This window comes from Desmodus rotundus, chromosome 12 (genome assembly GCF_022682495.2).
Source record: "Desmodus rotundus isolate HL8 chromosome 12, HLdesRot8A.1, whole genome shotgun sequence".
NCBI lineage: Eukaryota > Metazoa > Chordata > Mammalia > Chiroptera > Phyllostomidae > Desmodus > Desmodus rotundus.
The window spans coordinates 89887613-90031791 of NC_071398.1; the positions used below are offsets into that span (position 1 = coordinate 89887613).

The window sequence follows — 144179 nt, forward strand, 5'->3', positions numbered from 1 at the left end:
GTCCCCAGGGTCGCCTCTTCCGTGTCCTTCAGGTCTTTACTCCTCCTCAGTGCAGCCTTTGCAAACCCTAACCCCACACACACGTCTAAATGTTCTATCCCGCGTTTACCCTCAGGATCGGGCAGGCAGCATTGTCTTGAAGGTGCTCATCTCCTTTAAAGCCAACGACATTGAAAAGGCCGTGCAGTCCTTGGACAAGAACGGTGTGGACCTCCTCATGAAGTACATTTACAAAGGCTTCGAGAGCCCCTCGGACAACAGCAGCGCCGTGCTGCTGCAGTGGCACGAAAAGGTGAGCCACCGGCTGCGGGTCTGTGCGCCGGTCCCCCGCCGCGGAGGGTGACAAAGACGGCACCTCTTACCTGAGTGATTTTGACCTCTTGGTTAATTTCTCTGTCATTACCGATGAGAACAAAAACGAAAGTTTCAGTTATGCTTACTAACCTTGGTCTCGAGAGTCTGATGGGCAGCATTTTTATTTACTGATGGTTGTTTCGTAAACATAATCTTGGACTTGGAACTAAATTGAATCTTGGAAAAGAAATAATAGAGGTCAAGAATGCTATAACAATGGCTGAAGGTGAAAACAACCCGAGTACCCACAGATAGATGAGCGGATGAACAAAATGCCGTTCATACCTACAGTGGAATGAGAGAGAAATCGTTTCAGCCCGAAAAGGAAGTTCTGGTATATGCTCCGGCATGAGTGAATCTGAAAACATTATGCCCAGTGAAATAAGCCAAATACTGTACGATTCCACTCATGTGAAATATTCAGGATAGGCAAATTCATAAAGACAGAAAGTGGGTTAGAGGTTACCGGGGCGTGGGGAGAGGGAGAAGAAAGAGTTAGTTCTTAATACTACCGAGTTTCTGTTCGGGCTAATCGAAAATAGGTGGTGGTGATGTCTGTACCGTATTGTGAGTGTAACTGGTGCCACTGAATTTTGAGACTAAACACGTAAGAATGGTTAAAGGTGGCACACTTTGTGTCACAGGTGTATTTTCTAACATCTTACAGTTCCCAAAACCCAGTGTTTCAGAAGCTGTTGTCTGTGTAGCTGAGTGAAAATACACACGTGTAAGAGAAACACACTTTCGCCTTGCTCGGGCCACTTTATCCCTCGCACACTGTCCAGTAAAAGCGCTGATATTTGTGGGTAGGGTGACCATAACTCCCAGTTTTCTCAAGGTAGCCCCAGTTTATCCCTGTCGTTTCACCGTAATTGTGAACAGCTCCCGGTCGCTCTGGGTGCCAGTTCGGGGGCCGACCTCTGGCCGTCCTGCAGGTGGAGTGCTCCCCGTTTGCGGGCACCGCTGTTGCATTTCAGGCAGTCCTCATGGTGCATCAGCCTCCATCCGCCTCAGCTTACAGCAGGAGAGCCAGCCTTAGAACCTAAGTGACCTGGTTCCAGCAGAGCCTCAGCATCCCAGCAAACGCTAGGAGGGAGAGCCGAAACTATTCCCTGGTGGTGGGTGGGGAGATCGAGGCACGCATCTGGCCTTCATTTCTGTCTAAGGTCGGTCACCAGTTCTTCGCCAGTCTTACCTCCTGAATGCTTCTCAGTCGGCCACCCAGGTCCAGCTTCAGCGCAGCGGGGGGCAGCACCTTTCCCAGTCTGTCCTGTCGCTTCCCAGACTGGCCCCCCAGCTACCGGTTTTGCCTCCCTCAGGTCCGTTCTCTGCCCAGTCACCAGAATGCCCCTTAGAACCCAGATCCACCCCATCCGTCACCTGAGGAATCAAGTCCAGCCTCACGTTCTGTGTCATTCTCCTCCTTTTGCTCCAGCCAGACTGCCTTTCCCCGGAACACACCGCAGTGCTTCACACTTCTGCACTTGCTCGTGGTTTTCTCTCCACCCGAGTGCCTCCTTACCCTTTTATGTCAGCCTGTCACCTGCTCACCCATTTAATGTACCATTTTCTCCAGGGAGCCTTACCTGACCATTCCACATTTCTCTCTCCCCTCAAGCTAGGTGCGTGCCTTCTTGGTGCTTTTGTAGCCCCCAAAGCACAGCTCTGTCACTTTATACAGTATGGTGTGGTGTGGTGTGGTATAGTATAGTATAGTATAGTGTGTGTGTGTGTGTGTGTGTGTGTGTATATCTTCCCGGTAGACCAGGTGATGCTGTACTTACGTTTGTATCCCCAGCATCTAGCACAGTACCCAGCACACAAAGGTATTCAGTAAGTGTTCTTTGAACACAAGTTCACTAGAGCTTCAGATTTCTACTTAATCATGACTTCCAATTTTTCACAGTAAAGCAAAAGTTCTGAAGTTCTTAGCTATTCAATAATAGTTTTTAGTTTGGAGGGAAAAATCTGACAAATACTGGCTGACTCAATAGGACTTAGGTTGGTTTTTCCCAGTTTGGACTTCCTCCCGACAGTTCTGAGAGTAAGAGCAGAATCCACGCCCTAAATGTGTATTTGAGCACCTGTTTAAGCAAGATCATGCCGCTCTAGATCCTTGAGAACAACCTACTATCATGTATTAATTAGTGTCTCGCCGGGAGGTAAGCGCACGGGTCGGGAACTCCAAAGGTTTTGCTTATTACTCTTCCCCAGTGCCAAGAACGGTGCCTGGCGCAGAAGAGGTGCTTGAGAAATATTTATGAAAATTAGTGAGTTCAGCAACTAACTGCACACAGCCTTCTTCACGAAAAATGTTTTAGCTGGTCTGAGAATTGGTTCTCTACGATCCCATCAACATTTGCATTTGGTTTGTTTCCAGGCGCTGGCCGCTGGAGGAGTAGGGTCCATTGTTCGCGTGCTGACCGCCAGGAAAACCGTGTAGTCCGGCAGGAACTGGATAGCTCCCGCGGGCGTGGGAGTTGCTGGTACAAAGACCAAAACAACCAAATGCCACCGCTGCCCTTGGGGCAGCATCTGTTTCTCTCAGCTTTGCCTTCTCGCTTCCTCTTTCGTCTCTGTTAAAGAAGAAAATTACCTATCTGTTTTCCTTTCGTGAAAATCAGGATGCTCTCGAGGGAAGTCTTCAACAGGACTGCTTCATGCCCTCCACACTGTTTCAGTGATATGTATACCAGTGTGTATATAGCCTAGTTCACATTCAAGTTTAACTGTGCAATTTTTAACCCCTATTGGCTGGTGGTTTTTTGTTTTTCTGTTTTTTTGTGTTTTGGTTTGGGTTTTGGCTAATAGTGATAAATTTGATGCCAATTTCCTAACTCATTGCTAGCCAGGAAATGATTCTTGTGAAAAACATGTTCGAGAGACTGGCAGTTCTTAACATTGCAAAACTGGACCATACTTCCCTTATTTAAGCAAAACATGTCTCTGGAACAAGTGGCAGGCGAAGACCACCGCCAGGTTCCAGCTTGTATCCAGATGGTGAGAGATAAGTCTGCTGCTTCCTCTCAACATCCAGCAATCGTGGCCTCTCGATTTCTTTGTGGTCACCAGGGTCCAGAGCAAGGAGTCTTGCTCTCTGCAAATGTGTCTATTAAATACCAGAGCCTGTTGGGTATGAGCGTAAAACTTTTGTCCCGATGGTGCGGTTCTGTTTGGGAAGACTGCTCCACGTCAGGAAGGACAGGGACACTGTGATGTAGTTCAGACTCTGGGCAGCCTCTGCATGAAATGCTCTTTTCCTTAGAGTTAAAGCAGCTGCCCTAGACGTTATGAGGTATCAAACTGGTATCTAATACGCCCTGTCAATGTCTTCAGTGTCCTTCAGGGCCATTGGGATCTCAAAAGATTTGGCTCAGACCCAAGCACACATCCTGTATTTTAGCTCAGTGTTTTTTAAGAGAAGAAAATGCCACACAGCAAAAGCGTTTACTTTGTTTTGGACAAACCAAATCGGTTCTCGGAAAAATGACCGGTGCTCACAGAGTTGTTCTTCAGTGTCTCCAGAACAAACCACCTGAGTGCGTGTGACCGGGAGGGCAGCCAGCCTGTGTTTCCTATCTCCGTGGAACACCAGTTTCACACTCACTGACGCACGCGAAAACTGGTGCAGAAATTCTGTACACTCTTGGCTGTTTTTGATACCTGCCTTTTGTTTTGTAACAGTGATAAAGTTCAAGAAAATAAAATGTCAGTGTTGAATAATTTATTTTTCTACCTCTTACTTCAGGGCTCATGCATGTGTAGTTATTTCCTCTTTCACCCCCGGGTCCTGTACTCTTGTGACAAGAGCTAGTTTGGTGCATCAGGTGTCTAAAACCACCTTATTCAAACGTCAGGTAGCAGAGAAGGGGGGAGACTCACTAGTGACGTCAGAGCCCTTCGGAGTGATTCCATCGTGCTCCCGTTGCCAGGTGAACGGACACCCCCATTGTTGCTGCCCAGAGACCTAGACTAGAATGTGCAAAGTAGCCCAGCAGCTACAGCCACTAACTTCCAGCTTCTAAACTCTTTCTGACACCGCAGATGTGTCTCCCCACCTGCTCACTGCAGCCTCTCTGCTTTCCCACTGTACCCGATTCCTGCTTTAAAGCTTTGGAAACCTGCAGGCAACTCAGAGGGCGCTGAGGTAAGATAAACTAAGCAATAGGTGTTAGAGGTAGTTACGGCACAACCACTTACAAACTGTAAAATGTAGACAAGATGATATTGCAATACTTTTTCGTAAGATCCTCCTTAACCTCACTTTCAAGACTGTGGTGTTGGGGGAAATTCTGGAGTTTTACATTCTATAGTCACAAAAATGGGTGTACTCAAAATCTGCCAGTCAGCTTTACTCAGGGCAGGTAGTAAAAACAGTTAACAAATCATGCAGCAGGGGACTGAATCGGAGTGGGTGGCAGCTGGAACCAGCTGGCTGGCGGGTGCCTCCTGCCTGATGTCCACCCAGGTTACCCTGGCCGTGACACAAGTCTGTCCTGGCGGGAAGAGGGGGCCAGTCAGGGTGGATTGTGGGGAAAAAGATGCAAACGCTGAAGAGTTCTTTCAGCCCAAAAGTGGTTCTTTACCTGCCTTTCCCTTCTACTTGAATCTCTGGTATTATCCATTCATTTCAGTCACTTGTGTTTGGTTTTGGCCACTTTTTAAAGGGGGGACATGGCACTTACGCCCATTTTTGGTCGCCAGGTGACAGCACCCTTTCACTAACAGTCATACTTTGTAGGAAGTGTGTTGATGTCTTAAAGAAATCCAGTAACACAGCAGTGAAATCAAATCTGTAGATGCCACCGATGAGCGAAATACTTCTTTTTTAAGCCCTTGCTGTGTTCCCTGGGATCGTAATGGGTGAGTAACGTCTGCTTGCTCACGAGTTGCTCTCAGCCTAAGTGAGAAGGAAGAGGAAAGCACTTAAAATCAATGTCATACAGTCTAGTGTTTGATGGCCCGTGCAGGTAGTGTGGGGGACAGGGACTTCGGGGCGGACGAGAGCAGAGTGACACAGGTCCGTCTGCACTAGGCCTGGCGGGGCAGGAGCGGAAAGAAGAGCGAGTTGAAACAGATGGCGCTGTTGCTATGGTTTTAACATAAAGGTCTAGACGGTGAAAGTTAATAAGAAGACCAGGCTTTGATAAAGTGTGGGAGGTTCGAGAAAGTCATGGGGTTATAGAAAATGGTATTTTTCAGCTGAAACAGACGATGGTCGCTTCGCCTCACCCTTTTAAAGTAGTAAAAGAATGGGAACTTCATTTTATAACAAGGAAAGCATCTTCAGTTAGTAATAAAGAGCCTTATGAAAAATGGGTATGACATCCTTTAAGTATTTTCGATCATTTATTAAAATGGACATTATGTGTAGAGTTTTTTAGAAAGCAGTTCGTTAACATGGAAACATCAGTAGCCCTGCCTTGTGGCCCAGAGTTACACAGATTTATGAAATACAACACAAACAGCAGGAAACCAAGGCCAGGTCCCCAGCACGTGGTGGTTATAATATGGATTTTAATTTCCAAAGCAAGATTCTGAGTGCGAGTGGGTGCGTTAAAACACAGAAGCCCTCGTTGAGTACCGCATCGGTCCCACTGTGTATCTTATCCTCAGATCAGAAGCTCAGGGAATACGTATCAGATCACACAATTCGTAGGTCTCAGAGCCAGCATTTCATCTCACATCTGCCTGACTCCCAGGCTGTATCACGCTCCCTTCTCAAGTTCAGTGCCTGGGGAATAGAGGTGTCTCCAGGACAAATGGGGATTGGGGCTTTCTCTAGAAATCTCCAAGCTTAATGTTTGCAGAGTACTGTTGAGAGGTAAAAGCCACTCAGAGTCCTTCCGAGAGGCAAAAGTTGACAGGCGTAGAAGTCAGAAGAGATTTGCAGAGATGCTTACGACAACGGGAGGCATACCAGCATGGCGGTCTTTTCCCAGTGAGTTCTGCTTGCCTTTTGAGGACTTTTAAAGTGGTGAGGTTAGAGGCCAATACTTTAACATTCGTAACTCCACTGGAGCAGAGAAAAGTGACCGAGGGCAGTGTCTCGCATCTCACTCTTTACCCAATATTTTTAATGGGTCCCTGTTCCCCATGTTTTCGTAGATGAGGTTTTAACTGAAACTTCTATTTTGATTAGTTTCATCATAATTCCATTTAGCAAGAACCACAGCTGCCATCTCTCATTTCATTAGCCGAGGTGAAAAGATGATTGGCCGTAACTAAAACCTACTTGCTTAATTAGCCCCTAAGCATCACTTCAGCCTCCTTCAATACCACGGCTGGGGGCTCCATTTAGATGCACCTCAGACTGGAAGCTTACGTCTCTGTCCACCCGTCTAGAGCGCCCTCACATGCCGGTTGCAAAGGCAGTTTTTGCAGGAGAAATCCTGAGAAAGGCAGGATCCCCAAGATAAATCTGGGCTTGAAGAAATCAGGTTCAAAATAGTACACCCGTGTAGATGAGGACCCAAAGCACCGTTCACCGGGCACCAACCCGACAACACATATTTGTGTTCCTTGCATGTGGCAACACCGTGCATCAGCTGGCCTGTGGCGGGCTTGCATGGGTTTGGGTAGGTTCTAGCCCGCTGTCGTCCACCTCTATCTACCCTTTCCACATCTCATTTTGATTTGCCTTGCATCCTTCCCTTTCCCTAATTTGTTTCTTCTCTAATTTCTTTTTCTCTCTCATCAGTCCCTGCATCTACTGCCTGCCTTCCCTCTTCTTCTCTCTACTCCTGCCGAGGCACTCAGAGTCATTCCTACTAACTGAATACATTCCTACTAATTAAATATGCAGGTGGTACCCTGGCTGGTGTGGCTCAATGGAATGAGCGCCAGCCTACGAACTAAAAGGTCACTGATTCGATTCCCAGTCAGAGCACATGCCTGGGTTGCGGGCCAGGTCCCCAACAAGGGGCACGTGAGAGGCAATGGCACATTGATGTTTCTCTCCCTCTCTTTCTCCCTCCCTTCCCCTCCCTAAAATAAATAAGTAAAATAAAATACATAAGTAAATATGCAGGTGGTGCTCAGGCAGGGTCTTTTAGGTAATGGCCTCCCAACAAGAACCTCCCACTGACTGAAAATGCTTGAATGGCTTATTTCTAAACTGAGAAAATGCTTTTATTTTCACAGATTGCTTTGGCTAACGATTGAGCAAATAACCCAAAATCTAAGGCTAATTTTTAGATACATAATTTTCCCTTTAGATTTACAAATCATTTCACCTTACTGACAGTGCTAGAGAGTGCCAAAAGTGATTGGGAATGGGAGGGTGGGGCCAATAAAAAACAAACCTAATGGGCTGTAAAGAGTTTAGAAAGGGGTGCTCTAAAACAAGATCCTTCATACTCCTGCCGTGGGCCTTTCTCCCATCCCCTCTCCCCCTCAGCCCAACATGGCTGACGCTGGAATAATAGAGAACTCGTGGAAACCCCAGGGCCGGAACATTCTGTGCACTAAACTGCGGGTGCCCTCGGTACTCACTCACCAAGGTGCAGGAGGAGCCGGGGGCGCACAGAAGCCCAGCATGTCAGCCACCTCAAGGTGGTGCTACTTCCCCACGTGGGCCAGCCAACCCCAAGCCAAGCCGTGGGACGCTGTTCAGCTTACTTTTCTGTTGTCCTTTCTCATTCACGTTACTTGGGTGTTTAAAAATTATACACACAAATTGTCTTCATCAACACCTCTTACCTCTCTATGTAACAGTTCCCTAAAGCCATACAATGCAAATTGAATAGTACATGACACCTGAATTTCACAGCCCAGCACGCCGAGACTCCCGTATTTCTCCACCCAGCATTTAGCTGGCACTCTCTAGGACATATCCTCTCGGCCCGCCTCTGCTAGACTATACGGCCTTCCTGCAGTCACAGTCGCTGTGTCGTACTCATTCTCCACAGTCCCTTGAATAGCTGATGCACAATAATGACTGAGCCAAGTCACCCGACTCAGGTGTCCCCAGGTTATATGCACAGCTCCTGGGGTGCCTGAACAGGACAATATATCAAAAGCCCAAACTGAAAACTATACAAAGAGTAAAATGACACCCCTTGGGTTCAAATAGCTTAGATCCAATCAAGTTTAGTCACAACCCAACTCACCCCGATGTGGACATTGAGGCAGAGACTTAGGCGGCAATCAGAGCCACCATGGGCAGCACGGGCAGCCTTTGTACTGGGCAGCTGTACACAAGTCACCAGGGAAAGTGGCCGAGGAACAGAATTCCCGCTGACCTCTGGCTGCCAGCGGCACCATGGGAATTTACACAGAACAAACAGTTTTCACTATTTCATTATTCATCATCCCTTTGTTTATACAAATACTAGCCTACCACACATAGTGTTCTATGCCTTGCGTTTTCATTAACAGTATATTTTGACAATAATTTCCTATTAGTACATAGAGAACTTCCTTATTCCCTTTTATGCATGCATAATATTCGGTTATAAAAATAAATGTACTGGAATTTACCTCACCATTTCCTCATTGATCTAGATAATTTCTAATGTTTTGCCATCGCAAAGGATGTTACAGTGCCTAACACTGTACCGCATCCCCCAAGCCACTTTGCCTATGTCGTAAACCTAGTTATAGATAAATTCCCAAAAGCGTTTAGGTCAAAGGGCATGCATTTAGAATTTTAGTAGATAAGGCTAGATCACCTTCTTTAGAAGTCCTATCAATTACACTTCCTCTGGCCACGTGGGAGATTACTTGTCTTCCCAGCCCAGTCCCTGCCTTAAGAGCTTGTCATTAAATATCTTTATCTTCAGAAACCTGGTACGTTAAAAAGTGTACATACATGCATGAGGTTGAACATCTTTTCATAGGTTTAAGAGTTGGCCATATTTCCATATTTCCTTTGTCTCTATATGTATTCCTATGTGTCTTCATGCTTGTATTTCTGTATTTCCTTTGCCCAACTGATGGCCCTTTCTTACAGATTTGTAGAAGCTTCTTCTATCATAGGGGTGTGAATTCTTTTGTTTGTAATAGAAATGTCAAATATTTTCTCACATTTGGTCTTTTGACTTTATGATAGTTTTTACCATTTGTAAAGTTATTTTATTTTATATAAGTGAGTTTATTAATCTTTTTATAGCATTTAAGCTTCAAGTCATGACTAGTTTGTCCTCACGCAAAAGTCCCACATGGCTCCTAACTCACCTTTCTCAGGACTTGAGGGTATTTTGCTTAAGATATTCAGCCCAAACTACCCACAATGTTTTATACGTTAAGGTACAATCTCACTGTCATTCAATCAAATATCTACATGCCAGGGGCTACTTAAAGTAAGTAAGATACAATTCTTATCTTTCAGGACCTAGATTCTAAGGAACAGATACACAACCAATTACTGCTGTTCTTCAGGGAACAAGTTATAATAGAGGAAGGAATAGTCAGCCTATCACATGGGGAGTAATTACCTCTCCAAGGCTGAACGTTAGGGAAAAGCTGAAAAACCCGTCTCACTGGGTTTTGAAGGCTACATAGGAGTTTGCTAGATAAAGAAATAGCACGATATCAGAAATCACACAATTAGTCAGCATTCCAGAATCCTGTTCATTATTGGTATTAAACCAAGTTAATTGAGTGATGCCACAGTACCTACTACTAAGTGATCGAGCACTGGTTCCAAATTTTCTTGGTCCTCAGATACAAAGCATGTTAATTTTTTTTTTTAACCAGATGTAATACCCTGTGTTTATTCTAGGCAGAGGAAAAACATCTGCTGCAGAGACACAGCCACTTATGAATGACATGCCACAGATGTTGGGCCAGGAAGTATCCAGGCAAGGCACACACTGGCTGGTGGTGAGACTGGGGTGCTGGGCTGAGTAGGGCACCGTGGGGCCAGCAGGCAGGCAGACCACAATGGCGATGTCTGCCATTTAGAGGGGAGAAATTACAGCACACGTGGCAGTCAATTATATGTTTTTTAAAGATTTTATTTATTTTTAGAGAGAGGGGAAGGGAAGGAAAAGGAGGGAGAGAAACACCAATGTGTGGTTGCCTGTCACACACCCCCTACTGGGGACCTGACCCACAACCCAGGCATGTGCCCTGACTGGGAATCAAACCAGCAACCCTTTGGTTCACAGGCTGGCACTCAGTCCATTGAGCCACACCAGCCAGGGCCAATTATGTTCAATTCCTGAGTTAGTTGACCCCAGCCTTTATCTACAGCCCCATTCCCTACTAAAAGTAAGGCTGTCTCATAGGATAACTCCAGGGGGCCCCATGGCACACTGTCGTGTTCTAAGGGGTGCCACTCATAGGGAATTGGTGTAAATGATGCTCCCTGATACTGTTCAACATACTATTAACTAAAGCTCTGCTTAACTTCAAGTGCCAACCCCCCCCAAAATCAAACCCACATTTCTCTACAGGCCTGCACCGTTCTTGCTTTTATTCTGACTCAGCTTCCTCTCCTTCATCAGTCACAGGACAAAACAAGTCCCCCAGGAAGCCCCTCAGTTTTGAAGTTCAGGCACCAGAGCCAGACTGACTACTCTTTCTCAGTTTCACGTCCAAAGTCCCGGGGAAGGAGTCTGATTGGCTCAGCTTGAGTTTAGACCCAACCTCCGGATCAATCAACTGTGCACCACACTTAACTTATATGGAGACTTTCATTGTCACCCTGTGGATGGAATATAAAGAAAGAAAAGTTTTCAGAAATAGGGGATTCTTATTACAGAAAACAGTGAATGTGTATTTCATATACAGTCAGGTGTCACCTAACGATGGGAATGCGTTCTGAGAAATGCATCATTAGGTGACTTCCTCACGGTATGAACAGGCTGGAGTGCACTCCACAAACCTAGGTGATATACCTACTACACACCGAGGCTGTATGGTGTAGCCTCTCGCTCCTAGGCTGCACACCTGTCCAGCATGTTACCGTACTGAGTGCTGCAGGCAATTGTAACACAGTGATAAACATTTGTGCATCTAGACATAGAAATGATACAATGAAAATACAATATAAAATCTAAAAATGGTATACCTTTATAGGGCACTTATCATGAATGGAGCTTACAGGACTGCAGCATGCTTTGGGTGAGTCATGTGTGGGTGATTAGTGAATGTCAAGTGTACGTTATTACACTACTGTAGACAAGGCAGGAGCTGCAATTCTGTGGCCTAACATTTAAAGTCACATACAATGACATCTGCAGTATTCCACTGGTCCCACGAGCCAGCTGTGCTTCCTCGTGGAACTAAACAAGGGTGTGAATACCGGGACGCATGGAAGATGGAAAGTCACCTTGGCAGCCGGCTACCACAAAGACCTCTGTTTGGCCCTCACATTTTAAGGCCCCGGATGTATGAAACATTTGTACAAAGGAGTCAGGGTGTGATTCATTCCCTGATACTTCTCTCCCACCCAAGTACCAACCAGGCCTGACCCTGCTTAGCTTCCAAGGTCAGATGAGACCAGGCGCATTCAGGGTGGTAGGGCCCTAGACTCCATGATACTTCTCTACCTCCCCTAGTACTACCCTCAGTTTCCAAATTCAGAAACTCCAGTGAAAGTCTTAAAAGGTGACCTTCTCAGACAGGTAGAGTTAACTAACAAGTTTCTACCCCCAACACCTCTGCCACATTCAAGCAACTAAGAGATCACATTCATTTTCCTACTATGTCACCTATCTGCTACTCCATAAAATCACCACAAAACTTAGAAACTTGAAGCAATATACATTTATCATCTCACAGTTGCTGTGGGTCAAGAATTTGGGCACAACTTAGCTGGGTCCTCTGGCTCAGGGTCTCTCCCAAGGATACCATCCGATTTTGGGTCTGGGAGTGACAGTCCCCTTGAGGTCCCAGAAAGGCAGGGTCGGTTTTGCATAGGTCGCTGGACCAAGGGCCTCAGTTTCACACCAGCTGTTGTCAGAGGCTGTCCTCGGCCACGTGGGCCTCTCAATAGCACAGCTCAATATGATGGCCAATGTCATCCAAATAAGCAAGTGAGAGAGCGCTAGCAAGATGGAAATCACAGCCTTCATCACCTCATCTTGCAAGTGACATCCCATCATTTTGGATGTATTCTCTCTCTTTTTTTCTTTTTGGGTTTTTTTAGTTCATTTTTTATTTGAATTTTCTTTTGTTTTCTTTTGGTTATTATTGGGTTTTTTCCTTATTTTCTTTGCTGCATTTTCTTCATCAGAGGCAAGGCTGCAGGTCTACTCCCTATTCAAGGAGAGGAGATTGCACAGAGGCATGAATGCCGGAAGCCGGGATCACTGGGGGCCATGGGCTCCCCACGACACTGATTAAGGCCCCTGAGCGAAGGAACGTCTATGTCTCTGCCAACAGCACCTTCCACTGCACATTCCGCTCACTTTACTACTTCACCCTCCTTCGGGACCGACTCTGTGAAGATCGCCCCACCTGGAGTTTCTGGAAGCAGTCATGGGAAAAATCCTCTGTCCTCACCAGTTTCCAGACTTCTTCCTTTGTCTTGAAAGAACAAACAAAAAGCTATCTAGTTCTCTGACTTCAAAAGTAACACAAGCTCATTGTGCAATGCCAACAATACAATGATATAAAAGCTACAAATGAAAGTCCCCTAACATTCCTCCCATATCCCAGAGATAAACGATGCTAATACTTCCAACACATGCGCTGTTATCATATTCTTATTCATTCACCAAAGAGGTATTAAACTCTCCTTTAGGTTTTTATTTTGTGTTGTGATGCTTTACATAACACAGTAGCTCAGCCACCTTTCAACATCAGCACATACGGATCTACAACACTTCACTCTAGTCCTGTACACGTATATCATAATCTATTTAATCACTGGGTTTTAAAAGAAATTTACCTATTACAAACAGTGCTGCAATGTGTATATGTGTATGTGTGTTGGGGGGCGGGTATTTGCATACTGGCATATTTCAGCAGAACAGGTTTCTAGAAGTGGAATGCTGAATCAAAGCATATTATTATTGCATGACGTTCTCCAGAAAGGTTGTACCAATGTCAGGTTTTCCAAAGCTGACAGTCAGCCTTTTTTCAGGGTGACGTCCCGGGATAAATTGGCCTGTTGCTTTGGGAGGGGACCCAAGACCCTGTCCACTGTGGGAACATCTAAGAGCAGCAGTAGAGGGAAAATTTCCCTGTCAAAGGTCGTGTCTGCAATCAAAATACCACATCTGATTGTGTCTCAGCTGATTCTGATTCCAATTTTGCTTTGTGCCTCTGTGCCAGTACTTGACCAGGAAATGAAGCCGCAGCCCACACCAGCTGGATGACACCTCATCCGGGCAGGACATCCATGTGACTGATGAGTCTGGGACAGACCCACCAAGACTCCCATCAGGGACTTCACAGAGGCCCATGGGTGACTGAGTTCCTTCCCCAGCAAGCAGAGGGGACCCTGCAGGGCTCGGTAAAGCCCTTCCCACCCGGCAATCTGAGCCAGGGTGGGAGGAGCTGAGGAATTCGAAAGCCAGAAACCCCAACAAACAGTGGTTCCCGAAGTCAGACCATGCTGCGCACCAACTCAGCTGTATTTGTCCCAGTTACAAGACCACACTCACGACCTCCTGGAGAAAGGTAGCGGCACTCTGGTGGTGCCCATACGGGCAAACACACAGGTAATAATCAACTCTCTGAGCTTCAGCCTTCATAGGTGTGCGTTTCACTGCATGTGAATTATGCTTCCAGGGAGAGAGGGAGGGAGCAGAAAAGAGAGAGAAGAAAGGCAAGGGAAGGGAAGCGGTGGCAATAGCGAACAAGCCCCACAGTGCACCCTGTCTGACCGCCCCAGCACACGTCTCCTGAGGACACTGCCAGAGCAGAGCACACCCTGAGATCCAGCCTGTACCAGGTGAGCTGCTGGGTCGGCCCTGAGCCCTTTGCCCGACCATGGGGCATCCACTGTGAACAGTCAACAGCACAAGGGATGGAGTAACAGAGACAAGCTTCTCCAAAAGAACAACATCTGGTGATGTAATATTGCAAAGGATTAATGACGATTTCCCTCCTCACCCTCCCTGTTATTTTATGAACTTCTCCCCCCCGCCCCACCCCCCATGCCTATAGAGAATCAGGAAGCTGCCATTTGCCCCATAGGAGACTTGTCTTGGTGGAGCCCGAGAGGAAAGATGGCAAATTGTTGGCTTTGCAATTCAGAAGCCATGGTCCTTGCGGACCCCAGAGATAGGATGGAGGGGTGGGCAGCGCCGGAGGAGACAGTCTCCTCCGCTCTACCGACCGGCCTGGCTTCCGCCCTCCCCACCCCTAAGAGAAGAGAAAGGAAGGAGAGAGACCAGCTGGATGGGGACACACAGGAGAGGCACGGAGGCCTTCATCTCCCAGGAGCAGCTGGCTTCACAAGGAGAGAGTGGCAGACCCCTGGGAATGTTCAGGGGTTTCAGAGCAGGGGAACTTGAGTAGCTTCCAACCTCAAGAGTCTGCATGTGCCTGGAACTGAATAAGATTATGTTTTCTGCCACCAGAAGAAAAAGTGAACTAAAAATAGATAGTTTGGGAAAAATACAGACTTATTTTTTGCATATCTGTATTAGTGGGAAAATGTATCTTTGCTGCAAAAGTACAATTCTCTGGAGTGGATGTTTTTGATCACATTCTGCATCCCCCTTATCACAAAAATGCCTTTTACAAGCCTAGAAACCACATACGCGTCCTAACTGGGGCAGTTAAGCAAGGGGGCAAAGGATAGTTAGGGCTCGGTGCCCGTCCTCTGGGGATTTTTAGTGTCAGCTCAGATACTAAGTGGGAAAATGGAAGGTGCCAGATTTCCCCCTCTACACTTGCCAAGAAAGATGTGTTTCCGGGCCCTGGTGCCCAGGCCTGCCATACCAAATTAGGAAAAGAGGACCATGAGGCTCATTTCACATCTCACTTCCTTGTCCCCAAACGTGGCTCAGGGGACACCCAGGAACTAGACGAGGGAGACAGGGTTCCGTTGGCCAGATGGCCTGCTACAGATCACGCCAAAACAGAGACTATGAATGAGGGCCTCTCCAAGCCCTCATTGGACGGCTTGGACACCTGGACCCCATCTCTCCCACCCCTCCCCACACCCCAGCCTAACCTTGGCCTCGCTCCAGTGTGGAAATATCCTTCTCGTTCAACCCCGGGGGTGGGTGATTCAGTTCTGAGAACAGAACTGGGGGGTCAATTGGCCAAAGGAAACAGGTAGAGATTTCTTTCAAGTTCAAGTTCATTGTTTCCAAGTCAATGAACTTAAGATTCTATGGTTTTCCCTCCCCAGATGAGTGCTGGGTGAACAGAAGGGTGGAGTAATCAGCTGAAGTGCAGAAACCCTACCTTGGATGCTTCAACGGTTGAGAAAGAGTTTCTGAATCAAGAGCAATAATGACCCATCAAATGCTGGCTGGAGATTTAGCAAACTTGACTGAGAAGAGCCATTTGAGATCTAGACAGGTGTCATCGTAGTTTCACTCATTGTGGGAGGCACAGAAAATATTAAAAGCCAGCTGGCTGAAAGACTGCCAAAACGGAAAACAGACTCCCTTTGGTTCACCGAAGATGACATATTGGAACAGCCAGTTTGCCAGAACACTTTAATTCTGAAAGGAGGCAAAATTAATGAATATTCAAAGACCTAAGAATGGAAGCATAAGGCTTTTTCATCTTCTGGAAATGGTGTCCGGCCCATACAGACAAGCTTGTTTTCGTAGGGCCGGTACAGTTCAGATCGGTTTACCCTAGGTCTTCTTAATTAACATTTCCAGTCACTGCTAAGTTTTTCAGGGTAAGAACCTTGGCCTTCTCTTTGCATAAAAGGGCCCTGGAGTATGCAAACTGGGGCTTCATCATTATCTGAAGACTTAACTAAGCTTGGCATGGAAATTGGATTTCAGTTCTCCTTTTCCTCTTCTCAGTTAAAACAAGTACGAAGATTGGTGAGAAAATGTTTATAATGGGGTCGAGAAGACAGTTCATTCAGAGATTCAGCATTGTGACTTTTTGCCTGAACAAATGAAAGTGAATTGCTGGACCATGAATTGCTAACTTTAAAACATGAACATCTGACATAAAAACATAACAATATACCAATGTGGTCATCCTTTGCCTGGAATTGAAGAGCAAGCTTCTGATCTTTTAAAACTACTTTATGGTCTACTAACGAAACACATTTTTTAGTCCTCAGAAGTCGATCTTTACAAAAAAAAAAAAAAAAATCCCCTGCACAGAATGACACTTCCTGTTTGTGGCTGTTCAGCGCTCCTCTCAGGCCTGACAGACAGGACTCTGCTGAGCTTCTGGGTCTTCCAGCTGGTACCCAGGTTGCTATAGAGACTCGGAGAGTTGATTCCCAAGCGAGCAGTTGTCTGAGGACTCTCTGCTTGGGGCCTGAAAACAGCTCTGTGGGAGCAGATTTTTCAGGCACAAATTTTTCCAGAGTTAAAATGAAAGCCCCCAGGGAGCAAGGATTCACCTGCTTCGTCCCCAGACAGAGAAAATGGAATTCAGAGTTTGCCTCCATGTGAGTTTGGCAAATGACCTCAGCAATACTTTATTTGTAGTTTCACAAATCATCTCTGGAAAGCTAGGGGTCACCAGACCCCCAGTCCCACCAGCAGGGACAATCTGCTCAGAGAGGGGAAGGGACGGAGAGAAGGAGAGAAACATCAATGTGTGGTTGCCTCACACACGCCCCCTACTGGGGACCTGGCCTGCAACCCAGGCATGTGCCCTGACTGGGAATCAAACTGGTGACCCTTTGGCTCCCAGGCCCGTGTCAATCCACTGAGCCACACCAGCCAGGCTTAATAAAGCAAGTGTCTCCGACATTTTTAAAAAGCTGACTATTTTGTATTTATTTTGATATTTGTTGGCCTTTACAGAAACCTGTCTGGCATCCCAAGGGGAGGAAAGATTTCCAGTTGGTGTAAGCTTTTAAGAAGTTCAGAGGGCAAGGCTGTCTGGCAGAGTGCCATGGGCAACCGTCCTGATAGGAGCCTCTACCTTCGGCTCCCAGCCTCCCCTTCCCCAGCTGCTGAGGTCTGGCCTCACTCCCCTCTGCCCTCAGCCCCCTCTGACCCAGCTGTGTCTCAGGGCTTGCTTCTCCCATAAGGAGTTTCATATCAGCAGAGACTCAATTTTATTGTTCAAAATCAGCCCACATCAGCCCACTTTGTCCCCAGCTTAAAAACGCAGCCCAGCCAAGCCAGCCCCCGAGCCGGTTCAGAGCACCTTCCTTTCCTCTGCGCTGCCTCCCTTCTGCTTGAGCATCAGCTTAATGAAACCTGCCTGGACCTTTCTCTGGGGTTTCCTCTCGATGTCTATCTTGGGGAACCCAGGAACCCCCATGCCAGTGACAAGGCCAGTGACTTTAAGGCAGGAAATGACAACTTTTTTATTTGTGTCAGCAGCAAAAGGCTTGAGTTTCTCAGATTTGGGGTTCAGAATTGTAGGAGCCCTCTGAAGGTGAACTCATCTCCTACCCCGAAGCAGGGTGGCACCATTCCTCAAAGAAAAGATCCCTGTTTTAGTTGTTATTTTTTTAATTCTCACCCAAGGATATGTGTATTAATTTTAGAGAGAGAGGGAGGGAGGGAGAGAGAGAGAGAAGCACAGATGTGAGAGAGAAACATCAATCAGTTGCCTCCTGTATGCGCCCTGACAAGGGATCAGACCCACCGCCTTTTGGTGGGTGACACTCCAACCCACTGAGCAACCTGACCAGGGCTGATGGTTTGTTTTTAATTAGGAAAAAGACCACTAAGTTTACAGCTGAAATATCTTCGACATCTTTAGATCCTGGGAAAGAAAAAAATTGCCAAAATATATTCAGAATCGGTGAAATGCTTCTGAGGTGGCAATTTGGCTTTCCTGCTTCTTAACTGAGCAGAAAGACCTGGGCTTAATCCTGGTTATTTATGAATGACCTACTTAAATTAACATCCAACAGTGGGTTTCTGTAGGAGTGAATGATACCCAGCAAGTGCTTAAAGCTTGCTTGGCACACAGAGAAACTCGACGGAGAGGAACTGTCAGTATCGGAGCTAGTTCCAGCGCCCCTCCTACCCCTGAGGGATGGCAGCCTCTGTGGCTGCAGCAATTAGGTGCATAATTGTTCTCCGGGCTCCTCTTCAGGGAACAACAGTGGCCCATAGGGAATGACACTGAGGAGATACGTTGTAGGCAAAGGGGCTGGGTGGTTTCAGCTAATCTTTGATGGAGGTCTGAGAACTCTATACTCGCAGCTGGTCGTTGGTTTCGTCCCCCTGTTCCCAAGCCCCTCTGTGAGAGAGTGAGAACATGGGGAGACCCGTGCCTTTCCCACTGTCGCACACCTGCCGAGGAGGCCTTTGCTGGTGTATTGCAGCCGTTAATTCTCGTCCATGCCTACACGGCATTTGAGGCACATCCATCGTCCAAATTTTGTGTCCAGGGGAGAGGAAGTGCATGTGGAAATCGTTTGCCTCAGACTCGACCCCTTGCAGCCGTGCTCTGAAGAACTCAGAGCCCCTGCTCCTTGACACTGACCCCTTCTCTGGGACCCCAGCATTTCTTGGCTTATTTGGTGAACTTGGGCATTTAGCCCAATTTGGCTGCTCAGTTCTGTTCAGGAGGAAGACAGTTAGAGATTCATGCAGAAAGGAGAAGAAAAAACACGTTTCATCAGTGGGAAGGTGTTACTACAGACCGACCAAGATTTCAGAAAGACTCTTGAGCCTACAGGGGCTTCAAGGCCAGTGCTAAGAGTCACTGCAGCTGGAAACACCAGGGGCTCTTTTATTTTGATTTCTCCTCTTCTTTATCTCCATGTGCAAGACCTCATCGTCTTGGGCATTTACTCACACCCTTCCTCTCTCCCTGCAGCTGCCGTAGCATTGTTACTTCTTGTCTGAGATATTGCAATAGCTTCTTAATGTGTTTACTTGCCCGGCTAAGAATCACATCTGCACCTGACTTCCCCACGTGCCTTCCAGGACTCGCTGTCCCAATGAACGGGGATGGGAGGGGAGAGCAGGAAAGAGTCTGGGAGACCCCAAGATATCTTACCTACGGCTCCCATAAGCAGACAACCCAAAGAAGGAGAGAGGGAAGTATGGAAGCCCTGGTTAGTGGAAAATTACAATAGATTCTAAAGCAGGAAGTCCCGTGTTTGTGTAAAAGGGGACTTCCACAGCATTTAATAACCCTGAACTGAGTGTCAAGAATGTTATGGCTTTAATTGCACCCCCGGGTAATAAACGATTCTGCAAAGAGGTGGTGTGCTAGGAACTCGAAGGAAGAAATGGCTACAAAGTGGAAAGCAGACAACCTAGAAGCCGGGAGAAAACCGCTTGGAGTTGGGACAGAGGTGGGACTGAGTGTCCAAGGGTCTGGCTGAGGAGGTGGTCCCGGCGCACTGTGGGACTCATGCTCCACTCAGCCTGCAGTGGGAGGGGGGAGTGTCAGAAGTGAGGGCCAGAGCCCCACGAAGCGAACAAAGACTGTGTGTTCATTTGTCTGTCATAAATTTGGAAATCCAAAGGCGCCCACTGCATTCAACAGAAGCTTGGCGCTTTTATGGAACATTTCGTTTCAGTCTCAGGCTAAGCCGAAAATAACTTAGGCACTGTTCTTAAAGCTGTTTTGCAGATGAGGAAACTGAGGCTCTTGAGAACCGAAGTGACTTAGGTAAATTCACTTAGGTGTACGTGACAGAACTGGGGTTTGAACTCAGGATATCTGAGCCCATGTTGGTTAAAACACAGGATAAGAGAGGACCGCAGATGGGTAAGGGCATCCATGGGACTCAGGGGCTTGGGTGGGGCAGAGGTCACAGAGGCACCTCCAAACCCTGTCTCTGACCTGAAAAACCTAGGGGGACAGGGAACCCTCCTCTGAGCGATACTGGGATGTCTGCTGAGGAAGTCCAGGACAGCGCCCAGACAGAGGGTGTAGCACGGGGGGCTCCTGCCACAGCAGCAGTGGCTAGGTTTCAGGCTCCACAGCTGGTCCCGAAGGGATGGGCTCCACCCAGCAACTTCCAGAGCAACGGGGCACAGTCTGTCGGGGGTGGCAGGAGGAAGGAGGAGACTGTGCGTGTCTGACATTTTATACAGGACTTGCGGTTGCAGAATTTGCAGGGCCCTGTGCCAAAGGAAATTGTGGCCTCTTGTTCAGCATTAATAGGAACCCCAAGATGGTGACAGCCGAGCATGGAGACCTTCCAAGCCGGGGCCCAGGGGCGGCACAGGTCACACACACCCCATTACCTCCTGCATCTGGCTTTGCTTCCAGCTGCCATCACTGATATTTTCCTGGAGGAGGAGTTTGACAGGGAGAGGGGCTAGGCAGAACGAAGATTGTAACTTCTCTTTCTTCCCCAAATTCACACAAAATAGCTGAAATTTAACAGTCCCCCTGACCAAGTAGGTAGAGTGTGCTAAGCCCTTGTCTGTGTTGTGACTCCTCCCCCACAACACACCTTCCCACTTGAGAAAAGTGAGAAAAGCGAGGCTACGAGAGGCTGTAAGACCCAGTCAGCTGGAGGAAAGTTCAGATTTGAACCCAGGACTCCAGATCTCCCCTAATCAGTACATTGCCTCGACCTTTGAACCCTGCAAGAAGTGGATGCTTCAGGGGCTTCTGGCAGGGATGCTGGTAGTTTCATGCTAGGGCAGTATTTATCTACTGTTAGAAATCATTTTCATAATTTTTAGCCATGTGTTCAGTCCACCTATGCTGTTATTTGCTTAGAATTTTCATTCACTCATTCACTTTTTAAAAACTTCAGCTTCATTATAAAATATACTTACTGTGAATCTGTCACTTTGGTGTGCTGGCCCTACAATTATTTTCCAATACACATTAAAATAAATAAACTCTGCCCCACCTACTCTACTTTTATAAATTTATTCCATAAATATGTTCACAGATGTGTGAAGTGACATATCCCCAGAAGAGTCACTGCAACATTGTTCTGATGACTGTCCCTCAGTAGGGAGCTGGTTATGTGACGGAAAATGGCACAGCCATAAAAACGGCGCAGTCGTAAAAAGGAGGAAGCTCGCCATGTCCTGATAAGGAGCTGTTGTTATGAGAAAAGAACAAGGTACAAAATCGTGTACCCAGCGTCATATATGTTAAAGAAGGGGGGGACAGGAATGGCTACATTTTATATGCTTAAAATCTTTTTTGAGAAAAGTGTACCAACAAATTGACACAGTGGTCCCCGTTGGGCAGGAAGAGTTTCGGCAATGATGGGAGGAAAATTGTTCATGCTCATTGAACCATGTGACTGTATTATCTGCCCCCAAAATGAAACAAACTGAAATAATACATTATGACAGAAATGGTTGTCCACCTACTGCCTAAAACCGTCTTAGGAGCCATCAACAGGGTGTGTCCCCGCCTGAGGAAGTTGTTGCTCTGACGGGCTGGCCCCTCCCCCAAGTGCTCCCGTGGGTGGGATGATGGCCTTGGTGCGAGCTGCCCAGCAGGTGAAACGTCCAGGGCAGGTAAGCCAGCCCTGGCGCTGAGCAGGATGCGGAAGGACGCCACCGTTAAGCAAAGCTCCGCAGCCATATCACCTGCCAGAGAAGCCCACAGTGCTGACTGCCCTGAAGCCCAGCAAATGGTCCGAGCCTCAGAGAGCAGGGGCTTGTCCCTTTGTGAAGAACGAGGGAGCTCTGTCCACGCTGGCAGGTGAATTGTGACCAGACAATAAGAACAGGGACTGAAATTGGGGTCATCCAAGACAGTGTCTTCTAACCTCAGCTGAGAGTTATGGGAAACAAAGATGGGAACAGCAGCCAGGTCAGGATGGGAGCCGTGGGTGACAGACAACAGGCACCGTGCGTAGAGGAGGGTGTGCAGGGGCACGTTCTGAGTGGGGGAGTTGGTCAACAAAGAGATGACTCAGGCCCCTGGGTGGGTGGTTGAGTCAAGACCGTCTGACACAAGACTGGTTGCACTTCTGCTAACGCTGCCTACGATTGATTACATTAGCTGTGTCGGCAACGACACGATTCTCTTGACTGATAACTGAGCTTGCAGTCCACCCAAGGGGCTAGACTTCTCCCAACACACTGTTCTTACGAGCTGTCTTCTTCCTGTGTTTGGGCAGCGGAGCCTTCAAGCTTGGAGTAAATCTTTACGCTTATCCCTATCAAATCTCAACTTGCAGTTCTGATAAAGCAGTGGGAGTCAGGCAATATTTTAATTCTGATTCCGCTTTGTGGGTGTTGATGTGCTCTCACTCTCTCTCTCTCCAAGCTTTGAGCCACTTGCAAATCTGATCCAAGGTGTTTAGAAAAAGGTTAAAAGTGCAAGTTGACATGGACACATCAAGAAGACTCTGTGGATATAACATTCAACCAACTAAATCAGCCCAATTGTCTTGTCTGAGGAATACCTGGGCCACATGGCCGCCCGGGGTTTGCAGATGGCTCGTTCCTGGTCCACCTGTCAGGAAAGGGCTCTGAAAAAAGGAAGAGAGTGTTTGCTTTGACCTGACTCGATCTGGGTAAACTCATGCTCGTTTCTGAAGGTCCCAGCTTCTGTTCTGTTTTTAGGTGCCTTTATTTAACACTCTATATTTTAGAATTCTTTCCAGGGATGAACCAATAGATCTTTGGTGTCCTTTTTAGAGTTCTTGTCCTTTAGAGAACTAGAATCACACCTTCCCATGCGTCCCAGCTGTCCTGTATCTATCCTCATCTCTACAGTGCTTCGGTTATTGACAAGGTTGTAGGGACCATACGTCCAAACTCGTTCGGTTCCTGGGATTTAAAAACTGTGAATCTGGTGACTGGAGTTCTTCAAAGCAGCTGTCAGCTCTCTCTCCATCCTCTGTCTGCATCTTCATTCCCTGTGTAACTAGGGGACGGAGGGACTGAGGGTTTCTGCTTTCTTTTCGACATCTGTTAGTGAGATGCTGTTTGCACCACGCAGTGGCCCTTCCTGGCCTTTTTCTGACACTAGGGAGCTCTTAGTGTTGTCCTCTTTTTTTTTCTTTTTTTTTTTTTTCAGCCTCAGCTCACTCTGGGCTTCAGCGTTCCCTGTGCTCTGACTTTGATCTCTGCCTGGCCTTTGAGATTTTCCTTGGGCAGGAGGCCTGTCCTCCATCAGTGCTGCGCATCTCGCCTCCTTAGAGAGTTCCCTGGGGGGGTCCTGCTCACTCCCCACGTCCTTCATCTCTGCGGCCTCTGCGTTCTATGTGGTTATGACTGTTTCTGAGAATCCCCCATCTCTCTTGACCAATTGATTTTTTTCTAGCCTCGGCCCAGGTGCACACATCTATTTTTCATTTTTTATTAACCAAGACTCGCTTTTTTGGTTTATTGGGGGGGGATGGCATAGAACAAAACTAATTAGAGCAAACTTGAGCAAACACTGGAATTTATTATAGGGGCCTACAAATGTCTCTCAGAGGCTAAGGCAGGAATTCGGGTGGGCCTCAGGAAAAGCTGGAATCGGGGGCTGGAAACTCACTGGGCTTCACCGTTTCTGTCTCTGGTCTCTCATTCCCACTGGGCACCTGCTTTATGCTCTCTCTGTGCAGACTGGTTCTGTCTGCTTCCCTGGGCCTCGTGGTTGAACACGGCAGAACCACAGCTCCAAAGTTTACACTTCATGGTTCCAGCCCCTCGGAGAGGTGAGCCTGCTGTCTCTCAGTCCTCAATTCTGATTCACAAAAGACAGACCTGAACTGGTCCCGCCAGCCAGGAATCTTGCAGTTCCAATGTGGCCACAGGACCTGCTTGCTTGGTGTGGTGTAGGCAGGCTATTCTTAGACGAGCAGGGAGAGGAGCAAAGCCTATTAGGTGTCTACTATTCATTCAGCGAATATTTCTGAGTCCAAATACTATTTTAATTGTTAGGGACACTACAGGAGAAGCAAAAGACAATCTTTGAAAATTCTCATGCATTAAATGTCAGGCGCATCTCTAACTCTTCTGCACCCCTTTGTTCTGTAATTTGACATGGTCAGTTTCTACTCCTTCTACATCAGTAACCATCTCATTCCCAGCAACAGTTCTCCTTAGAGACACACTAACTCAGGAATCTGCTGACTTATGGAAATGCGCTGAAGAAACACATGAGCGAATTACCCAGGGTCCTGGCCTTCCCAGGGAGAAAGACCTGTGGGGTACTAAGCGTATCTAAGAGAGACGCAAATGGCACCCCTGGCTTTGTGGCTGGGCCACACTTAGTAGACAGGGACTATGGGGAGAAGACACAGACTGAAAAGGCCAACTGATCCAAAAAGGAGAAATGTGAGGACTTAAAATCAAATCAGAGCAGCCATAGTTTAAAAACATTTTTAGATGAGCACATATTTATCAAGCTTTTGGTGGAAGATGTTAGGTGCTAGATTCTTTGGGAAACATAAAGGAACAGAAAGTACACTCCAAGCCCTCTGAAAACTTGCAGCTAGCTTGATAGAGGAGGTGGAAAATGGATAATGTAACACAGAGCGCTGTGTTTCGGGGTTTGATCAGAAATGCTGCAGGAATTCAGAAACATGAAAGCTCACGTAGGAGATGAGCCTGAGCAGGGCCCTTCAGGATGGGCAGGGTTCGCACGTGCAGAAAAAGCCAAGGAACAGTTTTATGGAGAGGATCCGGCGTCACTTACCTGTCCTGCTCAGGGTTCCGAGCTTCAATCATTATGCATTCATTCATTAATTCATTCATTGAACATTTACTGGTGCCTACCTATGTGGGCACCAGATATTGCGTGTATAAAGGGTACAAAGATGGAAATAATCCTGGTCACTAGTGGGCTTAATGTGAGGGTTTCTTAAAAGAATAGGCATTTAAAAATAAAAGTATAAGCATTATAGATGCCCTCATTTTGATGATAGGATGGGTACATGTAACCAATCAGCCTAAATTGTTGCTGTGACTTTAAACGTGCCTTCCACGGCATTGATATTTAGCACATGTTTTGAGAATCTACCACGTGATAGGCACAAAAGGTAGGTGAAAAAATCAGACATGTTCCCTGTACTCCTGGAGCCGACCATCTACGTGAGGGGCAGTCCCTTGAACAAGTAATTACAATCACGTATGTTGAGCGCACAGAGGAGAGGGAGAGCTCCTGCTCTGGGAGCAGAGGGCGCGAATGACTCACCTGGCTGGTGAGTCAGGGACGGAAGACACCGGAACTCCGTGGCTGTGGCAGGCGGAATTCTGGGATGCCTCCCAGGATCCCTGCCCTTGTGTGATCCTCTATGCCTCAGGCCCCACCCCTGTGCGTGGCCAGGACTTGTGACTTGCTTCTGATCCACAGGATGTAGCAAAGTTTATGGGATTTTGCAGAGGTAATTAAGATCCCTAGCCAGCTGACTTTCATCGACAGAGAGAGATCGTCCTGGGTGGGCCGGACCTAATCAGGCAGGCCCTTCGTTTACTTATTTTTAATCCTCGACTGAGGATATGTTTATTGACTGTGAGAGAGAGAGAGAGAAAGAAAGAAATACTGATGTAAGAGAGAAGCACGGACGGGTTGCCTCCTGCATGTGCCGAGACAGGGGGTTGAACCTGCAACCCTTTGGTGTACAGGACAATGCTCCAGCCAGTTGAGGTACCCGGCCAGGTCATCAGAAACTTCTTTTAAATGGGGGTCTGGAAGTCAAGGATTCACTGAAATAGAGACTCTATGTCCATTTCTGGCCTTGAAACAGCAAGCATCATGAATTCTACAGCTATAAGGAAACGAATTCTGCCAACAACATGAGGGAGCAGAGCAGCAGGTCCTCCCCCAGTCTGGCCTCCAGATGAGAATGCAGCCCGGCCAACACCTTGACCTCAGCCCTGTGAGGCCCTAAGCAGAGGCCCCAGCTGAGCCACCCAGACTCCTGACCTCGGACAACTGTGATGTAGTAAATGTGTATTATTTCAAGCACTAAGTTTGTGGTAATTGGTTACCAAATGATTACCAAATGGGCAGGTTAGACAGGACTACCTCGTGATATCTTCCTGGAGAAGGAAGATTTCTAGTGCTCTCCATTAGCATTGCTGACCAACGGGACCCGCGTTGGGTTTTCCGTATCCTCCCTGTGAAATCCAGGCCAAGTGTGTGTATAAAAACTGAGGTCTCCCTGCCCACCTCCGAGGAATTCCTGTCTGGTACTCAGTGTAAATATCTACTTGACGTTATGACGTTAGCATTGAAGGCATGGAAAGTAGTGTGTGCTTTTCCATACGATTATACATGTGCCTCACTTTAGGCAAATAATGTGATATTGACAGACTACAAAACTGTTTTCAGGTAGGATTCCATTTTCTTAGTTTTTAGTTCATTTAGCCAACTCTCAAGGGTCTACAGAGGCCCTGCCATGTGCTAGAACCATGCAAGATGAACGACTGAAGGGAAATTGAGACACGTTTCCAGCCTTTGAGGAGCTGGAGAGAGAAACTTCACGCGGTAGGGAAAGTTAGAGAACAATGAAACACTGGACTCCGAGAGCTGGGGTGGGGAGGGAATTGCCGCGTGCCGAGGAGCAGGGAGAAGCATGACTCTGATTCCACAGGCTGCTTCCCCCAGACAACAAGGGAGGGTTCTCAGCTTTCAGTTGCACCAACACATGTGACAGGAGCTCGTGATCTCTTCCCCACTTACTCATAAATCCAAAGTTGCTTATTCAGAACTTTGGAACAATTTCAAAGTCACTGAGCTGAAACTTTGAGCCATCAAACCAATGTCTCAACAGAAGTTACTCAACAAATAATGTTTACTGAACACCTGCTACTTCAAGGGCTGTGCTAGCAAGTAAGGGCGTATCTGTCGACTGTTTTAACCTGGAAATAACAGGAAACCCCCTTCAAGTGGCTTAAACAACACACAGATTTATTCTCTCACCAGACAAGAAATCCTGAGGTAGGTCAGCTCCGACGCTGGTCTACATTGGAATTATATCAGATTACATCGGAATTGAATTACATCGGAGCTCACCGACGAAATTCGGGATGCAGGTTCCTTTCAGTTTTCCATTCTCTTCAAGACAATGGCTTGTTCTTAGCTGGCTCTCCTCATGGCACAGGAGAGCTGCCACTATTCCAGACACCTCTTCATAATACTTCACAAGCACTGTTTCTTCCCATGTGTCTTTATTTTTTTATCAGTAAGGAAAACATAGATATCTTTCCCAGAAATCCTCGGCTGATGTTCCCTAATGTTTATTAACAAGAATTATATCTCACATTCATGCCTAAGCCAATCAGAACCACACAACCCAGGTCAAGGTTGGCCTCAGGAGAGTGGGGACTCCAACAGAATGGGGGTTCCCCCGAGAAGAGGGCAGGGAATGAAGGGCACCGGGAAAGGCTGTCTACTGGCAGTGTCCGTGAGTGTTGTAATCAAAGACAGTCGTAATGACTGTGTCTGCATTGGGGGACAGAAACAACCTGACGGAGAGTGTATGGTTACACCCTTGTCACTAACACCGTGACCAGAGAGGACCGTGTGCTATGAGAGAGAGAGCAGGGGGAGAGAACAGGGGTCATGGTGAGGTTGTAGCTCAGGAAAGGCCATTCAGGGGCAGTGAAAGGTGAGCAGGAACCAGCCAGACACAGGGTTGGGGAAGAGCATTCCAGGCAGAGGGAGCAGGCTGGCACTTTTGAGAGCACGAAAGGAGATGGGGGCAGACAGGAGATGGGGCAGCCGGAGCGCTGGGAGGGAGGCACAAGCACACGGACGAATGAGCAGCACACAGGGCCCTTCTCGTGCCATGTGGGAGAATTGTATCCTGAGAGCAAGTTTTCATTTGTTTTTCAAGATTTTATTTATTTTTAGAGAGAGGGGAAGGAGAAAGAGAGGGAGAGAAACATCAATGTGTGGTTGCCTCTCATGCCTCTCACACGCCTCCCACTAGGGACCCATCCCGCAACCCAGGCATGTGCCCTGATTGGGAATCAAACCAGTGAACCCCTGGTTCTCAGGCCGGCACTCAATCCATGAGCTACAGCAGCCAGGGTGGCACTGAAGGGTCTACAACAGGGGCATGATGTGATCTGACTTGTATCTTTAAAAGTCTGGCTGCAGTGGAAGAACAGATGGGTAGACAAGATGTTAGGAGACTGCACGTCCCTCTGTGGTTCAGCGACAGGAGGGATGGAGACGAAGCGGCAGAACTGAGTGGGAATGGCGCTGTGGAGCTCTGGGGGATGCAAGGGCCAGCAGTCCCCGGACTGCCTCCCGAGGGGCACAGCCTGTTCTAAGACACGCACGCACACACGGAACTCCACTTAGGTGCCACGTGGGAGTTCAGAAGGTGAGGTCACAGGTGTGGGGGCTCAAGGGGGGCCTGACTCCAGGGTGACTTGTCAAGGAAGGAGATATTTGCGCAGGACATCGAAGGCTGGCAAAGGTGGCTGTGTAGGTGCAGAGATGGGAAGGGCAGTCCAGGGACAGGATCCAGCCTGGGCCAAAGCAGGGAGGCAGGAAAGGAAGGCCTGGAGGGAGAGGAGCAAGTGGTACAGTCTGTGGTCCATAGGTGAAGGGCCATTCTGGGACATAAGGCTGGAAGAGTCACGGGTGTCAGTTTAAGGAAAGTTCTGTGTGGCTGACTAGGATAATAAAATAAAAAGGGGGAGGGAGGAGAGTTTAAATAAAGTCTAGCTTAGCTACAAAAGAGCTCGCCAATTAGCCACAAAACCACTGAGTTTTGCTGGGATTAATCAATGTGCAAACCGGATTTTGATTACTTATTTACTGGGCAGACTAGCAATGTCTCTGTCTGGCACCTCCGTCACCCGCAGGCCATTGGCCAATGATTTCTAACTCTTTTCTGGAATACCTTCCTTCCTCGTGCGCTGAGTGTCGGTGCTGGGGATTCTAGAACGAAGAGGTGGTACAAAGGAGGGAAAATGACCCCTGTTACCTGGAGTGTGGGACTAGATTTCAGAGAGGGGTGGCACTTAACTGGGCCTTCACAGATGAATAGGAGTTTGCCAGGTGAAGAAATGAGGTGGGAAGGCCTTCCCAACACAGGGAATGGAGGCACGTCCTCTCCGTTCTCACACCTTCGACCCTCTACGTCCTACAGAAATACAATTGTAAGTTTTATTTTCAGACTCATAGAGAATTTAGGTGATACTTAGCGAGTTCTTTCAGTTGCTAGAGGGACATTTCTCTAATACTAACAAGAAGTCAGGATTTCAGTCAGTCTAATTGGTTACACTCTGGACTCACAATGGTTCCTCAGGGAGATTGTACTGATTTTTACTTTTTGGGGTCAGCCAGGGAAAGAATCTTTTAAAAATTTTTTTAATTATTTTTTTTCCATTGCCATTTAGTCCCCTTATACCCCCCTCACTCCCAGGGAAGGAACGTTAAATCTTTTTTTGGAGACTGGTAGATGCATCCGTCCTCAATGAGACAGACCCCTCGTCCCTTCTGGTTTTCACGCAGGGGTGGGAGGAGCCATAATTCACTGTCACACACCGTGTCAGCGTTTGCAGGAGATGGCTCCCTCCTGAGCTTCGCAAGTGTTCTTAACAGGGACTCAGACGCAGACGGACACCCAAGACCATCCCTGGGCATCCGAAAGGAGCTAGTGGCTCATTTGAGCTCAAGATAAAACACAGATATTTCAAGGTGGTCTATGAGGTTATGAGAAGGTGGGCACAGAGTTCACGTAAGGCTGGCAAGACCTGTCCTCCCACCCCACCCCCGCATTTAACAAGGGTGCAGTGGGCAGGACGCAGGGAGGCGCACGGGCCTGCCCAGGCTGCCCTGAGCCTTAGGCAGAGCCCTGACCCAAACCTGTGGCAGAAGCAGGGGAGACAGAGAGGACAAGCTGGGTGGCAGAGCAGAAGCATTTTGGGGAACTGATCCATCACAGCAGTATCTGATATACTTCCTCTCTCCCCTACACTCCGCCCCCACTTGCCCTATCTCTCTGTCTCTTTCCTTTTCTCTCATGGCAGGGTTATGCGTCAGTTTCCGAAAGGTGGGGACATTTCCTGACGCTTTTGCAACACTGGGAAGCTGTCTTAAGGGAGGCTGGACCCAATCTGCACACAAGGCCAGGAAAGTGAAGGCCGGGGGCTGCCGCGCTGGGGAAGGGCCCCGCTCACCCTCTGCCTGCCTCTGGCTAGCGCGCACGGCCCCCTGGTGTCCACCTGACCATGTCTCTGGCTGAGGCCATCAGCCTCTGGAATGATGGGGTGCTGGCAGCCGACAAGAAGGACTGGAAGGGAGCCCTGGACGCCTTCTCTGCAATCCAGGACCCCCACTCCAGGATTTGTTTCAATATGGGCTGCATCTACACCATCCTAGAGAACTTGGAGGCGGCAGAGAAGGTGAGTGAGTGGAGGTGCCCCCCTCCACCCCATGGAGCCTTTGTAATTATCGGTTCCCAACCCGGGCTGCCCTAGAGAAACATCTTGGGAGCTTTACAAGAACAAAAGCTGCCCAGGCCCCACCTACGGAGATCCTCATTTAATTGGCCTGAGGAGGGGCATGGGAGCCCTTCATTTTTAAAAGCTCCCCAAACAGTTCGAATGGGCCAGCAGGCTAGGAGCCATTGTGGGTTACGCTCTCCTTTCTTCTCCCTCTATGAACTGCACCTCATTCTGGAATGTTCTCTAACCCCTTCATGAAGATGCCCCTGGTTGGGTTTTCTTCTGTGAACTGCGGCTGGCCACGCACAGGCTGTGCGTCCACTGCTTCACACTTGAGGCTAAGGCACCTCTTTTTGGCTTTTCGAGACTTTCATTTGTGGGGGGAGCTTTGTCTGCCCAAGAGGTCAAGAGGAGACCCTAAAGTAAAATAGGTCTCACCTATGTGACAGTTCATCTATGGGACACTTACCTGGGGCATTCTTTTAAGGATTTTGAGGCTGGCGGAAGGAAATCATACCGTGATTGATTGATGATGTCTGCCGGGGGCACCGTGTGGGGTGTTTCGGCATCTTTTTCAAATTTTTTTTCTCTCTCATGTTCCTGAGCATGAGGTTGCGCATTCGAGCATCACCTTTTGGATTGGTTATGGGAAGATGGAAAGGGTGTGGGGTTTGGAAGCCAATCTAGAATCAAAGCTCAGCTCTACCTTTCTCTGGACCTTGGGTCTTCAGCAACTCATGTAACTTCCAGCTCTCAGAATCTCTGGAGGATTAAGTAAAACACCACCTGTTAAAGTGCTATGTCACTTCCCACCAGGGTCTAAGTATTAGTTCTTGTTTTCACCTTTTAGCCAGTCTTTGCAAGGCCCTGTGGACAGATGGCCAACTCCCCAGTCCCCTTAAAGAGCCACTTCCACAGCCATCCTCACTGTGACCACAAGTGAGCAAAGAGAGCAAGGAGAGAAATTGCTCCGAGGGACCCGTGCAGACTGATAAGTCCATCTCAGGTCCACAGTGGGCAGGAGCATGCGAGGGCCCCCCACCTCCTCTCAGGGACCTTCCAGGAGGCAGAGCAAACAGCAGCACAGATTCCAGGGGCTGCTGGAGGCCAAGGGCACACCGTAGGGGAGAAGGTGCTCTGCGGCAGCTACGCCAGCAGAGGCTTGCGGCCAGGCTGCGCTGGCCCCACTGAGCTCCAGCTCGTGTCCCCCATGACTTCCTTTCACCTCTCTGGACTTCTCCCTGCATTCTGCTACTTCCCATTCTCTCTGCCTTTCTCTGGTTTCCTGCTTGAGTCCTTCCTCCTGGCATTTTATATGCACTTTTTAGCATTATCCTCACCTGAGGACATTTTTTCATTGCTTTTAGAGACAGAGAGGAAGAGAGAGAAAGAGAGAGAAAAGAGAGAGAGAGAGAGAGAGAGAGAGAGAGAGAGAGAGAGAGAGAGAGAGAAACATCAATTACTGGTCCTCCATACACACCCCGACCAGGAATAGGTGTATGGGACAACCCTCCCACCAACCAAGCCACACTGGCCAGGACTATCGGTTATTATTTTAATTGTGTAATACTGATATAATAAATCTATCTAATAAATATGTAATACTGTATAAGACATTTTAATTGTTTTCATATTTAATTGCTTCTATTATTTTAATTCTGCTGGTAGTGCAGAAAGGCAGAAATTAATGTACCATTCTACTGAGGAGAATACTAAGGTTACAGTAGATTAGGTAACCTGCCTCATGGCATGCCACCAGGAAGTGACAACACAGGGCGTTCTGACCCCGGTGTCACCGTAAAGACACCAACGATTCTCGAGGCCCTTCTTGCCTCACCCTCTGGCTCATGCCACACTTCCTCACTGCCTGGCTCCTCGGCCGCCAATGGACCTCCCCCCTCTCTGCAGGCCTTCTCCAGGAGCATCAACCGAGACAAGCACCTGGCAGTAGCCTACTTCCAACGAGGGATGCTCTACTACCGGATGGAGAAGTAAGTGGCCCAGGGTCGCACCAGCTTTGGACATGTGCAGAGAACCCAGAGGGGGTCTCGGTGCCGCTAGCCTGGGTGTTTGAGAAGCATCTCCCCAGCCTCTGGTGCGAAGTGTGACTGGACCTGCCCTGGGCACAGTTACTCACGAAATCAGCACGAGGCCCAGGCTAGGGGGCAGGCCGGCCACCCCGTTAGTAAACCAGCTGTGTGAGAGCTCGCAGGGAGCCTGGGTAACCATCACAGGCCTGGTGCTCGGCTGGTGTGGCGCCCCGTGAGCATCTCTGATGGGTCACAGCTGGACAGTGCAGGCTGTAAATTGTTGGCCATCGAGGGGACACCCCCTGTGGTCCCCTATTGTGAGGTATTGAACTGTCACACAGCAAGAGTTACCGTGAAACCACATCAAACCTTCCATGGGTTCTGCAGATTGATTTCGGAAGCCTAATTTAACCCATGCAATGGAATACTATTCAGCCAGCAAGAAGGGAATACAAACTATTCACATGATATGTATAAGGCTATATTGATACAGACAAGTAAGTAGCATATATATTAATGTAGAAACAAGTTCACAGTAGATGTTAAATTCACAACATAGGTTTCAAAGAGTGGCATAGCACAAGCCCATTTCTGTTTCACAGAATAGTCTGGAAGGCTGTAGACATTGTCAGCAATTCTCTCGGGGTAGTGACATTATAGGGGCTTCCATTTCCTTCTATCAGTCTATCTGTACTTTCTGGTGTGTTTACAGCCACGACAAAATGGTAAAAAGATAAATAAATAGGAAATCAAAGTTAACCTCACTTTCATTCCCCTTCCCCAAGATACCCCAGTAACAAACATACAAATAACAAAGGGAAAATATTCTAAGCATTAACTTAGAATGTTGTAGGGGAGGGCAAGCCTTTGTAGAAATTGTTCACTCCATTAGTGGGCATAACTGTAGGGAAGAAGATTTCAGCTCCGGCTAACGAAGAACTTTCCACGAAAATGGTCAGAGTGTGGCGCGTGTGTGGGTGCACACATGTGCCTGTGGCGGGTGAGGCAGGGTGTTGGTGGGGCACCGAGGAGGCTGCAGAGAATGTCCAGGCATTGGGGTGGGGGCTTGTCTGCTCCTGTGCAACCTTGCAAGGCTCTGATCCTAGGGTTTGGTCAGAATCCAAGCCAGGTAAGCCACTGTGCTCAGCCGTTGCCAGGGGTAACTACAGGAAGCCCAGAAGACTTCCGAGATGTAGATGCAGTCAATTACCTGAACAAGGGAGGGAAGTCGAGTCTTCCCCGAAGAAAAACCACACAGAGGCGATCTGGGGAGGGAAGGCCTGGGCCTGAGGCGTGCAGGGTGTGCGGGGCAGCCTGAGTACAAATCCCCCAGCTGATCTTCAGTCGTAAAAGACGAACTCACAGGCCACCCTTTAATGAGCTCTAACAGCCTATAATGAGGAGACATACTGTCAAGAGGAGAGATTCCCAGAAGAAACTGCTACATGCAAATGCCCAGAAGTCCCTGAGCCTGCAAGGCGTGGAGTCTGAGAGTCAGATCTTAGTTAGATGTAGAAATAAGACCCCGAATTCAATCAGCATGCGAATAATAGTAGTTAAATCTGAGAGCAAAATCTACCAAATTTCACGGTTAATTCGATAACACTCTACTGAGGAAATGATACACGGGGGCGCTGCTCTCCCCTTGAAGCTCCTCCTTCGCTTTTGCTCCGTCAAGATCATAGGCATCAGTGCCCTCCCCGCCAAGGCGCTGCTTGTGACCCCTGCCCCTTGCATCACCGTAGCAGTGGCTGTTAAATGACAACATGTATGGGTTATCTTCCCAGCAACACACACAGCGTGTGCCCAATTTTACATGCAGCTTCAGGGGGGTCGGCGACCCCTGAAAATCCACACGTGAACCCTAGGGATCCCACCCTCTCCCGCAGCGTTGGCCTCCATCTGCAGCCAGCTGGCTACTGAATCTCTGCCTGGGACCAACCCAGGATGTCTCTCTTTCCTACACCTTGTCAAGTCGACTTCTGAAATCTCTTAGCTTCGGCCATTCTTCTACACCCCCACCAGTTCTACCCTGGTTTAGACCCCCCACCCATCCTCACCAAGACTGTTGCCATCACTTCCAAATGAATTTCTCAACCACCAGCCTTGTCTCGTCCACCCCTTAGCCCAGACAGACCTGTTTAAAAAAAATTAACGTTATCTGCTTAAGAACTTCCAGTGACCCCATTCCTGTAGGGTAAAGGCCAGATTTCGTCACCTGCTCCTGTGTGGTCCAGCTGCTGCCTACCCACTCCTGCCCCATGGGTTTGCCCAGCCACCCGGCCCCCAGGGGGGCGACCACTCTCTTCGGTGCCTCCTTGTAGAACACCCGTCCTCCCGATGACAGATATTTGCTAATATCGAACATGACAGATATTAGATATCTGTGTCCTTCACTACTCTGTGAGTTTCTTGAGAGAAGAAGCCTTTACTTGTTCACTCTTGTTTTTCAGCATTGAGTATAGCAGTTAATAAATGCTTATTAAATTAATTAAGCTAAAGCGAGAAAAATATAGCCTCTGCTTGGTGGGAACTTATTAAAAGGGGGAAACGGGTCACGAACAGCAGTAACCATAATGCAAGGCAGAAGGGGACAAGAGCTGTGAGAGCTATTTTAAAATAAGGGCCATGGGAAACTAGAAAACCGACTTCTCGGTGAGCAGGTTAGGAATTCCCCGGATTACAGTGTTGGGGCGATAAAGTCGCGGGTTTCTCTCTCCGTTTTCGCCACTTTCGTATGTCCTGTCACTCCCCTGTGCCTGTAGAGCCCCACAGAGCATAGTCAGAGCACATGTCTGAGAAGGCAGGTGGCATCTCAGTGACCACAGCGGGCCTGTCTCACTGCTCCGCCCCCGGTCTGACATCTGAAAGGGGAAGGAAGCCGAGGTGTCTCAGCCCCTGGGCCTCATGAATCTGAGGGCTGTGATCAGAACCGTGAGACCCTTCAGAGGCTGCTGGCCCAAGGAGGTGACGCAGCAAAGTCTTTGTCCCACAGGCTTTGAAACTGAAAACTGTGACCGTCAGCATGTCACAGAGGTGTGTGACATTTTGACGTTTTTCAGCAACTGAAACTCTCCGTTTTAAAACTGTAGACTGCATGGGACATGGGTGGAACAGGAACAGTTGGGAACACAGCAGTTACTAAGAAACCTTTCCAGTTAGAAAAATGAGGATTATAAACCCTCTCAGACTCAGAGTTTGTGAAAAGCCAGCCAGCTTGCCCCTGAGCTGCTGGGCCCCTGACTGTGGGTGAGCAGGGTGTGGCTTGGGTCCAGCGCAGCTCTGGGTCCAGCGCAGCCCAGAGTCCAGCGGGAAGCTGCCCGCACCTTGGCCTTCCAGGAACACTGTGCTTTCCAAATGGTATGGAAGAGAACTCAAAGGAGGGCTGGAGGGGGCGGGAGCTGCTCGCCTCAGCCGACCAGCAGCCAGGGCTGCCTGCTATTGTGGAATTTCACACTGAGCTGACTCAGCCCCCCGGCAGCTGCCGGGCTGTGTGTCAAGGCGGTGCCCCTGTGATGCAGCTCCCAGGGAACAAGGAGGGCTGAGCAGAGGCCAGCAGCGAGCAGCCAGGAGGATGCTTTCAAAGACACGTTTAAAAACTGACATTTACAGAGCGCTCCTCGCCGATGTTTAACACAAAGCGAGCCCTTTGAATATCACTAATGTATGGGTTCCTTCTCTCTCCCACCGGGCCCAGGTCTTTAGACATCGCGCTGGGCTGCAGAATCATGAGGAGGATTTTGTTGGGGTCATTCAACACCAGGAGGTGCGGGTAGCGTCACGGCACAGCTGAAATGCATCTGCCTGGCCAGGGCTTTTGCCAGGGAGCGAGCACACCCCAGGTTCCTGCTGTCAGTGCCTGGGGTGTGCTCTCTGAGTGCTGAAACTGTCACACACGCAGACAGGCGATGCCGTGGAGCTTCGTGTGCCCGGTGCCGCGAGTCCCCCTCCTTCTTGGCTCAGTGAGTAGGAGCCAGTACTCCCTAGAAGGAAGGGACAGCGATGCTTGAAAAAAAATATGCAGAGACCTCGAAGTGCTTCCTGCTTCCTAAGGAACGGCCTGCACGCTTTTAGTAGGGTTCCCACTCGTCTTCAGGAACAACGAGGGCATGTTGGAGAAAGCCTTTCTCCCGTTGCTTCCTTTACTGCTGCAGCCGCCGCTGCTGTGCGGCTGACCTCAAACCCTGACTTCAGTGGTGACAGAAGGTCCAGCTTCTCCTCCAGCCACCTGGGAACATGTTTCTTAGGGCTCTCTCGGCCCACCCACCCTCCTGGGCAGCACCACACTTCCCTGGGATCAGAGTTCCAGCTCTACAACTCTATATCTTGGTCTCCTGATAATGCAGTCTGGAGTGTTCAGGAAGCATGCACCCAACGGTTGGCATGTGAATTTGATTGCCAGAGTTTTAGAGCTGAGAATAATAATAATAATAATAATAATAATATAAATTACTATGTGTGCCAGGCACCGTCCTAAGCACCCGAATGCTTCACCGCATTTAGTTCTCACAGCCCTGGGAGGCACGTATTACTGTCACGCTCTATCTCTGAAGATGAAGAAACAAACTTAGAGAAGTGAAACAGCTTGTCCTTTGTCACTAGACAGTAAGTGGCAGAGCCAGGAGAGAAGTCCATGGGGTTTTGACTCCAGAAGTTAGAGCTGGGACCACATGCTAGCAGGCTCCTCATATTACAGGCTCCTTGAATATAAAGCGCTTCTGGTACACAATACGCTCCTTATATTATGGACCCAGATCCTGAGGCCACGGAAGTAGCTCACCAGGGTCTCCCGGGCAGGGGCACAGCTAATGGATGTGGTCCCAGTCTCCTGGCCACTGTCCTAGGGTGCCTCATGCCATCACTCCACCTCCTACAGGTCCCCCGCAGCCTGAGTCCAAAGTCCAGGCTTGCCTCCAAGAGAAGCCACATGTGGCAGCTCTGGGCCAGACCGTGGCCTGGGGACTTCTGGTTCAGGTGCTCTGTGGGAGCTACAGCCGGCAGCCAGATTTGTTCCTTCCAGGCCAAGGGGCCGGTGGGCAGGGAGGGTAGCTTGCTTTTTGCTGCTCCCCGCACCTCCACCGCCCCACACCCCGAAGCCCAGCGACGGCTCCCCACTACCAGGGCAGGGAGGTCAGGAGCAGGCTGAGGCTACGAGGTACAGGTCCTGCCCACGTGTCCGTGGGCCCCGATGATGTGACCAGCCCCATTCTCTGCCCCGAACCCCCACAGCAGCCCTGATACACCTTGAGCTAGTCAGCACAAGGCCAATCCAAGAAAGCACAAAGCGGTGCCAGGAGCAGAGTCAGACATGCTTCCGGCTCAAGGGGTGGCTTCTTTTTTCCAAGGTGTGTGGAGGAGGAGGGAGGGGAGAGGAGACTAAACAAGCCACAAAACCAGGAGCTAAATTGGACTCAAAGGAAGCCAAGGAGAAGGCTCAGGGCAGGAGAGGGATGTCAGCGGCTGTGGGGGTGCCCCTTGGAGCAGTGTCCCTGCATCAGGCTGGCCTGGCCTTGTGCTGGGGGTGGGGAGTGAGCAACCCTCTGAACCACTTTGCAGGGCCCCAGGGCCCGGCAGGTGCTGGCTTAGCTTGGAGCTCTAGGGGGAGAACGGGGCTCTTGTGCAAAGTGACAAACCTGTTGTCAGAAAGGTGGGAGTGGTATCCAGTCAACAGACAAGAAAACACCTCCGGCTGCCTGAGACCGGGGGTCTGCTGGGGTGTCGGACCCCAGGGGCACTTTGCGCACTGAGTTCTGCAGAAAGCTAGAGCTCAGGGTTGGCAAAAAACTGGAGCACGAGAAAGGCTCTTGTCCCAGAGAGACCGATGGAGAAAGGGACACAGGCACACACCTTACCCCACAGTTTTTCCTCCGTGCCCTGGACTGGTTTATCTTCTCCCTCCGTCCTGCAGATATGATCTCGCCATCAGGGACCTTAAAGAGGCCTTGACTCAGCTGCGAGGGAACCAGCTGATAGACTACAAGATCCTGGGGCTGCAGTTCAAGCTGTTTGCCTGTGAGGTAAGGAGCGCGGGCACAGCCGGGCCACGCGTGAGCTGGCCTGCGAAAGCATTCATTGTAGTTTGCATCTCTCGGGTTGACAAGCTATTTGCCCAGCACCATGCTAAACAAATCCGAATCACGGGTTTGCTATCCACGCAGGGCCTGCCGTGACCTTGCTCGGTTCCCAAGTTACAGACCACGTCCTTTGCTATTAATGGTTCTGGCCTCATGGACTCGGTGGATACCCACAGAGAGGGTGAGGATGATTTGACACAAACCTGTCCCCTCTCGGTCAAAGAACAGCCCAGCACACAAATTTAGGAAAGGTCCCCATAGAAGGATAACATAGTTTCTACATTACCAAGGAGGAGAAACATGACTGGCTTTGATTTCCCGAGTTAGTGTACCTTTTCCAACCCACACCTCTCTTCAACCTCCAATGTCCCAGTAGCTTTGAAAACGAAAATCCCTGCAAATATCGTAGATCTTTATTTAGAAGAATCACTGAAAAAAAGTCCCTTTGCTTTGGTTTCTCAGGTGGGAGAAGCCAAGTGTTTTCAGGGTAGCCCAGGGCTAACAATAGCGTCCACAGCTGCCCAGGCCCCCGGGGACAAGTGTCCCCATCCAGCCCTGCTGCAGGCTAGCCACTCACTCCGCTTGTCCCCGTCTAGGGAATGGGGTTTTGCAGTGGGGATGCTGGCACTCGGCCAGCCTCTAGAGTAGGGTTTCTCAACTGTGGCACTTCTGCTACGTTGACCTGAGTAATTCTTGGTTGTAGGGGGCTGTCCTGTGCATTGTAGGGTGTTCAGCAGCATCCCTGGTCTGTTTTATCCGCTACATGCCAGTCGCACCCCTCCCCCAGTGTGACAACCTAAACTATCTCTAGCCATGATCGGTCACCCCAGATTGAGAACCACCTATGTTGGGGGTCCAAGGAGCTCCAGAGTGAGGAGGATCATGAGACAGTGGCGGCAAAGCAGCCTTCCTCGGGAGGAATGTTCTTCCTGGGACTGAAGTTGACATGGCCCTGGGGCAGGAAATGCTGGCTGTCTGGGCCTCTCTGCAAGTGAAGCTGGACATTCCAGGGCCGAAGGCCCTTCTGCCACACGGGCCCCCCCCAGGCCCCTCCCTACGTCTCACACCACACCTGCCTTCCACAGGCTGTGGCTCTGGCTCTGAGGAGTCAACCGTCCTTTTTGAAAAGAGGCCCAACCTTTTCCATCAGGGAGCCATAAAAACCTGGTGTGGCAAAGGTCCACAAAGAAGGTGGCTGGGAACTTCACAGGAAGCTTGAAACGGCCGTGAGTTGCCCTTTCTTCCCACACACACGGTCCAGGGTGGGCTGGGCCCCACGTGTGCGTGTGGACGGCAACCAACCACTTATGGAGGCTCAGAGGGTTTTTTCTTTTGTTTTGTTTTGTTTTTTAAAATCTTGCTGATACATCTAAAAGGTTTGATTCCATGTGTAAGTTGTGAAGCGTAGTAACCTAACACACACTCATGAACCTACCACCCAACTCAAGACCTGGAAAATGATGGCTGTTGGATGGATGGGCTGTTCCCTCCTGCCCAGCTGGGGCACTGTGCTGGGCTTGTGCCAGGTCCCTTTCCGACTTCGGTCCATAGAGTGACAGAGTGTCCTTGTTCCCGTGTGACTGGCTCACAGTCTTGTTAGTGCCGTGGCCTGGGCGGAGTTCTGCGGGTGCATCTGGAGCCCTCCTCCTCCCCATCCCCGCGCCTGCCCGCTCCCTCAGCCTAGGCACAGAGGCAGGAGCTGTTCTGAGAGGCCGCACACAGGTATTTATTCCCAGCTCTTCAAGGGGCCTGGAGCCTGTCACTCTTCTTGATACCAAAGCCACACGGTAGCTCCTGTTTCCTCCTGACCTGCCTGGTTGTCCAGCAACTGTACACCATGGGGTTAGTGTATCACGCGAGGTTCACTTAACACCATGCTTGTGCTGCACACGACTCGGTAGCAAGATTGATGGTATTGTATTCCAGACATTCCCAGGAGAGCTGGGAACGGGAGACATGTTGCCAGGCAACATTCCAAGGGCACCATGCAAGCTCTTCCCTGGCACCCAGATTTGGAGTGGCCTCCAGCTTTACGGTGCGGCCTGTGCTTTTCTAGGTCTTATACAACATTGCTGTCATGCACGCCAAGAAGGAGGAATGGAAAAAGGCTGAAGAACAGTTGGCCTTGGCTATGAGCATGAAGTCCGAGCCGAGGCATTCCAAAATCGACAAAGCCATGGAGTGCATTTGGGTAAGTGGCCAGGGACATGGGTGGTGAGAGCGTGTCATTGGATTTTTATTTGTTTCAGGGGGCGTGCAGGTTGAGAAACCATAGAAGTGGTGCTTTTACTTTCTCTGGGTCCTGGGTAGCACTGATCTGGGGGTAGAGTACGGGACCTCAGAGCCCTGCCTCGGGCGGCCACCCCCACCCCAACCCCCACCCCCACGTGGGGCTTTGTGGCAGCAAAGGGGAGCAAGAGGCTGGAGGCCAGCACTCAAGGGCAGAGGCTGTGCCTGCTGCCTCACCGTGAGTCCTGGCGGCCGGGCACCGTCCATGCCAGGCACACGACCGCTCTCAACAGAAATGCCTTGGTTATATGAACAAATGGTGAAAAGTAGCCATTGCTTGTCTGAACACATTTGGGATGAAGCTCATTTTAAATCAGGTTTTCAAAATGCCAGGAACAAGGGGAGACGGGTCAGTCTTTACCTGCCTGTCCTGCAGACACTGATCCCAAGACGGCACACTCTGAGCCACCCACGGGGAGGCGGTGCCTCCTCCGCTGTGAGTGACAGCCCTACCCAAGCCACACAGAGTGGGAGAGGGGCAGTTCCCCTTCAAAATGAGGGTGCTGGGCAAATAACACCGACAGACGTCCACACAGCCTCTCGGTGAAAGGCGACTTTGAAGCCCACCTTTCCTACCACAGACAACCTGGAATAGCAACAAGTTCCATCCTTCCGCGTTTGGAAGAAGTGCTTTTGGGGGGTGCTCTCAGTGGTCCTTGCACACTTTGGGTGAGGCAGGCAGGCAGGACGAGCCTCGTTCCCCGCACCTCACAGGTGAGGGTATACTGTGCTGTCTGTGCCGCAGAAGCAGAAGCTGTACGAGCCGGTGGTGATCCCCGTGGGCAGGCTCTTCCGACCCAATGAGAGGCAAGTGGCCCAGCTGGTCAAGAAGGATTACCTAGGGAAGGCTACGGTAGGTGGATTCCTCCCGGGAGTCTCCTGAGACGTGGGCCATGCGGAGCACAGTGGGAGGGACTCGGGGAAAAGGGCTCCCCCCTGTGGTTCTGCCCCAGGATGGCAATGAGAGACTGTTTACAGTGTGGCGGTCTTGTTGAAAGATGCTTCTAGTTTACTTTCTCCGGGCTCCTCTCATCCTTCCCTTCCAGCTGACCCTGGGCGAGGGCTGACTCACAGGATGCTGAGTCTTGGGGACTGAGTCAGTGGAAGGAAAACACGGCTCTGAGGTGCTCACTCAATGTGGAGAGAACATGTCAGGGATACGGACCAGCGTGGCATCTTCTTGGCTTAATGCTCCCTGTGGCCCCACTTCCACAGCCCTAGGGCTAGACTGGAGTCCTTCTGAGGCTGGTCTTGGTCTTAGACTGTTTCAGGAATGATCCACAGTTAGTCAACAGCCCTCTTCCAAAACTGCACTTGACTCGGATGCAGTTGTAGGGCTCAAGTTGCCTACCCATGGGGTAGTGGGTTTCGGCACAGCAGAGAGACTAGGTTAGCAGAAGCCCCAGTGTTCATCAGTGGGTGAGCGGAGAGGCACAATGCCGTACAGCCGTGCAATGGAATGTAAGTACCAAGACGAGTCACAACATGGATGAGCCCTGAAAAGATTATGCTACGTGAAGGAAGCCAGACACAAAAGCTGCATGTTACTTACTTCTGTTTATAGGAAATATCTAGAATAGGTAAATGCCCAGAAGTAGACAGCAGATTGCTGATTTCCGGGTGGTAGGAGGAGAGGGGATGTGGACGTAATGGGTACGGCGTTTCTCCGGGGGCCGCTGAGAATGTTTTGGCACCTGATGGACGTGGTGGTCACCCAGCAACGCGATTGTGCGAAACACCACTGTGTTGTGTTTTAAAATGGTTAATATTATAGCGTGTAAATGTCACCTCAATAAAAATTTCAAAAAAGAGAGAGAGAGAGAGAGGGCCTGCTGGGTTAGTGGGGGTGGGGTGGGTACCAGTTTCTTCGGTTGCTGAAACTTCCAACCCACAGGGTCAGCCCTTCAGTCCCAGCCACTGTCCACTTCTAGAAGCGGGCAGCAGTGACGATGGACCCAGGGTGTGAGAAAGGGGGGGACTTGATGGGGAAACGGTGCTGGCCGGGCCCTCACGCCCTCCTTCCCCCCGTTTCAGGTGGTGGCCTCCGTGGTGGATCATGACAGCTTCTCCGGGTTCGCGCCCCTGCAGCCACAGGTGAGGCGGTCCTGCCTTCCCTGTCGTCCCCCGAGCTCTCTGTGAAACGTCAGCGGGGGAGAATATTTCTGCTGGGCGGCCTCACTTTAAGGGCTCCTTTATTTGACCACTCAGGGCCACTGAGGGTGTCTGCCTGTCCTTCCTGGTCCGAGGGGTCCATGACTGGTGGGAAACAAAGCAGTTTGAGGTTTCACCAGCCTCAAGTCCTCAAGAAGCCAACCCTCCTGCTTTCCCCCTACCCCCAATTGGCAGCCTTCACTTCTCTAAGTCCTAAGAGAGCTGTTGATGGTCTCCTGGAGCTTCGACTTTTCTCTCAGAAAAAGGAAACACAGCTAGAGCTGGATTTTAAACAATTCTTCTTGGACCCCGGCTAGTAGGGGACTTCCGTAGGGGGCTGGGGCCTGAGTCTGGGAGCTCTCCTGGCTGCATCCATCTGCCTGTGATCAGGGGTTCCCTGGGGAACACAGGGAGGTTGCCCACAGCCCATGCTGGGCTCAGAGACGTGGTTCCAGAGGGACTGGATGACAGGAGCCCAGAAATGCAAAGGCAGGAGGCATGGCTTCCTCAGGAAGGGAGGAGGGTAAGGCAGGCCAAGGAGAACCTGAGCTGTGTTGCAAGAGAACGCGGATGGGCAAGAGTATCGCTGTGCACCTGCAGGGGAAGGAGTTCTGAGTGGGGTGCCTCCACTCCGGTCTGCGCACCCCTGGGCACTCCCAAGGGCAGCACTGACAGCCAGTCAGGGTCCGAATGGTGACCACTAGCCCAGAATGTGACTGGTGCTGGGGCTCCGAGGGTGAGATGAACGAAGGAGAGTGGAGGTCCAGATTTGTCACACTAACTTGCAGGAAAACTTGTGAAGTCCCTTGGGCTTCAGAGTCTCCCAAGGGCTCCAAGGGGAGAAGATGCCCAGGTGTAACTGGGCTCCGTGGTACCATTCAGGGTAGAACAGGAAACACGCGTGGAAAAGAGCCTCTTGCCTGGCCAGTGGATCTTGAGTTGGCTTTAAATACCCACAGGTGGCATGTGATATAGCAGACATGAATTATAGAACAGAGCTTTTGGAAACGGTCCTAACGAAGGGACGGAGCTCAAGGTCAAAAGCATCCTCATGACGCCATGTTGTCCTGTGACAGCTAAACTTCCGCAGAAACTGGGTCTGGCTGAAGACCAGCTGCTGCGACGGTGAAGCCTGTACCCAGGGAGCTGGTGGGAGGTGTTATTTTCCAGTGTTTAGTCCGGGCACCCCGTGCCCTCTCCCTGGACAGAGTCCTGATGGAGCCATAAATGCGTTCTTTGATTTTCTGCATGGGAAGAAGGCTCAAATTACCATTAATCATCTGTTCTCTCTTTCTTTGCTGTCCTGCCCGTCTTGGTTCCTCCTGAATGTTCATCAGGCAGCTGAGCCTCCGCCCAGACCCAAAACGCCAGAGATCTTCAAGTAAGTTAGACTCACATCGATGCGCAGAACGGCCAAGCTCCAAGCCTGGGCTGGTGGCAATAGAGGGGGTGGAGAAAAGGAAGCTGGGGTCAGGGTCTCGTCTGTGCTGGGACTGACCCCAGGGGCCTGGAGACAACTACAAGGTGTCCCCGTGTCCCCATGACAACGTACAAAGCCACCATAGAGCGAGGGGTTGATGCTGACTGGCGGCAGCATCCCATGGAACACTGCCCCTCCCTCCCTGCGGGCTGGGCGCTGGCTGGGGCTGCAGAGCGGAGGCTGAGCCCGCTGGAGCCCAGCGAGCAGCGAGGGAAGCTAGAGTGCCCTGTCCTTTCCTGTGTGGCTGTTTCTTTACTCCCTGTTGGCACAAGTTTTCTGAAGAAGAGGAAGGACTCAAGAAAAAGAAGTCATTCTTCTGTAAGATGAGAAGCAAAGAATGACCTAACCCACAGCTTTCTTAAGAACTGCCTCTCAGGGAGGAAGCCCGCCTAGCTCCCCACCCCCAAAAAGAAGGTTAAAGCAAGTGAAGAGAGTCCCAAAGCCAGTATACAAATGCGGGGCCTGGAGCAGCTCATTCCTACACTCTGTCTGCTGCCGGGACTCTGTGCCCCCTGTGTAAATAGACACAAGGGTTGGAAACAAAAAGGGGGCTGAGGGCCAAGTGACAGTGGGGAGGGGAAGGGACCCAGCATGAAGCCACAGCAGGCCACCATGAAGCCAGCCCGGCAGTCACACACTCCAGAGCGCCCCAGCGCCTTCAAGAGCAAAGGAGGTGTGGAGGAAGTGGTAAAGGGGAACCAACCTTGCGGAACTCTGAGCCCACACATCCCCTTCTCCTCGCAGCACCTCCTGCGGGCACTTCTACCCCCTCCCCCAACTGACCCCACCCTGGCTTGGGGCCTTCTCCTCCCTCACCCCCTACTCATCTCCTTGCCCAGCTGGCTCTCACCTGCACCTCACCTGGTCCGCCCGGTTCAGCCCAGACGTGGGAGCCGGCCCCGCACACCCTCAAGCCTTCTCCTCAGAAGGAAAGGCAGGACAAGCAAGAAGGACCACAGAGCTTCCATACCTACATTGTTTTCTTTTATTCTTGTTCCCCCATGCATATGGTTAGGGAGCAAGTTCCCATGAGGTTCCCTATCGTGTCCTCTCAGGAGCCTGGGGAGATAGGTGCTCTGCTCAGGGTCACAGAGGCAGTTAGACGTGGAGTTAGAGGGTATCTGGAGCGCATCTCCCGGCTCCAAGTCCCCTGTGCTTGTCCCATAGCGGGAGGGGACGTGTTCCAGGCCAGACAGTGGACGGGATCTGTGTCTACCCCTAAGGGCTCTGGAAGGGGAGGCTCACCGCGTGCTGTTCGGGTTTGTGCCCGAGACAGCCGAGGAGCTCCAGGTCATGCCTGGGAACATCGTCTTCGTCTTGAAGAAAGGCAACGATAACTGGGCCACGGTCATGTTCAACGGGAAGGTATGCAGAAGCCCCAGGGGTGGTTGGGGGTGTGGGATCCTGGCAGCAAATGGCAGCGCTTTCTGAGCACCAGTATCTGCTGCCTTCTTTGCAGAAGGGGCTCGTGCCCTGCAACTACCTGGAGCCAGTGGAGCTGAGGATCCACCCTCAGCAGCAGCCTCAGGTACGGTGGTGCCAAAGCCTGACCCACCCCCCACCCCAACCACGGACAGACCTCTCCACCGTGGTGAGCACTGAAGGAAGACTCGCTGACCCTGAGCCCGCCTCCTGTGGCACCAGCTGCCCAGAGCCAAACCTGGGATGAAGGGAAAGACCCAGATGTGCTGAGTGGAGGACTCTCCAGGACCTCCTGCGCCCACTCACCTTTGTGATTCTTCCCGGTCACTGGTGACATGGATCCCAAAGTCCGTAGTGTATGAAGGTTAGGTCTTCCCAGAAGTGTTCTCTTCACCTGCATTGGCTGGTGAAATATCATTAACAAAAGAAGGAGAAAACAAAGAGGTCTGCTTTAGAGCACTGACCGCGTAGGCTTTGCCCATCACTGCTTCCGAAGCTGCCACCACCCCCTCCATTACCCCTCCAGGGCCTGCCTTCCGCTGGGCCTGGTGAGCGGTCTTTGTCAGATCTGAGCAGCTGTGTAGGTGGCTGAGGGCCATGGAACCAGGTGTCCTCTGTGGGCCTGGGCCTCCCTGGTCAGAACCACGATATCCAGATGACTTGAAAAGGTTTCAATATCTTACAAAGACAGGTGGGATTTTTTCCTGTAAGGGGCAAGGTGTGGTGTGGGAAGGTGAGCTAAGGCCAGAGCTTGGGGTCCTACCCAGCCCCATCCTCCGAGGATTTTCAGTGTGGCTGACTGGGTGATTCGGCAGCAGAGCCCTTTGGGAGATGCTAGGGTTCTAATTGCTGCTGTGGTTTGTTTGCGCCAGACCAGGCCCGCCTCCCCACTCCACCCACACTTCCTCCCTCCGTCTTCCCTGGACGTCACCACTGCCAGAACTTGTTGGGAGTCATGGCATCTGGCTCTTTTCCCTGGGGGTCTGCAGGGTCTCCTGCTACCCTACTCTTACTCTTGCCTAAGAACTTGGTAAGGATGAAGGTTCTCACCGTCCCTTCCTGTCACCCCCAGGAGGAAGCCTCCCCGGAGTCTGACATCCCAGCTCCACCCAGTGCCAGTGCTCCTGGAAGACCCCTGCGGTCACCAGGTTAGTGTCCCTGGAGCAGCTTCCCCGGCCCGGGGAAAGGAGCACCCCAGGCTGCTTCCAGGAAAGGCTGGTTTCTTCTCCTCTCAGCAGGCCACTCAGTGGCTGATGACCACACAGCCCCAGGGCCCGTCTCTCCAACACAGGAAGGAGATGCACACCCCCCCCCTCCCCCCCCCCCCCCCCCCCCCCCCCCGCTCCAGAACACTCATGGGGCCTGGGTGAATGTAGCTGGTTTCTGGGGGCAGAGAGTGTCCCGACTCGAGTAGCACCAACCCCCTCAGTCAGAACTGAAACCATGTCCCAGGAGGAACAGCTGAAGTAACTCAGAGCGGGTGGAGTGGCTCCTTTCAGAGGGTCTGCGGAGCTCTGTTACCTGGCAAAGAAACTGACCTGCAGAGCCCTCAGGGTCAGATGAAGAACCAAGGGCCAGCTGGAAGCGGGGGACTGCTAGTAACGGGCTTTGTGCCTGTAATGCGGTGTACGCAGCTTCTGAGGAAGCCTGGTAGAGAGGCATCAGATAGGGGGTGTGCCCACATCAGGGACCATCACGCCCACCAGAACCCCTGGGTGCTCCCCGCACCCGTTTTTATTTTTAAAAATGTCAGAAAAGTTGAAAATACAGTCCAAACAAATACCGGGACACTTTTCACCCAAATTCACCAATTGTAAACATTTGGCACTATGCGCTTGCTCTGTTCAGCCCTCTACATACTGGTATTTTTTCTGAGTGGCTGAGCCACCTGAGTTACAGACTGATGACACTTCGCCCACACTCAGCATGTGTCCCCTCATAACAGGGACGTTCCTCTGCGTGAGCCCAATACCGTTGCTATACCTAACACTAACATTAACATTATAGAATGTACATTGCATATTTGAATTTCTCCTGTCATCCTCCAAAGCATCCTTCATGTCTTTCGTTTTGTTTTTCTCTCTACGGGGCCTATCAAGAATCTCCTATGAACCTGGGGAGATTTTAAGAACATAAATTCCTAGGCCTCTGGTTCTGCTTTTTCAGGACTAAAATTAAGCTTAGCAACCTGTCTTTCTAGAGAAAAAAAAAATTCCTAAGTGATTTTAATGATGAGGCTTGGTTTGAAATTGGTGACCTTTTTCGGTCCCGAATCCCCTACAGCACCTTTATGGACACCTTCTCTGACCTAAACCACGTGCACACTGCCCTACTAACATATCATCACATTAAACACACACTAAAATACAGGGTGCGGTAAAAATAAGTGGTTCTACCACTTCTTCTCGGGGCCCCTGGCTCATCTCACATTCCCTGTCTGTCTTTGCTTTGCCTCCCGTGGGTGTAACTGGCCTTCGGGGTCCCTGCTACCCCGTGGGTTGGGGTGGATGGGCGGTCCTTTGATAATTACCCAAACGCTCCCAGGAAGCACAGCCGGGCTCCTCCGTGGGCTCATGGCTTTGCTCCTCGCCTCTCCCCAGAGTGAGGTTTTCCCCCGCAGGGAGGTTAGTGGTGCCCTAGAGGTGAAAGTGTGTGGAGCTGGGTGCCTTGTCATTCTGCGTATGCAAGGGGCCGGTCCAGAGTGTTCATTCTTCTTCTTTTCCCTCCTTACCCTCTCCCTTTAGGTCAGAAAGAAGAAGAGCCCAAGGTAACCTTTTTCCCTGGTGCTATTTCAAGTGGGAGAGAATGGAAGAGCTTGGGCTGTCAGCCGTGGGCATGTCTCCCTGGATGAGAGAAAGGGTAGACCAGTTACCATGTACTCACAGTCCACGAGCTAGAGTCCCCTCCGACCCCCACCCCCCGCACACATTTCCTCCTGGCCCGTGGCTGGTGGGCCCTATCTCATGCAGTAGGAATTCCCATCCAAGCAGTAGGGCTAGACCACCTCCGAAGACCCTTCATATTACTTTCTGGCCTCACCCCTGGCTACACACAGCCCCACCTGTGCTACCGGTAAAGCCGTGGTGATCCAGGATGTTGCTGGAGGAACCCTCAGAGGCTCACGAGTTCCCTGCGCTTCCTCTCCCCTCAGGAAGTAAAGCTCAACGTCCCCATGCCCTACACACTCAAGGTGCACTACAAGTACACGGTGGTCATGGAGACACAGCCCGGCCTCCCCTACAGCCAGGTCCGGGACATGGTGTCCACGAAACTGCAGCTCTCGCCGGAACACACTAAGCTCAGGTGAGCTCCATGCAGGTAGCAGTGAGGGGACAGCTGGGGGCCTGGTGCTGGCCTAGAGGACAGAAGAGGAGGATGGCTTTACAGTGAAGCTCTGACGTGGTCTTCCTCATTATCCCCGCCCAGCTATCGGCCCAAGGACAGCAACGAGCTGGTGCCCCTCTCGGAGGACAGCATGGCGGCGGCCTGGGGCCACGTGAAAAACTACTGCCTGACTCTGTGGTGTGAGAACACAGTGGTGAGTGCGGCGAGCCCGGGGCCACCCGAGGTCGTGGTTCCACTGGGCCACTTCCTCAGCAGCAATTCAAGGCTTATCAGGCACCCGTTTCATTCTGAGCCTCAGTCTCAGGTGAGGAAACGGAGCTTCGTAGAGGTTACGATGCTGGGAAGCAGTGGAGCTGGGTACCAACCTGGTCTTTGGACCCCTTGGTGCTGCTTCCACCTTATTGCGCTGCCTTTCCATACAGAGGCTCTGCCCAGGTCGGAGCAAACAGCACTAGGAAACGGGCGCTTTTAACACAGCACAGCATTCAGCCTCGCGCTCTCTAATGCTGATGTCTCAAATCCTGTGATTCACACCTCCAGACGCTGCCTGCACCCTGCCTCCACATTTGTGGGACAGAGATGACATTAATGGTCATGGCCTTGGGAAATCGTACGGCACCGTGCAGGGGTCATCAAACTTTAGCAAGGACAGTGCCCATTCTACCTTTCGGGGATGAATTACGTTTTGTTTTCAGTAAGACTTCGGGACTACACATGGTCCTGCAGATCTTTAGCTTTGTTCATCCAACCAACCCACGTCCACGATGCACCCATCAGGTCTACGCTAGACGCTGCCCCAAACCTGCCTTTTTGCGTGTATGTCGCATGCAGCACGCTGACATTTTACCGAGTCCTTTAGTGATGACATTTGCCGCTCACTGTCCAGGGATCAGGAACACTAACAGGCCCTTTATTGTTTCAGGGTGACCAAGGCTTCCCAGACGAACCCAAGGGAAGTGGGAAATCTGAGGCGAATTGCCCGGCATCAGCACCTCAGTTTAAGGAGGGGAGCCAAGTGGTAGCCCTCTTCAGCTACGAGGCCACCCAACCAGAGGACCTGGCGTTTCTGCAAGGGGACGTGATCCAGGTTGTATCCATGGGTAAGTGCTACTCGCAGACTGTAGGAGTTAACCTGGAAATAACCCACATACAATGTTTTGAAGCTTTATCACAACACGTAAATAGAGAAGAGAATTCAGGTAAGTACTGGGTGGTGCTGGGGGTGAGTTCCTGTGTCCGACGGTTATGAGATGGTTTCACTCACCAAGTTCCTCACGCTTGAGTGCGAATTACCTGGGGATCTTGTTAGAACGGATTCCGACTCCGAGTTGGGGTGGGGCCTGAGATCTTGCATTTTTAACATGCTCCCAGGACCCAGGACAAGCCAGTGCTTCCAGCCCATGGCTTGTTATAAATAGGAAAGCTCAAACAGGGGCTGAAATTAGATCACCTTGGGGGAACTTGAGAAAAATCTTGGCACCCAGCCACACCCCACGGAATCACAGCAGGTGCCGGGACAGGACCCAGGCACCAGGGCCCCGTGTCTGATCTGGAGCACGTCCAAAGACGGGAGTCTGAACGGGTTGTGGGGTCTGGTAGATGCGCTTTGGAGCAGGTCACCCCTAAACTGTCTGGAATTTGCAGAATGAACCCAAACAAGCTACTGATCTCTCTGGGTCTCCTTCTCCTTAGTAAAATGGGAATATCTACACCTGAGTCATTATGAGACTTGAAAAAAAAAATATACATGGACACATATCCTAGTACAGTGCCTGTACTTCAGTAAATAAAATCCTTGTTTTACAAACAAGGACCGAGCCCCTCACTAGCCCCAACTCTCAACTCTTGGACCATCCACCAGGGAACCTTCATGAGCAATATACTTAACCAGTGGTATGTCCCTCCCTTCCCTGTGGCCAAAGCAAAGATCCCTAATAAAATTCAGATAAAACCTTTCTGTTAACAAATGCTATCTAAAGATCATTGCTCAGTTTCTTTCATCTTACTTCCCCCTTTGAAATACTGAATTCCTTCTCCTGCACTTCACTGCTCCTCCATGTCCCAGGCTTGGACGTCAGTAAGGAGCCAGCCAAGTCCCACGTTCACTCTTAGCTCCAATCACTGTCTGCCAGTGACTTCTCCACTGGCACAGCGGGGGTGGGGGCTGACCCATGACCTGTGGGGACACCTGGACAAGGCCATTCTCCCAGCAGGGGTCTTAGAAATCGGTCTCTGCTCTCCCCTCTCTCAGTGAACGACGACTGGCTGGAAGGGGAGTGCAAAGGCAAGTTCGGCATCTTCCCCAAGGCGTTCGTGGAAGACCGGGCAACTACAGACCCAGACTGCACTCCCAGAGGGGTCTAGGATGTCTCAGAACCCACAGAGTTGAGGGGTCTAGGATGTCTAAGAACCCACAGAGTTGAAGGAAAAAAGGGCCACCTGCCTTGCAAGACTGAGGACACCTCTGTGGCACACCATGCCAAGACCACTGCGGTTTGGAAATGTTCACTTCTTCCCGTTCAAGTCGAACCCATCAGACGAGACTATGAGAACTTAGGAGGATGTACACCTCGGGGTGGGGTGGGGAGTGGTTGGACGTATATCCAAGGGCATGACGGGTCCTTCCCAGGTGCTGGTTTCTTGTTCCGAGTGCTGGCTGCCCAGCTGTGTTCACTTTGTGAGAAACTCAGAGTTGTACAGTGATCATTGGTGCACTTCTCTGTATGCGTGGCAAAAATAAAAAACCAAGACGGCCCAAGGCCTAAACGGAACTCGCTCCATTCCTGTACCAACACATTACAGGCCCCTGGGGCCTCCAGGTGACTCAGGAGGCAGACCCATGAAGGCAAATGTTCTGTAAGTCCCGGGGTGTAAACAGAACCCGCGCTGAGTTGGGTCCCCCTAGAGTTACTAGAGTCACATCCCTTCGTGCCTTCTCGGAGGGAAACAGTATCTGCCACTAACGCGTGACAGATCAGAAGCAGCGGTGCTGGGGCAGCCAGCTGGTTAACAGTATCCTACTAGTTAACATTCTGCAATATGTGCAGTACGAACATAGAAGATACAATGGTACGGTTTTATTTTGGCTGTCATTTCACCAAATGGCCTGGTTTTCAGGGTTAACTTGGATGAAGGGTTCCCCAAACACTAGACCTTGATTTCCCTTCCCCCTTCTTACGAACTCCGCAGGGCACTGTAACGGTTTTTCAGCGTGCACCTGCCCGTGAGAAACGGGAGGTGCAGACTGACGCCACACCTGGGTGGGAGGCCTGGCAGGCGCCTGGCCCCTCTGAACACAACTTGAAGAAATTCAAGCCCAAAGCTGAGAGCAGTCATTGCAGCTGTTGCTGATCAGACTTAGTGATGTCTGCAGCCAGAAGGGTCAGCGATCTCGGCCCAGCCTTACTAACAGAGACAATAGGAAGAAAAATGGTGGACGTGTTAACTCCTTTGCATAAGCTAGTTCTTTGTTTATTAAATGAAAGGATTTTGTTGGTTTCTTCCTGCCATCCCTTTCCACGCTAATGCATATTGGTTTGGAATGCTACTAAAGCAAAAATAACCCTGAAGCATATTCGACTTTGGACCATCTTTGCTTTCTCCTCTAGGTGACTTCTGAGCAGTTCAGAGTCTTGCTTTTTGAGTTGGATTTTCTTTTACGGTAGAAAAGAAACCATCTGCACACAGGTCTGGGTGGAGAGAACATGGTTTAATTAAAGGCAAAGCTGATTTCAGCAGCTGCAGGTCTTGCACAGACAGACCAGAACAAAACAGAAAATCAAACCAAAACAGAACAGAACACAAAGGAAGGTCTACTACACAAAACCAGTTTCTGATGAAGACTCTCCTCCCTCCTCCTTCCTCCACACTGAGGATGGTAAGGCGAGGAAGCTGCCCCCAGAGTCAGAAAACATTCCGAACACCAAATGCTCATGCAGAAAGGGGGCTGCAGAGGGGATGTGGGTGCCCCTGGGAGCAGGTTGGCAAGCCTGGTCATCTGGTCTAGGGCGTGAGAGTCCGTGACAGGTCACACACTGGAATGTCGCAGCTGCCTGAATGGAGAGCTCACACGCACAACGTGGGGCAGGGAAGCAGGGCGGAGGCCCGGGAGGGAGGGAGGGAGGGACCGGAGAGAGGCGGGCACCGGGAAGGGGCGGGGGCAGCACAAAGGGTTTCACACTGCCATTGGGTTGGAGGGTGGAGGGGGTTTCACCCTTTCAGACCTTCCCCCCAAAAAAGAACAAAAAAACCCAAACGCATGTCAAACTGAAAGAGCAATGATGTGCGCACGCGGGCCTCCAACTGCCCTCTCTGAAGAGCAAGGAGCCTCGATCTCACCCCGTTCCATCACTGGGGCTGCCTGACTCCCGGGCGGCTGGGGCTCCCGGACCTGCTCTGCTCCGCAGCCGCCCCCCAGCTGCCACAGCCCGCCTGACCTTGCACACTCAGACTTACCCCCTCTCCAGAGAGCAGGGGGCATGTGTGTGCACTCACACTCACACGTGCACAGAGGTGAGACCCCCCCAAAATAAACCCTACCACTAGCACAGCAACTGGACAGATTGTTTCCATAATTTCCCCTTAAAATATCACATTTCCAGGAAATGACTAACAGAAATGCTGTCCTTCTGTTTCTACACAAGGAAAATTTCAGTCCGCTTTCCTCCTAATAAATATCAGATAAAAGTTCGTTTTCCTTTCTTCTGCTTCTCCCAGAATGGACCTCGTCGTGTTTTCTTCTGTGCGTGACGCACACATGTCCACGCTGCTCGCATTTCACTCTGCAAGTGGAGGCTGGGGGCTGTGGCTGGGCACGGGTCCGGCCCCACTCTGGCCGCCCAGGCGCCTCTGCTCCCCTCCTCTCCAGACCCGGCCCCAGCTGCCGGGCCCCATGCTGCCGCTCCTTGGCGCGGCGTCGTGCACGTCAGGGACAGAGACAATTACCAGCGAACAGCAGAGCATTGGAAGGGATGGAGCAGGGAGCAGAGGAGGGGGTGGTAAGTAGGATAGGGGCGCAGAATCCAACCCAACAGAAATAACCACACTGAGAGCTTCCACCTATCAAATGCCAGGCCACGAACACCGGCCTGCCTCCTGGGACACTGCTGCCCTGCTGCCGGGAAACGTACAGGAACTGAAGACATTCACTGAAAACCCTGCAGCAGCCGCCTGCCGTCCGGCCCAGCACCACCACCCACACTGCCTCCTTGACTGGGGCTCCAGCGCCTGCAGAGCGAAGGGCGTTTCCTGCTGGAGTCTCCAGGCCAGAGCAGGGCCTCCTGGAACCTCTGAGTGGAAGGTGAGGCCTCGGACTCGCCCCGGTGGGGGTGGGACACTCCCACGGGCCAAAGAGGCCCGCTTCCCCATCCTGTCACCGCCAACCGCGCACAGGAGCAGTGACCGGGGCTCTCCTCGCTACACACTGACTAGAAGCAGCACGTCTGTGTATGGAAGAATTCAGTGTGACTTGGTACTACTGAGAGAAATAACAATAATAAAAGATGTTGAGGAGTAATTTCAACTACATTCTCAGTCAGCAAAGCAATCATTAATGGATTCCTATTTTATTCCCCAAAGAGGAGAAAAGGACTGAGAAGTTCCCATTGGCTTCTCCCACCTGCCTTCCCTTCTCAGCTTTCACTTCCCACGTGGCTGGGGGCATGCACGTTGGAGAAGGTGAGAGGCGGTGCTACCAGGTAACTGAGCGAGACAAACAGCAGTTCCTCTCCCTCTGGAGGGCCCCGGGGGCGGGGACGGAGAGATCCTGACGGTGTTTCGTTTGGTTGCACTGCGGACATTTCGTGCACACTCAGCGGGCTGGTGGGACACTTACACCCTCTCGACGGCAAGGAGCAGAAAAGAGGGCTGCCACCTGCGGGTGCTGTGTGGGCCGGTCCCGCACGCCCAACGTGCAGTGGTCTGTGGAGCCTTCGTTCCCAGGGTCGCTGCTCTGGCCTCAGTGTGGAGGGTTCATGGTGCCTTGTCCCCGCTGCTGTTTCTGCTTCTGCTGCATTAACAGCTGCTCCAGAGCGGAAGGTCCAGGGTGCATCATGGAACTGGACCAGATAGACTGAAAAACAGCCCAGAGCTTGTCAGCAGAGGTCAAGGGCCTGGTTGTCTGAAAGGGTCTGGTTTTCAATCCCAGCCAAATATAAAGGCACAACGTCCCAAGACCCCAGCCCCCTAAAATAATTTCAGGTATTAGAAACGGCATTGTAAGGCTGTCTTGAAGACTAGCTCCCATTAAGACTTAGGACAGAAAAGCTAAAAAGTATGTTTTATATGAAGTCTTTTTACTAAAACTCAGCTCCATATGGGACCACAGAGTATTTACTATTACATACTGTTCTTTCGCTTGTTCAGAAAAGCCTTAAATCAAGCATCCCAAGATGAATCAGAATTTTCTTAACCTCAGAATGCAACTAGATAGGACATTTGTGTCTCCATCCCCCTGAAGATAATGCTTCGTCACTAACAAATTCGCAAATTAAAAACAAAGATCCCATTCAAGAATCTCACAAGGCAGGCCATGTTTCTGGAACTTTGCTAGACATGTGCTATTCATCAATGAACTCTAAGGACCTCAGGGACGAACCCAGCTGTCCAGGTGAATGAAAGCAGAGATGCGCCTGCGGCGCTTGTTCCCGCCACGCACTCACCTTTAGGCTCTCCATGAGGACAGCGGAGGAATCCTCCACGGAGGGACCATGGCCTGTCCAGGTGCCACTTGGAGTGCTGGTCTGATGCCAGCTGCTCTCAGAGGATGACGTTGCTGAGAGATAATCAATGCCAAACCCACCCATGGCTAAGGGATGAAAAGAGATAAGAATTCAAGAAGATGGTTTATCACTGCCAGATGCCAAAAGCCAGGGAAAGACAGAGTAAGTTATTTCCCGTCTGTGCAGTCTGGCTCACCTGGCTTATCAGTTTTCCACCGATCTGTAGCTCTCCTCTCCCTGTTATCTGGAGTCCCAATGGGCCCAAAATTGGAGAATGGAACAGAATTATGGTTGTGTGTTGGAGGAGAGCTTGGCAGGCTGCTTGGGTTGGAGGAATGCGGAGACTGGCTGGCTGGTGTTGAATGATCTATTAAATGGCAGCAAAAGAGAGCATCAAGTAGGTAAGTTGGTTCACAAACATATTAAGACCTAACGTTTTCTACAGATCTGTCATTCAAATTCTACTGAAAATAAGCACAGGGCTTTGGGGAAAGGCAAAACAAGGGCCCCAAAGAGGACTCTGCTGGATGCACGAATCTGTTTCACTGAAGTTATCTAGGGACATTCCTCGCCCTAGAACAGAAGAGAACGAAGCCGCAATTGTCGAGTGCACGCACTGATGCGGCATGCCTGGTCCGGGTTAGGTGTCCACTGGTATTGGGGGACCCTGGGTTGGCCAAAAACCCCACATGGTTTTTTCCGTACAATAAAATGCACATTTTTCATTTTCACCAATGACTTTACTGATTTGGATATTGTGAGTATGTCAGCTGTTCCCCACGTGGCATGACGTCGACCGTTCTCAGTGAATGTCTCGATTTGATCGCCGTCAACTTCAACCGGTCTACCCGACTGTGCAGCATCGTCCAGCGAGACACCTCCAGTGCGGCACCTCGCAAACCACCTGTGACACGTTTGCTCAGTCACAGCACCGTCTCCATACCCGGAACACATCTTTTTTTGCGTTTCAGTTGCATTTTTACCTTTCTTGAAGTAATAAAGTATAATATGCTGAAAATGTTGTACATTTTCTTCCACCTTCAATGTTAAAATGGCTACACAAAAATTCACCAAGTTTGTAAGTTTTTTTTAACGCATGCAATGTGACAGCTGTCACAATACAGACTAACAAAATTGTTTCGAGTGAAGTTAAAGACAACCAAGCGCTACTAGAGCCATTGTTCGGAAAAAACCAAACGAACTTTTTGGCCAGCCCAAGAGAACTGCCTAACCTTAACTGCTATGACATCAGACTCCACTTATAAAATAGGAATTTAAAAAATCTCTACTTTAAAAACTGCAGTTTCCCCCACAAAGAATGAATACCTACAAGCAAAACTAAAAAGCAGCTGAAACCCTTAAGGCAGAGCCATGTGCTTCCCCCTGCCCGCTCAGCCGGAGACTCGGGTGTGAAGAGGCATCGGGGGCATCTGTTATGTAAGCCAGCTCAGCGGGCTCTTTTTTTTTTTCTTTTTTTTTTTCAGAAGTTACTTAAAAAAATTGACCTGTTGTATTTATAATTACAGAATCATATGAACTCTATTTTAATTTACCGGTAGTGCCAGGTCTATAATTTAAAGAGCAGTCCAGACCTGAACTGGCAGGAAGTGACGGGGACCACGGGGTCCCTTCAAACAAGGAGTACAGCGACGTCTCCTGCGGGGCCATCGAGGGATTCAGTTCAGCTTTGGAGCTGGTCGTCAGGTTCTTCCCGTACACCTCGTTGAACACACTGTTATTTGGGTATCTCTCCTGAAAGGCAGTGACAACTAGGTCACACAGACTCACTCCGAGGAAAGTGACACAAGAGAAGGCATAATCAGGTTCACAGATGCTTGAAACCTTAAGCTTTTTGTTACAAGACAAATTTTGAAGGCTTCTTTTTCTTTCAGTTTTCCTCTTAAATTCATTTCCCTTTGCTTTCCCTTACCCTTTATTTTGCTCCCATCTGTGCAAATCACCCATGTTAAAAAGTATGAATAATTTATTGGGCTAACAGAGCCCTAAGGACTTCAACGTGAATGAGAAGTTAAAGGGCTCGAAGTTGAGACACACAAGTCTTTAGAGTACCCTAAGCAGAGGCCGAGTGGACAACACCCAGTGCCCAGAAAGTACCCACAAGCCTACAGGGACAGTGCAAAGCAGGGCTCTTCACGGTATACCCACCTGGTTGAGAGAGAATCCGGTGAGGGACAGGAAAGAGGATGAATGTGACATGAGCTCGGAGGGCTTCTCCAATAAGGATTTCTTCAAAGTCCCGGAAAAAAAGGGAGTTAAATTATGCCTTCCATTTCCTTAATGTGAACTTTAAGACACTACACAGCCAAGTAAAAGACCACAGTTGAAGGGTGCTAGTATTGCCCCATCGCGTACGACGTAAGGCTTACAGACAGACATGAGCGCGGGTCTGTTAAGACCACGAGGCCAGGGGAGGGCCAGCTGCTACAGCAGGTCCTCTGGTCCAGCACAGAGACCCCGGCAGGGACAGGCCCTGGAGTACTCTCAAAACAAGAGGCTGGGCTGATCAGGCACTGTTTTCTCCCCAAGTGTTTAAAACGCTGCCAGGAATGACTTCAGAAAAGCCTTTCAAATCCACGTGACAACTGTTTTGTGAATGTGGTCCCTAAGCGGCGCTATCTGTGGTTTATACTGGGTTGGCAACAGGAGGGTTACACTTTTGAGTATGTGAAACACTTTATTCTTGTATTATTTGTTTATTCTTGTATTACTTCCACAAGAAAAGGTGTATACCTACTTTTGCCCCACTCTGTATTAAAATAGTTGCTAAAGCCAAGCTTCTGTTTATTAGCTCTGAGAGAGTCATCAGGGGGAAAAAAGGTTGAATCTGTGATGCTCACTGTCTTTTAAGAGTTGGTCAACAATGCTTTTATTAAACACCTACTACATGCAAGTCACTTTCACACACATCATTAGCAATGTTAAAAACAGAAAGGTTATGGTCAAGGTGTCTTAAAAACAAAACAAAAACACTCAAACACCCTTCCCCAACTGTTGCACGAGCTTCACTTCCTACCACAGGAGCGGGCGCAACAGGAACTAGGGTTCAGGAAGCAAATGTTCCGAGACAGCAGCTTAGCCGCAGGGCATTCCACACCCCTAGGTGCTGTCAAGGCACGTGTGCCACCGTCACAGTGTTTAGGGGACTTCATTTCTGCTCACTTGCTGGGGGGGGGGGGCCCCTACGGTCACTCATTCAGGCAAATTCTCAAGGGAACTTCAGGTGCCAGGGACGGCAGCTTCTGCCACGAGCGCCGTTCACCTTTTCTTTCTCCTAATACTAAATAAAATCACTGCACTGCAATCTCATGTTTCCTTGTTCCACGTTTATGGGGAAGACACAGCAAGAGATTAAAACCCAGACTGCTTCATGTTTTATTAAGATGAAGCGAAGGGACAGGAAACACCTCCCAGCACACGTTTTTCTTTTTCCTCCCCACCTCAGCAAACACAAACACTGATGGGGTAGGCAGGGCACCCCTGAAATGCAGACTGGGTTCTAGAAGAGAGAGCTGATCAATTCTTACACCTTATTTTATGTCACCCTCGTTATTTATCCCTGTATTCACTCATTCATGGCACTCCAATATTTGTAAATAGAATCCTTTTCTTTTTTACTCATTCTGTTTATAAAATTCTGGCTCTTAGCATGGCTGTTAGTTAACCAAACAGAAAAGAGCCACATACCGTTCAAAAACATCAGTAAAAAATCTACAAGAGTCCTGGCCAGGTGGCTCAGATGGTTGGAGCATCATCCCTTGCACCAAAAGGTTGCAGGTTCGATCCCCATTCAGAGCACATACCAGGTTGCGGGTTTGATCTTTGGTTGGGGTGTGTATGGGAGGCAACCCAATCGATGCTTCTCTCTCACATCAATTTCTCTCTCGCTTGAAAATATATCAATAAATATATCATTGAGTGAGGATTTAAAAAAACATAAGACATTATTTCATTTCCCATTTTGCGTACATGAGAAAAAAAATCTTACTGTTCCTGAACAAGATTAAATGACACTGAAATCCCTGGGTCCAGATGGAAGTGCCACTTGAAAAGTCAGCTCCTCTGCCAGCGTCACGTCCTGTGTGCTAGCAGCCCCGCAGGAGCCAGGGCCCTAACAGAGCCAGGACTGGAAGGCCTCGGGGAACGAGGCCGTCAGAATCGTTCCTGCCGTGTTCTGCCACCATCTGAAGGGCAGCTCGGGCCATCGGGAAGCAAATTTGACATTTCCGTGAAAAAGAAAAGCCCTCCAAAAGAAGAAATCACCTATTCCAAAATCTCAGAAAAGCAGCTGGGTTAGAGCAAGAAGAATTACGTCAAATACATACAAAGAGGCTTCTTCCAGGAAGAGAGGCGAGAGGCCCCAGCAGAGCTGGGTAAAGATCAGGAGGGTTAGAAAAAATCAGCTCTTCCTCTTCCTCCAAGGCAGCCAGACTCTTTAACAGGTCCGGAGGAAGCAGAGGGGAGCCTTTGGGGTCCTAGTGACAGAAAGGATCACAGTGAGATGCAACAGGGACGACAAAGGCACTACGGAGTAGTAGCGAGATTAGGGGGGAAGGCGACTGAAGTCAAGGAGGAGGAAGGAGTTAACAGCGAGGCAGTGCTATGCGAGAGGAAAGGCTCTGAGACACACAAGCGACGTGACACAGGACAGCGGGCAGGGAGACCAACACAGCACAAAGGAGCAGAGACACTGACAGAGCGGAACAGAGAAGGTGAAGTGGCCAGTGAGTACAACAATGCAACAGAGCCAAGTGGCCAGCTCACCTTGAACTAACAAACAAGTTACAACATGCACCTTATTTCTGGGAATAAAAAGGGCAAGGAAGGGGGCCTCCACTATCAAAGATACCTGGCTGACTTTGATCCTCTCAGAAAGCAACTTGTTTAAATGTGCAGCAAACCTAACTTCAAACTTAGATGGTTCAGCAGAGTGGAGGGGAGCTCTGTTTCAGAATCCTCTAACGTGCTGGGGTAGAGATTCCTGCACACGGCTGCTCTACCAGACCGTCAGAGTTCGGAATCCGTAACAGAGCTCTCCGGCTCCTCAAATCAGACGTACTGGCGGCTGTGGAGCGGAGCCCAGGCACTGCGCCCGCCGCTCAGCAGCGTCCTGTAGCACTAACGGATCTCAGAGACCTTTATAGAAACAGCCCCTGAGAAAGTCAAAGACACACAGCCCAGACCTGTCTCGGAAGTGCCTAGAGAGAGGAAGAGACACACACCTCAAATGGCATCCTGGGCACAGGGTCCTGCTCTGGACGGAAGACACCTGGTGACCGCTTGCCCCTGCGGTCCAAACTTGCTTGCTGGGCCATCATAGCTCTGTTGCCAGCCACGCTGTAGGAAGAGTCCCAATAGAATTCCGGGACCTTGACTTCTGAGGGGTTGTGGTTATATGGCTCCATGGGAAAAGGCTTCATTTTTTTCTCGAGAGGCTGTTGCTGCATCACGGAAGGCTGCAGTGACGGCTCAAACAGTTTCATGGGGTCCTGGGTCTGAAGGTAGTAGGGCTGTTTCACAGGCATGATTTTCCCTAATGGGCCTTGAACCTGAGGGGGATTCCACAGCTGTTTGGAGGCATCTGCCTGTTGATACTAAAAAAAGAAAGACGCCTGTCATCAGGACCAGGGTAACTTGCAATGTCACTTACACTCAGTCCTCAGGAATCACAGAACGAACCAAGGGGTTTTACAGCCAACAAAACTCTAGGCCAGGGGTGTCAGACTCATCTGCACAGGGGGCCACATCAGCCTCGCGGTTCCCTTCGAAGGGCGAAAATAGTTTTAGGACTGTATAAATGTAGCTGCTCCTTAACTGTAAGGAGCTGAAATTACATTCAGCCCTCTGAAGGCAACCATGAGACTGATGTGGCCCCCAGTGCAGATGAGTCTGACCCCCCTGCTGTAGGCAATGCAGCGGCTTCCTTTACCCTTTAGGCTTCGCAACACACAGATCCTCCTGGGTACAGATGATGGGCACTGAACTCACGCTCTGTCCTTCAGCTCAATGATTTAAGAGGTTTAATGAGTGTGTGTGTGTGTGTGTGTATCTGTCTCCCTCTGGTTTCAAGTGCTGTGGGGATGACAATATTTAAAATTGGTGTCCCTCGTAACACCTCATCAAGATTATGACTCTACTTTCCTTCGGTAGTTTATCTGCACATGGGAAATATTTACAGAACCCCTTCCCAGTGAGACTGACAAGTGGGAGCAGCATGGAACAGGAGTACAGACCTACTATCCTTCACAAAAGTATAAAGGAAAGCGTCTAAACTTCCCTAAACAGCGGAGAACCCTGCCACATTCTCACCGTCAAGACGAGGCTAAGAGGCACAGTACCCGAAAGTGAGACTAGGGCTTGTAACGAACCGACTACTGGCTGATCTCGGCCTCCCCCTCCTTCGTGCCGCCGGACAGCGCGCATGGTGCCACCTACCTGCTGGAACCCAGAGTGGTGAGGAGGGCTTTTCCCCAAAGCCGGCACAGCTTTTGTAGGGGACTGTTGTTGCTGAGCTAGAGCTTGAACCTGCAACTGGCCTGTAGACTGTGCTGTTGGCTGAGCTGGTAGAGATGAAAGGGGTTGCTGGGAGGGCGGCTGCGGTTGTTGAGGTCCCTGGTTCATTGGCCCTGGTCCAGAGGGCCGTTGCTGGCTATAAGGAATGTGGGACTGTTTCCCAGCTTGCACCTGGTTTCCTGCTGGAGAGTGAGCTGTAGGCTGAAGAAAGGTTCCTGGGACAGAAACACCAGCTGGGAAGGTGTAACCTGAGCCCATAGAAAATGCCACAGGAGGGGGGATAACATATGTCGGGGGCGGGAACCCTTTAAAGTAAAAGAATACAGCTTTAGTTCCAAAGAAACAGCAAAAAAAAAAAAAAAAAGGCAAAAATACATTTGGGCTGGGATAGGGTGGGGAAGAGGTTTTCTCATAAGTTACAAAAGGCATGGATTGACCATCAAATAAGACTGATCAAGTGAAAATCTTAAATTTCATTTCAATAATTAAATATAGACTATCGGCTGCTACTTCTGTCCACTTAAGTAGCTGGAGTGTTCTCAACATCATGTTTAGGGGAAGGAACTCCTTCATGGTAACAAACATGCACTGGATATAAACTACCAGAGAAATGGCTCCAAAGAACTTAATAAGCATTAGGGAAAACCTGCCACTCGAATAGAGTATGAATTACTCGGTGAATGAACAGAGACTCCTACACAGAGGGATTAAGGAGAAGAAATTACGAAACATATTTACCTGGCCGGCTGGGAAGAGGAGGGAAGGCCCCAGGGTGATGAATGGGGATGAACTGGGAATTACTTGCTTGACTTGGGGTTTGAGTTACAGGTGTTTTCCTGGCTTCAGACACTGGAGTCTTCCTTAGTTCCGCCTGGGATTTTACCTGTGACCAACAGAAGCGACACTATGATGTTCTGAAACTCAAAAGTGTTAGAAAGAAGCAACTACTCCGAGAAAAAAAGTATATGTTGAAGATATTTAAATTCACCTAAAGTAAAAAGAGGAAAATCAAAGTAGATCATTTAACTGCCAGTAAGACACTGGGCTTAGTTTTGCTAGGACAATTATTTTGCCCTCACAAAGTCATGAAAACATCAAATATGGAAAGGACCTGAGAGCTCGTTTGTTTTGCAGAGGAGACACTGGGTGCCAAAGGCTAAAAAACTTGGCTATGACCTTCAGGTGCCTATCGTGGGCCCGGTGCCCTTTATACTCTAATCCATTAGAGGACGCACAGAAGTCAGGCATTCCTAATGACCCGCTTTGGCCCTCAGCTTGAGTTCATCGGGGCAGCCTGAAGGGCGTCAGTCAGGCAACCGCCCCCCACCCTGCAACCGCACCCCCTTCTGGATAAGGACACTTTCTAAAGAGCAGGCCCTCAGATCCCATGCATGGCGCCAGAGAGGAGTGGATGCCACCTGCACTGCTCAAGATGAGTACAGTGGGGGACCGACAGCTCCGGACGAGGTGCAGAGCAAGGCGCTGCACTGACTGTGGTCAGGCTCCCTAAATCTACTCATCAACTGGCAGGCCGCAGAGCGGGAAGGACAAGGAGGCGGCGTTATTTCCGGTCTGGACCTCGCCGGGCCACAGTTACAGAGAACGGAGGAAGAGCAGGCAGGAAGTGCTGGGCTCCTTACCCCTAAAACACTGACCCCTCTCTCTCTCAATGGCTTTTCTTAATTTCTACCATGTTTTTCTCTCCATTTCTCCCCCTACTAGTAATCTTAAAATGTTCTTATTTCTCCCTTTCCCTCCCCCCAAAAATCCTGCAAGAAAATACACTGGAGGCAGTTTATTTGCAAGCAGCCTTCAGTAACGTACGGTTCCTTATACCTACTGCGCATGTATTTGCCAAAATGCATTAACAAAACGAACGGCTTTTACTCAAAGATTAATGGTATTAATAAAACCAGTAGAAAGGCAACACCCCTCTCCTTTTATATAGCATCATCTGGATCTCTTTGACAAGATATAAAAAAATAATAAATAATTGCAAATCACCGAGCCATGTCCTTGCTTGGGTTCTGGCTTTACAACTGCCCTGGAGCCAGGGTAACACCAAAGTGTTAATAATGCCACTGGCCATACAGCTGTAAACGTCACGGAATAGTGCCTCACCTTTCTCCAAGAGTATATTTTGTCTTGTACAGTGAGCCTAAAAAAACCCCAACTTAATCTACTCTTTAGTTCTACTGGATCGACCAAAGACCCCAAATTTCTCATCGCAGCATTAACAGCAGCAATACTACCTTCCAAAGAAAACGCAAGTCTTTGCAGAACTGACGACTCTGCAGGCGGGCGTTTCAACCCACTCACACGGAAGAGAACCGATAAAAGTGCCAAACAGGTTAAGACTCCCTCACTCACGTGACAACCCCCAGCGGTCAACGAAGTAACCACCTGCCACCTCAGCTCCCACAGGACCGCGCTGCGCAGAAGTGAAGACTGCATTCGAGCTTCAGGACGGGCAATCCTCACGGCTTGAGGGGCAAAATGAAAACTCTTGCCTTTCGTGTGAGCCTTCCTCTACCTCCTTCGCAGTTCACATACAGCTTACCTGCACTGCCACATTCTGCTTTCCTGTTTCCTGCAACTTTTCTAAGGTGCATTTCTTGGGTTCTGTTTTCCTCTTGTTGTTGTCCTTCTTTCCATCATTCTTAGTTACAGTTACTCCTTTGCTATAGTCCCTTCTCACCTCTTTGGGAGGAAAACTTCTTCCTTGGTCTCTGTTCACTTCTCGTGGCTTAATGTTCTCTTTGAAGGTGACCACGGGTTTCTCTCCGGTGTCACAGTTGTTGCTTAGATTTCGGCCCGTAGACAGCACCGATTTCAGTCCCGGGTTCCCATCCGTAGCCAGCGACTCTATCATGGATGTCTCTTGTAGGTGGAGGTTCTCTTTGGCTTCACTGGGGTCTTCCAGTATTAACTCTGGGATTTCTGTGATAAACAATAATTTCCCTACCTCATTTTCACACTGAATCAGCCTAAAAAAGTAAAAATAAATCCATATATGAACATAATCCTAAAAAACAGTAACAACGGAATTGCGTACGGATCCAACAGTCAACATACTCCCAGCCCGAAATACTTAGATATAACGGTGTGGATTCAGGTAACGCAAAGAGTAGCTGTGTAGACACTCAGATTCCCAGCCCCACAGTCAGCACCACAACACATTTCCACGCCCTTTCAATGTTTTCCAGGAAGCGCAGCTACAATCACGGAGCGTGTTTTAAGCACAGGTACTAGATTAGGTCCTCGAAGCAGCTACCTCTAACTATCTGTAACTCCTATTGTACAGGTGTGAAAACCGAGCGAAGAGATTGCAAAGTTACTCAAGCATGCAACCACTCAAGTGCTCGCAGTATGACAGGAACCTCAATGCAAAAGTGACCACGAAATAGTGACTGACTTTGGAAAGGTTATGATCAACTGGGGGAGCCCAAGGGCACGGCCTGGGGAAGCGGTAGAACTAGAACCTGGATTCAAACCTACCTGACTCTCAAACCTGTGCCCCTCCACTACGCTAACTACCCTGTGTGCTCGGTACTTAGCTGGCCACTAGCACCATCTGGGCGTGTCCCGACTGAAACCGACCACTGTGTCCTGTCAGCACAAAGCCCCGTAACAGTGGACAGACCGCTTATCGCTCTGAGTCACACAGATGATGGTAAATTAGAGCAGAAGCTCACGATAAACAACGGGGCGAGGCCAGTTCCTCTACGACAGACGGTGTGATGGGCCGAAGAGATTTTTAAGAGTATAATGATCGCTAGCGTCACAATTTATGTTGCCAACGTTTCGTCCTAAGCGTTTACAACCAACGGCATGACGCCGAAGCCTCAAACACAGGCGGCCGTTACCGGTGCCCGACGAGGAGTACCTTGGCTGATTGTCGGCGATCCACTTGCCTACAGAGATCAAGCGCTGCTGCCGTATCTGCCGCTGCTGACCCTCTTTGTCTCCTGTCACCCCCTGGTGGCCTTTGGAAAAATCCAAGTTCCTAAAATTGACATAAACAAGTTACAAAACGCTCAACTGCTGAAGATATTTTCCAGGCAACCAAGTTCACCTAATTAACTGAAATGGCTTCATATTTTCCAGACCGGTTGGACAACTGTTTGATGTAATCTACTTCATTTGTTTGAATCTGTATTCCCAAACATTTTAAAAGAAATCCAGGGAAGCAAAGCAGAAAAAACACTATGCCAAGAACAAGAAAGGACAGTAAAAAGAGGAGAGTTAGCTCCTTCTGATAGGCCCTGAGAGGTTTCACAAAGTAGTTGATATCTGAGCTAGAGGTTGGCCAGTTATGGGTGAGTCCTCGCAGGTTCCTAAGGGGAAGAGAAGAGGGAATGCTGTACGCACAGCATGAACGAAGTTTCAGAGGAATAAAAACAGCTGTTCAAGAAGACAGCAAAGTGCATGTGCAGCATGTTCGGGTCGGTGCTGGCGGGGAGGAGGGCGGGAGTGGAAAACGTGGCTGAAAACGTGAGCACTGCACAGTGACAGAAAACAGACGGAAAAACCGAGCACCGGACAGCGCGCCACTGGGATGGGTATTTCCCTACCGGTGCCGGGGCACCCATCCTCCGGTCTGTACTTCAGGAACAGAACGCGGAAACAGGGCGGGAATGAACTACAGAAAGGGAGGGACTCTGAGTAAAGAAGTTGATTAGGAAGCTTTTTCACTCCAGGTAAATGGTGAGAAAAGCCCGATCTATCAGGAAATAAACGGGAGGAGTTGTATCTAAGAGGCATTTCGGACACTGAATTACAAAGACTTGGTTACAAAGATTAACAGAAGTAAGAATTTTTCAGACTTCTAGCTCGTTCCTGTAGGTGGATAATGGCACACAGATAAATATCGAAAGATTGTGTTTTACTGACCAAATAGGAATATATTAGCTGTTTTTGGTCACATCAAAGTTTAAAATGCAAAAGGGAGATCAGACTGTTAGAAATATGAGTCCAAACTCTAAATGAAGTCAGAACAGAAAACTATGGACTTAGGATTCAAGAGATGAAAGCTCAAGATGAAGGCCTGGATCCGATCACCGCAGGGAAGGCAGAGAGTGGGAGGGAGGGCCGGGAGGGGCCGTGGAGAATGGCAACAGGTAGCACAAGAGGAAGAATGCCAGGGGCTGAGGCTTAAGGGTGGAAGGAGAAGAGTGATGTTGCAGAGCTAAGAAAAAGGTGGTTTCATGAAGGAAAGTGACCAACAGAGGCAATGCTGAAGAAAATTACGGTGAAAATAACGAGGTTGTGAATTTTACTATTTAGAAAGAATACGGCATACGCAGTTGTAATTGATTGTCAAAAATAAGTGAAGATACTGAAAATACAATATAGGGAGAGATGGACAGATGGAGCCAAGTTTTGGGGGAGGTAGGAAGGCATGAGATCAAGGATCCAGATGAAAGGGTTAGACTTAAAAAGGAGTAAGAAGTTATTGCCCTGAAAGAGAGGAATAGAGACAAAGAACGATGGGAAGAACAGACTGCTTTATTCTCATATTAATATAAAATATGTCGAGCAATATCCTTTTGTTTACATCTGGTTCCCATTTTTGAGACTTCCTCTAATTTCAAGAAAGGCACAAAAGTAAATCAGTATCACTTGGCAGACGCAATTTTCCTTCCTTTCCCTCCATACTTCTGAAGCACTTACCATTGGTATTACATAGGAAATGAAGGCACGACACATCGAAACCCATTTTACGTCGACTTCCACTACCAGCTCATGTTATGAAAAGCTGAGAAAGATCCAAGAACTCCTTACTCCCGAGCCTGATTCCCGTTCACTGTAACACTGCACTCACCAGCAATGACCCCACGTCCTCCTGCAGCCACCCACCTGAAAGAAGGTCTCAGAGCCAAGAATCCTTGTAACTCAAACTCCTCTGGAAGTGGTGTTGCTAGAGAAGGGTAGAAAGCAAGATTTGTAAACATCTGAATTAAAATAGTGCTGTTTAGAATACTGCTTACTAAGGGGGGGGATGTCTTAGTTCCCTGCTCCTCTTTATAGTAATAATCCTGATAAAATGACGGACCTGCCAAAGCCCTGCATGTGGCCTCTGGACCCTAAGCGTCGTCCCAATCCTCACCTACTCCCCTGTGCTTAGGAGGAGGGTAGGATAAATTTTCTCAGCAGTCTTAAAATGTCACAGCCTCAGACCCAGTAATCCCAAAGTACTGGATGAAAAGACTGACACCACCTGGGAGAAACCAGACTTTGGGGCTCCCTCCCAAACCTACTGAATCATAAACTGCATTTTAATGATGTCCCAGGTGACTGACATGCAAATCTAACACTTAAAGAGCACTGACCCAATGGAAAAAAAATAATCAGAAAGGAGTCCACTGAAGATTGTTCAGAGTAGAATTACTTATAATGGAGAAATTTTTAAAGCAAATGGATAATGATTAAATAAATCATGGCATACCCACCTCATGGAATATTATGCAGCTGGTAAAAATCATGGTTCAAAATGTTTCAATGACAAAGGAAAATGCTAACAATATGTTCAGCTTAAAAAAGTATAAAGCTGAATCTGATACCAAACACACACTCTCCTGCAGGCTGCGTATGTGCACACCAAAAGAAGGCCCACGGAAAACATGCTGTCACGCGAACAGTACAGAACCTCTGTATGAGAAAGAGACCCACAGGGGACTCGCTTTCTTTACATTTGCATGTCCCAAATGTTTTACGATATGCAAATATTACTCTGACAGAGTAATGCTGTTCACATTAGTTTTTTTTAACTTTTAAAGAGAAAGAACAAGGAGGATGGAAAGGTTTTGAGGGTAGTGCACTCTCTGGACTCCTATTCATAAGCTGCTGGAAGAACATCACCTCTACCTCCTCCCACTCAATCAGTGTGGAGTTCAAAGTCACTTCTGAGATACTACACTTTATAAACATGTAAGGAAAGCCTCTTTCACTGGCCTGAAGCCCACCGTTGGTGACAAAGAACAATCTCAACAACACAAGGCTGAGCGGGCCCTTACCGTTAGAACTCGAAAGATCCTCTTCATGGGGGTGGAAACTATTTAGAAGAGAAATCAGCCAGGGCCAAATGCTGTCAAGGAGAGAGAGTTCAGACTTTATTTTTGCACAAGAGAAACCAGAACACTAATAAGCCACGAAAATGTTACCTACAGGACCTAGACTTTATACGTTTTTTCCCTTGCTTCAGCATTTAAAGACTGTATGACTTTCTAAAACGTATTTGCAAAGATTTCTAGATAAAAAATATACCAGAAGAGTCAAATTTCCACGATAGATACTCCTGCAGATGCTTTCCAAGCTCCTAATTTAACAGCTAGTGAAAGTAATTTTTCAGTTTTAAATACTGAGAATCGGTATTTACTGAGAAAACTCTGACCAGAGAAACAGCATTTTTAGGCTTTCACATGGATGCATCATCAGCTGTGCAGCCCGCGGTTAGTTCTTCGTCTGTGACAGGGTGTGGTTACAGCGTCCGATCACAATCTCTAGTCAAAGTGATGACTACGCACTTCTCTTTCTGCACAAAACACTCAGGCATTGTTACAATACCTTTACCTCCAAGCTCTGTTTCCTAATACACAGGTAATCTTTGGGAAAGTTTGCAAACTATTTAAAAATATTTTAATATCTACTTAAAAACATTAAAAGTAATCATGTTTTACTTAAGGTAATATTAACCTTTCCTTGGAATTTTCACATCTCACCAATGCTGGTGAGTGTGTGATTAAAAAGGGCCTTCGGTGCCCGTGCAGCAGATGTGATCAACCCCATCGTGGAAATCAGCTGGGGGTTAGCAACTACTCTAATAGCTGTGCACTTTGAAATACGGGAATATGCTGCTTAAAAAAAATACAAAAGCATATAATATAGAGGAAAAATCGAGAAACAAACATTTAAAAATAAATGTCTGCAACAAGCCTTTGGGGATATAACAAATGAGAGACGGTTGAAAAAGGTTAACAACCTAAAAAAAGAGTATTAGACAAGAACGACAATGCCTTTGTGCAACAAACATGAGACCTTAGGAAACCAGACTGCTGCAGAAGAGCACGAGCAGACGGCAATGAGAGATCGCTCTAGCCTATTCCAGGTCACTTAAGTATAACTTTGCTTTCTACAAAGGAAAAAAATCCACCAGTACTTCACGAGAAAAAAGCTCTAGAAATGGTAAAGGTCCATGAAGATTATTTGAATATACATAAAACTGTGACTTCACAAAAGGAAGAGATTTTTTCATTATTTAATAGATATAGTGATTACTATCATGTATCAAACACATAAGGAAAATCTCCAGTTTTAGAGAAATACCCCACACTAGTCTTTAAAGTAAGCTGAAACATAATTTAAGCAAGAATGAAATACCTGCAAGGGCAAGCCTAAAATTCCTGGTGTATCTTACAGGGCAGGGGCGGGGTGGGGGGAGTAAATGATAGGAAAGAGAGAAACAAAGGTCTGTGCATAAAGCTGTCACTCCTAGTGAGCATGCTTTGCCACGATAAGAAACGGGAGTGCAGAGGTCGGGCTGAAGGGTCACCGTGCAGGGACACCACCACAAGTTTTGGGCTCTGAGGCACAGAGGGGAGGAGACTACGTAGCCTCCGGTCAAGAAATGAACGCTGTGTGCCAGGAAGTAGTGTCTGAAAGTGAGTATCACTTACAACACCCCCACTGACACAGAAAGGAGGCCTGTGGGGTGCTGTGCTACACTGCCAAACTCCATTCACGCAGTTTATCTGACAAAGCAGCTTATAGCTAGGTGTACGAGGGAAAAGGAAAGAGAATTAAGGAGAGGGATCACAGGGTCTTAAACGTAGCTGGGACATTTTCTAGGTTGTGATGTTGGTCAAAGTGTAGATGCTGAAAGCAGAAATTTCAAAGAGATTCCCTTTATACCCACCATCAAAAGATATAGGGGAGGAACTTCTTATTCGCTGCAAAGCCTTACTGAAAATATTTCTATAATCAAAGGTAAACTGAAAGCTTCAATTTGTCACTCTCAAATCAACAGTTCCTAAGAATTATCAGAATTATTCTGCATAGAGCTTACAGAGAAAACGGCGATAACCAAAATTTTCTATGCTTAAACAAATATAACTCTAGTTGGGTGTTACTGTAAAGCAACACCAAATAGCTTATGAACAGAAGATAATGGGACAGAGTAAAAATCTCTTGCCTTTAATTCCTAAATAGAAAATTGGGGCACGCTGTGGTGGATGAGGAACAAGCCGGTTTTATTTCCTTTTCATTTTGGAAAGTGAAAAATGCCTTTTCCCCAGGATGGCAACCAGGGACAGGGGGAAAGCGAAGAGTCAGAAATCCTTAAGACTGTGCCTCGCATGAAAAATTCAAACAAAGGAGAAGTATACAAAGAGGTCTTCAGTTCAATTTCCAAAGAGTGGGTGGAAAACACAGTCTTCCATTGTTCAAAAGTTGTGTGTTAGAAGGTGGTTTCTACATATCGATGACTATCAAACAAACAAAAAGCAGAGGCTAACGCGAAGCTCTAAGATACTTACTACTGTCTTTCATCCACCACTGCCTCCTGAAAGACCCTGGGTCTGAGTCTCAGCCAGTCCATGGAGACCTTGACCGCGGGAAGGGGGTAGGCATTGTAGGATTCCTCCTGAGACTTGTTCTGGAGAGGACACTTGCACAGGATGCCAAGAAAAGACACTTAAAGAAAAAATGTATTCAGAAAGCATAAGATACTTCGAACTGTATTATCAGTCCAAATTAAAACGTCATTATGAGCCTTCTGCTATATTCTACTGAACACTTAAGTATCTTACAGCTTCTTTCTGAAAAAGACATTTTCTTTCCCGTGTTAAAAATTGTTACAGATACAGTTGACGATGTCAGCAGATAAAAAACAGAATTTAGAGTTTAGACCTCTTGAGTCAACGTTAAGACATACAGGACAGTTCTTTACATGCCACTAATGCTTTGTTACAATGACGGAAATGGGACAGAAAGTGAAACGATTTAATACTCACTAAAGAGGGCCAACAACTGTGTCCAACACAGCTGCTCGTCTTGGCTGTAACTATGCTGTTCCGTTTCATTGCTGAAGTCACGAAGGTGATGAAGTTGAAACAGGTTAATGACAGTGACGTGAACTAGCTGCTGAGAGTTGAAAGCTTTCTGGAATAGCAGCCTCTGTAAAGAGAACACAGCAGCACCGCACGTGTTGTTACCAAGCACAGGAGCCGTCTGCGACACACGAACTAAACTGGCAGCCTGCACTTGGAGCCACGCGGGTAACAGCGAAGTTACAGATGAGCAAACTGTTCCACTCTTAATCCCAACACTTTAATCGAATCTCATGTGGTCTGACGGTTCTCACGCTGAGATGTTTCTCTTTGCCTTGGAAGGGAATTCACCCAGACACCACTGAGCGGTCTGAGCTGTTTTTCACAACAGTTTTCTCCCTTAAGTAACTATCTATTTTTTAATATGATCTGAGAAAAAAGTTTTGGGCATCCATCAATAAATGCATATACCTTCATCCATTAGAAGCTGTTTTATAAGAGATGTATACATACTAAAATATTCAATTGGGACCAATGACTAGAAAGTATATACACACAGTGAGAAAGGAAATTCCAAATGAAAAAGACTCGAAACATATGTTTTTGAACTCCTGGTACATAATATATGAGTTCCAAAATTTGTCATAAAATTTACTCTTTCAAAGGCTTGACATATTCAAAGAAACTTCCTTATAAAGGAGGTGTACAGTAAGAACCTACTTTGGAACACAGGCTAAATGACAAGCAATCATTAATATATACAAGCACTTCTACAAGTTACTACACTGACATTTTCCCCCTAAGGAGGGTACACGCATGGTCTTCATCGGCAAATTCTTTCACTTAACGAACTACACGTTCACAGTGACCTGCTAACCAGCACTGTGAGGAAGGATCCACCAATATGCACTCAGCTGTGGCATCAACCCAGTCGCCCTTCTAGCCACACAAGTTCCTAACGAAGCTGGTAACAAAGATGATATCCCAGCCACAGCCAACCTCCCTCCCCAGGAAATATCTGTGGAGACAGTGGGGACTCACTGCCATACGGTGGAAATGGATGACCTCATTTGTAATTCTACCAGCAGTAACAAGAATTCTACTATCTCAGAAATCTGGAGCTCCCTTTAAGAATTTTTTTTCCTGTATATATTGTTAAAGAATGGGAAATATCCAGCGTAAGTTCTACAGTTCACTAGCAAGGTATTTCACATTATCGCTGGAGAAAAATGCAGTTCCGCCACGTTGCCTCTCCTCTCCCGCCAGATCTCGCAGCCCCCTTGCCAGCTGCACGGCAGCAAGTACACCAGGAGCGCCCATTCCTTCCCCAAGGCACCCAGCATTTCCCCTCCTCCCTCCAAAATGTCCTGAATTCCTAGCTCTTCTCCAGAATTCTCCCACAGAATTTCTCTTTCAGTCTCTGTGTCCAACCTTCCAGGTAAGCTGACCATTTACACAAATGCCTAATACTGGCATAAAATGAGAATATTAATTTATTTTTTCAAAAAGCTTTTCTTATGATTACAATACAGCAATGTATGCCCTGCATCTATAACCCACCGGCATTTATGACAGAGGGCAATGTCCTACAGAGCAGAACCCCGGCCCTTCAAAGGACCTTCGAGTGCAGGCACACCGGTCGGTGAACAGGGGCGGGGCCCAGCACTAGCAAACGTAAGTTCACCAAGGCACAGGCTTTGTCCTCTTCTCTCCCGTGTTTCTTCAAGAGCCCAGAAGAGTGCATGGCACACAGTAGGTGCTCAATAAATACTTTGTGAAGGAATGACTCACAACTTTGGAGGTAAATGTGTAATCATTCAATTATAATTTTGTAAAACTTAGACTGTACTGTAGGAAGTAGAGACTCCCCTGGGACAAAGCCAGATGGGAATGGACGTATTGTCACTGAAAGACATTTTCAACAGCAGCTGAGGAAGACGCTGACCTAAATACCGGTAAGAAACAGCACTCATTTAACAGATATAAAAAGCCTTGCACCTCAGTTCCTACCCCCGTTCCTGTATCTCAGGCCTTTGTCCCTCAGCGAAGCTCAACTTGGTCAATGTTTCTGCTTAGTAGCTAAGGACTGCTAGTTAGACACACTGAAGTTTACACTAATTATCCACAGATACTTTAGAAATACATTTGCATATTTACTCAACAATGCTAAAATTTCACGCCAACAGTGTTCTTCTGCTATTTCGGTCCCGGGTAAGGTTTAAAACAGATCTGCCTCGCACTGTGTTTAACTCCAGTGTGTAGGAATGCTACTTCAAAGTGTATTTCAGCAATTGCCCACATGCAACCACCAGAACTTCACCAGAAATATACATCTGAAGAGAATATTAGTGTTTGACGTTGAACCAAATACAAAAGTGACTAGATTCTAGACCAGAATAACAAGAGCAAATCTCATTAAGATAGGCTCTCCTTCTTCCCCTTTTAGGGAGTGCGTCTTTCATAGAACCGGAGAGGTGGACGCTACCTCAGTCATCTGGTCCCGTCCCCAGACATTTTAACAGGACTACACCTAAACCATCCGAGATGCCTGCCCGTCTGACCTTCAGGTTCTCCAAACACAAAATCCTTAGCAACACCCTGCCTATTTCTACTTAACTTTTTTAATGACTTACGTATGTATGTACGTATGTATTTTTTAGAGAGAAGGAAAGACAGGGAGAGAAACATCAATGTGTGGTGGCCTCTCGTGCACCGCCTGCTGGGGTCCTGGCCCGCAACCCAGGCCCGTGCCGGACCGGATCATCAACTGCGCCACTCCAGCCAGGGCTCTACTCGAACTTTAATTTCAGTTCTGACTTCAGGAAAGACAAAACATCTGTTATCTGTTATGTTAAAGTAACCCTTCACATACCTGAAAACTTATACGGAAGGTATTTAGACCGGTCTGTTCTTCCCAGGGCATGACAAAGTCAGGTGTTGCTTTGATGCCGCCGACCCCATAAATCACGGACTGAGTTTACACAGACCACCACAAGCAGCAGGACACAGCAGAGGATTCTTATTTTAGAAGCTTACTTTAGAACAAACTTTCTATTCTACTTATTTAGATAATCCTTAAACAAAGTATCAACTAAAAACTGATTATCTGTAAGAACAATTTCACAATGACTATATCTGGCCAAGTTACGTCTCTTAACTAAGTTCTACAATCTCTGGAATGTGAAACTTTTATACTATTCCTAAAACTGTAAAGCAGTTCCGGGCAATTCCCCAAGTATAGATACCCAGCAGTAACCAAGAAATAAAAGACGTCCATTCAGAATGCCTTGTTTACTGTTGCTCCCGGTGACTATAACAATGACAGATACACAAGTCAAGTATTTGTTGAGTACATGAACAAAAATAAAGGTAACGCTTAATTTTCACTCTTCCCATATTTTACATATTATGCTACATTTAAACTGCTAATGTAATATGCTAACAAGATCATTTTCATATATGCTAATAAAACAAAGGTTACTTAGTTTTATTTCCTTATATAAGTTAGTAAAATATGTATCTGCTGAATAAAAGTTCTCATTCCTTCTCTTCAAACTACTACAAATCCTGATGGATCAAAGTACAAACAGAAAAATGAGCCTGATTTGCAGAATGGAAATATGTGTAAAGTAGGTAATGAGACCGTATCTAAAAATATCTAATCCATCAAAAGCAGTATTTTCAAAATTGAGAAAGAAATATGCTTGGTCTGAGAAAGGAGGAGGAGCCATTTCTTCCCATTTTGATACTTTTTTGTCAATTGGCAGATACTTACTCCACTGTTGCAATATTTCTTTACATAGAGGGTACCTTAGTTTAAATTAAGGGCATGCAGTATACAAAAATTTCATATTTAATTTCAAAGTTAATTTCTACCAACAGTTCACAGTTAAGTAATGGCATAAAAACTGGGAGTCATCTTCCCCCGAATTTTATGCTTCCTTACACAAGACAATAAATTCTGTTTTTGAAATCTAACCTTAAACTGTTCTTCCAACTTTTCTCGAAGAGGGCTCAACTTTTCCAAGCTCTTACTCAGGTACACATGTCCGTGGAATTTAATAAAGGCCTTGATGAAGTCAGAAACGCCCCATTTGGTTTTCACCTCATCCCGGCTGAAATGAAAGAAAAACTTCCATGAATCTTAGGCAGTGAAGTGGCTACAACCTCTTAAAGGAGGCTTCAGTTTGCACACAAACATTCCTTGAGCACCTGGAGAGGATTCTGCGTCTGACTGACTTTTCAACACTCAGATGAAGCCAGTAATTCCGCAGCCTGCACTCCTCTACCGGGGACGAATCAGGTGCTGACTGGTTGAAATTCAGTCGACAACTACCCACAAAGCTATTATTTCTTACTGTTTATAAATCAGGCACATACAAGAGAAGCACCGGGCACTGGCCATTATTTCTTATACGCACAAATTTGAAGGGCGAAGACCACCAGGTTACACGAAGTCCTCTCGGAAAAGCCAAGCCTACCTTTCCAGTGCTTTAGAAAGTGCTTTCTGTAGGTTGGTGGAGGCAGCTGGGAAAGGGAACTTCACAGCGATGCTTCTGCAGTAGTAGAAAATGGTGGTCAGATGGTCTCCCTTGGAAGAAGCTAAGATGGCCAACTGATTGTAAGGCTGACCTAGAGGAGAAAGTTAAGATTCTGAGGTAACTAATGATGCACAAAGTCTTGTCATCAGACTACAGATGATCAATTTGTAAACCTTTAAATTGATAAGGTGGAGTACTTTGTAACGTAAATGTCGTGACTACATCACTACAAGTGGGCATGACATAAGCCATCACACTCCAGCAATGGTACACAAAATGTTTGCATTTAAAAGCCACAGACTTACAACGGAGAGCACTACAGTTCGAATGAGACTTTGCAAAGGGCTCGATAGTAAGTATTTTTTGGCTTCGTGGGCCAGAGTCTCTATTACAACTTCCCAACTGGGCCGCTGCAGTGGGAAAGCAGCCAGACAACAAGAAACAAAGAGTGTCCTGGCTGCTACCCCTGCGTGCGACTCTCTCCAGGGGCTCCTTTCGGAAGCTAGAGGAGTTTCAATGTGGCTTAACGAGAATGGCTCACCTCACCAAACATCTGCTGTCACTTCTCTACGTCGAGAATCACCGCTAATGCCTACTTCTGGGGCCATCAAAAGAAAAAAGCACTACCTCTCAGGTAATAAGAGATACTTTCTCTAGGACGGAAATGGTGGTATTAAAGAGAAATTATTCTATAAGTAATTAAGGAAGCCAGAGTTGTTGCAACAATTTTAGATCACATTAGGGGATATGCTATTACACTGCTTTAACGACAACAGTTACGCTATTTTAAAAATTTCATTTCCAGTTACATAGAACTTATAGGTAAAAGGAAAAACATGACAATGAATACCCAAACTCATAAAACTTGAAGGATGAGCCTCCGGCTCCTTTGCATACTGCTGTAAAGCACGCAGAGGCACCGCCCCCACGAGACGCCCAAGAGGCCCACTCACCGTTAGAGGGGACCAGCTGAGCCGCGTGCCTGTAGTAGGACTCCGCCTGGCTGGTCTGGTTTCTGTACCGGGCTGAGAGGAGGGAAGAAGAAAATTTACTTTAAAAACAAACCAACAAATCAAGCAACAACTAGGGCAATATTTCCAAAACAGCTACAGTTTTAAATTCTAAAGATAACGAACATTAAAATTAATCTAAGAGAATTTAAGAGAGAAAACTACTTTAAAACAAATTAACTATAGGATTATGTGTGAAGTGTCCATCGGCCTTCCCTACTCGGGACCTCCAGCACGGAACCAATGTAAAATCTTACCTAGCCCCCACTTTCAGGTCCTCCAGGGTCATGCATCACCAGCTCCCACTACGGACTATGCTGGTGACCTGGAGCCGGCCAACAAGGGGTGAGTTATATGGCACTTAAAAACAAAACAAAACAAAAAACACTATACAATATGATCTGCAAATTATGTATTTCTTCAATATCTTATAAAGTGATTTTGAAAAAATGCCTCATACCTACTCCAATAATAACTATGTGTGTGCAAAGAATACATTGAAAGCAGACAACCTAAATCCATTCATCCTTGAATTTCCCTGCGGAACTTGGTGCTTATTTTGATGTGACCCCTCACGGAGTCGATGATTTATGACATCAGGAAATCTAAAATCTTTGAACTTAGAGCAGTAGTGTTCTCCATTCCTTGCAATTCGAGGACAGCAAAGCATAATCCTATAGTTAATTTGTTTTACAACCCCTTTTAGGTCACCTTAAAGGAATGAACAAGAAATAAGTTACATCACATTCCTAGATAAGATATATAAAATGGAAATACAAACTTAACTATAAAAAAGAAAATAAAAATGAGTTTCTAATGCACTGCAGGAAGGAAAGAAGGCAATCTAGCTTCAGAAGGAGTAATCTGTAAACCCTGCAATTCCAAAAGTACAGACTTAATTGAGAAAATATTATAGCGTCACTTTGGAAAGTTTAACCTTGATTACATTTTTGCTGTTTATTATTTGCCTACATCTAAATAAATCTGAATAAAATTTAAATCTTACTATGAAAGTTACTTCCTTCTAGACCCTTTGCCAATCCCAAAACACTGAGAAAATCTAAGATCCTTAAACTGTATTTCATAGTTCCCTCTTATGACGATCTGTACTGTGTATGCAGGCTCAGTGTAAAGAAAGATCGAGGTCCCTTCTGTGACTGCACCAAAGACAAGGATGGCTGTACTGTGAATTCCTTCACCCCAGAGGCTCACCAATGTCTCCAAGGTGAACGAGGCAGTGCTGGCAGATGTAGGAACAGGAGCTAGACTGTGGCTTCACTATGGCGCTGGTGTGCGTCTGTTTATGGCTGATAATTCCCAGCTGGGAAGACTTCACACGGCATGGTAAATCAACATTAAACACTGTACACAGTTCTTGTAATAACTAAAAGGAAACATAGCAAGATTTAGTATCAAGTCAGAAATGGTAAGTCAGAAGTGCTCTAGAGTAAAGTTTATATACTTTAACCTACGTACTTAGTATTACATACCACTGAGACCTGAGCAAAAACTTTTAAGAAAATTTCACGGTAATCTTTCACATGATAATTAGTTAACACTCATTACAAATCACCTCTCTTGAATTTTTGAGTATCAGAGCAATCTAGAATGCACATCAAAAAGGAAGAGCAGCACTGCTTAAAAAGACTGCAGCCAAACTCCCAAGGAGTCCACCTGTGCCGTACCCGCCTTCTCAATTCCTATTCCCTCCTCAGCCCGTCATCACCTGGCTGCCACACAAACCCCTCTCCCCATCCCACCACCACTCCGCTGAAACTACAGCAGACATTTCTCATGGGCCACCTAACTGGACCTCTCTGCTGCACTTCAACCTCACTAAGCAGGCCTTTTCAGTTCCTTCATTCAAAGGCTTTTCTCCTCCCACTGTGCTCACCAAAGGTTGCATTCTTGACCCCCACACAGTTCTTTGCAACCTGCTCTCATTCATTCAGATATTTACTTACAAATATTATTCATTCAAATATCTGGTTAATGTATTAGCCACCATGGTAAGCAAGAGATACAGAGATGAATAAAAGAATCTCACAGAGCTCACAGCAAAACGAGCAAGACAGATACGTAAAGTGCAGAGTGGAGGGAAAGGAAGGAGAGAAAGGCAGAGGCATTAAGCATGACAGCTTAAGCCAACAGAATAGTCTACATTTGTAACAAACCTCATTCCCTGGTTCTTTGATCCATCTGTCTGGCCTTATCATTTTGCTAAACTAGTAGCCATACAGTAAACTCTGTTTTTTTCAGAAGAGGGTATGAAAGTAACAGCAAATGATTTGACCAGGTTTACAGAATTAGAAATACCTTGATCCTATCGCCACTCTGTAACACGCAGAAATCCACAATACAAAATATGACAACACTCTGAGGACCCAGCTCAGAAGGATTTGAAACGTACCGCTTTTTCCCTAAGATAAAAACCACCTCCACAATTGAATATAAATTCCGTGTGTCTTTATCACTAAGCATAGAAACGATCTACCACATCTTTAGTCATAACTGTACATTTGTAATGGGCAAGAAATTTGCTGACAAAACTGGGTAAATAAGTTAATGTCTGGAATGGCTGGCCAGAGTCAGGTAATAGAAAAGGCAGGAAGTACAAAAAAGAAAAATAACAATGGAAAAAAAACCCAAACCCAACCCAGATGACAGTGGAAGGTGTGGAGAAGAAACACGGTAGGATAAAGAATCAAGTTCAGCAGGTACTGGAAGGACAGACCGGAAAAGCAGGCAAACGCCGAACATCTACCGAGAAGAAGAAAGAATGTTCACGAAAGGTCAATCAAACCTGGCTGGGACACCAGTGGAATGCTGTGCAATAGAAGTTTTGCCTACACACAGAAGTTGCAGGTGGAGACACCAGAAAAACTCCTGCTGGCTCGATGCTAGTTGGTTGAGAGGCAGAAAGAAACAATGTAAAATTAAAAAGAGAAACAGATGTTTCCTAAGTTGAACAAAACTGTATTTGGCAATTATTCTGGGGAAACGCTATTATTATACTATCTTACTGCTCCTTAGCTGTTTATTCTATGCTAAGAATGAAGAACTATTTTCTTAGACTAAAGACTACTGGTTTTTGATGTTCAAAAAACCTACAGCAGAATGTTACACCTTCATTTCAACTGGGCCTCTGGTTCTGGCTTGAGGCACCATGCTTCAAAACGGTAACAAAATCATGGCTAAGAAGTCAAAATCGTCGTCACAGAAAATACGACGAAGGATAATCACGAACGAGGCTCTCCTCAATCGACGCCACTCAGATCCCCACCCTCTCCATCCTACTGAAGTCACATTTTTTTCAAATCCAAGGTACCATAAACAGTAAGAACTATTACTTTATATAATAGGGGAAAAAACTGCTGCCAATTAAGTGGTGATTTACCAACTTTTATAAACTTATCCCTATTTCAGAGATATTAAAACATGGGAAATCTTTTAGAAATGAAGAAATACGGTATTGTTCATTTCACCAATGACTTCCATGTTGCTGAATCTAATTGGTCACTTTGAACTCTCTCGCTTCACTTCTTAGCAGCACGCAACAGGGCTGATCACGCCCTCTCCTCACTGAAAGGCTTTGTTCTTCGTTTCCAAGGCACCACTCTCTGATTTTCTCCTACTGAAATGGTGGCTCTTTTTGTGTTAAGTCTGTTCCCACCTAGTCCAGGACTTTAAATACTAAACACCAATGTCTGTCTAAATCAGGGATCTTTATTGTACTCATAAAATTTACTCCGGCCTACCACTGGGATCCAAGCCTGTTTATCCAATTACCTATCTGACATCTCCACTTAGGTGTCAGGTAGGTATCTCCTCAGATTTAACATGGACTGAACTGCTTTCTCGTAAGTGTTCCCCATCTAAGTAAACAGTACAACCTGTCAACTAGCTGTTCACTCTGACAACTCAAGTCATCTTTGACTCTTCCACATGTCTAATCCAATTCCCCAGCAAGTACATCAACTTCTTTCCACTACTACAGCGACACCCTAACCAGCTTCCATTCCTGACCCCTGCTAACTCTTTCTCCACACATTTAGGGGGATCTTCAAAAATGCAAATCTTCTCACGTCACTCTTTTGACTGCGCTCCAGTGGCCTGCAACTATGCCTAAGATTGAAATTCAAGGGGTGAAAGGGGCAAAAAAGGTGGAGGGGGTGTAAGAGATACAGATTTTCAGTTATTAAATAAATCATGGAGATGTACGGCATAGGGAACATAGTCAGTAATACTGTAATAACTATACACTGAGGGAAGGTTGCTAGATTTAAGGTGATCACTTCTTAGGCTGCTAAATCACTATGCTTCACACCTGAAATTAATACAATATTGTATGCCAAGTATCCTTTAACAAAAAAATTAGATTTCAGGCCTGGCTGGTGTGGCTCAGTGGACCGAGAGCCGGCCTGCAAACCCAAAGGTCGCAGATTCAATTCCCAGTCAGTGCGCATGCCTGGGTTGCAGGCCAATGTTTTTCTCCCTCCCTTCCCCTCTCTAAAAATAAATAAAGAAAATCTAAAAAAAAAACCCCTTAAATTTCAAAACTCATGGTAGACTACAAAGTTGGACGATGACCTGCACTTGGTCCACTTCCTCAGTCTGGTGGCTAACCTGCACTGCATGTAATCCGGAAAAATAAATGGAATGTTACTGTTGGCAACATCGTTAGCTGTTCAGTTATCAAACCAAGACAACGTAAAGATGCAATTAAAAAGTCCCATTAATGCTGACATGTGCAAAAAAGTTTACTGACACTCATTCTACAAGTGTATGACTATTGTAACTGTTCCACCATTGCCAAAGACATGAAGGTGAAAAAAATTAATGCTTGTAAAAATTTCAAAAATAAATTTCAAAATTAGATTACCCACCTATTTTCCCTTATCAAACAGTATTTCGAGACATTTGAACTTTATTGTTCACCTACTTATAAAATGTTTTTGTAAATATGCTCCTTCCATAAAAATGATGATTCTTATTTTACTTCCTTGCAAATTTGATTTGATTTATCAATATCCAATGAAATACCTGGCAATGCGTTACATGTCACGTCATAAAGAAAGTTAAGAACGCTTTTCAGGATAACAAAACAATGGGTGTAACAGCTTTCATAAAAACGTGCTGCGGAAGGTGGGGCCTTCCCGCTCGCTCCCTCCACCAAGTCCAGTTGCCCCGAGTGCTGACTGCTCCCTTCTTCGGTTATGTTCACAGTTCCAGTTTCTAACGAATCAGGAAAGAAAATCTGATCGGAAATGGGACTGGAGTTTTAAAACTGGACTGTTTGGAAAACCTAAAAGCAACCACAATGTACAGAATCTGTCCAAGATGTTGGGACAGGAATCAGGACTTGAGCAGAGCAGAAAGTAGTGATGCGGCAGCGGGGACAGGGACGGGCGGGGGGTGGGCAGACACCCCTTTCACTAACATCGCACTGAGCTGAGATTACTGAGAACACAGGGCCAGATGGCACACGGTCGGTCACGCAGCAACGCTGTGAGAACTCTGTGAACGCCAAGAGTGCGTTCAGAGCTACATCCTCAAGCTTTATCTTGTCGTTTTAAAATGAACATTTACATACAGATATTTTATTAATGAAATTATAAATGGATAAAATCAAGTTTTCTGCTTACAATAAAGAAAATTCATTGTTCAGAAAGATGTATTCGTTCTTTTACCTTCCCTGGATTTAGAAGTTACATCAGAATGTAACTAAGGATGAGGGAAGTCTCTAAGGAAAATGAGTAATAACTTAGTGAAACTGAAGAAAAGCTCCTCCGTTTCTCAGGTAGTTTAACAGCATCTGAAGCTCTGAGCCCTACTGCACACTTAGACCTGTGAAAACCCCTCGCTAACACAGACTTTGACAAGCCCTTACCTCGCACGGCACAGCCACAGCGGCTACTTTCACAATAACCACACCCACTCTAAGTGTCTAGGTCCACACCTGCCCTGACACCGCCTGTAGCTGACCACTCCCGCTGCTCCGCTAAGGCGCTGCTTCCATCGCCCTTTTTCTGTTCACACAGTTATACCTCCAACCACGAAGCTGAAACATCAGCCTGTTTAAGAATACAGTCTTTGTTTAAAGGGCTTATGGTAAACAATTTGGAATATTTTTATTCATTTGAGACGCAGGTGATCAACTCCTGGATGGCCCGCATAGTGGTTACACAAAGTGTGTGTCCAAGCAATAAGATGTGCACACAGAGAACATTCACTGCTAATTCTAGGAAAGCTGGTATACAGTGTAGAACTCACCTGAGTGTAGAAGCCACTAGCTGCCTCTAGGAACAGAGAAAGGTTTGCCTGAACTTCACTCCGATTCGGGTTTGCTCGATTCTTTGCCTGGCCTTGTAGTGTTGTGATCTGATTCTTAAAGGCATGATTCCAGCTGAAAACAAAATGTAATTCTATTTGTATAGCAGTGACTCACTGGGCAGACACTGGTCCCCCTGAGAACAAGAAAGAACTGTTTGTTATAATTATAACACACTAGATAGTAAACCTGCATTAAAGTTATTCACTAATTTAAATAACTTTAGGCTCCCCTTTGAACAAGACTAGACAGGCAGTAGAATCCAACTGATCTTAGTAAACACTTACCAAATGTCTGAATAATCAGATTGTGGCTTCAGCTAGTAATCTTTTAGAGCTACTCAAGTTAGAGCCTATTTAAAAATCCCAGTACAAACTCAGAACTACAGTGGTAAGACCAAAGTAAAAATAAGCTATTAACAAATCTGCATACATTGTGCCAAAATATAATTGGGTATAGCCTAACAAGTGACATGTATAGGGGGGAAGTTTTGTATTAAGCTATATCCCTTATTTCCCTAAAAATCTATTTTCTACAGTTCTATTTCTATTTAATAGTTCATTTCTCTGTTTCTTTAGAGCTTAAAAGTAAGCTCATTTTCCGACATTTCAATTTTAGCTATTTAACATACCAAAATCCTGTCATAAAATGCCTTTCACTGATCAAGTTGTCTAGAGAATCATTTTAAATTCAGGTATGGCAAAAACAGCCACCTCCTAACTGGGTATCACAGGTGGAAAAGCGGAACTAGGATGAAGGGAGGGTATTCCTGCTTGATTAAAGGAAGCAAACAAAGATAAAGGGTTTACGACCCACCTGGAAAATACCTGATTCTTTATCAAAGTCAGCGTTTAAGGCTCTAGAGCACTTGGGTTTTTAACAGTCATGAGGTCAATCACCGTCTCAGAATTTCTGATGACCCCTTATCCTTCACTCTAAAATCATGAGTGTGGATTTTGAGTGGTTGTGAGTAAGCACTATTACTAACTAGATCCAATAATACACGGTAATCTAAGAAAAGTGTGGAAGATAGGGAACATGAATCTTCACTACAACTTGGGGTAATGGGCAGTACTAAATAGTATGTTCTTAACTGATTTTTAATTTTTCATCAGGCTAATTATCTTTGTTTCATGGTTTCAATTTAAAGGCAAGGCCTTCCACAAAAGACATTTATTCACTCACTTGGGAATCTGGTCATCTCCCATTTCACCCCTCACAGAAAGAATGATTGGAGTAACCTAAATATACAAAATCCTTCTTTATTCTTCTTTAGTCTTATTAAAAAGGACGTACCTATTTATTTTATGATAGGCCCTTAAGACAAGAGTCAACTCTGAACATTTCTCTTGCCCCTAAGACTGTATGTAAAAGTAATACCAATGATCAAAGATTTGGTTCAAGAAAAAAAAAAAAGTATTATAATTTCTTTTTTTTTTTTAATTTTCACTGAAGACGCTTACTCCGAGAGAGGTTGAAAAGAAACAACCAAATTTTTTTTTCTGTCCTAAAGTCTTGTTGAGATTCTTGATCTTAACAGGGACATCCCAAGTGATGGTACTTACAGGTCCTGTTCTACTTTCTTGTCTAAAGCGTACTCCAAGTCAGTAACTAGCATTTTCTGGTACAGGTCCTGCAGAGCCTGCCTGGACGTCCAGACCTCAGCTGGACCCAGCTTGGAATCTGAGTAACGGAACAGAAACAGAAGAGCGATACAGCAGTAAGACCATTATAGCACAGCAAGGACTCCTTCCCTCTCCACTCCCCAGAGCAAAACCTGCTGTAAGGACATACTACACACTGCTGAGCTGCATTTCAAGTGGCTTCCACACCTTTCGGCTAAGACTAAATCTGTGTGCTGCTGCATTTGTCTTTTAGCTTTAAAATAATACCATGAAATAAAAAAGGCTAAAAAAAATGGTCTACCCTTTCCTCTAGGTTGGGATTTCTAAGTACTCATATCCTAGGAAGCCACATGCCTCACACCAGTCACCCTCTGAAATGATGGACTGCCAGCGTGGTCTGTTAACTCCCACGGCCAGACCTCTCTGACCAAAGCAGCTTTTTTTCTTTTGATTTTGAACCATTTTCCCAGTTATCCTTACAGAATCCTCATGTGAGCTCCTAATCCAGCAGCTGTTCGGGCTTTCTGCTGTTACTCCTACTCGGTATATGTCTGTCAATCGGAAAAGGCCAGGACATTGAGCGTTATTTTCATGACTGGCGGACTGCCTGCCAAGACACTTTTGTGAGCAATCCATACTTGGTATTTAATGTAAATGAGGGCTGGTAGCAGACAGTGATTAAACTGCTCAAGGGACCAAATGGGAAGCTGGGTGCGAGATGCAATCAGGAAGTCAGGCTATCACTATGCATAATACTGAACTGAGGCCACACCGTCTGCCAGAGTCCTACAGGCACATTAGCCTTTCTGGTAAGCAGGCTTGTGAGTGCAGTAACAGACAGCGAGCTGCCTCAATAGAAGGCCTTAATAACTGACTTTTCAGTATATACTTCCATCTGCTTGGTCAGGCTGTCTGGTTGCATTTAGCATCTTGCTGCTGTGCGATGACATAATATTCGCTCTTCTTCAGGTCTGCTGTATCTACAGCCACCATAATCCTACTCTGCAAAAAGAATCTTCTGGATGACTGAGTTAATCCTCACAAGAGTTTGCTGGCTACTAAAAAAAGGGGTGGGAGGGGTCTAATCATCAGCTTCTTGAGTTTCTGATGATGAAATAAATTTTATACATTTATTCAACTCTGCTTCAATTCTTGATGGCAGGGAAAGGAGGGTAAGGGATCATTAAATCTGATCTATCAGAAAGACTATTATTTAAATGAGTACACTTAATATCTTAGTTAACGTTTCTAGGCAGTCAAATGTCCCCTATAAGAGTCAAACCCTTAGCATACGCATTAAAGGCGTTTAATACTTAAGTTTATGCTTATCATGCCAATACAAGTGCATAATAACAGTGGCTCGGAGCTGACACTGACATCCCTAGTATGGAAAATGATGACAATTATGTTAATAATGGGAAGAACTGAGTTGCTATACTAAGTAAGCCTATTAACTGTTTTTGAGCTTTGGGGGTGGGGTGCGCATTTCTCCTTCAACAAGATGACAATGAGATTACCCAAATTCTTAGAGAAAGAACACTGGCCTACAAGTATAGAAGTTGAGAACAAAACATCAACAGCTCATTTCCTCTTGACTGTAAATGTTTGCAGATATGCTGGTTATCACAATATTTGACTCTTCTTTGTGAATTTCACTGCACAACTAAATTCCTCAAAACCAGACTGAGCTCCATTATCACATATCACTTACATTTTTGGACAGCACAGGTGATTACAGAGAGCGTACTCATCACTAGAGTTACTGACATATATTCCTAACTGGGGGGTTAAAATCATCTGCTCCATTTAGTGACTCAGTCCAGTTATTCTTTCAAAAATACCTCGGCTATTGTCCAAAACACGAAAGATAAGGGACCCCCCAAAAAAGAAAGACTGTGGTAAGGTAGGTCATTCAACTTCAAAAATTTTCAGCAGTTTTCCTGCAAATATTTTTTTCTGAAGGTTTACTTATTATTCAAATTTGGATTCTTCTATAAAAAAAAGAAGATAAAACCTAACACCAGAGGGTATTTGTGAATTTCTTCTATATGTCTGAGATAATTGATAAATAGTTCAAAAAAATTAAATGATTATGTCATTAAATTAGGCAATATTCAATCCCAGGTAATACAACTTATATAAAATTCCTGATGGGTCATCTACATAAAAATACAAATATAGAATAAATAGTTAAAGCAAATTGTAAGAGGAAATAGTAAGTTATTATCCCTTTGGCAACTGGGACAGTGCTATAAGTAACAGAGGAAAGATACCCTTCTCTTAACGTAACGGTACGAAGTTGTGGAAAACCACCGAGCAGCCAGTACCTGTCATGTCAGCCTTCAGGACTTCTGCCTGCCTGAAAAGGGAGAAAGGACAGAGAGAGCGTCAGTTAGGTGTGCCCAACACAAGCAACACTGCCCGAGAGCACCCGGTGCAGCAGGCCCGCGCAGCAGCCCTCTCTGTGGCACGCCAAATACTGTTCCTGCTTTCTCACGCAGGGTGGCACTAGGTCTTGGCAAACTGATGCCGTGACTTAGAAGTTTACAGGTCATCATAAACTCTTCTACTAAGTAAAGTTCACTTTCTTGCTGTTTGCCTCCAAATCTGATATATTTAAGATAACATTAAATGACAGTCATAAATAAAAATTTTCCCTCACAGCCACGAAACCCTACGTTTCTCAGTTCCCTAGCCACTGTATTTCAAACCTCCATTCTCCTCAAGCTGCTGGGTTCTGTCCCCTTTCTCAGCCTCAACCCCATTCGGCAAAGGATACCCCTGCCCCGCAGGAAAAACGGCGCCCGTTGCTGAGTACTCCACTAGCAGAACCCTGCTCGTTCTCCCCCGTCGGAGCACTGCTGGACTGCGCTTCTTATTTGTTAGCACTAACTGCACTCAAGTATGCTCTTTCTGGCCTTTCCTAAGGTTACCCCCACCCCTCTTTCAAAATTTTTAAAACTTCTTTCTACTGAATATTTCCTTCTCTTCAGAATTTAAGCATGTACAATTAGTCTCTCTCAGATTTTAGAAACTTCTTCCCATATTCTCCTCTAAGCTACTGCTGCTTCTCTCTCTCCCAAATTCTTCAAGAATTGCCTGGATTTGAGAGGTCCCAAACTGACCCCATGACCTATCTCCACCCCCACCCCTGGTTCTCCGTCCAGTGGTCTCTGCCTGAGCAAACGTAGCACAGCTTTCCAGTTGTGAGAGACACATACCTGGAAGTCGCCCACGACAACGGTGTCCAAACCTCGGTAATCTATCAGCTCCAGACAATCTGACCCACTGAGTGTACCCTGCCGGTCTCCCTGCCCCTGCTGCTCTGCCCCCCTTCGCCCGGTTACAACTGCCCCTGCCTGCGCGGCAAGGGCAGTAAACTGGCCTCCACTTCACTCGGTTCTCCCCACTGCTAGCAGTGGGGTCTTTTACAAACGCACATCTGATCTTGCCACTCACCCATTTAAACACTTCAATAACTTCCCACTGCTCTCAGGTTAAAAAAACGAAACCTTGCCCGGACAGGTGTGGCTCAGTGGGCTGGGCGTTGTCCCACGAAGCCAAAGGTTAGACCCAAGTCACAGCACAGGCCTGGGTTGCGGGCCAGGTAGCTGGCTGGGGGCGTGCGGGAGGTGCAACTGATTGACGGATGTTCCTCTCCCTCTGTTCTTCCCTCCCTTCCCCTCTCTAAAAATAAGTAAATAAAATCTTTTAAAAAATTTTCTTCATTAAAGTGCCCTACAACTTTCTCCACACTCTAATGAGAGTCTCCACACTCTACTTCTACCATTATTCCCTTCTTGCCCTTTCTCTCTGCGCCCCAGCCACTGGGCTTGGCGTTTCTCCCATGTGCTCTGCTCCCCTCACACTCTCAGGGCCCTTGGCAAGGAGGAGTCCCTCTGGCAGAGTACCCCTCCTCCCTTGTCTGGTCTATCACTACTCACTCTCGGCCTCAGCCAGAGACAGAACTTCCTCGGAAAGCCTTACTTGAACCCTACACAGATGACACTCCTGCTTTAGGCTCTCAGGCACTGGTATTTGTTTCTCCATGCTGTGTATCCAATTTTAAGAATGCTCACCATCACAACCCCTATGCCTACTAAGCACAGCTGCCTAGCACACAGTGGGCCATCAATAAATACTTAAGTGAAGAAAGGAAAGAAATTAAGTATATAAACTCAAGAGATTTCCATTTGAAAAACAAAATTTGACATAAAAGTTAGAGAATATTTAGAGATTCTAAAGTTTTTACTGTAAATGTTGTTTTACATAATTAAGTACTTATATCAATTGTGAATTTTAGTTTCATCAAAATGTAACATAAACCTTTTCATTTTCTTAGCCTTTAAAAAGATATTTGTCTTTTAAAATTAAGTTTTTAAACAAAGGAATCACAATAGAGTGCTATGGAGTTAACCACAAACCATATGGGAACTATCGGTATAATTGCACAATACTAAATAAACGGCTACGCTGAGTCCTAAAACATCACATCACATACCATTATCCACATAGCCCAGCTTCACTGTTTGCTCTGAGTGTTAAACTTCTGCCATTAAAAATTTTTTTCACCAGGTTGTTGGCTCATGCCCCAAAACGTAAGGTCATACAACTTAACAAAGAATACTACATACCCTAGCCTATCGCTGTCAGAACGGCCTCCCCTCCTCCCCGCTAAAATCCTACGAGAATACTAATTCATGAACTTTATACAAAAAAGCCAGTGCTAATCGTGCATCTTTGCTGGGTTCAATAACCTTTCATTTTGCCCCGTAAGAGGATGATGTATTTTACTATGTTTCCGTATGCTAGCTAAAAGCTCATACGTATACAAGACATTTTACTCTTAGGGCATGTGCCTAAAGGGTGTTTTCTCATTCCAGATAAGATTTGCTTGTGAAGATGAACAGTATCGTTTCAGCACGCTCACAACTTCCAGTCAAAGGAAGGTTATATTGAGCACACATAACTAGTACCATTTACAAATAATCTGCTTCTCTTACAGGCTGTCAGTAAAAAGAGAACTGTAATTCTAACAGATTCTGGACCAGGCTTCCAGTGACAAATAGAGATCAAAATTTTACACTCTACTTTTATATACTAAATCTGTCCAAGAAAAACTGTAAAAGTAAAAATTCAAGCGCTAACGAAAGTACAAAAATGCTGTAACACTCTATGACATAAATATGAAAGCACTCTGAAATTACAGGGTTTTGATTCCTCAGTTGACAAGGGTAAAGGTGCCCATTTCTGTGCAGAGTTCTTTACTAGGTTCTGAAAGACACATATGTTAATGACTCAAATAATCTTGCTAAATTGAAATGATGAAAAAAGAAAGCTAAATGGAAAATACAACAACCCTGGGAGACAGCTACTATTAATTCCCATTCTATAAACAAGGAAACTGAAGCTCTGAAATGTAAAATAACTGTCTGTAGTCACGAAGCAAGCAGGCACAATTAAGTGCAAATCCAGTTCCTTCTGACACCGAAGTCCAAGTTACCATACTTCGCTGTGTATAATGCGCTCCCGTGCACAACGTACACCCAAGTTTTTAGAACTACCCATGCGCCTTATTTTTCCCTCAAAAATTGGGCAAAAACTGCGCGTTATACGCGGCAAAATACGGTACTTCTATTTCTTCCAAATTAGAGTAAAAAAAATTCTGTAACATAAAAAGCTGACACCGTCTTATCTAGGTTCAGTTTTGTGCCATCAACTAAATACTAACACTCAAGTCAACGATCCTAAATGAAACGAGCTGCTCATATTAGGAAATAAATATCTAGTTTTTACCAGAAAGGCTACAAGTAAAATCCATATCCCAGTGCAATGGTCAGCTCTGGGTGAAATTCCCTCCTTCATCCTGAATCTGTGTTTTGTAAAGAAATTTTACTGGAACACGGTTGTGCCCATTCATTCACATACTGTCCACGGCTGCTCTCTGCTACAAGGGCAGAACTGAGTAGTTAAACGAAGACCACATGGCCCACCAAGCCTGAAACATTCACTACCTTGCCCTTTGCAGAAAATGTTTCCTGCTCTAGGGAGTACTTGACTTAAAAACCAAAAAAGAAAGAGAAGTAAAATATCTGTAACTTCCCAAACCACAGTTTTCCCATATGAAGAATCATCAATAATAGTTCCCTCAGAGTAAATAAATCTATTTTTATTAGTTAATATCATAATCTTCCCACAAAGAGAACTGTTAAAGAATAGCCGCATGTACTTGAAAAGTTAGCACTTCCAGGCCATGTCGTATTTTTGATGAAGTCAATCTGCAAACTGTTTAAAGCATCGTTAGGTTTACGTACTATTACCCACTAACTCCTCCTCTGTCCCGTATACCAAAAATGGCCACTCAGACAGGTGAGAAAATGGGGTAAAGTAAGAACTGCTACGTCATTAGAGGAGAGTCTGCTCCCCACACCCACACTACTATGCTTTCTTTTTTACAGTGCGTAATGCACAGGGAATCAAAGCAACAGATACGTGGTCCACCAGCTTTCATAAAGTGAAAACTTACATTTTCACTCTAATGTAACAGGTAGGTACTAAAACAGCTAGCACTATACAGCCCTTACTATCACCAGACACTGCGCTAAGGGCTGTACATGAAGTAATCACTTAATCCACACTGAACTATTACTGCCCCATTTTACAGCTAAAGAAACGCAAGGAGAGACGGCTGTCGTGGGCAACTTCCAAGTGTCTGTCTCACAACTGGAAAGCTACGCTATGTTTGCTCAGATGAGTAACTCTCATTGAAGGTCATCAAGTTCGTGTGTGATAGAGGTGGCATCTCAACTCAATCAGTTCGGTTCCAAACGCAAACTCCTAACCATTATATCAGTCCCTCTCTCAGACAAGATCATTTAAAAAAAAAAAAAAAAACCCTAGAATGCTTGCTAGTAACAGCTCACAGCACTGGGGCTTTCAATAGGTAACACTGTGACCATTTTTTAAATAATGTCACTACAGAAAAAAGAACTAAAATTAATGATTATCTTCTTTAACATATCTTGATTCTAAAAAGCACTTATGTAACAATGCAAGTTAACAACTACAAAACAACAAGAACGCATCGTTAAGACACATTAAGGTTCACAGTTTAAAAACAGAAGATATTGCTAAGTGAGCAGACACAACGGAAGAGTCCTCCACCTGAACTCCCACTTCCCTCTTCTCCTCTGAGCAGGACCCAGGACGATAAGCCAACCTCCCTACACTCAGCTGCTAGGGAGAGGAGAACTAGTCTTTTGTTTTGGCAAGGTGAGAATATTTTTTTTAATTTAAATAAAAGCCACGACAGGTTTTACTTCAAGTTAGTTTATTTACTTATTTCCGTAGAGTACTAAGGAGTATTGGAGATAACGGTATCCATCAGTTATATATAAGTGTAATAACCTAATGATAACTGTTTGCACTAAATAACAGGCCAAACACTGTGTGGTGTACGTTATGCACTCAGGTGCACAACACACACAACCTATGGATCTCTAAGGCATCATATCTCATAGAACTAATCAGAAAAGAAATAAATCGTGTTGCTGCTCTACTGCCGAATCTCACAGAAGAACAGCTAGAGACGACGCTGCCCCTAACACAGCCCTTCTCAGTGAGATAATAAAAATACCAAGTTGCTTTCCCTCCGTGGCGCTTACAGTTTGTCATGGACTTTCTAATCTCTTCATACTCCCCTGCTCTATAGTACAACATGCACTCTATAATCTGTATTATTTAAAAACGTGTGCCTAGTTTAATTAAAAGCCTACTCTGGTCTGGAAATCCCAAAGGACAAGAAAGAGTTATTCTTTCAGGCAGAGAAAATAGCACAACAATAAAAGCAAAAGGAAGCAAGGGAAAGAGAGAGACTAGAGTATCAAACACAAGATAGGAGCCATGGGAAACCAGCTACAGAGTCAAGGCAGGCGGCAGACTGTAAGGCCTTGCATGACGTCAAGGAGCTCAGATTGTGTCTTTTAACTAGCAGCAAACCAGTGCTAAGTTTTAGGCAGGTGCATGGCACTATCAGAATTGCATCATTAAAAATTATAAGATAGCTCTGGCTGGTGTAGCTCAGTGGACTGAGCGCGGGCCACAAAGGGTTGCTGGTTCAATTCCTAGTCAGGGCACATGCCTGGGTTGCAGGCCAGGTCCCCAGTGGGGGCCACGTGAGAAGCAACCACACATTGATGTTTTTCTCCCTCTCTTTCTCCCTCCCTTCCTCTCTCTCTAAATATAAATAAATAAAATCTTTAAAAAAGTTATAAGATATACTGAAGATGGATTTTAAAAGGACAAGAATGGAAGTGAGGAAGTGATAATACAGATGAGTGGAAAAACCTAGAACCAAAAAATACTGGGAAGCAAAATCGGCACAAGAAAAGATAACGCAGAAGAAACAGTCTAAAATCATTCCCAGACTGTTAACTTGGACAGCTGGGTACATGAGGTGAAGCTGTGTAAGCAGGCGCTGGGAGACCAGTGTCAAGTACAGAGGACACGTCAAGACTAGGGGTACAGTGCTGGAGTGATCAGCACACTGATGGTGGGTAAACCCATGACAGTAAATCCAACAGCCCCAGAAGGCTGAGGGGGCAGCTAGCTCCCCACCTTCATTGTTAAGGGGCGGATGAAAGAAAGAGCCCAGGAATAACACCGAGAAGAAACTGTCAAACATGTATATGAGGGTAGAGAAGACTGGCAGTGGAAACCAAGAGGATGAAAAGAATAGTTAACAAGATTAAAAGCAGTGGAAAAGTACAGTACGAACTGGAAAGCGTGCTGGATGCAGTGAAACAGGGTCAACAAGAGCCTTGCCAGAAAGGACGTCAAACTGTAGGGGGCCGAAGAACAAATGAGAGGGAGAAGTTTAGGTCAACTCTTCAGACTCTGGGCAGCGAAGAGAACCAGCAGGGGTCAGGAGTCAAACAAAGTTCCTTTTCCTCAATGGGAGAGGCTTGAGCATGTTTAGAATGAAGAAAACAGGCCAGGAGAAAGGCGGAGGTTGAAGATGTAAGAAAGTGAGAACAAATCTGAGAGAGCACGGTTCTGGAAGAGAGGAAGGACAGGAGCACGTCCAGAATGAGGCAGGAGGCGAGCCCGGCTCTGAAAAGGAGGCAGGGTGAATGCCAGTGAGCTAAGTTAGACAGGCGCTAGGGGAATGTGGGAGTAGTGCGGGGTGGACCACTGTCCTAGCTGTACCGCTTCCAGGGGCAAATATCACTTCTCACTCACAGGCCACATCTCTGAGACCAAGCGCTGTCACACATTCTGTCACTGTCACGGATACAAAGTGCTGTGACGAGAGTTACTGACCCATCGTGTGGTCACACAGGGCTTCTCTAGCACGCTAGGACGCCTGTGTCCATGCTGACCAACAGAACCAAGAGCTGATGCTCCCTGCACTCAAAAGAACTGCTATATATGTAACCTAAAATACAGGAATTTTCATTCTGAAGGATAATCTACAAGATGAATCACATGTCCCTAGGCTTATATATACTCACACATACATAAAAAATTTCTTAAATTTAATTTAGTGTTTAAAAATCTTCCTTGGAGTGTAAGATACAAATGCTCATGAGAAAGTAAACACACGCCCAAGTTCTTACGAAGTCACGTAAGTGTAAAACAAAATCTTCAGCACTCCCCACTCCCATGGAAGTTAGTATCCAATGGTTCAGAAAGTCTCTGATTCTCCTATTAGTCTTCGTAGAGTATGAATACTGCAACATACATCTCTGAAAGGAACATGAGCACGTAGAAACCCTTGTGTTTTTTATCCTACCTAATGTTACTTGATTTCAGACGCTCTTCCGATTCCACATTTCCTGTCCGCATCTGGGACTTAAACGAAACGCTTTCTCCCACAATGACTATCTGCAAGAACTTCCAATTTCTCCTAAGGGAGAATGGCTTTAAGACACTCTAGACAGGGGAGAGCAGGAAAATGCAAGTTAACCCACAACAACAGAGAACTCCATGACGAAAACGATTTTCCTTTTATGTGAAATGGTTTCAGGTCAAAGGCAAGGGAAGCATATCAAAGCTTTTTTCCTTTCTGCATTTAGTTTCTTAGAAAACACACTTCAAACTTCTGCTCTGTGTATTCCCAGCATTCTAGTTTTAAATACCAACGTGACCCCAATCTCCCTCTCTCCCTCTGAGAGCAGCGTGGTCTCTACACAACAGCTACACGTTACCCAGCAGGGCTCCTGCAGCACCAAGGTGAGAGTGCCCTGCAGGCCACAGGAGCAGGTGGCCGGTCCCAGCTGGGCTGCTTACCGAAGGAAAAACATGTAAAGCAATTAAACCACATGCTCAATTGCTTTAAAAAATGTAAAGCAAGTATAGGTGTGACTAATGCTTCCATCCTAAGATCAGCTGATAACAGCAGATTTGCAGAAGAAGGTCGTGGTTAGAACCACGGACGTGGGTGTCACGCTGTCTGCATTCGGTGGCATGCCAGAAGTCAGTCAAGCCACAGGAAAAATATACAGCACAACTTCCTAGGGACGTCAATTTAACTCAAAGATTTAGACATAGTAAGTTAAGTAATTAACAGTGGCTACTGATAATTGTTTACATTTGCAATTATGATGTGGCAGATTCTATGTTACATGTTCTATACATAGAATGGGAATATAACAGAGTGAAGTGTCTTATACTCAAACCAAGCTCCACAACTTACTAGGTGTGTAACCCTAGGAAAATCACTTCTCTATGCCCCAGTTTTGTTAGAAGGAGATAATAAAAGTACCTACCTCATTGAGATGTTTTGAGGAGTAAATAAGGTAAGAAAAATAAAGCACTTAAAACCACCCCTTGGTAAGAAAACCCACAAAAAAAGTTAGCTATTATTGTCATTGTCATTATTATCATCAGCATAGTTATTATCACTCCCAATGATCCTAAAAAGTAAATGCTATTATTATCCTCATTCAATGCATTAGGAAATTGAAGCTAAGAACACACTAATAATTCTAGAAAAAAAGACAAAGTTATTCATACTTTTTAAACAATAAACACCAGTCTTAAGAGAGCATGCCAGAGATCTATGTGGACTTTATCTCCTTACTTTCAAAGCATGTATTCAACTACCTGTGGCTTCAGTTGTACTCGAGAGAAAGCCTGATAGGAAATAACCCATGATTAAAACCCAAGCTCCCTAGCAGAGTATGTAAGGTCCCACAGCTCCCCACTTTACAACCCAGTAAAACAAAATTACTTTTAGTTCCTTGCTATTCTTCCCCTCAGTATATTATTCAAACTCTTTCACTCAACCTGAAATGCCTGTCCTCTTCTCTCCATATCGGGTTTACCCGCTCCTCTCCTATTTCAAGACTCAGTAACTCTTGTAAGAGGGCCCTGGCTTAGCCCAGCACTCCCAGGGCATCTTAACGCCCACTTCTACTACAGTAAGCACTATAATGAAGTTACGTGTTTACACATTTCCTCCCACAGACTGTGCCACTCAACCGTGTATATCCAGTGCCTACCAGCACCTGCCAGACTTCAAGTTGCTCAGATAAGCTCATGTTAACTTGGACTAACCAGTCTCTCAAAAGGCTAAGACCCTAAAAATTCAAGTTTCTCAAGTTTCAAAGTCTTCCAGGAAAACAGTTCGAAAGATTTTTCATCTGATAACTAGGAATAACATACTTCCTTTTTAAAAAAAATATTTTATTTATGATTTTCAGAGAGAGAGGAGAAGGGAGGGAGGAAGAGTGGGAGAGAAACACTGATGTGAGAGAAACATTGAGTGATTGTCTCTTGCTCTCCTCCAACGGGGGACCTGGCCCACAACCCAGGCACGTGTCCTGACAGGGAACTGAACCAGCAGCCTTCTGGTTCGCAGGCAGTGCTCAATCCACGGAGCCACACCAGCCAGGGCCATACCTCCTTTTAAGTTCAGAAAATCTACAATTCTATACAGTCAATAAGCAAAGCCCACGATCATCTACTTGGCTCTCTTAATCAGATTTTGTTTTCTTCATACTGGGATCTACATAGTATACATATAATATACTATATAATTCTACAGATACACAAAATCTGAAACCTCAAAACAGATCATGGGTAAGTCAAACAACCCAAGTGAGTGAAATAAGAAATTTAGATTAAGCCACTAAGAACTAGAAGGCTATTTCCCTTCAACCCAATTGTTATATTACATGAGGTATGCCAGAATAATGGCTTTCAACTCTACTGGACCCAATACTGTTTTTTTAATGCATTCTTTGCAACAACTCCTGTATCTTCCAAAAATAAATAACTAAATGCCTTACAGGTAATAGAGAGGGAAAATAAAAGGGAAGTAATTTTTAATAAAACTAGCATTTTGATATATAAATGGTCAGGTAAGATTGCCCACGAAGACTGCTTCTTGGCCTTTTGGCTAAGGTCAAGGGAAGACTACCCATGAAGACATAAGGAAGTCACCAATGCTTGCACATACTTACCTACAATAATATAAGTACTAACTGACCAGACTTATTGGAAATGGTAAGAATGAGAGAAAAATGACTGACATTGAACAACATGACAAGATAGTTGATTTGAAGATAACAAGGGTTTGACTATATATATCCTTTCATAGGTAACAGGGAACAGAAGTCAGATTGGAAAAACAACCAAAAAAGCCAGCAAGCTGTCTTTTATATAACGTAAAACACCATGTGAATGTAGGCTTGGAAAAAATAAAGTACAAGTTCCCAGTATGGAGTAGGGGGATAACATGAGAGATGGACAAGTTAATCAACTCAAACAGCTAGCAACAATATTTAAGGTAACTGCCCAATTTAACGAAATAAAATGATCTGTAAATTATTACAGTACTGTAATATTCTCTACTTCTTGGTGGTCTCCGGAATTTAAAAATAAAAGATACCACATAAAAGTCAAGTCTGATTTTTCCACCAAAGAACCATTATTTAGCCCATATTTCCAGACATCAGTTTTATCTAGTCAGGTTCCTTTTTAAATTATTTTCCTATTATTTTCCAGGGGTGCTGTATTATAACCAAGTAATTTAACAAGTTACACCTTACACACATCACAGGGCCTACAGAAAGCTGTTATATACAATATTAAGGCCCAATGAATCACGCACACCCTGCCATCTGCATGCACCCTTGAGAACTCACTTTAACATTTAACCTGGGATTGGCCATGTGACTTAATTTGGCCAACTGGACTTCAGCAAATGGGAAACAAACTAAGGCGTGACAAGCACTTGGGACATTTTGACTTGCTCTGATGTAATACAATCACCACGTTATGAAGCCAAGGATGACAGACCACTTGGAAAGAGGAGACCCGGTTTTCCCATCTATCACAGCCGTCCAGACAGTTGAGGGTCTAGAGGCATCTGAGTGAGGCTGTCGTGGACCATTCAGGTGGGGCTGAGCCACTGGATGACTAAGTCATCCAACTTGCCTTAGATGGTCTGAGAGATGGGCAACCTTTGGAGATTTTGAGCAAAGGGCTGACATGATCTAATCTAGATTTTAACAGGTTCCAGCTGGCTGCTCTGTTGCCAAATGACTGGCTTTGACCAGTAGGCAGCAATGGAGATTTTAAAATGTGATCAGACTCCGACAACAGTGTTTGAATGGGAAAAAAAAAAAGAAGAAGAAGAAGAAAAAGAAGGGGGTGGAGAAGAGAGAGAGTCAAAAATGACTCACAGTTTTCAGCCTAAGAAGCTGGAGTAGTGGATTTGCCCTTTACCAACAAGAGGAAGGTGATACAAGTAGGTACGGGGACAAGTCCATCTTGGGACACCAGGGATTGGCACATGGTGTTATCTAAGCAAACACTGTTATTTTTGTACAACAATGCTGAGTTTGAGATAATTACCATACATCCAGGTGAATGCAACTGGCAGTTAAACAGCATGGGGTTGAAAGGAAAGGTCTAAACTAGATACTCATTTGGGACTTATCAGCATATACAGGCTAGAGATGATAAGAGAACAGTAAACAGACCAAAAACTAACGGCCAGAGGCGAGGTGTCCTGGAAGCCAAATGAAGAAAGAGCTTCAACAAAGAGGGCAGAATCATAAATGCTGCTGATGCATCGAGTCAAATAAGGCCTGAGTACTGAGTATTGGACTCAGTGATGTGGAAGTCACCGAGGATCTTGTTAACAATTCTGATGGAGAAGTGAGGGAATAAGTAAGCTCCATGACCGACTTCACTGTAAAACAGAGGAGACAAACTGAATTCAGACATCTTTATCCAGGAAAGAGCAGTAGCTGGAGGGAGATGTCACCGTCAAAGAGTTTTTAAGATGGAACTCATAACACGATTTTTATGGGATGGAATGGGAACAATGACAACACGTGAAGATTCAATGGAGAAAAATACAAAAGGATAAGAGTCTCGTGAGTGTCATAGGGGCTTGTTTAAATATTGTACATGGTCAATGGGGGTGGGGTGGGCCTTAAATGAAAGAGTAACATTTAACGTGCTATACAGAGAAAGAAAGACAACTAATAACTATTGGGGGCCTACTAAGTGACAGTTGGATTACATAAACCATTCCCAGTTTAGTTTCCATAGCAACCCAAGATAACTACTATTTTTCCAATTTTATAAATAAACAAAGGCTCAGAGATTCTAGGAAACTTGCCCAAAATCACAAAGGTTGTAAGTGCTAGGACTGGGGTTCAAACCCAGCTATATCAGAATTCCAGAGCCGAAACTATTTCTATTCATTATTCCATGATGTGTAACAGACCTGTTTTCGACAATTCGCATATTCAAACCTGAGCTGTGGTTTATGTGAAAGCTCTAGCACACGAACATGGGTTTTCTCTCCTGCTCTGGCCGGCACCGAGAGCAGCAGACAGGATCTCTCTTGTCTGCGTGCCTCCCGCACAGAGTCTACCAGGTGAACGGAATCCTCACACCAGTGATGATCGACTGTGTTTCTATGCTTTTGCTGGTTGGCATTCTTTAAAGCCCAGAATCTGAATTTCCCTCCCTAATTTTATGAAAACCCCCAACTTACAAGGCAGAATCTACTTTCCACTATAGATTTACCAGGTTCCCTTGCAGCTAGGGTACGGACACATGAATCAAACTATCAATCAACATACCAACCGCACCTGTAAATGGCATCTAGCGAGAGAAAGAGGGAACAGTGGCAAATCCATCCCGGATAGCGGCAACAACTACATCCGATTTCCAGTGTCAGTGGCCAGTCCCTCGTGAGTGGTGTCAGGGGTAAATCAGGGATACAAGTTATGAATAGGATCAAGGTCCTGCACAGCAGTGTCTTCACAGGCTGAACTTGATGGTTGTATGGTCCAGGCCATGCAGCAGTTGTAGGAGGCAGAACAATGGCCTCCCAAGGATGCACACACATCCTATTCCCCAGAGGTTGTGAATATGTTGCATTAGATTGCAAAGGGGACTGCTTTATGTCAGATGTGGTTATATTAAGGATTCTGGAAAGAGATTACCCTGGATTAGCTCAGTGTGCCCACAGCAATCACAGGGATCTTCATAAGGAAAAGAGGGAAGAGGTAGATTCAGAGATGTGATGAAGGAAGCCAAGGGTAGAGTGATGTGATCACTGGTTTTGAAGGTGGAATAGGGCCATGAGTCAAGGAATGCAGGCAGCCTCAAAAGCTAGAAAAGTTACAGAAATGGATCCTCCCCCAGAACCTCCAGAAGGAATGACACCTCGATTTTAGCCTAGTGGACCCCATTTCCAACTTGACCTCCAGAACTGTAAGATAGTAACTTGGTATTGTTTTAAGCCACCAAGTTTATAGAACTCTGCAACTAAAAACGAAAACAGCTGCTGAGCCTGGGTCCCCAGCCCTCCCATGCTTCCACGAGACAAGTGGTCCCTGTCTTCACAACCAAGAACCTCACTGAGAGTCTCCCCTTGCACTCCCACCCTCAAACCTACTTAGTCTACTAGCATTTCTCAAAAAGATGGCCGTTTTCACTTCTTCTCATTGCCTGAGTGGGCTTAGTTTTGTTTACATCACAATGGAGACTAACACTAGCCATAACTCAGACCTCACTGTTTCTTGAAGACGGAGATATGTCATTCTGACTGAGACTATCATGTGATTCAAAATGTTCTCAATAAGTATGATCTCATACATTACTAGTCAACATTTACAATGTGTCCGTATTGCTCTACAGTTACACCAAGATAATTAAGAGAAAGCCCCATCCTCAAATGCTATCGGGGAACAAACACAAGGTAATCTGACTAATGAATGAGTACTGAGAATAAAGAGAAACATCTGATCATCTACCTGACAAACTTTTAGGTTGACTCAAAGAAAGACTTTCTGGAAGAAGAAACTTCTCAAAGACAGTGTGAAGTCACATGAGAAGAAGACTCTAAGGTAAGAAGAGGAGAGTTTTTTCTTTTTTTGAGTTAACCGGTCTTACTCTCTCCATTTCAGGTGCCTATGTATTTAAAAAAAAAAGAAAAGAAAAGAAAAAAGACAAATTCAAAGATGTCTGGCCACATAAAAAAGCTTTAGTAATTTGTTACTTTTAAAAAGCCACACTGTTTTTTCTTTTGAAATAATGTATTACCTAAAATTTACATTTCATACATGGAAAATTATATTCCTTCGTGTCAGGAGCTGGCACCTCAACATCTCTATGTGGGAACTCTACTAAGTCAGTAAGGAAAAGGCAATCTGATCTTCTGTACTTGACGTACAAAAACTGGCAGTCATTCTCCACTTGAACTGTTAGTGAGGGGAGGGGGGATCAGAACTGTTTTTCCCATAGTAGCTGGTTCTCAATATTCCAAAGGGTCCTGGGAAATAGACGACATGAGGTCTGTCCAGAAGGTATTCAGCCATATAATATGAAAAAGAGATATTTATTGCAGATGCAAGATACAAGAAACATTGTACATAGCACAATGACTCCTCAGTCCCCTTCAAAGTAGGCACCTTGGGACCTCACCCAGTTCTCCCAGTTGCCATCAGCTGCCCCGCTGCATTTTCCTGAATCTCATTGGTGGTCGGAAATCTCTTCCCTTTCAAAGGTGATTTTAGTTTTGGGAAAAGCCCGAAGTCTCAGAGTGCCAACTCTGGGCTGTAGGGTGGCTGAGTCACCCGGGTGATTTGATGTTTTGCCAAAAAACTCTGCAGGAGACATGATACATGAGTGGACATGTTGTGATGAAGCTGCCAATCACCAGTTGCCCATCGCTGCGGCCTTCTGAATCATCTGAATAGTTTCCACGGAGGAATGTTCAAGCTTATTGCAAAACTGGATGCAGATTCGGTGCTATGTTCCCTCAGTCATTTTGAATGTAATGGCCACACAGTACACATGCTCACTCAATGGCATCTACCGCCCCACTGACTAGTACAGTGAAGTCGTCATTGGTCACACACATGCATTCCAGTCCACTCTCCTTGGCTGCCAGGTTACAGCAATGTCATGCAAACCGTTCTTGCTATATTAGCAATGGCTAGACTTTTTCTGACAGACCTCGTGTTGACATAGCGATACTGAAGGCAGAAACTGCAGGAAAAACTGCTATGAGAGAAGGGCAGCAGGCCAACGAGTCAGTCTAAATTAACTTATTTCAAATATAAAGGAAAACGATCTCTCCCTTCTGCTCCCATTAATAAGCTTTCTGGCAAAACTTCCCTGTCCTCCCCCCTATTATCCTACAAAAAAATAAATGCATTAGGAAGGTTAATACTGATGAAAAAGGTTTGTTCAGATTATACATACATACACCAAAACATTTACATGTTATATAATAGTAAATGTATAAGAGAACAAAAACAAAATAAAGGTAAAACCTACAATACTAAGAAGTAAGAGCATAAAACTAGAGCTACAGAGCCCATACGAGGTGCGGGGCAAAGAACGGATCCTGGAGACCGACTCCTGGGCTCATACCACGGCTCTGCTACGCTGTGCACCGTCCCAGCTCTTCTCGGGCTGCCTCTGTCCACTCTTCTAAAACACGAAGCCCACAGTATACACCTCATGGCTCGCTGTGAGGATGCAGAATTAATAAACCATGTCTGGAGTGGTGTCTGGCACAAAATAAAACTGCTGGCGTATTAATCATTTCAAAAGCACAAACCAAGCAGCCTCTCTCTATACAGTTACCATATTTTTCAGGCCATAAGATGCACCTAGGTTTTAGAGGAGGAAAATAGAGGGGGAAATGTGGTAAAATATTTAATGACATAAACAACATAATATTTCACCAATGTAAATGTAAACAGAATTCGATGCATCCCCATTTTCCTCCCAAGTGGGGGGTGGTGCGTCTTATAGTCCGAAAGATACGGTACCTACCCCACTGCTACTCTACACCGGCCTCAAACGTCAGACCTGAAAACACAGGCGCTATGAGCGCACTGCCAGATGACAGGCGATCGGCAGCCAGTCCCGGACCCACACGGCAAAGGGGTGTAGACCATCAATTAAGAAACCCTTTAAACAACGATCAGGTTAAAATGATTTACACAATTTTTTAATAAAATCATAAAACAACGTATCGAACAATGGAAAATGAAGGATATTAGCTGAAGATTCGCTTTCGAAGTTTCACAAGATTTATATGAAAGGGTATAGCTGTATGGCTACAAATCAGGATATACCGCATACAGCTCCCAGACGCAACAAGGAAACAAGTAAATCCTCACGAAAAAGAGCACAGCTCTCTGTTGGCATTAAAAACGAGAGTTTCTCACGGTGACACGTTTCCACGTTTCTGAGCACTGGCGTCACTCGTAGCTTCACACTGGCCGCCAACAATAGCGGGGAGGGAAGACGAACCGTTATCTCAGGCACGGGGAAGCAGCAGAGGGCACAGACCGGGAAGCAAGAGAACTTGCGGGCGGTTTCACTAGCCTGCTACTGCACTGTGCCATTTTCACACGCCCCTGACAGTGCGCGGCTCTAACTCCCAGGTCAAAAATGGTTCTCATTTCCACCTCACCTCACCCTGAAATCCGGGGATCTGAAATGAGCAACCTAAAGAAACTGTGTTTACATGTGGGTCTCAAACCAAAAAAAAGTAACTTATCAAGAAAAACACGTACTTCGACAAGGTTCTTATATGAAGATGAACATGTATGTTATTCACTCAGTCTGGGCGCCCCCCATTGTTTCTCACTGGAACCCCCTAATTAATCACCTTTCGACTCACTCGTGTGGTCCTTCTCCCTCTGATTCCGATATACTAGACGTCTTGCACAGAAGCAGTGGGGTTCATGGGGGTGAAGTTGTAGTCAAAATGCAATGGTTGAATTTAAGGTTTTAGATGAGGAAGCATTCTGAAAAATGACAAGGTCTAAGATATGATATGGGCCCGTGTGAAGGTCATTGCATTAAGGAGAAAGGTCACGAGACAAAAGAACACAAAATGAATTCTGTTCAAATGAGTATTCCAAGAAAATACTAGTTTTATGAAATGTGACAGAACTTTCAGAAACACTAAATTCTCTCTCTTGGAGGTTTCATAATCCACATTAGCATGTTACAAACTATGAGAAGTCCTACATAAGAATCCAGTTTAACCCCCAAATTGTTAAGTGTATTTTGCCTTGAAAATATTGAGAATCCTAACATCTATGAATTTCCCAGAGAATTAATATTTGTCTAGCATTCTAAGAAATGCTAGACAAATAAAGACATCATGGAATCTGCTTTTAAAAAAAAGTGAGATGCATGAAATTATCCCAATACTAGCAAGGATGCAGGGATACAGGTACTTTTAAACAGCGCTAACGCCAGAATAAACAGTACGAATCTTCTGGTGCCTCTGGCAACATCTATCATGTACTAATTCCCTATTGTTGCTGTAACAGATCACCACAAATTTAGTGGCTTAAAACACCACCACTTCATTATCTTCAGGTCTGAAAGTCAAAAGCCTAAATGAGTTCCAGGGGGTCAAACCAAGGTGTGACCATGCTTGTGTTCCTTTCAGGAGGCTCTAGGGAAGAACCCCAGTTTTTGCCTGTTTTTGATTCTCCAGGGCGTCTGTATTCCTCAGCCTGTGACCCTGCTCCATTCCAGCAGGATCCTATCTCCCCAGTTCTACTCTCCTGCCTCCCTTTTCTACACTTAAAGGATACCTGTGATCACACTGGGCCAACAAAATGATCCACGACAACCCCTTTATTTCAAAGTCAGCTGATGAGCAACCTTCACTCCCCCGTGCCACGTAACATGAAGATTTCAGGGATCCTGATGCAGACGCCTCTTGAGGGAAGAGGGGTACATTATTCTGCCTACCACACTTAACGACATATTGTTAAATGTGCATACCCTGCCGTTCGAGGGTACACAAGAATATGTGTGTACAAGGGTGTTCATCATGGCACTTTCGTGATACTGAACCAGTTCTATATCAGCCTTGAAATTTTTTCAAATTAACTTTTCAGAAATATGCTTTTTAATACATGAATTTGCAGCCACTAATTGTAAACCATCGAAATTACATATATAACACTACTTGAAGCTCCACGGCAAAAACACACACCAAAACGGGACATTCACCTTTAAGAGCACTGCCCAAGTGCATGTAGTGGTCAAGGAGGGAGCAGATTTAAGCCAATCCCAGCAGAGCACGCACGACATCCATGGGAAAACCAAAACAAGAAGTAAAAAGTAAAGCCAACCCTAACTCTGTCACTAATTAGGTACCTTGAGTTTCATTTCCCTTCTCTGCAAAATGCCAATCCACTTTTACAAGGTTGCTGTTTAGAAGAGCTTAAGAAGACAATTACGTGAAAGCTTTTGAAAGTATAAAGTACTAGTAATATGTACAATGGCCCCTTGAGGAATAAATAGACCGCTCCACAGTAAAGACCCTTCTACCACCCTACAGCTATTTAAGGCACAAAGGTTCCCACCCAATTTAAAGGCTACATTGGCAAGTTCGTAAGGTAAGTACTGATACATACAGAAATGCAGAAAATGAATACAATGCATAAATTAGGCTCTTTCAACACGTGGAACTAAGTTGGATTTTATATATTCATCTTCTCATGTAATTTGCCCAATAATTCTATCATTGTCATTATATAGGCAGGAAAACAGAGTAGAAAACTAAAACTAGAGAGGTTCAAGGTCACACTGCTATACATAGCAGTGCTGGGACCTGAACTTGGGACAACCTAATTACAAATTAGGCCAATCTTAACTCAAAAGCCCTGCTCATTCAACTCACTACAACATACCGTTCTGTTAGGAAGCCAAAAAGACCCACCTAGGAGTTTTTTCTTTTCCTTGTTTATAAGCCAGAATTTATAACCAATATGTCGTAACACTGGAGATGTGCCTCTTAAAATGTTCTGACTTTTTTCGTTAGAAATGAAACAAAGCAAAAATAAATGATTATTTCAGACAAATAACATGATCGTTTAGGTTAAAGAAGGCAGAATTCAAGAGATATGCATCTCATAACATGAGATGTTAAAATAAAAAATTTCACTTTAAAATATCTTGCACAAACCGGGTGTGTGCGCACATGTGCAAAATTTTGCAGACGCCCTAATGTACTTTTGACATTCAAATGCATCCTGTCTGTGGTGGCTCTCTTAACACTATACTTTTTATCTTTTTCCACCAGCAAAAACAAATTTATTTTCAAGTAAGCATACCTTTAAACTCATTTCTTCCTTGAGTATTGCCTTCCAATTGCATTTTACTCTAATTATCTACTACTGATATCTCATCACTACGTAGCATCTCAGGAAAACTGAGTTAGGTTGGCACCTGATAAAAAACTAAATAAATAATGCATGACCTTTCTAGGAGGCAGTATTGGTGAAGCACATTCAGATGTACAGTCCCGTAATGAACACAGCACTGAAATACTAAGCCTCTGGAAAAAGGAGAGAAAAAGAAGGACTCAACCTGTGTAGTTGGTGAGCCAACAGAGTTTTTAGAAAACAGATTGAGCATATTAACGCGCAGGTACAGTAGTTAAATACAAGAGATTTTAGCATCATGCTTTTCACTGAAGACAAGACACTACAGCCCTGACTGGTGGGGTTCAGTGCACTGGGCATCATTCTGTAAGCCAAAAGGTCGCCGGTTTGACTCCCAGCGAAGGTCTGGGTTACAAGGCCAGGTCCCCAACAAACGTTTCTCCCGCACGTGGTTGTTTCTCTCCCTCTCTTTGTCCCTCCTTTCCCCTCTCTTTAAAAATGAATAAATGATTTTTTTTTAAAAAAAGACACTACAGAAGGAAAAATGCCATCAAGAACTACGCAAACAAAATGGGTCTGAAACTTTATGAAACTTTAAAACATTAAATCCAAAGAGACCTCTCTTTATGTCTTGATTTCCCCTTTTCCCACCTCTACCTCCATTCCGTGGCTGATTTCGCCTGGTGAAGATTCTACAAAATAAGTCCTATCAACTCAAAAGGTATTTTCAGAATTACATGCATTCACTAAAACGCTCAGCGCCTACAATAATAATTTAATAATATGCCAAATAACTCAGATTTGCCCAGTATGAAGCTCCTTTCAAAGGTAAGGAAACTCTCATCTGTACGTGCCTCAAAGGAAGCACAGCAGCGGCACACATCTCTCTCTCTCTCTGTCTCTCTGTCTCTCTGTCTCTCTCTCGCCTCCCCACTCCGATGAGAACCTGTGCAATGAGCACCAGCCATTCAAACATAAACTGCTCCCATAAGATCAACAACCAGGTTTGCAGAAAGAACCCGAGACTCCCAAAGGAAACACAGAATGAGAGTGACTAACCAAAGTGTCTTTAGTACATATGACATAACCCGAATGCCAGTCTGATCTAATCAAGACGTCTGCACCAACCAAGCTCTCATTCACGATTCCAAACCTGCGAGGGTTCCTCAAATGCACCGCCACAGGCACTCGCTCGTTTTGTCCCCTGCCTGCTGTTTCTTCCTTTAGTCTTCATCTGGCTAGTCCTACTCATCCTTTAAAACTGAGCTCAGGGTTCGACTCCAGAAGCTTTCTCTGCACTGCCCAGACAGAACTTCTGCCTGCCTTAGTATAGTCCAGGCATCCCTTAAATGAAGTAACATGAAAATATTTAACATGGTATTTGCCACATTATATTGAAGTACATGTGCAACATCCATTTCCCCCAGGAGACCACTATCCTAAAGAACGAAATTCAGTTCATTAGTTTTTATATTCTCAGAGCCTAGCACTAGTTATCTGTAAGTATTCTCCAAAACAAAAGCATGAGAATTTCATTCAATACTGTTATGTACATTGTGCATTTTTAAAATGCTGAGACATGGTCTCTACCATACTCAGTCTAGCTGCAGAGACAATTCACTTATGTAAAAAAGAGATCATTACGAGTTTAGGAAATTCTAAGTACCAAACGACTAAGAGACAGGAAATGCTACAAAGTTCAAGAATGCAGAAATCACTGGGGTGCACACGAAGTCTTCACAGGAAGGTGAGGCTTAAGAAAGTGGAGGACGGTACTTCCTTCTGCAGAGGAAACGGTCTGGGAAGTAAGACTAAAGCACAACGGATGCACCATGTTCAGAAGATGAAGAAATGACTCTAGCTGGGACAGCTGGTTCCTATCAAAAGGTACAGAGATGGCTCTGGCTGGTGTGGCTCAGTGGACCGAGTGCAGGCCTACGAACTGAAAGACCTCCAGTTTGATTCCCAGTCAGGGCACATGCCTGGCTTGGAGGCCATGTCCCCAGTTGGGGGCGTGCAAGAGGCAACTGATCAATATTTCTCTTGCACATCATCGATGTTTCTCTCCCTCCCTTCTCCTTTCTCTAAAAATACAGAAATAAAATCTTTAAAAAAAAAAAAAAAAAAAGGTTAGGAGATAAATGGCAGAGTGGACAGAGGAGGGCCAAGGCAGACAGATGAGGGCCACGTTATGCAAGCTGAAGAAGGCCAGACTCAGGAGTTTACACAAGGGAAAGCCACATACGAGTGCTTTTCAGGAATATTAATATAGAAGCACTGCAACAGATAACTGGCAGGGGGAGCCTGAACATGCATAAACCTTTGTTATTTTAATACTGGAAGCAATTTTATGAGATCAGTGTTTCATTTTAAAGATAGAGAAATAAAGACCCAGAGATGCTGTCAGTTCAAAAACAGAGAAAGTAGTGGGCAGTGTTTGATGCTGTCTTCTTGCTGCCTGTGAGAACTGCAGGCAAGGTACCAGTTCTTGGAAGACTATTTCAACGGTACAGGTACAAAGCTGGCAGGTGCTAGAAATGACAAAGAGGAAACAGCAGCACGCCGAGCAATAGGATGAGAAGCGTAAGAATTAAGAGTTTACCTTTAAGAGCATTAAGTTTGCTGTAACAGAAAGACTTCTAAAACTAGGAAATGTCCAGAAGGCAGAGGAGCAAAATTATCATAGTGCCAGAGGCTAATTTGCAGACATGATACACAGCTAAATTTATACAGTGCCTACTATGTGCCAGAGCCACTCCCAGCACTTGGCACATTAATGCACTTGATCTTCGTAACTTTAGGGGATAGATACTATTATTATCCGCACTTTTCAGATGTGGAAACCGAGGCACAGAAAACTTATGCAGCTTTCCCCAAGGTAACAAACACAGCTAGGGTCTGGATCCAGGCCATTCTGACCCAGAGATCATGCTCTAAACCACGCTGTTCAACTGTATTTGATTACTTATTACCTTGTTTATAAAGGTAACACATTTTTAATAGTTTAACCCTATCAAACAGTTTATAAACTCTCTGAATAGCAGACATGACATATCAATTTGTCTCCCAGGGCCTACCACAACGACATATTAAGTAGATGCTGGAGAGATTTTTAAACAGTGATGATGTGGTGACTGCTGAAGTCCTATGATTAAATGTGATTTCAGAGGAAAAGAAGTGTTCAAGAAAGAGAAAACAGAGCTTAAGGCAATGCCTTTCTTTCTGCCAGTGGCGAGGTGAGAAGGACGAGGGAAACAAAGTAAGAGGCAGGGTAATTAGAATCCTGGAATTCAGTGCTAACAACTTAAGACAGAGCTCAAGAACCTCCCCTAAGGCCCAGTGATGTCGGTGTCACAGCAGCTACGGACTGCGTGGTGATCATGCACTTACTTACCTGTGGGCCTGGTGAAGCTACTTCAAGGTGTATTCCCTTTTTATCCCCAGAGACCCAGGATATATGCTAGCCCCAACTGAGTGTTTACTGGGGGGATGGAAATGAGAGGGACAGAGAGACAAGGGTGTGAGCGTGAGAAAGGAAAACAAGCAGAGGATAAATTTCGCCTTTGGTGTCTTTGAAAATATCAATTCCAATAAAGTACCAAGGAAAGAGCTGGTTTACAAGGGATTAAGGAAAAGTAGATGGTAAATAAAAGAAAAAAACATATAGTATCAGGTAAATGCTAAATTGTTAACTATAAAAGAAAGGTAAGGAAAGGCAGAGCCCAAAGGGAAAACAGGAACAGGAAAGAATTTTTAAGAGAAAAGTGAGATTAGTCCTCAAAAGGAAAGACTAGAAAAGGGAAGAAGTAAAGGCAAACAGGAGAGACGTACAACTGAAACACGGTTCTGGAAGAATGGTGCGTAACCAGAAGCGTAGTGAAGAAAGGGACTGTGCAGGACTCCAAGCAAACTGTTTCCCCTTGTTGACACCCGTTGAACCCCCACCTCCACGTCTCTACTTCTCTGTCCATAACCCGTCTGTCTAAGAAAAACTCAGAAAGGCCTGGCCAGGAGTGAATGAAATTTTTAGAAATGCACTTGGAATGAAGGAGCCATGCAATGTTCCTCCTGCCTGAAACATCCGTTTATCCAATACCTACTCTTGGATCAGAAAAGTCCGATCCACCCTTCAAAACTCAGATCAAATCTCACCTCCTCCAAGATGCCTTCCTCACCCTCCTCTACCTCTCCCGGACGTTCTTGCCTATACTGACACAGCACTTCTGGTTCTCCAACATAGCACTTACCAGTTCACCTGCTATCAGTGACTTCAGAGTCTCTCCCCATTATCTCTGAGTTTCCCCCAGGCGCGAAGAAGTCCCTATAATTGAGCTTTCCCCATAGGAAGTTTTCAGTAATTGCCAGTAAAATAAAATACAGATTACAAAATACACTTAAACATATACAAGTTTTTATGGGTAAAGTCTAGACATAGTAACTAGCCTCTTACTACCTAAGAGAAAACTGGTAAGAGAAGCCAAAGTAATAAAAGACGAGGAAAGGAAACAAATCTACGCTGTGCGTATGTATCTTCCTGCACATTTTCTCTACATCAGTGGTTCTCATACATCTACGCTGTGCGTATGTATCTTCCTGCACATTTTCTCTACATCAGTGGTTCTCATACATCTACGCTGTGCGTATGTATCTTCCTGCACATTTTCTCTGCATCAGTGGTTCTCAACCGGGAGTGGATCTGCATCCACAGGGAACATTTGGCAATGTGTGGAAACATTTTTGGTTGTCATAAATAGAGGAGAATGATACTGGCATCTAGTGGGTAGACGCCAGGGATGCTGCTAAAAATCATAAGATGCACAGGACTGCTCCCCACAACAAAGAATTGGCCCAAAATGTCAAGCTTAAGGAACCCTGTTCTAAACGAAGTGAATGCTACCTGGTCTACTCAAGACTGCTAAAGTTCTCTTAAACAATCAGAGTCACCTACTCGTCCCACTACGTAAAAACTAAGTCTAAGGGAGGGTGAAAACAACCTTCCTATACCGTTCCACTTACATGCTAACAAGAAAGGAGTTGGTTACAAGTTCTCACTTACCATGTGACATGTTTGCCAAACTCCATCCCTGTTTTCCTGAAACTGCCGATTAACCCGTCTTAGTCACACTCTCCTAGACCACTGATTGTAGTTGGAGGCTGCAAACGGTATCTCTGCACTATAAAACCAACTAGCCCTATAAAGTCTGAACTGCCCTCCATCCCAAAAGTGCCTCACGAAAAATTTGATACACTAATGTGTCCAGAGCTTGTAACATACCTTAAAAAATAAAAAACACAGCAATCACTTCACCTGCCATGAACATAGAACCTAACGGCTGTAAAACAGCAGTGAAACACAGGCTAGGACAGGAAGTATACATTATGAATCCAAATGAAACCACAAGGGAAGCAGAAATTAACTGTCAAAATTATTTAGCCAGTCAACATTCAAGCAGGTGAAACGCTATTAACACACACTATAAAAAAACAGACTTATAAACCTCAAGAGAGTGTCATTTTTGTGGGTTTTTTCCAAAAAACTGTACCATGTTTGTTAAATCAGATGTTTGGCTGATTTTCTGGGACCAAAGCTATTTTAAATCCTGTACATGGGGCAAGGGGTGGTAGTGAATGGGTCAGGGGTAAGACTTCTTGTGAATTAATGTCAACATGTGCTATAGGATTTCTCACGGGAGCTACAGGAAGCTCCCAGAGACGGTGAATACCCAGGGCCAGCATCAGCAGGCAGCGCATGGAGCCCACCCTACTCTATACATATTCCTCCCAAATGCCCCCACTAATACCCTTCTTCCTCCCCCCAGGCGAGGTTAAGGTTCTGCCTGCTACTCCATCCACCCTGCTCCACTCCCCTTATCTACCCCTGGTTCCAGGCCTTACAGTGATACATTTTATCTTATACCATATTGGGTATTTCAGTCAGTATTTAAACAACTTTGTTGCTGTTCTAATTATTTCTACCTCTGGTAACAAAGTTTCTGACAAAAAAAAGTGTATCATGCAAACATACAAACAAACCCCTAACAAAAGCGGTAATTTATAGACCTTTCCTCTAAAGGGAACTGACACCAGGGATCAACTTCAAATAAACCTTGCTGAAAAACTTAGAGCATAAAAAGAAATCAAATCAAAAACAGGAGCATAGTGAAGGAGGGGAGGAACACTGGAGGGAGCAGAGTACAAAGTATGAACAGTTGGCTCCCACAAGGGCAGCAGATGTCGTTCAGTGGCACCTGTGCCACCTTTGTAACAGGATTTGCCCTGTTTGACTGGTATTCCCTATGGCTATGATTATTCTACTTTCTCACCTTCGAAAACAACTCTGCTGTCGTCATCCCTGTTTGGTCCTTCAACACCTCCCCCACCCTGCTCCTCCGACTTTGACATGTTAACTTCCACATTTCTATTCTTTCAAACGCTGTCCTATTACAGCATAATATCAAACCTCACCTACTATCACTCTATGGCCTATCCTCACCCTTCTCCCAGCCTTATCAAATGAACTATTCCAGTACACCTTTATATTTTACTCACCAGAGGTGTCCGTCTTTAAAAATCTTTCCATTTTGTCATAAATCAAAAGAGGAAAGACTGATTTTTTTTTCAAGTTGGGTAATACATTTTCACTATCGGTCTAGAACCCCCATACGTAACACCATTTCTTATTTTTCCCACCTGGGCCGGGTCACCCCCTCCTTAGGTAACCTGGTGGCCCACCCCCGGGAAGTCACCATATTGATGCCTCACTTCGTGCAGACACCGGATCAGCATGGGGCACTACAGCCCAGAGCTCCTGGGCTCAAGCGATCCTCCTGCCTCAGCCTCCCGAGTAGCTGGGACTCCAGGCATGCCCAGCCCATTTCTCATTTTTATAAAATGCAAGAAAGTACTCTCAATTTGAATAGGAGTCATGTTAGACTGCTATTTCAAAAAAAAAAAAAAAAAAGGCACGTCCCTTCTAACAACAACAACAAAGTCTCATCATCTTTCCCTGCCCAGATCACCACCTTCTTTCCTTTTCCTACCTGCTGTCTTCCTACAGAGAAATAGACTGCTTCAGACCAGTTGATGCTGAATTCCTTTTCCTTGTCTTACTGATGCTTCTTACCTCATCTCCTAGTTTCTTACTCTTTGATGGTTTCTACCATCTTGCTCCTGGTTTGCCACCACTCCACCATTTAACGTCGGACACTCTGGCTCACCCTAACAAATTAATTCAGCTGAGACAAAACTAATTTTCGTCTATGGGAGGGAAGATCTGCAGCTCTGCAGTTTAAAAACTGCCCAGTCATGGTCTTCCACAGACAAAGGTAGGCAAGCAAACTCTTCCTAAAGTCAAGGTCACAAAGAGCAACTGCTACACCCCAACTACACTCTTTCAGCGATACCCAGCATCCTCCCCGAGTTGTCTGTAAAAACCAACAGTTCCTTTTTCATCAAAGAAAAGAAAGTGAACATAATGCTTCCCTGAAGACATTCTCTACTCTCCCCACACCAGACTTTAAATAGAATGATTACCTTAAAAGGAAGAGGGGAAATTTGGGCTGGTGTGAGCCTTTCTTTATTTGAAAGGCTCGTCCCAGAGTGCTACTGGACCTAAGACTTGCTTTATTTAGTCAGGACAGATGTGCGAGATCCAGAAAAAACTGGCTCCCAGGAATCTCTGAGGGATTCCCAGGTCTTATGCCTGTTCCACGTTACCTGTTCAACTTTAGCTGCAAAATAAAAGTTATTCAAACAGCGTGTTTAGTCTCATTTTCTCTCTTCTAGAAACTAAGTTCATCTCCAGCTGTCTACCATCGATCCCACAACTTAAGGATAAATCTTCTGGACCAAGGTGACTTACAAAATGTAAGATATACTAACACAGCCTCTCAAAGCCAACTAACCTTCCCACTGAAATTCCCACTGCTCTCCCAACGTGCTTTTTATCACACCTTTCTAGTGCTACTGCCATCACCTCACTTCTGGCCTTAACTGCCCATTACGCTACACAAGTTCGCCTTCCCAATACACAGCTATAAACGTGTGAAGTCCCCTTTAAACACATCATCTCAGGTTCTCTGTTGTCCGTTTTAACTATACACTACAGATCAGGACATTCAAGCTCTCTCAACTATGGGCACCTTATCACATAGGCTTTCCCCTGTCACCGTATCTTGCTTCATTTTTCTTCCCAGTCCTTGTCACTACCTGATAACACACTCATTTTGCTCACCAAGATGTCCTCCGTGCCTAGAATACAGCACACTCTCAACACGTATTTGTGGAAAGAACAGATGAACCCAGACATGCTGTACAATGCAGCTCATGTGGACTTAGAAGACCTACATTTGAGTTACACAGCTTCCACATACCAGCTGTATGATCCTCAACAATTTTAACTTCTTTGGGCTTATATTTCCTCATCTGTAAAAGGAAGGGATGAAACTTAATAACTTATAAGAGTATTTTTTCCAGCTGCATCACCCTACAGCAGTCATCCCCAAACCTTTTGGCACCAGGGACTGATTTCACGGAAGACAATTTTTCTACGGACCAGGGTGGGGCAGATGGCTTTGGGATGATTTAAGCACATTCCATTCAAGCTCACCTCCAGCTGTGCTGTCTGGTTCCTAACAGGCCCAGACCAGTACCGGCCCGCAACCAGAGGATGGGGACCCCTGCCCTAAAGTTTTGTGTAACTGGACTGAACACCACCCTGGCCCCCAAGCTCCCTGTCTACACAGCTGTGCTCAGTTTCCTTCCATTGGGATTCCACTCTTCTCAATCCATACCTTTAATGCTGGATACAAAATATGGGATACATAATACTGAATAAACAATCCAATATTGTTTATCCTTCAGGGCCATTTTAAGTGTCATTTTCTCTTTGACGCCTAACAAACTGAACTCTGTAAGAGGGTGGAGTTCTTACTTTCTCTTCTCTGCAGCTGGTACAATGCCTCCTATGCGGCTGGTCAACAAATGACTGATGAATCACAAGTGTACACATGAGGAAATGAACAAAGGACGCTTCTCCTGATTCCCCCCAATTACTCAGGTAATCTCCTGCCTTTGGACTTCTGTAACACTTGGCATCTTTTAAGATACCATTTTCACTCTGTGCTGTTATTTATTTACTCGCCTGTATTATATTAAACTGCAAATTCCTTAAAATGAAGGACTATTGCAACGATCAGCTTCCACAGCCACCCTGTGCGGCATCTACCACGGATCTCTGCCACAGGTGTGCTAAGTCTATCTGACATATTAAACAATAAGCAGGCATTAGAGTAGAAAAGAAGGACCTTGATATACAGATATCCTTCCAACTACCCTATAATCATCCGGCACACGTGTTGTGTGGATCCCTGTCTCTGTTAAACTCAGGCATTCTACCGTCCCCCAATACTTTCACTTCACTAAACAACTACAGTGACTTTTCTGCTCATCTCAGACTTCTACCCCATGAAATTTCCTCCTCCGCAAGGTATGAAACTACTTTTAAAAAACATCTTCCCATATGCCTGCCTTTCTGAGTTCTGCTCCTGAAAGACAAAAGGACCCACTTTAAGGTCTGCCTCCCCCGTTTCTATGCAGAAGCAACTCCCCAGTTATCTCAGGCTCTAACGACCTCCTTCTTCTATGCCACCAAGGTCTTGACCCTTATTACCTCTAACTCCAAGTTCTTAATCCAGCTTCCCTGGAACCTTCCTGGTTGCACAATAGCTGGTTCTTTCCATTCAATATGCTCTCGCTCTCCCGTGCTTGCTTCCAATGTGTCTGCATCGCCCCCCTCACCCCATCAGACACATCCCATACCCGCAGACTGTGTCCACACGACACACAAGTTCTTTACACCACTCTTAAATCTCCGACTACACTGATCCTAACCCAGTTTCTTCTGGGGAACCCAACCCCGTCCATTGTACATACCTCTTTCCTCACTTCCTCATCCATTCCCCCTTTTAAGTCCCCACCCCCACCCCGCCAACTAACTACAGATGGCATTATTACCTAGCACTTCCAATCCAAGAATGAAGAACAAACTCCAGGTCCCTGCGGTTTCTCCCTCCGCCAGCCCTCGCTCCCCCAGCCCCCCACACACCCCAGGTGTGCAGACTTCCACCCCGTCTTCCGATCACGCCTCGCTCCGGCCAATCCCACACCGCACCACGTTTCCCCCGCCGCCGGGACCAGACTCCTCCACACCCACCTCCTCCCGGGGTCGCCGTCGCCTCCCCGGGCGCCGGCCCCCACCCCGCAGCTGCGAGCCCGCGACCCCGAGCGCGCGCGCACACACACATTCTCACGCTTCCCTAACCTCTCGCCCCGCAGCGAGAAGTCGCCGGCGTCGCTGGAGCTCAGCCCGGCCCGCGGGGGCTCAGCACCCCGGTATGTGCCCGTTCCGCCCCCTCCCGCGTGTCCCCTCGCGGCCCCCGCCTCCCCGCCGGGGACGGAGAGGACCCAGCAACTCCCTCGCCACCCCGGATATACCACCTCTGTGTCCGTAGCTCCATGCCCGAACCCTCGGCCAGCTCCCCCTTCGCACGGGGCCGGCCCCGGCGCTCACCGGAGGTACTGCGCGCTCTGCAGGCTCATCCTCCGCCGCCGCGTCTTCCCGCGAAGCCTCCGTGGGTTTCTCAGGCTCCTCGGAGCGGCCCCGCGGCACCGCGGGTGCTGGCGGCCGCCGCCATCTTCCTCTCCTCCAGCTCCTCCTCGCTCGGCGGGGGGGTGGGGGGTGAGTGAGACGAAGGGGAGGGCCCGGGGAAACTGCTCTCGCTGCTGCTCGGGCCCGTGGGGCGCAGGGACACTCCGACCCGGGAGGAGGGAGGGGGAGGGAAAAGGGAAGGGGGCGGGGGAAAGAGGAGGGAGCAGCGGAGGAAGGAAGTAGGGGGTCCCTCTCGCGAGACTTCAGTAGTGCCGGCCCCTCCGGGTGGTTTTTGACTCGGTAGAGCTCCCTCTCGGGATCAGCTACCTGGGCGGCGACTGTGTGGTTGCTGAGTATCCCGCTGGTGGCGCTTGGAGGCTTCTGGCCAATCCACCCCTCTCCCCTGCGCGAGGGGGCAACCCCAGCTTCATCGGGAACATCGAGCCCAAATCTACTGGGAGTTACACTCAAAGTCTTCCCCCGTCTTTCCCTCCACCCGACTGCTCTCTTCCTTTTTCCACTCCTCCACTATTCCCTGCCGGAAACGGCGCCCCTTCCTCCTACAGTTCCGCCCTCCAGTCCCTCGACTCCGGTCTTCCCTCGCGCCCCAGAGTGACGCTGAGGACCCCCACCTCTTTTCTGCGGTTCCTCCCCCTGCACTCAGGGAGACTGTTGGAAGGGGATGGGGTGGAGCCCACGGAGGAAGAGAAAGGGATCCAATTGGATTGGATAAGCAGCTGACATGGCAACTGGAGGCTGTAGTATTGTCATAGTAACCAATGTGTGCCTACCGGGTGACCCTCCCCCGACAAATAGACAGATACTCGGGAAGGTGCTCAGGGTTTCCCCTTGGCTTCCCTTACATCTAAAGTCCTCCCCCAGGTTGGGAATCCGGGTAGTTCTCTCGGGCTGTGAATTTCATTGCCTCCTCCATTTCCCCTGCTCCCCAGCTTTGGGGGACACCCCCAGGCATTCACCATGGGCTTTTCCACCCGCCTGAGGGCGGGAACCACCTCAATAGTTTCCTCTCAGCCGGGCGTGGAGAGGGCCGGGCCTGCGAAGGAGACGCAGGGCCCGAAGGCTGGCAGGTGGCGGGCTGGAGCTGGGAGAGCGAGGCGGCGCGGCTGGGCTGCGTGGCGGGCGAGGGGTTTTCCCACAGCAGCCTGGAGCTCGGGGAGGCGGGATCCCGCCAGGACGGGGTCCCTGAGGGAGGAGAACGGCACACGACAGCCTCGATCCCTCTCCTGCCCGCAAGGACCTCCGACTTTTCCCAGCAGGTCGGAGGATTCCTTGTAGGAATCTCCCAGACCCCGCCCCACACCCACCCTCCTCGGAGTTCCCCCGCAGCCTCTGCGAGCCACGCCACCTGCCGCAGGCGGCCGGAGTGAGAGAGGGGGCGCATCCTCTAAGTCTAACAAGTGGGTTTACATCATTTAGAGCCAAGGAGGTGGCGAGACGCTGACGATTGCTATCCCTCCCAGAAGTACCTGAAATGGGCCCCCCCCTTAATTATCCGAAACAGACCAAGTTCCTTCCTCCTTTGCAAACTTCTCCCTTCTCTGATGGGTCTGCAGTGTCTCAGAACTTGTCACTGTGTGTCCTATGGGTTGGAGAGGACATGGTTGGATAAAATAGGATTTTTTTTTTAAACAAAAACCTATATACTAGCGCGAAGTTCCGATGGAAGAGGCGTCTAGAAAAAATTTTTCGTTACAACAATTCTTTTTGCTTGTTTATTATGTGTATTTTGTGTCAGGTTTGGGGCTAAAAGCAGAAATAAAGAGTGGGGTCAATAGTAATGTGGAGTGTGTGAGAAGTAGCTGGAGAAGTCGTCTTGATGGTGGGAAGGAATTATTTGACATTTAAATTCGATGCGTACTGTGGAGTCGTTTAAGCAGCTCTCCCAAAGGACTTTGGAATGTGTAACGGCGTAAAACCCTCCAAAAATGTAGTCCTCTCTGGATAGTTAAAATCAGAATTTTATTGGGCTGATTGTGTTTGGCTCACTTTGGGTACCTGCTTCCTGCCGTCTTCCATGCTAGGTGAAGAGGCGCTTTCCAGATCCTTCCCTGAGACGGGACCTATTAAAAGACAGGACCAATGTCTGTCTGGAACTCGTAAGTTTGGAGGAAATGAAAGTACAGGCTGCTTTGAAATAAATCCCAAAGACAGATTATGGTTAACAAAACCACCTGGACTGTGCCCCTCCTGCCCCGCACGCCTACTGTGATGCAGCGTGACGGGGATTGCAGCTGTGCAATGCCCCTGTCGACCCTCACGGCACCAGAGCGCCGCCCACTCGTGGGAAAGAGAGCCACCTAGTGAGAGAGTGTTCTCATCTCTGGCTCGTCAACCTGCAGAGCCCGAGGATGGAGCTTACTGCTACATACTACCTAAAACACCCTCCATTTTTCTCCTGACATGTATTGGTTAGATTTTTAAAAAGGTGTTAGCCAGGATACAACTTTTGTTATGTAAAATAATGACCCCTCTGAGTAATCATCATAAAAACTCCTCGTTTGTCTGTGGCCCCTATCTCCACTAAACAGTACATGAGCATACATCGTGACACTCCTGATAAGAAGTCTAGACCAATATTGTCTTCTCATTTTGGAAATAAGGGAACTAGGGCCAAAGAGATGAGCCTGCCCTGGCTGGGTGGATCAGTGGGTTGAGCATCAGCCTTCGAACCAAAGGTCACCTGTGCCATTCCTGGCCAGGGCTGCGGACCAGGTTCCCAGTTGGGGGTGTGCAAGAGGATCCATGTTTCCCTCCCTTCCCCTCTCTCTAAAAATAAATAAAATCTTTTGTTTTGAAAGAGATGAATCCTTTTGTGTTACTTATTTGTAAACTTACTGAGCACTTGTTATTTCAGACACTGTCTAGGTTACTATGGATACCGCAATAAAAGAGCCATGGTCCCAGTCTTGGAGGAACCCACCTGCTGGTAGAGGTACCAGAGAGTAGACAAGGATGCAGTATGATAGGTGTGATAATTAAGGTAAGAACAAAGTAATTTAGGTTCACAGATGAGGGTTAGGAATAAAAACAATCTTTGTGTTTTATAGCAGCTTTCCTAACAATTTTTTTAAGAGTCTTCAATAGCTTTACAATGTTCTTACAAACTAGAAAGAATAGTAATGTTTACATTTTATAGATTATAAGACCTTGATACCCATCTTGAAAATAACTTAAAAGTCAATAGGACTTAGCCCTGGCTGCTGTGGCTAGGTGGATTGAGTGCTAGCCTGCAAACCAAAGGTCGCTAGTTCAATTCCTAGTCAGGGCACATGCCTGGGTTGTGGGCCAGGTCCCCAGTAGGAGGCATGCAAGACTCAACCACACATCAATGTATCTCTCCCTCTCTTCCTCCTTCCCCTCTCTCTAAATAAACAAAATCTTTTAAAAAATTAAATGTTTAAATATATCTATTAAAACATTTTTTTAAAAATCAGTAGGACTCAGAAAAATCGGGGCCCAGAATTTACATATTGCTTAATGTACATTCGTCAATCTCGTGTCTTCCTGCTGCCCCTCCCCATCAACAGATTTGTAGAATACAAACGTCTTCCTGCGATAGATTTTATTTACTTTTTTCCCCTGCAGATACAGGCTACATCTAAACCAAAATAAATTAAATAGGAGAAACTGTCTCATTTCATTTATAACTACCTGATTTCAAGTGTTCAGTTTGTGCCTAAGTGATTTTGTGGAAAGATCATAGGCCAGCAGACCTGAGTGCGCATTCCAACTCGGCATCTCAGTCTCTGAACTTCAGTTTCGTCCTTGACCAGAGTGGAAATGTTACTACGAGAGGCGTCCTGGTCACTTTAATGACGGTACATGCGACAGAGTACATGAGTGCCTGACATACTGCACTACCACTTGATAAACCCTAATTTTTTTTGTGCTCTTGTTCTTTTACATCAAGCAAAAAGGAATAACTGAGAACTACTGAAGTATCAAATTATTCTTAAAATAATAGTTTGTCTAATCTTTGTCTCTAATACTCATAGGTCTGGCCCTACACCCAAATCTGTTCTCATTCAGTGCTAGAATGTGGATTTCTTTATCCATGACTCTGACTACAGAAAAGAATACAATATCAGGACACTGAGCGTCAGATTCTAGAGGGATGAAACTTAAAACACATCTTACACAAAGAACGGCCTAATAGAACCACATTTGGCCCCCAAGTGGAGGCCGGTTTTCAATCAGACACCAAGTACTTGCTGAGAAGCTACTCTTAACATTCCTGCCAAATTTACCCTGAGCTTTGACAACCTGACAATTAACACATAGCTAGCCTCCTCCCTTTTTATAATAATAGACATCTCACCTGTTCCACAAAAACCTTAACCAGCAGTAATTTATTTTGACATTTAGCCTACATATTCAGAATGTTTGCAACTCGTGTATACGATTAGGTACTTAATAAACGTGTTTCTGTTTTGGGAAGGGTGATTGGTCAACTGCAGTACTCAGGGCACAGGGCGCATGAGGCTGGCCTGTGCTCTCTGCATCACCACGCCTCAGACCGAGGAGCTACGTGATTCAATCCAATGAGTGATTCATTCTCCTCGAAAAATGACTCAGAGAGAAACTGCCATTTAAACTCAGGTCTCCTGTAGCTCGTGATTCCTTAGACCAAGGGTCAGCAGCCTTTCTCCAACAGTTTGCTAAGTTATATTTATTCATTCACTCCTAAGAGGGAGTGCCTGAGTCTAAAGAACAGTCAGGAAGCATTGCAGTCCACGACTCGAGAGAAGAAACTTCTGTTTGGGGCGGCAGAGAGGTTGGAGAATGGGATTCAGAGCTCTTTCTCCTTCTACGGTTTTCCTAATATTTATTAAGGGAAACATTCTTAATCTTCAAGAATTTTCCCCAAGTCCCCATAAGAAAATTTCTCTGGGAAAGAACCAGAGAAATTTTAAAATCTTACCTGCTAATTTAATGGATGCTGACCATCCAGTAAAGTGAAGAAGAAATGCTCATAGGGAAGAATGAAGAGTATTAAAAAAGAACATTAAAACCTTAGTCTCTTACACTCTATATTATCCAAGGGCGATAGTGTTCATGGATCTCTTTACTACTCTAATACCGCCAAAGCCATCTTGCAGGTCCCTAGTCAAAAACTAGTATATTTCATGTCAAAATCTGTTGTATTACCCACACACTGCTATTTTTTTGCTTAAAATACCTAACTAAAAGGAAAAAATCTTTCACTATTTTGTAGTTTTCAGTTTCCTAATTTCTGTAGGGTAGACTACTACTTTTTTTTTTTTTAAGACTTTTGAGCACAGAGAATGTGATACCGACATTCATTGTTACAAATCTGCTCTTCTCCAAAATCATGAGAAACCACGTGTGCGCGCACACGTGCAGCTTGCTCTTTTCCCTGCCCTTATTGTCTTATCACCTCCATTTGCAATGCAAGTTAAAACATAATAGGCCAAGAGACATAGGCCATATAGTCATCACCCAAGGCATTCTAAGGATATGTACCAAGTACCATTCTGCTTTGCTTAACTACCCTAGGGTCTTGTCAGTTCTCAGAAGAATTCAACGCATCAGAAATCTAGGTAGTTTTGCCTATATATATATATAAAAAATTCTTACTATCATTGTATTACTGGATATTAGAGCACATTTGGTAACCTCTCCCTAGACCACTCATCCTTTCTTATACTTCAAGGCTAAACTTGAACTTTTTGGGAAAAAAATCATCTCCACCCGCCTCCCCCAATCAAGCTAGGCCAGCTACACCTATTACACGTTCCCATAGCACCCTGCCCTTCTCCTTCATGGTATTTTTCGTATTTGTAATTCTTTGTTCAACGTCTTTTGCCTCCAGTTGGCTGTAAGATCTGTAGAGGCAAACACTACACCTGTTTGGCTCATTCACATATTATCACTCCCCTAACAGGGCACCTGGTACAAGGGTGCTCAGTAAATTTTTGTGAATTCAATTAATCTTAGAAAAAGAAACAAATAGGAATTTGGGCATGACTTGCATATAGAGATGTGTTACATGGCTGACCGTCTTACTATAGAAGATAGAAGTGACCCCTAAGTAATAGGGGGATCATTCTACTGGACCTTCAACCCATCTGGAGATTGAAATCTGCTGTTGAAAGTTTTAATTAAATGAAATTTAGTTCGGCAATGAGTAAAGAGCATACTTGTTAGATTATGGACAACTCATCGATTATCTCACAGCCAAGTCGCATACTTCAACATAGAAAATAAGTCTTCAGTGTCCAAATCCTTTCTATTTCACTTTTATGCCTTTTAATTTGGGAATAGGGGAAGCAGTTAACCCTTTTATTCTGTGGTAAAAAGAAAAACACACTGCTGGGGAGAGTGAAAAGAGGGAGGAGAGGCTATCAGCTAACTGAAAAATAGAGTAGAAAAGTTAGATTTAAAAATTCAGAAAGAAAACTGGGTGAGAGTAGAGAATGGAAAGCTTGGTGATCTTTGTACTTGTCACCAGAAAAGTGTTAGTAAATTCTGGCGTTATTGTTCTCCTCCTATAACTGGATAGGGCTAAATAAATTGAATGTAAGTTTCTTAAGGAAAGGGACATGTGCAATTTCAAAGCCAGTGAGATATTTATGTTTCCAGAAGCAAGTTCTCCAAATTCAGTTAGATAATGTACGTAATATACTTAGCAGTAACGGGCACTTGGAGGTACTCACAGGCGGTGCTGCTCTTCATATGCATATAGAGTGAATCAGAGCTTTACACACTCAACTTCACACTGTAATTAACATGAGTTCAACTTTAAACAAAACATAAAACGTTGTAGAATTGCATTGGTAGAGAGAGCAGTACACAGCACACTGCCTCAGAACCATATGACCAATTGCATCTTGACCAAGTATAAATTGCCAGGAGAGAAAAGAACTTCCATCTACTTCCAGAGGCTGTCTCAGTTCATTAGCAAGTTTGTGGTTGAATGAGATGAGATCCAAGATCTGTCAAAGCTGAAGAGGATGAAGAGGCTCATAAGGAGCAAAACCAGCTGCTGCGCTTTCCTCTGTTCTCTTGCAAAATGACATCTCTGGAACCGTTCTCTGGCGAGTGATTCTCTCTCTCTCTCAGCTTTTCATTGTTGTCCCCCAGGTGATCCAATCATTCGTCCGGTAGGACCTGCATGATTTTGGTTCGTTAGCAATGCCCCTATGGTGGGGCGAAGCCAATAAGGGCCTGCCAGATACTGGAATGCCCCCATTTCCAAAATGTATACAACAGTGGCCTAGATGGCGCAAAGGTTATCAAATGCGGAAGTTGAAATTAATTTTCTATAAGTGAGACGGCCAAGTTGAAGCATGAAAGCCCAGCAGGATTCTTAAGTAGAGTCCAGAGTTTAGGGTCTGGGGGTGGCGTTCCACTGATGATCAGTTCCTACCTTTCTCTGCTCTTTCAAGTCAAATCCAAATCTAAACCAATACTTTATTTCCAGAACTTTAATCTGGATGTATCCTGATACTGAAAAGAAAGCTTGATGAGTTATGGATCCTCTAAAATTTCAGTATTTACCTTTCCTTTCATTCTTTCAGTCTTCAAAAATATATTGAGAACTTTTTATGTAAAGCAGGGGTGTCGAACTCATTTTCACCAGGGGCCACATCAGTCTTGCGGTTGCCTTCAAAGGGCCAAATGTAATTTTAGGGCTGTATAAATGTAACTACTCCTTAACAGTTAAGGGAGAGCTCGGTGCTGCTGCTGGGTAGAAACAAGGTGCCAGGCCGGATAAAACAAGGTGGAGGGCCTTGTGTTTGCCACCTGTGATGTAAAGGGTCATAGGCTGGTACTGGGGTGTGAATGGTGTATACAGTCTTGCTCTCAAATTTAAAGTTGAGAGGAGAATCAAGTGAATAGGGCAGTTACAGAGAGATAAATCTGTGGTAGAGTTCTCTGGAGCCATTCCACCCCAAGATTCAGGAGCACGCATACAATCAAATAATCCACTTATGTGTCTCAGTTAACTACAAATCCTTCAAAAGGAGACTTCGCAGAGTTTACTTTTCCAAATTCTACTTCCCAGCAGGAAGAGTAATCTGTACAGTGCAACTGGCCAGAAAAGTGACCGAAAACCATGATTAATAGTATTCTAGACTAACATATGCCTGAAAGATACAAAACTGTATACGTCAAGTATAACGATGGAATAGAATTGCATAGGAAGTGGTCAGAAATACAATACAATATTAATAGTTATTTTTGTAGGCAAGCTATTTATGGGTGGCTTTTATTTTAGGGGTTATTTGTGTGTGTGTTTTTCAATATCTCCCACCAACCAGAAACTAAAATAGATTTCTTGTTGTGGTTGCTGTTATTGTTAGGTGTTTGTTTGTTATTGTTTTTAAAGAATGCTGAACTATCTGCCACATCACAAGAGCCTGAAAGTAACATTGGAATTGAAAAGGAGGTAGGTTGAAGTGTAACAGCTTTTTACATCCTGGTGATTGAAAACCCAGATCTTATAGACAGTTCCTAAGGCATTTCCTAAGGCTCCCTCTAATGCACCGGCAGATACCGATACCTTTGTACCAACAAGAACTGATGAGGGTGATCACCTTTGAATATATTGTTACTAACTGTCTTGGGTAATTTTGGATCTAGTGGGAACTACCACAGCCTGAGAAAGATTGAGTGCTGTGGATGGGATTCACACAAAAAAATAATTTTAAGAAATAAAAATCTAAAATGAAACCTATACTTAACCTTGTTACCTTCTCTTACCTTTACAATTCTCCTCTTCCCTCAATTTTAGGTCACTGTCCCTGGTCCCTCCCAGTTATTTAACAATGTACATTTTCCTCCTTTCTCTGGAATGTAACCAGTCAAGAAATTTTTTTTATGGCTGAGGAAGAAGGAGAGAAGCAGGAAAAGTGAATTGAGAAGAAAGCAAGAGTGGGAAAAGAAAAGATAAAAGGAAACCATGAAGTCTGAAGGAAGAGAAAGAAGAGATGGAAGGACAAAGAAACACACGGTCTGGGGCAGTAATAGCTGTTAGACACCGATCTGTTCAAATCTCCTTTCCTTGAGAGATGTTAAGAAAAGGCTAGATCCGCATTCTGTCTTCAAAACAAGAAAGGGGACTTGGTGACCTCTGAAATATGCTTCCAGACTCAGCAATCTCTGTCTTCTGAAGGAACACCCTGGTTCTTGCTTCCTATGCTCTGTGATAGTTGGAGATAATTCCATGGAACAATCCAGTTCAAAGGTATATAGCATGCGAAACTCCGTATTGCCATTTTAAAGACTGTTCTTCAAAACGAAATGTATTGCCCTGGCTTCGTTGGTTGAAAAATCATCCCGTAACCGAAAGATCGCTGGTTTGATTCCAGGCCAGGGCATGTGCCAAGGTTGAGGCCTGAACAGGAGGCAGCTGACCAGTGTTTTTCACATCTCTCTCTCTCTCTCTTCCCTTCTCTAGGATGAGAATAAAATAAACCTTAAAAAATGTATCATTTGAATTTCACCTGTGGGTACAAAGTGTAATGTCACCCGACACCCATTTTGGTTAAAGTGAAGACATCATTTAAAACAAAACAATACAAAACAATGCAGTGCAGACAGCTGCAGGGAACTTTTTGGCCAACCCAACACTGTATGAGGTCTGCCTGGAGGTATCCAGCTGTGCACCATGAAAAATAGAGACATCTATTGAAGAAGATACAAGAAACATTGTACATAGGACAATGATGCCTCAGCCCCCTTCCAAGTAGGCACCTTGGACCTCACACAGTCCAATTGCCGTCTGCTGCCCTGTTGTATTTTCCTGAATCTCATGGACGGTCTGCAATCTCTTCCCTTTCAAAGGTGATTTTGGTTTTGGGAAAAGCCAGAAGTCACAGAACACCCAATCTGGGCTGTAGGGGGGGCTGAGTCACCTGGGTGATTTGATGTTTTGCAAAAAAATCTCTGTACAAGACGTGATGCATGAGCAGGCGTGTTGTCATGATGAAGCTGCCAGTCACTGGTTTCCTATAACTGTGGCCTTCTGAATCACCCAAATAGTTTCTGCAGAGGAATGTTCAAACTCAATGCAAAATTTGATGCAGATTTTTTGCTCTTCTCGCACAGTCATTTTGAATGCAACAGCCACACAGTACCCATGCTCACTCAGTGGCGTCTACCTCCCCCGCTGACTAGCGCAGTGAAGTTGTAATGGTCCGTGCACATGCATTCCAGTCCACTTTCCCTGGCTTCCAGGTTACATCGATGTCATGCAAACCATTCTCGTTATATTAACAATGGCTAAACTTTTTCCAAACAGACCTTGTTGTATACCCTGAAGAAAACCCTCTTTTACGCTTCAGGTGATCTTGAGATCATCGAGAACCTCCTAACTAAATCTAACAATCTCTGGTAAGTTTTTGTTCTGTCAAACTTTATGGTCCATTGGGCAATACCCAAACTATTCTTATCTTTAATCCAGTGACATTTAATTTAATTTTTTTTTATTCTACTACCTTCACTTCATCTTTAATTCATTATTTTGCTATGGCTCTGGTGATAGTTAATAAATGCTAGGCTAGAAAAGTTCCTTAAATGGAAATATGATGACAGGTCTGGTCAAATAGTAGATATGAGGGAGAGAATGGAAGAAATCAAGGAGACCCGTCCCATGTTTCTGTTTGGAAAACTAGATGAAAATGAAACCAGCAAAGTTGGTATTTGTGCTGCCTGTCACTACCGGAACCAGTAAGTACATACAAGGATTGAATCTTTATGGGTGCTTTATTCAGATGCCAGCAATCTGGGAAGACAGCATGTTACATACCCTAAAAATCATCTTAACATTTCACCTCCAGCTGACCTTTTTATAAGAAGAAAAGGTAGGTAAGGGGTTCGGAAAAAGGTTAATCAGATAAGAGTTGCGGTCCAGGCAGTGATTTTCCTAGTACTTCTTTATCTACAGTGTAATGTATCTCTGATCAACAATTCTTTATCTGTGTCACAGATGTCCCCTCCCTGGAGCACACTGGCTCAGATACCATCTGCATTGTTTGCAGACACCCTGGGGCACAAAGGTTGACTTGTTTGTCAAACTTCTGAAGTCATGTAGGTCAGGTATTCCAGCTCCTGGAATAACAGCTTTCCACATGCATTCATTGCTTAAACCTATTAACTATAACTAAAGCTAAAATCTTTAACTCTTGAGTTCCCCTGTCAAAAATAGAACATACAGGAGGAGGAACCATTTGTACGGATGTGTGAGTGTGGAGATAGTGAATTTGGGGGGGGGGGCATGTTGAACTGCAATTGTGTGGAATTCAGGGGTCTTGAACACCTGGAGAGCTTGAGGGAAATCTGAGTTAGAGTTGTAGACTCAGGAGTTGTCAGCATGTAGATAGTCGTTAAAGATACTTGAGTGGCTTCAGGCAGCTTGCCTATAGAATGAGAGAGCTAGGAGAGCTTTTACCTTATGAGGAGGTGAGAGACATCAGCAGGAAATGATCCAGGATACAAAAATGATATTCTCTCTTTCTGAAGCCACACATTAAATGCATTCTACTTGTGTCCTATGTATTGCTGTAAAACACTAAAAAACATAGCATAGTGTCATGAAACAAGAAACCATTTTATTATGCTCACAGGTTCTGTACGATAGGAATGTGGACAGGTACTTCAGGGAGAGCTCGGCTCTGCTTCACGATGTACAGAGTATCACGTGAGAAGACTTTGACACCTGTTGGTCACCTGAGTGAGTGGGTTTCTTTTCACTCGCCTGTCTAGGCTACAGCGACAAAGGCTGGACTCCACTGGAGTGGTATGGATATCTTCACATCCCGAGGCCTCAGGGTACTTCGGTTACTTACGTGACAGCTCAGGGCTCCAACAGTGACTGTCCCAACAAATGAAGCAGAAGTGACGTGGACTCTGTTCTCTAGGCTCAGAAATTGTACACACCGTCATTTCCACCTCACTTCGTCACAAACCTGCCCAGACCGGGGAACGCAGAGGCTAGACCCACTTCTTAATGAGAGGAGTATCAAAGAATTTGTGGCTATAATCTAAAACTGCCCAAATATGTCTTCTCTTTTATGTCAGGCTGTATTCTGCATAAATTCCTTAGTATAACATTCCAATTCAGTAATTCTTTCTGAATTAATTAGATGGGGAGGGGGGACCTCTTCACAATGTATGTATATATCAAATCATCACAATGTACACTTCAAGTATCTTACATTTTTGTCAATTATACCTCCATAAAGCTGAAAAAAAAAATAATTCATTCTCTGACACTAACCAGGTTAAAGTTTATCTCATTATTGAATATTTTTATCATAATGTTTATTTTTCTATTTAGTTACTTCTCATATTCATCTTTATTTATGTCTTCTGTGTTTGTTTTTTAAGCTTTGATTCCCTTTTCTCAATCCTCACCTGAGGATATGTTTATTGACTTGAGAGAGAGAGAGGGAGAGAGAGAGAAAGAGAAGCACTGATGTGAGAGAGAAGCACTGACCTGTCGTCGCCTCCCGTATGCGCTCTGACTGGGGATCCATCCGTGACCATCCGGTGTATGGGACGATGCTCCGACCAACTGAGCCACCTGGCCGGGCTTAAGCTTTGATTTTTTATTTAGCTGTTTTATTTCTTTATCTCTTCAAATGGGTTTATTTTAAAGTCATTTTAATATTACTTTCTAATCTGGGCTTCTATTTCCGTGGAAATGGGTCATCTTCAGGAAATAGAAGATTTCTATAATATAATACATATATCCTTATAGAAAACCTTCCACCTAACAAATAGAGGATTCATATTCTTCTCAAACACACATCAAACATTTATAAAAAGTTGACCACATGTGAGGTTAGATATTTCAATGAATCACTACAGTACCTACCACATTGATCAAGATTGAGTTGAAATAGAAATTCTCAGATGTTTGATAACTTAAAAACACATTCCTAAATAACTCAAGATTTAAATTTAAAATTGCAACCATTTAGAAAAGGAGAACAAATAAAATATTACATGGAAAAACTTGGATAATGTGGGTAAGGTAGTCATTAGAAATAAATTTATGGCATTAAACGCATATATTAAAAATTATTTAGAGCGAGACAAACATTCACCTCAAGAAACCAGGAAATGAATAGAGTCAACCCTCATAATATAAAATAAATCAATAGACTTAAATGCTGGTTCTTTGAATAGATGAATAAAATAAACTTCTATCAAGCGACACTGGAAAGAAAACAGAAAGCATAAATAAGCAATATTAGAAATTCAAAGAGAGTCATAATTAGACATATAGTAGAATAGGAATTAAGAATATCATTAGCTATACTGTAAAATGTATAATATTGAGTCATTTTATGTCAGTAAATTGAAAGCTGAGGTGAAATAGACAATTTACCAGAAGAATATAAATGTAAAACTTGCCACAAAAAGAAATATAAAGTCTGACTCAATCAGACAGCAATAAAATAGATTGGTAGTCGGAAGTCTCCCTGTAACCCCCTCCCCACCCTCTGGCAGAGAGCCCACGCCTGACGGTTTCACAGGTGACTTTCACCACCTTTAATGGCGTGGACAACCCCATCGTGTACAAATTGTTCCGGGTACCAGAACGGGACTAGAGGACCCCCAGCTTATTTTATGACGTTACTGAAATCTGGATACCAACATAGGACAAAGAAAACTGAGGTGAGTCCCGTTTTTTGAATGTTGACATGAAAATCCTAAATAAATTACAGAATTGAATGCGGAAGAGTATACCATATAATACACCAAGCCCAAATACAGTTGACTGATTCACAAAGATCTGTGTACAATCTGTACCCTACTTCATTATCGGACTGAGGAAGAGATCCGTGGGCTGCTCATCTCAGTGCACACAAATCAAATGAGAAGTCGAGAGCCACACTTAAAAACAAAATCTTAAGGAAAAGGGCCTCACGGACATGGACAACAGTGTGCTGATTGCTGGGGGGAGGCGGGGGTAAGGGGACTCAATAGTAATGGGAAAGTACAATAAACATTAAATTCATGAAAACAGAATGTTTTAGCTAACAAAGAATATTAACTGGATGCAGGTGCACACAGAGTCTGTTCCCAACATTAATTGTGCGGCTGTAGAAGCGTCACCACTGAGCCGGGAACACGACAGGCCCGCCGTCACCTCTACAGGTAAACGTTATGCTACAAGTTCTAGTCCGTGTTCGAGAGGAAAAACGGGTGTTCAGTGATTAGCAAGGACGAGTACAAAATGTGTACAGACAACACTGTTTTTTAGTCAGAGTCTCCAAGAGGCTCTTCGAGAAAAATTAGTAGATTAAGCGTTGAGCAATGTTGCTAAATCATGATAAATGCCAAAAGTCGACAGCCATCCCGTGTACCTAGGTAATAGGAAACATGTATATACCTACGTGACGGGGGAGGATTCCACTTTCAAATGCAACAGAAGTTACAATAATATGTCTATGAAGAATCTGACAAAAATGCTCGAGATCTTTATGGCTAAAATACCAAAGAGCAAAAAAAAAAAAAGTTTGTAATAAATAAAAAGTACATAATACTAAGTTCACAGGACAGAAAATCAGTACCATAAGGGCCACGGTTCTCTGAGACTAAATACAATTTTGATCAAAATCCCAACAAGATTTTTTGTGGAATTTGAAAAACCGATTCTAAAGCTAATCATAAAGAGAAAAGGACCGAGAAGAGTCCAGCCAGTTCTGAAGAACCAAGGAAGTGCGATTTATCCTCCCAGACAGGAAGATTCCTTATAAACCAGAGATGTACAAGCTTTCTCATCCCATGGCACACATAAGTGAATTACTAAAATTCTGCGGTGCATCAAAAAAACGTATTTTTTGCCAATCTGACAAAAACTAGGTATAATTTTGATCCATTCACATCAGGTGGCTATTGTTGTCTTGGCTGTTGTCATTTTTTCTATTTGACAATCTAAGGGAAAAGAGGTCAGTGCCCCTGACTAAACAGTCAGGAATTGCATGTTTTCAACATTCTTGCAGCGCACTCGTGTGCCTTGGCACACCGGCTGGAAATCGCCGTTACGGACGGCAGTAATTAGATAGACAATGCTGTGTTATAACACGGAAGGAGCACCCAAGTGGACACAGTGAGCGTGGGGCCTTGCCGTGTGATAGAGGAAACAGCACAGGCCTGGTGAATTTGGAGACTACTGATTTTCTGTACTGAAAACATGAGATTGGACCCCTGTCTCATACTGTACGCCAGCAGTTCTCAAAACGTCTGGTCTCGGAACTCCCTCACACAGCCTCTGGAAACTTCTACTGCTCCTGAAAGAATGAGAGTGATCAAAAGCAAATGATGTCTTAGCGTTATTACAGAAACAGTTTTGGCCTTGCGAGCCTCCTGAAAGAGTCTTGGGACTCTCAGTTGTTCCCACACTACAGTCTGAGAACCACTGCTATAAATTAAACTCCAAACAAAGTAAAGATCTAAACCTGGCACAACTGAAAAACTTTATAACTATTAGAAGAAATTACAGGTGAACACCTTTGTAATAACAGGAGAAGGAAGGATTGTTTGAATGTGACAGCAAAGCACCGATTATAAAGGAAAAGCCTAATAAATTTGAACAACCCAAATTTAGTAATTCTGTTGGATACAATATCCCATAAACAATATTTAAAGGAAAATTGGTCTAGGAGAAGATAATTGCAACATATATATCAAACGAAGGATTAATAGACAACATAAATTACTTTTATAAATAAGAGAAAGACAAACAACTTATAGAAAAATGGATTTTAAAAATACAATCAACTCCCCCCACCCCCCGCCCCAGTAATCAGAGAAATGTAAAGTAAAGCATCTATCGGATTGGGAAAAAGTTCTAAAGTTGACAATCCTGAGTGTTGGCTATCAGTTACATGGAAGTGAGAGATCTTACCTGCGCTGGTAGAAGTGCAAACTCCTACAACTGCTTAGAAGAGCAGCCTGGAAATACCTTGTCCAGTTGAAAAACACACACATCGTAGGATCCAGAAATGCCACCTCTATTTATGTGATTCAGAAAAAATGTTGAAAAATGCATAAGGAAACATTCATTTTCTGAATAAATATTTATCAAGTTCCTACCTGAACCAATCATCATAGTAGGACTATGGGAATAAAAGGCATCTTGATGCTAAGTTTAGCAGGGTAAAGAGATGGGGGCAGGAAGTACTGTTTGAGCTCAGATGAACAGGGAAGGCCCTCCTGAGAAGGTGAATGTAAGAATTCAGAAAAGTAAGGGAGCAAGCAAGATATATGTTTAAGTCCTGAGGAAAACGCATTTCCGGCAAGAGGGTGTAACAAGAGCGAAGGCTCTCGGGCAGAAATGAGCTGGAAATGTTGGAAGAAGCACAGAAAGCCCGTGGTGTAAAGTGCAGTTAGTGAGCGAGGTAGGGTAGGGTAGGAAGCGACTGCAGTGGGAGGAAAGAACTGTTGGTGACTTGGACTTGTTTGAGAGCCCTTGGCTCTAGGATGCAGAACAAACAACATGGCCTGAGGTGTGAGGGAAAAGGTTCAGGGATGACCTTGAGGTTTTGGACCAAGCACCTATGCCTGTTGCCTGGCGGTGCCTTTACTGGGATAGGAGATAACTTCAGGAGTAGCAGATGGTGCAAAAAGATAGGAAAGGATAATTGCAATTGGTTTGTATTAATAAAACCTGGAAACACCCCAAGAATGAATGAATGAATGGATGAATGAATGAATGAATGAATGAATAAGGAACAAACACTATGGTATATTCATTCATTGATACACTGTACAGAAGTTAAAATAACTGACTCTCTCAGTACAAGGATAAGTTTTTAAAACATTCTGTAACATCAAATTGCAGCGTGTTATATGCAGTATAATATTTGTAAACACTTTAAAATCTAATACAAGATTTTTTGGCTATACATACATCACTTTTTCTGTTACATACATGTTTAACATACTATACATAACATTACATATAATTTATAACTCTTATATATCTATATAATGTTATATTGTATGTCAGCAGAGCCTCATTATAACAGTCCTTGCCTATTATAGTATGTCCCGTAAAATTGCTAGATTAATGTACCAATCAGGGATTTTCTTCTGATACTCCAATAACTACTTCTCTGAAAAGTTTATGCCCTTCACTCGGTCTACAGTACAGCAAATGATGCTCTAAGAAGTTTCTCCGAAGGTTGTGTAATGGCCATGTGAGTGTGTGAGACTAAGACATCCAGGTATTAGTCACTCATGAGGAAAGCTGCTTATCCGTCTATCTCCCTTTGGTCAGAGGGTCTGAGCTCACACAGGAAGGCTCTTTCCTGTCTACTTTTGCTAAGCAAGGTACGGAAACCGTTGGGTAGAAACTAGGTCAGCTGCCTCCCGCTGCTTATTATAGTCATCAAAGCAAATTTCATAGGCTTAGAAGTTTCGTGTCTTTTAAATAGATTCTCTTCTCTTATTCTCTTTCCTTCTATACAAACAGGAAGTGCATTTGCTAATCATCTCACTTCCAAACAAGTGTATACACCATTTGTGTGTGTATGTGTGTGTATGTGGTATTTCTCAACTTATTATTGTTTGGCTTGCATATCTAATCATTTACTGGACATATGCTTCCTATGTAAACTATGCAAAATCCCATATCAAGGTGGAGTATAAGATTTTAGAATCAAAAGTAGGAACTTTGGAGAGAGACTGACTATGGAAACGGATAGAAAATGTCAGAATGTACTGCCCAACCCTCCTGCTGCTTGATGCTGGTCAGAGTGAAATCAGGATTCGGTGGTGAAGACCACAGCCTGTTACCATGGAAATGATTGTACAGTCACAAATTTAGTACTATGACTTCATGGGGAAGAGGAACAGATGGTCTGGAAGAGAATAAAGACCCAAGGTTAGCAAAATTGTTTGGAGAATGAGCTATCCTTAGATTCTTTTTGGAAGTAGACAGGAACATAAATAATAAGCAAAAACTATTTCACTGCGGTTTTACAAAGCCCTCTGAGCAAGAAGGAGCTTAGCCAGGGTAAACTACAAAGCTCTTGTCCAATGAGAGGGAAACATTTTACTGTAGGATGAAGCACAGGTAAGAAAATGATACATCTAAGGATTCTTAGGGCCAGCAGTGAGGCCCACCCATGCCACACTTTTTACACTATCACGTTTTTAGGTGTTTCTGGCTTCAGTGTTGACTTGATCTCAGGAGCCTGGGTCATACTCCTACACTTCCAGACAGCCTCAAGAACCCAGGCTAGGACAACTGGGCTGGGAGGGTAGAGCCTGCTCTAGGGGCATCTGTAGCTAGCTCATCTTCTAGCCTCCAAGTGGCCACAGTCTAGACCCAATTCTCCAGCCAGGTTAGTGGTTAGGAAACCAGTCTCCACTGATAGGACAATAACACCAAACATCCCCAGCAACTCAAAAATTGACCCAAAACACTAACTTTCAGCCTGGTCGCTCTCTATCATGACATTGTTCTTTTAAAGGGCAATGAACCCTGGCTGGTATGGCTCAGTGGATTGAGTGCTGGCCTGTGAACCAAAGGGCCACTGGTTCCATTTGGGTTGCAGGCCAGGTCCCCAGTAGGGGGTGTGCCTACAAGAGGCAACCACACATTGATATTTCTCTCCCTCTCTTTCTCCCTCCCTTGCCCTCTCTCTAAAAATAAATAAAATCTTTAGAAAAAAATTTAAAAAAATAAAGGGCAATGAAATTAATCAAGCTTATAAATGCCCCAGAGTCATTCATCCTTGGAAACACACGTCTCATTGAGTATAGATAGAGGCAACAAGAAATTCCCCGGCTCTGTCACCCTCTGGGGGTGATTATCAAGTAAATTAATCAAGAGAAGCCAACATCGGCTAGTAACTATTTTGTGCTAGCCTAAAAACACTTTTTGTTGTTTGGAAATAACTTTAGATTCACAGAAGAGTTGCAAACATAGTACAGAGAGCTCACAGATACTCTTCATCCGGCTTCCCCTAACGCTAACATGTTATATATCCACAGTACAATGATGGACCCTGAAATTAACGTTGGCACAATTCCATTAGCTAAACTACAGACTTCGTTCTGATTTCACCAGTTTTTCCATTATCGTCCTTTTTTGTTCCAAGACCCAGTCCATGTTACATTTCGTCATTACGTCTCCGTCCCCTTCAGTGTGTGATAGTTACTCGGTCGTTCCCTGTTTCTCACGGCCTTGAAAATTCTGAAGAGAACTAGTCAGGTATTTTGTAGAGTTCCCCTGACTTGGAGTTTTTCTGATGTTTTCTCATGAGTAGACTGAAGTTATGGACTTTTGGAAATGATATCACAGAGGTGAAGTGGCCGTCTCGTCACATCCTATCAGGAGACGGGATACCAACACTACTTATTACTGCTGTTGTCAACTTCGATCACCTGGCAGTGAGTGTCTCCCAGCTTTCTCTACTATAGAGATATTGTTTTTCCATTTTACGTACTCTGTTAGGAGAATTTAGTGAGTCTAATCCACACTCAAGGAGAAGGAAATTATACTTCACCTCCTGAAAGGCTGATTATCAAAGAATTTGTGGACACATGTTTAAATCACCACAACAACTAGTATTTGTTTGGTGAGTGACTTGGAGGCTGTATCAACATTCCGTTTGTCCTTAGTTTCACCTAATAACTTTAGGGGACCTTGCTTGCGACAGTTATCACTGTCAGGCTCTAGGGGTGATTTTCAATTTTCCGGATTCCTTCTACACTGATTTGGAATTCTTCTGTAAAGAAGAGTTGGTCCTCTCCCTTCCAATTCACTTATTTTTATCAGTGTAGACACATGGATATCTGTTTCATTCTTTGAATTATAAGTCAACACTACAATGATTTATTTTATTGTTCACAATGTTCCCTTTTAGGCCGTGGGAGTGGTTTGGGGTTGGCTTCTGTTTCCTTTCCTTTTCTTTTTTTAAAGATTTTATTTATTTTTATTTTTATACAGAGGAGAAGGGAAGGAAAAAGAGAGAGAGAGAGAAACACCAATGTGCGGTTGCCTCTAGCACACCCCATACTGGGGACCTGGCCTGCAACCCTGGCATGTGCCCTGACTGGGAGTCGAACTAGCGACCCTTTGGCTTGCAGGCCATCACTCAGTTCACTGGTGTCCTTTGTGTCCTTTTCATATGCCCTCTACAGGAAAGAGTTAACAAAGCAGAGCCCTCGCTGCTGTCTTTCAAAGGGCCCGCTTGCTAGGTTGCCCTTGGTTGGCATCTGGGAACTTGGCCTGGGAAGAGTTCCCCACACTGATATGGAAAACTCCCTACACTTGGAAGGTGCTTTTGCCCACTTAAGGCACCAAACACCTGCTTCCATCCGAGATCCTGGGATTTTGGAACTGGCCAGAGAATGCCTGTATGACTAGCCCCCAGTGAAAAACTCTGAGTTTCGAACGGGCTTCCCTAGGAGAAACTTCACACATGTGCCCCTGTGTTTTCACTGTTAGGGAAGGCAGCACACCTGGTGTGTCTCCTCCTGGGCTGGAAGGGATAGTATCAAAGCCTTATCAATAGTTGTCTCCAGACTCTGCCCAATGTGTCCCTTTTCCCTTATTGATCTGCTGTGTAACCTTACTGTGTCATGGCAATAAACTTTACCATTAATGTATCCGTGCACTGAGTCGTGTGAGTCATTGTGTGAATGAATGGCCTTAGACACGCCCAAAACATGCCCTGTCCTTTATCATTTTAGCACTTCCTTGCTTTATGGCACCACAGGAAGCTCGAGACTTGCATTTTCCTGTTCCCAGTCATAGAATCAGCCATTCCTTTATGGAAGGAGCCGTGGTTTCTTTCACTGAAGAACGATATTTAGGGAACAAGATCTGGGTGCCCATTGCTAATGGGGTGTCATTGCTTCTAGTCAACTGATCACAGTCAACTTTAACCTAGAACCACAGGGCTTGATCTAGCCTTCCCTGCTCATTTGTAACTTCTCTGACCGTGAAAAAACTTGGTTTGGGGGCAACCTCCAAGTCTAGCGAGCAAAAGCACATCTCAACCGCCCTATTCTTGACTCTGAAAGTTTTTTCTTGAAGAACTTTGTAATCTCTACACTACCACACTCATTTGAACTAATTAGGAAGATAAGTCTGAGTTAGTTAATATTAAAAAATTATAGAATAATGTTAGGAACTTGTATGCCCATCCCTTTAAACTGTACGTTATCAGTAAGGACTGGGCTACCCAGAGCAGGCCAAGAACTAATCCTTCAAGGAAGCTTTGAGGAATGAATGCTAATCACCTGGGATAAATACATTGTTTGTGTACAGACGGATCTACCAAGCTTCTTAAGCACTTTTTTCCTGCACTCCCCCCTGCAACCACGTCCAACCTGTGCGTCGTCTGTGTGTGTAATGTGGAGAAGTGGCTAATCACAGAAGCAACTAAAGGAAAATTAGGCAAATTAATACAGTGTTGGCTTCTTAATGTAGCTATACTCGAGTTTCCTATATCTTATAACACGGATGCCCAATGAGGATCTTGGTGTTTAGAGAAACCCCAGTTGTGACTCTCTAAGACAACAACAACAACAACCCATCAGTCATCATCCACCCCCTGATTATCTCTGTGTAAACATGGATTTCCATGTATGGAGTTTGCTTTTCTGCCTTGGCTTTTCTTAGTTACATTATTTTCAATAGTATCCAGCTCCCTCAACAAAAATTTCCGGGTAAACTTTCCCCGAGCAAGACACTACCCTCTACACACACCCACACCAAACACTAATCTACCAGGCCCCACTTTATGTTCAGAAAACTCCCATTTTGTCCAAACTTGCCTTTTTTTTTTCTTAGTGGAATTTTTTAAGAAAAGGTATGAACAGGCTTCATTTTTCCCCCTCTGAATCCCATCCCTGAGGTTGATTGATTGAATCTGATATGGGTCATTCTCCTGTGAGAAGTACTTGCTCATCTTCCCGTGTCCTGGAGGTGCTGGTGAGCTCAATGGCGAACAGAGAGAGAACAATGTCAGAATCAGCCACCACGGCAATTATTTCCCTTTCACAATGGGACATTGTCTCCTTTTAGGGAGCTTATTTAATTTTAATCCATATTATGGCTCCTGCATTTTTCCAGAGTGGCCGAGAGAACCAAAGACCCATCATTTCTAATAATACAACATTTGATTACTTCAAAGCACTCTTTCAGGGCTATTTATATGAGGAAATGAACCCCTATTATCCATTAATGACACTTTCTCCACCATGATGAATTAGCTCGTCATCTCGGAAACCACCTCAACTATCTTTTAGGGCCTAAAGGAAGATTTTTAAAGCCTTTTCACCAAAACTGGCCTGTGCTTACCTTCTGTCAGGAACTCTTCCTTGAAGCAGACATGTCTGGGGAGGAAGGCATCCTAGCACTAGGAGGAAGTTCAAAGGCCAGCTGTGACAGAGAACTTTTAAAGTCTCCCAGCTGAAGGGAAGGGGGGCCTCAGCAGAGGTGGGCAGATGAGAAGGAAGGAAAGCAGGTGCTGGTGATCACAGGCAGTGAGGGCTGCCTTCCCAACCCCATGTAGCAAGTCCAACTGGGGGGACTCTGCCTGGCAGTCACATCTGGGTAGGCTGGTGGGCACAGCCGTTAGCTGGAAATGTCACTGGGCTGCCGAGTGGGCTGGCACTGCGGTCTTTCTGTCTCATCCAGGTTGGTTAGCGTGTCTGAGAGTGAAAAGCCCCTCACTTACACCATAGTTCTACAACTGACAGAGGAAGGCATGTCCCCGCATCCATGAGCCTTCCTTCTGGAAGGTAGCATGGGGCCTCACAGAGGAAGGGGCTCTGGACTCTGACAGCCCTGGTTCAAATCCTGGCTGTGCCATGTGCAGTGGCTGAGTGATCTTGGGCAAATCCTTTGCCTCCATGACCCCCTTCTCATTTGGAAAATGGTAACAGTCCCTGCCAGCCTTCAACCCCCTTCACACACCTGGGTTTAGAATTACAAAGTCAAAAGACATCTGACGTCTAAGCTTCCTTTCCTTCCTTCTCTTAAAAATACAGTTCCTATTCTGGGAGAGAGAGCAAGAAGAGCTTCCAGCCAGGGGGTGAGAGGGGAAGTATTTGTGACCTTGCAGGTCGGTGATGTATGCACGAGGGAACAACAGGGACCCAAAGCAGCGGTGAAGACAAGTCCTGTGTTGCACTCAGAATAAGTGGGGGAAGCTCTATCACAGGTGGCAAACACAAGGCCCGCAGACCAAATCCCGCCCTCCACATTGTTTTATCCGGCCTGGCCCCTTGTTTCTGCCTGGCGGCAGTGCTGAGCTCTCGCTTAACTGTTAAGGAGTAGTTATATTTATGCAGTCCTAAAATTACATTCGGCCCTTTGAAGGCAACCAGGAGGCTGATGTGGCCCCCGGTGAAAATGAGTTTGATACCCCTAGTATGGTCTCCCTCAGAAAGTATCTCCTCTTCCCCTTGATTCTGAGGGCAGGGTCAGTGGCACCTGCGTTTACCATATTTTGCCATGTTTAACGCGCACGCCATTTTGGGCCCAAACTTTCAGGGAAAAAAATCTTTCGTTTTAATTTTTTATTTCAATTATTTATTTATATTTAGAAACAGAACCCATTATCATTTTCTGGGGTATTATTTTGCATACGGATATCATTATTGCTTCGTAGAGATACACTTTTAACGCATAAGCATAAATAAAATAATTTAAAACATTTATATAGATACAGAATTAGTATTACTCATGTACAATGTGCATGCATCCTTTATTTTTCCCTCAAAAATTTGGGCAAAAGTGTGCGCATTATACATGGCAAAATATGTTATAACGGGGCCCATCACCCAAGGCTCTCGTGTTCCGCTGCAGATACCACAGCGCCCAGACAGAGGACACAAATAGTAGAGCCAACTCCTTTTGGTTCCTCTGCGTGACTGCTCACTCATCCTTGCCTCCCCCAGGACACTTCTGAGCAGCAATTGTGTATCACGGGTCCCTTGGTGCAGACAGCTCTCTGTCCCCGCAGCAAGAGAACTTGTCTATCTGCACCTAAGAGTAGGATTGCCACAGCCCTGACTGGTGTGTCTTAGTTGAGTTGGGTATCATCCTATAAACCGAAAGGTCATGGGATCGATTCCTGGCCAGAGCACATGCCTGGGTTGCAGGCCAGATCCCTGGTTGGAGGTGTGAGAGAGGCAACCGATCACATCAAATTTTTTTTCTCTCTCCTTTTCTCCCTCCCGCCCTCTTTCTCTAAAAGTAAATAAATAAAACCTTTTTAAAAAAAATCCCAAAATTAAAGTAGGGTTGGCCAAGCTGATAGGAAGTGTGAGAGCTGAGAGGGGGGCTGTGTGGGATGTAGACACAGATACCAGGGGCCTCTGCAAGGCAGGTGTCCCACTTAGCATGAATCCCAACCAGGGCACTCAAAGGGTGTCCTGTCTTTAAATGTGATTTTAGAACCAAAACTCAGTCTCTCACTCTGCCGCAGTGCCTCTGTCTGTGATGAGTAGTAAGAACTCAGCCAGCCTTTTAAGTGCAAGAATGACTTGACCATAATAAGAAAGCATAAAGCCAAAATTATTTACAAAATGCCAGATTTTACCTATCCAGTGTCGAGACAGAATCCACTTTGCTCTTCAGCTCTACTGCCAGGCCACTCAGGCTCTGCCTCTTGGCGGCTAGTGGCTGAGAAAGAACAAAGAAAGTCACCTCCTCATTTCGAGAAAGGCAAGGATCTTTAGCCCTACAGCTCTTGTGTTCAGACTTAAAATAGCCTGCCTATTGTCCTTGACTGTTTGAATTCCTCAGTTCTCCCTCATTCTTAAGCCAGCAGCCTGGAGAAGGACATTGGGTTTTGAAATGAAGGTTCTGATCCAGCCACTTACTAGCAGCAACTTTGAGGAAGTCACGTACACTTTGCCTAGTCTTGCCTAGTTTTCTCATGAAAAATCCCTAATAGGGCCTTCAAATGCTTAGCTCACAAAATCGTTTATTGTAAACATCAAATAGAATAACATGCGAGAGCACTGTGTGTTCTAGAGGGCTCTATTCATGTAAATAATTATTGGATTGCGTTCTTAGTGATGAAAATAACAAAACAATGACTTATTATTAATTCCAACTCTGCTCTGCTACTCCCCTTCCCCTGCAGAAGCCTAGGGCTCGCTGCCATCTCTCTCTCTCTTTTCCTAGTCATCATCTATCGTTCTGCTTGATTAATCTTTCCCACCATCTCTTTTCCCCTACCTGTGAGACACACAACCTATAATTCTTTCAACCATTATTCTAATTCCTGTCAATCAATTTCCTATTCATTGCATATTTATATTTCCAAAATAACTGCATTTACATGTAATTTGGAATGGATGCCTACTCCCAGGTGACAATAACCTGCTCAAGTGGGCGACTTCACTCCTTACAGAATGAACAACACGGCCATCGCCTGAAAGAGAGCAGGAGGGGAGAGAGAAAGAAAAGGCGCACACATCTTATAGCTGCCGGCCTTACAAATAGCTGTTAGGATTTACTTGGGGAAGTCCTTTTCTTAGTTTTTAAGATACCTAACTCAGAATAGGAATAAAAAATTATGCACAGAGAATGAAGTCAGTCATCCGCAAACATCGTT

At 45.8% G+C, this 144179-nt stretch overlaps 3 protein-coding genes across 12 annotated transcripts in view; 2 read left to right on the forward strand and 1 right to left on the reverse strand.

The window, feature by feature from the left end:
• Positions 1-4079, forward strand: part of ARPC5 (actin related protein 2/3 complex subunit 5) — an 8401-nt gene extending 4322 nt beyond the window's left edge. The window contains exons 3-4 of the mRNA XM_024552771.4: positions 116-292; positions 2735-4079. Of these exons, the coding sequence (XP_024408539.1) occupies positions 116-292; positions 2735-2797 (240 nt within the window). The 3' untranslated portion in view covers positions 2798-4079. The remainder of the gene's footprint in view (positions 1-115; positions 293-2734) is intronic.
• A 26138-nt stretch (positions 4080-30217) lies between these two features.
• NCF2 (neutrophil cytosolic factor 2) lies at positions 30218-52290 on the forward strand. Of its 2 annotated transcripts, XM_053916083.2 has the most exons (16): positions 30218-30617; positions 32568-32650; positions 38598-38706; positions 40820-40954; positions 41798-41905; positions 43087-43146; positions 44541-44584; positions 45907-46048; positions 46143-46211; positions 47178-47253; positions 48850-48872; positions 49257-49408; positions 49532-49643; positions 50373-50550; positions 51702-51822; positions 51857-52290. In XM_053916083.2, exons 1-15 carry the CDS (start codon positions 30444-30446, stop codon positions 51812-51814), a joined length of 1578 nt encoding a protein of 525 aa, XP_053772058.1. In that variant the 5' UTR covers positions 30218-30443; the 3' UTR covers positions 51815-51822; positions 51857-52290. The 2 variants fall into 2 exon arrangements, with proteins under 2 accessions (XP_053772058.1, XP_024407282.2); XM_024551514.4 differs by lacking the exon at positions 51857-52290 and having other exon boundaries at positions 51702-51842.
• An 848-nt stretch (positions 52291-53138) lies between these two features.
• On the reverse strand, positions 53139-119095 carry SMG7 (SMG7 nonsense mediated mRNA decay factor). 9 transcript variants are annotated; one of them, XM_024552782.4, is made up of 23 exons: positions 118510-119095; positions 88581-88612; positions 86194-86311; positions 84571-84703; positions 79510-79681; positions 78241-78312; positions 77228-77378; positions 76726-76861; positions 72711-72873; positions 72234-72390; positions 69717-69787; positions 68560-68620; positions 66587-66706; positions 65261-65687; positions 63439-63583; positions 62623-63005; positions 61410-61781; positions 60513-60662; positions 58336-58416; positions 57762-57921; positions 56366-56536; positions 56110-56255; positions 53139-55520 (listed from the first exon to the last, which is right to left on the reverse strand). In XM_024552782.4, exons 1-23 carry the CDS (start codon positions 118536-118538, stop codon positions 55407-55409), a joined length of 3564 nt encoding a protein of 1187 aa, XP_024408550.1. In that variant the 5' UTR covers positions 118539-119095; the 3' UTR covers positions 53139-55406. The 9 variants fall into 9 exon arrangements, with proteins under 9 accessions (XP_024408550.1, XP_045044885.1, XP_024408558.1 ...); XM_045188950.3 differs by having other exon boundaries at positions 118437-119095; XM_024552790.4 differs by having other exon boundaries at positions 65399-65687; positions 118510-119092.
• Positions 119096-144179: the final 25084 nt, after the last annotated feature.

Bases quoted from the DNA above. Each gene is read 5' to 3' on its own strand.
- SMG7 (XM_024552782.4), bottom strand. From the start codon at position 118,538: ATGAGCCTGCAGAGCGCGCAGTACCTCCG. The intron at 78,313-79,509 runs GTGAGCCTCTGG...CCCTCCTCTCAG, and splicing joins CGTTCACCTTGGAGACATTG to CCCGGTACAGAAACCAGACC. The intron at 68,621-69,716 runs GTAAGGGCCCGC...ACCCTTCTCTAG, and splicing joins GGATCTTTCGAGTTCTAACG to CAACACCACTTCCAGAGGAG.
- NCF2 (XM_053916083.2), top strand. From the start codon at position 30,444: ATGTCTCTGGCTGAGGCCATCAGCCTCTGGAATGATGGGGTGCTGGCA. The intron at 44,585-45,906 runs GTAAGTTAGACT...TCTACCCCTAAG, and splicing joins AAAACGCCAGAGATCTTCAA to GGCTCTGGAAGGGGAGGCTC. The intron at 50,551-51,701 runs GTAAGTGCTACT...CCCCTCTCTCAG, and splicing joins GATCCAGGTTGTATCCATGG to TGAACGACGACTGGCTGGAA.